This window comes from Oncorhynchus clarkii, chromosome 19, assembly GCF_045791955.1.
Source record: "Oncorhynchus clarkii lewisi isolate Uvic-CL-2024 chromosome 19, UVic_Ocla_1.0, whole genome shotgun sequence".
In the NCBI taxonomy this organism is placed as follows: Eukaryota; Metazoa; Chordata; class Actinopteri; order Salmoniformes; family Salmonidae; genus Oncorhynchus; species Oncorhynchus clarkii.
In genome coordinates, this window is record NC_092165.1 from 4,920,725 (window position 1) to 5,064,903 (window position 144,179).

General features: G+C 42.2%; 1 protein-coding gene and 1 long non-coding RNA gene across 3 annotated transcripts; one reads left to right on the top strand and one right to left on the bottom strand.

Moving 5' to 3' along the window:
- Positions 1 to 11,199: 11,199 nt before the first annotated feature.
- On the top strand, positions 11,200 to 19,407 carry LOC139374630 (uncharacterized). Its single transcript, XR_011627703.1, has 4 exons — positions 11,200 to 11,334; positions 14,981 to 15,278; positions 19,067 to 19,150; positions 19,234 to 19,407. It is a non-coding gene; the product is annotated as an uncharacterized lncRNA (long non-coding RNA).
- Positions 19,408 to 32,644: 13,237 nt separating this feature from the next.
- On the bottom strand, positions 32,645 to 107,720 carry LOC139374624 (interferon-induced very large GTPase 1-like). Of its 2 annotated transcripts, XM_071115655.1 has the most exons (17): positions 107,636 to 107,720; positions 88,394 to 88,528; positions 80,293 to 80,562; positions 76,459 to 76,728; positions 72,577 to 72,846; positions 68,718 to 68,987; positions 64,786 to 65,055; positions 62,732 to 63,001; positions 61,257 to 61,526; positions 59,777 to 60,046; positions 57,366 to 57,431; positions 51,172 to 51,441; positions 49,691 to 49,960; positions 47,270 to 47,335; positions 39,991 to 40,046; positions 39,328 to 39,412; positions 32,645 to 38,995 (listed from the first exon to the last, which is right to left on the bottom strand). In XM_071115655.1, the coding sequence occupies exons 1-17, from the start codon at positions 107,649 to 107,651 to the stop codon at positions 34,320 to 34,322; spliced, it is 7,800 nt and encodes a 2,599-aa protein (XP_070971756.1). In that variant the 5' UTR covers positions 107,652 to 107,720; the 3' UTR covers positions 32,645 to 34,319. The 2 variants fall into 2 exon arrangements, with proteins under 2 accessions (XP_070971756.1, XP_070971758.1); XM_071115657.1 differs by lacking the exon at positions 47,270 to 47,335.
- Between the last annotated feature and the right edge of the window lie 36,459 nt (positions 107,721 to 144,179).

A 144,179-nucleotide genomic window follows, 5' to 3' on the forward strand; every position in this document is an offset into this window, starting at 1 on the left:
GTCAAATAAATGATCAATACATCAATATTTTATTTGGCCGGGCTAGGAGGTATGGTATGGCGGGCTAGGCTTCCTAAGGACTGCCCATAACACCTGCCCTGTTGCCAGAAAACAAAAACAAATCATGTCATACCTTGTCCATAATTTTGTAATTTTGGTGAACTATCCCTTTAACACATTTAGATTTTAGATACTGCACTTTGCGTTTGCGTTACCCATATATTGTAGTTGTTTAAGGTCATACAATGGCAGAGTGCAGTATCAGCTTTATAGGGGTCATAGGTCATGTGTTCATGGTTGATATGCATACAAAATAACTTCATAATAAGATACTAGTCCCTCACTGGATTATCACTTATCTGCCTACAATATGTTTGTCTATACAGCCAAAACATTTTAAAGAACCAATCCCCTGTTCAAACAGTAACAAAGCATCCACCCCTGCCTGTTTTGTTAAAGGATGGTCCTTGAGAAATGTAACCACTCTCAAAATCATAGACAGAGCTATGGATACAAGGAATGACCATTCATGATATCAAAATCGTAGTTTTAACGAAGTTTTGAGGCTATACAGTGGTCTGAACTAAGCTCATGAGACATTTAAAAGTTATAGTCTTCTAGAATAAATAAGTATATATCATTAATTTAAAAGTAAAATGGATGTAGCAATTGCAGGTAGTCCCTTTCAGTACATTTTTCTCCGTGCCCTCTTTGCATAGTTACTGATCTTGGCCTTTATAGGTTAGTTATGGACCTCAGGTGGCAGCCCTGCCCTTGGCCCTAGTCTGCTTCATGTCCCTCCTGTCACCATGTGTACACCTTCCTGAAAATAATAGCACTACACATTGCTTTAAACCTGTTCTGACAGTTCATTTCCTTGAAGATTAGAATCGTCCAACGTGGTTAGCCAAGAAGATGTTAAGATAGTAATCCTGGATGATGACTGTGTGAACTGTCAAACAGATATGTCACATTTCTCACCAGTCCATAACTTGTTTCCTGCTTGTAGGAGGGTGCGTTTATATCAGTTAATGGAAAATGTTTCTTCAGTGAGGGTGTCTAATGCAGGTCAAGGTATCCTTGGATGATTGTTAACAAAAGGCTGTTCGGTTTTTATTTTTCAGAGTAGATAATCCACGATCACTAGAGTAGCTTTAATCAAGTTTAATTCTTCCCAAAGTTCTGTACAGCTGTAATTCATACAACCCAAAATGTTTCCCTTCCAGATATGTATATCGCACTTAAGACTCTCCTCCTTCTCTCCAATCCTTACATCTTATGGTTCTACAGGAAAAGAGTAACAAGATACCAAACCCTTATTACTCCCTTCAGGTGACCTGTCCTCACCTCCTGACCTCAACTCCTCCTTCACCTCATCCACAGATATCCATCTGTCTTTCCTGCATCAACACGGTGCTCTGCTCCTGGTCCCCAACACATTCCAACACAGAGACCCAGTCTCTACAGAGACCCAGTCTCTTTTACTATACTATGCTTCTGAGCTATCATGTCTTTAATATCTCAATGTTCAAAGTGTCGAATCCAACAGTCCCTCGTCTTGAACAATAGCATCCTAATGTTCAATTCATATAAACTTGGAAATTACTAATAAATATATAAACAATGATAAACATGAATAAAAACTAAAAACAAATGATTCTAAAACATTAATAAAACCAACAAACGGTCACCGCGAGGTGCACAAATTCAGAGACTTATGGCCTCCGAACTATGATCAAAATGCCATTCCAGCTGAATCTGCGGTCTCGTTCAATGGCAGATGGAGCAGCTTTTAGTTTCTCCACTTCCCCCTTCTGGTTCCTAAGAGAGTGATAGCACAAGACTTGGAAAGCAACAAAAAGACACGCAAAACAGAACAGTATTAACGATGTGATAAGCTATGCATAATTATATATGCATGCCAACCAAAGTCTGACAATGCCCACTCTCTCTTCACCTGACTCTATGCCTCCAGGATACTTTCCAGCTGGGTTCCACAAAAATGAAAGCTCTAAAAAGCGTCCTCATGCTTTCGCCCTGTCTTCCCCTTTAGGCCCCGGTTCCGAGAGGTGTTCCCAAGTCATGTCATTTTCACTTTGTTCCCCATCCCCTCCATTTAGGCAAGTCAACTGATATGCAACTGCATATCCCTAATCCATTTTACATCCTCAAGGTAACTCAGCAATGTATATGTTTTCACATCAATGTCTTCAACATTTTGTTGAAGTACAATTACCCCTCTATCCTCTTATCATATAATGCATTAACCAATAAAGCAGCTAAACCCCAAAACAACTATGATGTTCATAGTAGTTCCCAGACCCAACCCATCTGTATGTCTTACAGTGGACTCTAGTCTCTCTCTCACTCTGCTTCCTCTGTCATGGTGTCTTCACTCACCCATTATGCAGTTGGACCTCACTTCACGTGAGAACTATGCCCCCCCACCCAAGCAGAGACATGACGATCTTAGCCGCTGCAGGTACTGTACGGACTAGTGTCTCAAACCTCTGCTGTTCCAACACAACCGCCTGGTGTCTCTTGATGTACACTCAATCTCCAGAATTCAGCCAGTGCCCTTGGTTGTATCTCTGCTTTCACCTGAGGATATACACACTGCAACACATGGGTCATTTCCTCACAACATAATTTGTGATATTTGAATAACCGTATCCCTTGTCATCCAGTCGGCCCCCCAGTTTCCAATCCATGTGACATGAGTCGTCATAAACTAATATCCCAACAATGCTACTAAAGTAACCATTGCTACTTCCAACATGGCCCATGACTATAATCTCACAATACCCCTCATTTGCACAGTAGTCCAATTCCATGCTATCAATATAGCATCCTTCACTACTAATACTGCTCCTTCAGTTTCTGTCCCTATAGCTCCTTCAGGTCCTGTCCCTAGAGCTCCTTCAGTTTCTGTCCCTACAGCTCCTTCAGTTCCTGTCCCTACAGCTCCTTCAGTTCCTGTCCCTACAGCTCCTTCAGTTTCTGTCCCTATAGCTCCTTCAGTTCCTGTCCCTACAGCTCCTTCAGTTTCTGTCCCTACAGCTCCTTCAGTTCCTGTCCCTACAGCTCCTTCAGTTCCTGTCCCTACAGCTCCTTCAGGTCCTGCAATTCTCTCTCGCTGTATCGCAATCAGAACTAAAACATTTTATAAATTATCCAACCTGAATTTAGAATGACTTACCTCAGTCCTTACTTTGAGTCTAGGGATCAAATTACAGTTTTATCAACTTAGCACACATCATCCCTGTTAGAACATACATTTATAAACCACCTTTTATTGCCGGTCATAATTATTCTCATTACAGTCCACCTTTGTCCCTGTTTTCCTAGCATGAGTGGCCTGGTAAAGAAAGGTGAGTATCTCAATGCATTTTCAGTTTAAATAGTTAGCAGGGCGAATACCAACCCCCCCACTTCCTTCCCCCGGCACTTATAATTTTAGCGTGTCTTCTTCAGATATAGTTTACAGTTCATTTTCCCAACGGCACATGTAACTTTTGATTGTCACAATTCATGGCCCTTGAAAATGTCCCGATTTTAATATCCAAGTAGATACTTCCCTTTCTCCCACCTACACGAGTCTCTCACCCTGAGCTTGTTCTCTCTCTCCACGCTCACTCCGCACATGCTCTCAGCACCCCTGCCCTGATTTATGGCTTGGACTCAGATAGGAGTGGTAAAAGTCACTGTCTCTTATTTCACGCCTTTGTCGCTCTTTCTTCAAACGGTTAGGGAGGGTTTTGAGGTTTACACACACTGTCTATGGTAAAATTATTCCTACCATGCATTAAAACTGTCATGTTCTGACCTTTATTTCCTTTGTTTCGTATTTATTTAGTATGGTCAGGGCATGAGTTGGGTGGGCAGTCTGTTTGTTTTTCTATGATTTGGTGATTTCTATGTTTCGGCCTAGTATGGTTCTCAATCAGAGGCAGGTGTCATTAGTTGTCTCTGATTGATAATCATACTTAGGTAGCCTGTGTTTCACTGTGTGTTTGTGGGTGATTGTTCCTGTCTCTGTGTTTGTTGTCACAGGATAGGCTGTATAGGTTTTCACGTTCCGTTTGTTGTTTTGTAGATTTAAGTTATTTCATGTATCGTTCAGTTTTCCATTAAAGAACATGAGTAACCACCACGCTGCTTTTTGGTCCGCTTCTCCTTCTACAGACGAACGTCGTTACAGAATCACCCACCAACCAAGGACCAAGCGGCGTGGTAAACAGAGGCAGCAGCAACAGCAGGAGCAGGAGAAGCGACTGGTGCAGCAGGAGCAACAGCAGCATCAGCAAAAGCAGCAGCAGGAGGAGCAACAGCAGCAGCAGCAAAAGCAGCAGCAGCAGGAGCAACAGCAGCAGCAGCAAAAGCAGCAGCAGGAGGAGCAACAGCAGCAGCAGGAGCAACAGCAGCAGCAGGAGCAACAGCAGCAGCAGCAACAGGAGCAACAGCAGCAGCAGCAGGAGCAACAGCAGCAGCAGCAAAAGCAGCAGCAGGAGGAGCAACAGCAGCAGCAGCAACAGCAGCAGCAGCAGGAGCAACAGCAGCAGCAGCAAAAGCAGCAGCAGGAGGAGCAACAGCAGCAGCAGCAAAAGCAGCAGCAGGAGGAGCAACAGCAGCAGCAGCAACAGCAGCAGCAGCAGGAGCAACAGCAGCAGCAGCAAAAGCAGCAGCAGGAGGAGCAACAGCAGCAGCAGCAAAAGCAGCAGCAGGAGGAGCAACAGCAGCAGCAGCAAAAGCAGCAGCAGCAGGAGCAACAGCAGCAGCAGCAAAAGCAGCAGCAGGAGGAGCAACAGCAGCAGCAGCAAAAGCAGCAGTGGGAGAGGCTGCACTACTTGGAGAGATGGACTTGGGAGGAGATTCTAGACGGGAAAGGACCCTGGGCAGAGCCAGGAGAATATTGCCGCCCCAAGGCCGAGCTGGAGGCAGCAAAAGCAGAGAGGCGGCATTATGAGGAACTAGCACGGCAGAGTGGATGGAAGCCCGAGAGTCAGCCCCAAAAATGTCTTGGGGGGGGGGGGGGGGCTCACAGGGAGTATGGCTACGCCAGGTAGGAGACCTGAGCCAACTTCCTGTGGTTACCGGGGGGCTAGAGAGACCGGGCAGGCACCGTGTTATGCTGTGGAGCGCACGGTGTCCCCAGTGCGGGTGCATAGCCCGGTGCGGTACATTCCAGCTCCGCGTATCGGCCGGGCTAGAGTGGGCATTGAGCCAAGTGCCATTAAGCCGGCTCTACGCATCTGGTCTCCAGTGCGTCTCCTTGGGCCGGCTTACATGGCACCAGCCTTGCGCACGGTGTCCCCGGTTCGCCTGCATAGCCCAGTGCGGGCTATTCCACCTCGCCGCACTGGCAGGGCGACCGGGACCATTCAACCGGGTAAGGTTGGGCAGGCTCGGTGCTCAAGAGCTCCAGTGCGCCTGCAAGGCCCGGTCTATCCGTCACCACCTCCACGCACCAGCCCTCCGGTGGCAGCTCCCCGCACCAGGCTGTCTCTCCGGCCCATCCTTACAGGGGCTCCCTCCTCTCCAGCGCTGCCGGAGTCTCCCGCCTCTCCGGCGCTACCAGAGCCTTCCTCCTCTCCAGCGCTGCCGGAGTCTCCCGCCTGTTCGGCGCTACGAGAGCTACTCAGTCCAGCGTTGCCGGAGCTTCCCGTCTGCCCAGCGCCATCTGAGCTTCCCGTCTGCCCAGCGCCATCTGAGCTTCCCGTCTGCCCAGCGCCAGCTGAGCCTCCCGTCTGCCCAGAGCCGCAGCGCCGTCCGTCTGCCCAGCGCCGCCAGCGCCGCCCGTCTGCCCAGCGCCGCCTGAGCCGCCCGTCTGCCCAGCGCCGCCTGAGCCGCCCGTCTGCCAGGAGCCGCCAGTGCCGCCCGTCTGCCAGGAGCCGCCAGTGCCGCCCGTCAGCCAGGTGCCGCCAGTCAGCCAGGGGCCGCCAGTGCCGCCAGTCAGCCAGGGGCCGCCAGAGCCCCTCAGCCCAGAGGCGCCAGAGCCCCTCGGTCCCGAGCAGCTGTCCCTCTGTCCCGAGCAGCTGCCCCTCTGTCCCGAGCAGCTGCCCCTCTGTCCCGAGCAGCTGCCCCTCTGTCCCGAGCAGCTGCCCCTCTGTCCCGAGCAGCTGCCCCACCTCTGTCCCGAGCAGCTGCCCCACCTCTGTCCCGAGCAGCTGCCCCACCTCTGTCCCGAGAAGCCCCTCTGTCCAGTGGGGTCATTGAGAGGGGTGGTCATGGTGAGAAAGCCACGGAGGCGGACAATAAGGCGGACTAAGACAGTGGTGAAGTGGGGTCCGCGCCAGAGCCGCCACCGCGGACAGACGCCCACCCAGACCCTCCCCTATAGGTCAAGGTTTTGCGGCCGGAGTCCGCACCTTTGGGGGGGGGGGGTGTACTGTCACGTTCTGACCTCTATTTCCTTTGTTTTGTATGTAGTTTGTATGGTCAGGGTGTGAGTTGGGTGGGCAGTCTGTTTGTTTTTCTATGATTTGGGGATTTCTATGTTTCGGCCTAGTATGGTTCTCAATCAGAGGCAGGTGTCATTAGTTGTCTCTGATTGAGAATCATACTTAGGTAGCCTGGGTTTCACTGTGTGTTTGTGGGTGATTGTTCCTGTCTCTGTGTTTGTTGTCACAGGATAGGCTGTATAGGTTTTCACGTTCCGTTTGTTGTTTTGTAGATTTAAGTTATTTCATGTATCGTTCAGTTTTCCATTAAAGAACATGAGTAACCACCACGCTGCTTTTTGGTCCGCTTCTCCTTCTACAGACGAATGTCGTTACAGAATCACCCACCAACCAAGGACCAAGCGGCGTGGTAAACAGAGGCAGCAGCAACAGCAGGAGCAGGAGAAGCGACAGGTGCAGCAGGAGCAACAGCAGCATCAGCAAAAGCAGCAGCAGGAGGAGCAACAGCAGCAGCAGCAAAAGCAGCAGCAGGAGGAGCAACAGCAGCAGCAGCAAAAGCAGCAGCAGGAGGAGCAACAGCAGCAGCAGCAAAAGCAGCAGCAGGAGGAGCAACAGCAGCAGCAGCGAAAGCAGCAGCAGGAGGAGCAACAGCAGCAGCAGCAAAAGCAGCAGCAGGAGGAGCAACAGCAGCATCAGCAAAAGCAGCAGCAGGAGGAGCAACAGCAGCAGCAGCAAAAGCAGCAGCAGGAGGAGCAACAGCAGCATCAGCAAAAGCAGCAGCAGCAGGAGCAACAGCAGCAGCAGCAAAAGCAGCAGCAGGAGGAGCAACAGCAGCAGCAGCAAAAGCAGCAGCAGGAGGAGCAACAGCAGCAGCAGCAAAAGCAGCAGTGGGAGAGGCTGCACTACTTGGAGAGATGGACTTGGGAGGAGATTCTAGACAGGAAAGGACCCTGGGCAGAGCCAGGAGAATATTGCCGCCCCAAGGCCGAGCTGGAGGCAGCAAAAGCAGAGAGGCGGCATTATGAGGAACTAGCACGGCAGAGTGGATGGAAGCCCGAGAGTCAGCCCCAAAAATGTCTTGGGGGGGGGGGGGGGGGCTCACAGGGAGTATGGCTACGCCAGGTAGGAGACCTGAGCCAACTTCCTGTGGTTACCGGGGGGCTAGAGAGACCGGGCAGGTACCGTGTTATGCTGTGGAGCGCACGGTGTCCCCAGTGCGGGTGCACAGCCCGGTGCGGTACATTCCAGCTCCGTTCCGTTTGTTGTTTTGTAGATTTAAGTTATTTCATGTATCGTTCAGTTTTCCATTCAGTTTTCCATTAAAGAACATGAGCAACATCTCTAAGACAAATGTCAAAAAGCATAACATACTGTTAAAACCATTTTCTAAATTAGTCCGTACTCCCTTATTCTACTGGCGACCTCTAGGAAGAGTTACCAGATCATGGAGATAGCACCCTAACCCCTCGCAGAATTCCCACTCCAGGATCCCAATCTGGAGAAATTTCTATCAAAACAAAACAAACACAACATGAAATCAGCAATACATATATCACAATCCATGTGAATTAACTTTCATCCCTTATTAACATATATTATCCTTTCTGTAGGCAGCCTGAACACAGTATCACTGTATGAATACCCCAAAAACCAGGAACTCTGGGAACTGGTAATTTCCCCGTTACACATGATTCAAAAAAACTTAAACGAATTCGAATAACTAATCATCTCAGAATTACGACTCTTTTTAACTCCCTATGGAAGTAACAATCTCCTAAAGTAATGGTACAATTTGGATAGAGAATGGTATTTCTCATGAATTACATTGGGGAGAACAAGTATTTGATACACTGCCGATTTTGCAGGTTTTCCAACTTACAAAGCATGTAGAGGTCTGTAATTTTAATCATAGGTACACTTCAACTGTGAGAGATGGAATCGAAAACAAAAATCCAGAAAATCACGTATGATTTTTAAGTAATTAATTTGCATTCAAAAGCTCAATATACCAGCGTTTTGATGTCAGCATTCTATCAACAGAAAATGCATAACGATAAACCCAGTACACTTATACAGAAGGACTGGGAACGGGTCTTATCTTGGCCATTGAAACTATAGTTAGTGCTTTTCTCTATGGCCCTTGCACGTCTGCGAGGTGAGCGGAGTCATATTCCGCTCTCAAAACATCGTATTGAATTAAATATCATACCCCCGCAATTACCGTTTTGATCACAGGGTTCAAACCTGCCATCAAAGCAGAAGCACAAATTGTATCAATACACTCCCGTTCCCAGTCCTTCTGTATAAGTGTACTGGGTTTATCGTTATGCATTTTCTGTTGATAGAATGCTGACATCAAAACGCTGGTATATTGAGCTTTTGATTCTGGTTTTATGTCCTTGTGCCAAGTCATAATTGCCTCCCTGAATTCATTATTTGATTTGAATTCACCGTCAGCAGGAAAATGTTGTCCTATTGTATCTAATTTGCTCAATTTTTCCCATATTCCAGGCGAAATGGTAGAATGCTAGCACGCTTCTTTTAGCACCTCCATGGCTTTATTAAAATTCTGCTAACTCTATATCTGTCACACCCTGACCGTAGATTGCTTTGTATGTTTCTATTTTTAGTTTGGTCAGGGTGTGATGTGGGTGGGTATTCTATGTTTTGTGTTCTATGTTTTCTATTTCTATGTGTTTGGCCTGGTATGGTTCCCAATCAGAGGCAGCTGGCAATTGTTGTCCATACTTAGGTAGCCTGTTTCCCCACTTTTGTTTGTGGGTGGTTAATTTGTTCGTTTGTGTTCAGTTTATTAAAGTTTTCATGGACACGTACGCTGCATTTTGGTCTACTCCTTATTCCACCAACGACAGCCGTTACAATATCAAAGGGAGAAACGGGTCCGTTTGTCGCCATATCAATAGTTACTATTCCCTAAACACTCCCGACGGTGTTCAGGGTATTTTAGATTCCTTAACTCCCGTCGATTATACACACAATCTATTAACTATTTTCTAAGATAGCACTACACACTTACCCAGATAATAATTAATTGGTCACGGCACTTAATACTTTGTATTAGAACCAATACCATAAATGTCTGCGAATCTATTACTGGAGAACACGGATGACTTAATACATCTAGAACATAGTTAGAACTCTCAAACTGTTTTGATCAAACAGAAAGACAACAAGAAAGATGGATTAACACATGTATATTTTAGATTCTATACTTTCATTTACCCATACATGACCATTCATGATATCAATCAACATTCATGATATTCCTATCAAAATCACAGTTTTAACCATGTTTTCAGGCTACACAGTGTTCTGAACTAAGCTCATGAGGCATTTATAAGTTACATTATTCTAGAATAAATAGGTATAGATCATTAATTTCAAATTAAAATGGATGTAGCAATTGCAGATAGTCCCTTTCAGTACATTTTTCTCCGTTCCCCTGTTTGCATAGTTACTGATCTTGGCCTTTATAGGTTAGTTATTGACCTCAGGTGGCTGCCCTGCACTTGGCCCTAGTCTGCCTCTTGTCCCTCCTTTCACCATGGGTACACATTCCTGAAAACTATAGCACTATACATTATGCTTTAAACCTGTTCTGACAGTTAATTTCCTTGAAGATTAGAATCGTCCAACGTGGTTCGCCAAGAAGATGTTCAGATAGAAATCCTGGATGATGACTGTGTGAACTGTCAAACAGATATGTCACATTTCTGCCTCGTACATAACTTGTTTCCTGCTTCCTGGAGGGTGCGTTTAGATGAGTTAATGGAAAATGTTTCTTCAGTGAGGGTGTCTAATGCAAGTCAAGATATCCTTGTATTGATTGTTAACAAGAGGCATACCAAGCATTGTTTAAATAACTATGCTATGGTAAAATCTGAACATAGAAGTTCACACTGTTGAATTCAAGAATTTGAACATTCATATATTAAGTAAATGATAGGAAAGAAGCATAGAATCAAAGGAGAAAGAGACTGGGCCTCTGTAGAAAGACAGATAGCTGTGGAATGTGTTGGAATGGTTTGGGGGAAGGGAGTAGAGCAACGGTTGAGATAGTCGAGGCAGATGGACATTTTTATTTAACCAGGTAGGCTAGTTGAGAAAAAGTTCTCATTTACAACTGCGACCTTGCCAAGATAAAGCATAGCAGTGTGAACAGACAACACAGAGTTACACATGGAGTAAACAATAAACAAGTCAATAACACAGTAGACATTTTTTTTAAAGAGTCTATATACATTGTGTGCAAAAGGCATGAGGAGGTAGGCGAATAATCACAATTTTGCAGATTAACACTGGAGTGATACATGATCAGATGGTAATGTGCAGGTAGAGATACTGGTGTGCAAAAGAGCAGAAAAGTAAATAAATAAAAACAGTATGGGGATGAGGTAGGTACATTGGGTGGGCTATTTACAGATGGACTATGTACTGCTGCAGCGATCGATTAGCTGCTCAGATAGCAGATGTTTGAAGTTGGTGAGGGAGATAAAAGTCTCCAACTTCAGCGATTTTTGCAATTCGTTCCAGTCACAGACAGCAGAGAACTGGAAGGAAAGGCGGCCAAATGAGGTGTTGGCTTTAGGGATGATCAGTGAGATACACCTGCTGGAGCGCATGCTACAGGTGGGTGTTGCCATCGTGACCAGTGAACTGAGATAAGGCGGAGCCATTACCTAGCATGGGCTTGTAGATGACTTGGAGCCAGTGGGTCTGGCGACGAATATGTAGCAAGGGCCAGCCGACTAGAGCATACAGGTCGCAGTGGTGGGTGGTATAAGGTGCTTTAGTAACAAAACGGATGGCACTGTGATAAACTGCAACCAGTTTGCTGAGTAGAGTATTGGAAGCTATTTTGTAGATGACATCGCCGAAGTCGAGGATTGGTAGGAGAGTCAGTTTTACTAGGGTAAGTTTGGCAGCGTGAGTGAAATACTTATTTTCCACCATGATTAACAAATAAAATTAATTAAAAATCCTACAATGTGATTTTCTGGATTTTTTTTCTCATTTTGTCTGTCATAGTTGAAGTGTACCTATGATGAAAATTACAGGCCTCTCATCTTTTTAAGTGGGAGAACTTGCACAATTTGTGGCTGACTAAATACGTTTTTACCCCACTGTATACAGAGAAAAGTAGCCAGGAGGAAGGCATGGCCAGCCGTTGAGAAATGCTTGTTGAAGTTTTCGATTATCATGGATTTATCGGTGGTGACCGTGTTACCTAGCCTCAGTGCAGTGGGCAGCTGGGATGAGGTGCTCTTGTTCTCCATGGACTTTACAGTGTCCCAGAACTTTTTGGAGTTAGAGCTACGGGATGCAAATTTCTGCTTGAAAAAGCTGGCCTTTGCTTGCCTGACTGACTGCGTGTATTGGTTCCTGACTTCCCTGAACAGTTGCATATCGCGGGGACTATTCGATGCTATTGCAGTCCGCCACAGGATGTTTTTGTGCTGGTCGAGGGCAGTCTGGTCTGGAGTGAACCAAGGGCTATATCTGTTCTTAGTACTGCATTTTTTGAACAGAGCATGCTTAACTAAGATGGTGAGGAAGTTACTTTTAAAGAATGACCAGGCATCCTCAACTGACGGGATGAGGTCAATATCCTTCCAGGATACCCGGGCCAGGTCGATTAGAAAGGCCTGCTCGCAGAAGTGTTTTAGGGAGCGTTTGAGAGTGATGAGGGGTGGTTGTGGTATACGATTCTGTGCTTCCAACTTTGTGGCAACAGTTTCGGGAAGGCGCTTTCCTGTTTCAACATGACAATGCCCCCGTGCACAAAGTGAGGTCAATACAGAAAGAATTTGTCGAGATCGGCGTGGAAGAACTTGACTGGCCTGCACAGGGCCCTTACCTCAACCCCATTGAACACCATCGGGATGAATTTGGAACTCCAACTGCAAGCCAGGTCAAATCGCCCAACATCAGGGCCCGACCTCACTAATGCTCTTCAGGCTGAATGGAAGCAAGTCCCCGCAGCAATGTTCCAACATCTAGTGGAAAGCCTTCCCAGAAGAGTGGAGGCTGTTATAGTAGCAACTCCATATTAATGCCCATGATTTTGGAATGAGATGTTCAATGAGCAGTTGTCCACATAATTTTGGTCATGTAATGTATATTGCCAATCTTATATTGTGACATTTAACAAGTGACAGTAAGGGATCATACCTTTCACCTGGATTCACCGGGTCAGTCTGTCACGAAAATAGCAGGTGTTCATAATCTTTAGTACACAGTGTAAACGCCTCATGATCTTAGTTCTATTGTCATTCCCCATAGAGACCCCCAAAATAAGCTTGTTTCGCTCCAATGTTTGCTTAGTTCTACGGTCGTAACCATAGAGAACCCAAAATATGAGCTTGTTTTGCTCCAATGTTAGCTTAGTTCTACTGTCATAACCATAGAGACTCAAAATATAAGCTTGTTTTGCTCCAATGTTTGCTTATTTCTACTGTCGATACCATAGAGACCCCAAAATATAAGCTTGTTTTGCTCCAATGTTTGCTTAGTTTTACTATCGTGCCCCGTAGAGACCCAAAATATAAGCTTGTTTTGCTCCAATGTTTGCTTAGTTCTACTGTCGTGCCCCGTAGAGACCCAAAATATAAGCTTGTTTTGATCCAATGTTATATTGATGCTTTGCTTGGGCAGTGCGCTACCCTAAAGGAGCAGAGCTTATAGTCGCCAAGACTTGCATTATTCATTATTTAACCCTATGAGTCAATGTCCGTGCCCCCGTGGACATCTAATTAGCCTAATAATAATAAACATTCCCCATAAAAATCTGTCTATTCATCTTTTTTTGCATGGCCTGCCTCTCAATCGACCACATCCGCTGATGTCGGCCTTCCGCATCTGGCATCTGGCAGAACTACAGCGATGTTTGCCAGACCATTAGACATCTCACGAAAACGTGGCACACTCTATCTCACAGACTAGACTAAATACATGAAACTGCAATTGTTCCCCTTTCTTTATTTCATAGATAATAACATTGTATATTTTAATGATATATTGACCACCGAACTGGAACCACCGAACTGGAAATGTCCCCGGTTTTCATTTCAGAAATCTGGTCACCTTACTTTTGAGGCTGTAGGGACATGATAAGAATTCGTTTTTTTTCACAGAAAAGCAGGTTGATTTTGTTTAGTTAATTATTATTTATTTATATTTTTTGATAGTTTGTATGATATTTGATTTATTTTTACCCACATGATTTCCGTTTTTGGGGGATTGTTCTTCACCTGCACAGTAGGTGGCAGAATACACATCAAATTGTTGCAAACTCCATTATACCATAGAAGATGCTCATGTGAAGCGGGAAGACGTTTTGTGTACTTAGTTTTTTCCTCGAAATAGGTTTAACTGCACTCTGCTTTACTCACCTTAACAAAATAAGATTTATAGTTTAATATTTTAACGAGAGAGTCATCTCAAGTCGCTTGCTGCTTGGCTGGATTAACAAAGGTTCCAGACGTTTCGGCAGCTAGCTTGGGTTTGTCGGATCGGGAGCTGGAGAGGACGGTTTGGTCTGAGGGAATTTGAGGGCTTCGTTGAATTGAATTATAAACAGCCTTGGAACTGTTGGTTTCAACGGGTTTCTGCAAAACCATGAGTAACAGTGGGGTTAGCCTAGTGTTTTTCTGAGCTCCAACGGCACCAACTAACATTTTCAGTTTACCACCCAGGTTTAGGTTTAGTCTTGTTTTAAAATTGTATGGTGTCATGTGTATTGCGGATTGAATGAAAGTGTATCGTTCATTATTTTCTATATAACCATTCTATCTGTAGGTAAGAACCCTGGTCTCTGGTTTTTCCCTAGCAAGTTAAGTCATACCAGGTTTATTATATACCGAGTGTCCGTTTCACCATACTTACTGGATCGATGTATCTAAGCCTGTGGTGAGAGGGTTACAGTGGTTAATAATACAGTATCTGAATTCATGCTTTCTTCCATTCCTGTGAGTCATTATGTCAAGGAGTTGATCTTCCTCTGCTTGCTTTAACTTTATCAGCACTACAGTGTAAAACTCTTGTTATTGTGGAGAGGATTAAAAAAGATGTTTCCACCCCCATGCTTCACAGTAGGTATGGTGTTCTTTGGATGCAACTCAGCATTCTTTGTCCTCCAAACATGACGAGTTGAGTTTACCAAAAAGTTATATTTTGGTTTCATCTGACCATATGACATTCTCCCAATCTTCTTCTGGATCATTCAAATACTCTCTAGCAAACTTCAGACGGGCCTGGACATGTACTGGCTTAAGCAGGCGGACACGTCTGGCACTACAGGATTTGAGTCCCTGGCGGCGAAGTGTGTTACTGATGGTAGGCTTTGTTACTTTGGTCCCAGCTCTCTGCAGGTCATTCACTAGGTCCCCCGTGTGGTTCTGGGATTTTTGCTCACCGTTCTTGTGAACGGGGTAAGTTTTCTGTTTTTGTGTCTGCACAAGACAGAACTGTTTAGTTTTCGTTCGTGTTCTCGGTTGTTTTTGTTAATCAGTGTTAAGTTCAAATAATAAAGATGCGCTTTGGTCCACTCCTTCCAACAGCTGTTTACATTCCCTTAGTACCCTCTGCTCCAGACCAGCTGACTGTTGACTCAGTAGACACCACATCAGCTGCTGTTAGCTGGAACCAGCCACCAGGATTGGACCAAACCCAACATCATTACCAGATCTCCTACCACTGTCCAGGGACAGAACCACACATCACTACCACGTCTTCACACGTCATCACACGTCATCACTCTCTCTGACCTGGAACCTGCTACTCAGTACTCTGTCACTGTTTGCACTGTGCTGGAAAATGGAAAGCAAAGTCAACTGGTGTCCACAACCTTCACCACAAGTAAGGAAGTACCATACTTAAGTATTGTGCCTGGTGTTACGTAATGAATGTGTTGTGATGTTCATGCTTGTTTCTGTTCCTGTGAGTCATTATGTCAAGGAGTTGATCTGCCTCTGATTGCTTTAACTTTATCAGCACTACAGTGTAAAACTCTTGTTATTGTGGAGAGGATTTATAATGAATTCAGAAAATATTCAGACACCTTGACTTTTCCCACATTTTGTTCTGTTACAACCTTATTCTAAAATGGAACAAATGTTTTTTCCTCGTCAATCTACACACAATACCCAATAATGACGAAGTGAAAACAGGTTTAGAAATTGTTGCAAATATATAAAAAAGATACCTTATTTACATAAGTATTCAGATCCTTTGCTATGAGACTCGAAATTGAGCTCAGGTGCCATGAGGTCGAGGGAATTACATTTCTAATGCCAGTGGGACTTCGTGACAATGATCACAATGTCTCCAACGTACAGCGCTCCCGGAGCAATTAGGATGAAGTGCCTTGTTGAAGGGCACAACAACAGATTTTTCACCTTGTCTGCTCCGGTATTTAAACCAGCAACCGTTTGGTTACTGGCCCAACACTGTAATCTCAAGGCTACCTGCCTCTACCTTACCCCTACCTACAGTGCCCGTTAATATTGAGTTTACCTGCCTCTACCTTACCACTACATACAGTACCCTCTGTTAATATTGAGCCTACCAGCCTCTACCTTACCCCTACCTACAGTAGCCTCAATATTAACAGAGGATACTGTAGGTAGGGGTAAGGTAGAGGCTGGTAGCCTCAATATTAACAGAGGATATCAGCCTCTACCGTACCCCTACCTACAGTACCCTCTGTTAATATTGAGTCTACCTTACCACTACATACAAGTACCCTCTGTTAATATTGAGGCTACCTGCCTCTACCTTACACCTACCTACAGTACCCTCTGTTAATATTGAGGCTTCCTGCCTCTACCTTACACCTACCTACAGTACCCTCTGTTAATATTGAGACTACCTGCCTCTACCCTACCTACAGTATCCTCTGTTAATATTGAGGCTACCTGCCTCTACCCTACCTACAGTACTCTCTGTTAATATTGAGACTACCTGCCTCTACCCTACCTACAGTATCCTCTGTTAATATTGAGGCTACCTGCCTCTACCCTACCTACAGTACCCTCTGTTAATATTGAGACTACCTGTCTCTACCTTACCCCTACCTACAGTGCCCTCTGTTAATATTGAGACTACCTGCCTCTACCTTACCCCTACCTACAGTGTCCTCTGTTAATATTGAGACTAGCAGCCTCTACCTTACCCCTACCTACAGGCACTCTGTTAATATTGAGTCTACCTTACCACTACATACTGGCCCAACACTCTAACCTAGAGGCTACCTGTCTCTACCTTACCCCTACCTACAGTGCCCTCTGTTAATGTTGAGACTACCTGCCTCTACCTTACCCCTACCTACAGTACCCTCTGTTAATATTGAGGCTACCTGTCTCTACCTTACCCCTACCTACAGGCCCTCTGTTAATATTGAGACTACCTGTCTCTACCTTACCCCTACCTACAGTACCCTCTTAATATTGAGACTACCTGTCTCTACCTTACCCCTACCTACAGTATCCTCTGTTAATATTGAGCCTACCTGCCTCTACCTTACCCCTGCCTACAGTATCCTCTGTTAATATTGAGGCTACCTGTCTCTACCTTACCCCTACCTACAGTACCCTCTGTTAATATTGAGGCTACCTGTCTCTACCTTACCCCTACCTACAGTGTCCTCTGTTAATATTGAGACTAGCAGCCTCTACCTTACCACTACCTACAGTACCCTCTGTTAATATTGAGACTACCTGCCTCTACCCTACCTACAGTACCCTCTGTTAATATTGAGACTAGCAGCCTCTACCTTACCCCTACCTACAGTACCCTCTGTTAATATTGAGACTACCTGCCTCTACCCTACCTACAGTACCCTCTGTTAATATTGAGACTAGCAGCCTCTACCTTACCCCTACATACAGTACCCTCTGTTAATATTGAGTCTACCTGTCTCTACCTTACCCCTACCTACAGTACCCTCTGTTAATATTGAGGCTACCTGTCTCTACCTTACCCTTACCTACAGTACCCTCTGTTAATATTGAGGCTACCTGTCTCTACCTTACCCCTACCTACAGTACCCTCTGTTAATATTGAGGCTACCTGTCTCTACCTTACCCTTACCTACAGTACCCTCTGTTAATATTGAGGCTTCCTGCCTCTACCTTACCCCTACCTACAGTACCCTCTGTTAAAATTGAGGCTACCTGTCTCTACCTTACCCCTACCTACAGTACCCTCTGTTAATATTGAGGCTTCCTGCCTCTACCTTACCCTTACCTACAGTACCCTCTGTTAATATTGAGGCTACCTGTCTCTACCTTACCCCTACCTACAGTATCCTCTGTTAATATTGAGGCTACCTGCCTCTACCTTACCCCTACCTACAGTATCCTCTGTTAATATTGAGGCTTCCTGTCTCTACCTTACCCCTACCTACAGTACCCTCTGTTAATATTGAGGCTACCTGTCTCTACCTTACCCCTACCTACAGTACCCTCTGTTAATATTGAGGCTACCTGTCTCTACCTTACCCCTACCTACAGTACCCTCTGTTAATATTGAGACTACCTGCCTCTACCTTACCCCTACCTACAGTATCCTCTGTTAAAATTGAGGATACCTGCCTCTATCTTACCCCTACCTACAGTACCCTCTGTTAATATTGAGACTACCAGCCTCTACCTTACCCCTACCTACAGTACCCTCTGTTAAAATTGAGGATACCTGCCTCTATCTTACCCCTACCTACAGTACCCTCTGTTAATATTGAGGCTTCCTGCCTCTACCTTACCCCTACCTACAGTATCCTCTGTTAATATTGAGGATACCTGCCTCTATCTTACCCCTACCTACAGTACCCTCTGTTAATATTGAGACTACCAGCCTCTACCTTACCCCTACCTACAGTATCCTCTGTTAATATTGAGGCTTCCTGCCTCTACCTTACCACTACCTACAGTACCCTCTGTTAATATTGAGGCTTCCTGCCTCTACCTTACCCCTACCTACAGTATCCTCTGTTAATATTGAGGATACCTGCCTCTATCTTACCCCTACCTACAGTACCCTCTGTTAATATTGAGACTACCAGCCTCTACCTTACCCCTACCTACAGTATCCTCTGTTAATATTGAGGCTTCCTGCCTCTACCTTACCACTACCTACAGGCCCTCCGTAGTTATTGGGACAGTGAAGCATGTTTTCTTCTTATGGCTCAATACTCCAAAAGTTTGGATTTTAAATCATGACTATGGGGTTAAAGTGCAACTCGTCAGCTTTCATTTGAAGGTATTGTCATCCATATCGGGTTAGAAATAACAGCGTAATGAGTAATAAAATTGTGAAAAGTTTAGTATTCTCAGAAAATCAGTCCCGGGATAGAAATCTACGTTTTTACAGTGCATTTATTTTAGGGGGCAGGAGAATTAACGGGGAGGAAACTCAAATTAACTTTGAGCTCTTTAATTCAAATTCTTTCATTGCAAACAGTAACAATTATTTTCTATGCCACGAGAGGTAGCGGATCCGACCAAATAGGTTGTGGAATCCATCAGTCCAAAACTGAGGTGCTGGTCCTGTTCCTGCAGAATCCAGCTCAAATAAAACAATGATACAATAAAACACATTACCACATTACCACATTACCAAAGATCTGACTTTAATAACTTGTTATTCAGAACATTTTCAGTGGTGGAAGAGGCCCTCCACAGTTGCTGCAGTGTTTGTTCTACTGGCTGTGATCATAGGCCTGTGGGATTCCTGTAAGTGAACATTGTTTTTTACTAAAACATTTTTGTCAATGTTGTGACAGTTACACATTTTGATTGACTTTTCCATTTTACAGATGCAACTTCAGCGCGAGACCAGCTACAGAATAGTCTAAATACCAGGACCACAGAGAGAGACCAGCTACAGACCAGTTACAACACCCCGACTAAAGAGAGAGACCAGCTACAGATCAGTTACAACACCCTGACTAAAGAGAGAGACCAGCAACAGAGTAGTCTAAATACCAGAACCACTGAAATAGACAAGTTGAAGAAGAGTCTGAACACTACAACTATGGAGCGTGACCAGCTACAGAAGGACTGAACTGGGAGAACAAAGGTAAATGTGTACAAAGGGCCCACCTTTTTATTTGCTTCCTGATCCACAGTTTCTGTAGTTGACCTGTTATCTCATACACAAGCATATTCAAGAAGTATTGTCAATGCTATCCATGACCATTAGGACCAGAAACAAATTAAATTGACTGGAGCTGTGTTGTGCCTTTGCGCTCAACACACGCCACAGGAGATCAGAGGTCATCAGAACTACCTAGAACTCAGATTGTATTATTTTTTTAGGGGGTAGGTCATCTTTAATGTTGCAGATTGTGGCTTCCTTCAATGTGGAGCAGCAGGGTAGCCTAGTGGTTAGGGTGTTGGGCCAGTAACCGAAAGGTTGGAAGATCGAATCCCCAAGCTAGCAAGGTAGAAATCTGTCGTTCTGCCCCTGAACAAGGCAGTTAAACCACCGTTCCTAGGCCGACATTGAAAATAAGAATTTGTTCTTAACTGACTTGCCTAGTTAAATAATTATATATAAAAACATGTAATTGTCTGCACCATTTCCAATCCCCCATATATATATTTTCTGTAAAGGGTTTTTCTTTATTTGTACTATTTTCTACATCGTAGAATAATAGTGAAGACATCAAAACTATGAAATAACACATATGGAATCATGTAGTAACCAAAAAAGTGTTAAACAAATCTAAATATATTTTATATTTGAGATTCTTCAAATAGCAACCCTTTGTCTTGATGACAGCTTTGCACACTTGGCATTCTCTCAACCAGCTTCATGAGGTAGTCACCTGGAATGCATTTCAGTTAACAGGTGTGCCTTGTTAAAAGTGAATTTGTGGAATTTCTTTCCTTAATGTGTTTGAGCCAATCAGTTGTGTTGTGACAAGGTAGGGGTGGTATACAGGAGATAGCCCTATTTGGTAAAATACCAAGTCCACATTATGGCAAGAACAGCTCAAATAAGCAAAGAGAAACCACATTCCATCATTACTTGAAAGAATCTCAAATATAAAATATATTTTGATTTGTTCAATAGCATGTGTTATTTCATAGTTTTGATGTCTTCACTGTTATTCTACAATGTAGAAAATAGTCAAACTAAAGAAAAACCCTTGAATGAGTAGGTGTGTCCAAACTTTTGACTGGTAGTATATATATTTAAAAATATATATTTTACTTATTAATTCCACTAACCCTACCGTTCCCTAATTGTTGTAAACCAACTGAAAACAACACTGAGGCTTCTACTTCCAGCTTGTGCTGGAACCTTTCTAGTCTCACAGATTCCACATATTGTAACAAAGTAAAAACGTTTTGCTAGGAGTATTATTATAATATTGATCGATTGACTATGGCTTTTTAAATCACCCAGCAGTGCTATCTGCAGAGTTAGCTCGGGGAAAATGTTGCAATTCTTCAGTCATTCCTGAACCTGCGACCAAAAACAAGCTACATATGGACAGTACCAAAAGAATTGATCTAATGATTCTTTCTCTAAGCAGCAAAATCTGTGGAGCTGGGATGGTTGTATCCCCCCATATACAATGCATTCAGAAAGTATTCAGACCCCTTCACTTTTTCCACATTTTATTAATTTACAGCCTTATTCTAAATTGGATTTTAGGATGGCTATCCTCATCAATCTACACACAATACCCCACAATGACAAAGCGAAACAGTTCTTTGGAGGGTGTGCAAATTTAATAAAAAACAGATACCTTGTTTACTTAACCTCTGAAGTATCAAACCTTTAAAAAAAAAAAAAAAAGCCTAAAATGACATACCCAAATCTAACTGCCTGTAGCTCAGGACCTGAACAAGGATATGCATATTCTTGATACTATTTGCAAGGAAACACTTTGAAGTTTCTGGAAATGTGAAATAAATGTAGGATAATATAACACATTAGATCTGGTAAAAGATAATACGAAAAAAATCTGTTTCCATCTTTATAATGCAAAGAAAGGCAAATATGACTACGGAATTTAGATTTTGTCCACTAGATGGCAGCAGTATATGTGCAAAGTTTTAGACTAATCCAATGAACCATTGCATTTCTGTCAAAATGTTGTATCAAGACTGCCCAAATGTGCCTAATTGGTTTATGAATACATTTAAGTTCATAACTGTGCCCTCTCCTCAAACAATAGCATGGTATTATTCAGGACCTCAGAATGGAGGCGAAGGTTCACCTTCCAACAGGACAACGACCTTAAGCACACAGCCTAGAAAACACAGGAGTGGCTACGGGACTATGGGTTGCAAGAATTGTGTGTAATAATTTAAACATTTTTTCTAGAACTACAGTGCCTTGCGAAAGTATTCGGCCCCCTTGAACTTTGCGACCTTTTGCCACATTTCAGGCTTCAAACATAAAGATATAAAACTGTATTTTTTTGTGAAGAATCAACAACAAGTGGGACACAATCATGAAGTGGAACGACATTATTGGATATTTTAAACTTTTTTAACAAATCAAAAACTGAAAAATTGGGCGTGCAAAATTATTCAGCCCCCTTAAGTTAATACTTTGTAGCGCCACCTTTTGCTGCGATTACAGCTGTAAGTCGCTTGGGGTATGTCTCTATCAGTTTTGCACATTCAGAGAGTGAAATTTTTTCCCATTCCTCCTTGCAAAACAGCTCGAGCTCAGTGAGGTGGGATGGAGAGCATTTGTGAACAGCAGTTTTCAGTTCTTTCCACAGATTCTCGATTGGATTCAGGTCTGGACTTTGACTTGGCCATTCTAACACCTGGATATGTTTATTTTTGAACCATTCCATTGTAGATTTTGCTTTATGTTTTGGATCATTGTCTTGTTGGAAGACAAATCTCCGTCCCAGTCTCAGGTCTTTTGCAGACTCCATCAGGTTTTCTTCCGGAATGGTCCTGTATTTGGCTCCATTCATCTTCCCATCAATTTTAACCATCTTCCCTGTCCCTGCTGAAGAAAAGCAGGCCCAAACCATGATGCTGCCACCACCATGTTTGACAGTGGGGATGGTGTGTTCAGGGTGTTGCTTTTACACCAAACATAACGTTTTGCATTGTTGCCAAAAAGTTCAATTTTGGTTTCATCTGACCAGAGCACCTTCTTCCACATGTTTGGTGTGTCTCCCAGGTGGCTTGTGGCAAACTTTAAACAACACTTTTTATGGATATCTTTAAGAAATGGCTTTCTTCTTGCCACTCTTCTGTAAAGGCCAGATTTGTGCAATATACGACTGATTGTTGTCCTATGGACAGAATCTCCCACCTCAGCTGTAGATCTCTGCAGTTCATCCAGAGTGATCATGGGCCTCTTGGCTGCATCTCTGATCAGTCTTCTCCTTGTATGAGCTGAAAGTTTAGAGGGACGGCCAGGTATTGGTAGATTTGCAGTGGTCTGATACTCCTTCCACTTCAATATTATCGCTTGCACAGTGCTCCTTGGGATGTTTAAAGCTTGGGAAATCTTTTTGTATCCAAATCCGGCTTTAAACTTCTTCACAACAGTATCTCGGACCTGCCTGGTGTGTTCCTTGTTCTTCATGATGCTCTCTGCGCTTTTAACGGACCTCTGAGACTATCACAGTGCAGGTGCATTTATACGGAGACTTGATTACACACAGGTGGATTGTATTTATGATCATTAGTCATTTAGGTCAACATTGGATCCTTCAGAGATCCTCACTGAACTTCTGGAGAGAGTTTGCTGCACTGAAAGTAAAGGGGCTGAATAATTTTGCACGCCCAATTTTTCAGTTTTTGATTTGTTAAAAAAGTTTGAAATATCCAATAAATGTTGTTCCACTTCATGATTGTGTCCCACTTGTTGTTGATTCTTCACAAAAAATACAGTTTCATATCTTTATGTTTGAAGCCTGAAATGTGGCAAAAGGTCGCAATGTTCAAGGGGGCCGAATAATTTCGCAAGGCACTGTACTTATGTAAATGTAATATTTAAGTTTTTTATTTTTAATACATTTGCAAAAATGTTTTTTTTTTACCGTTTCTGCTTTGTCATTATGGGGTATTGTGTGTGGATTGATGACGGGGGATTTATTTTTTTACATTTAACACTTTCTGAATGCACTGTATATAACCTTCTATTGGTTGCAAGAATGGTAATAATTTAACCTTTTTTTAAAACCTTTTTTAAACCTTTTTTTAATCCAGGGTCGTTTTGTGTATCAGTTCATAAACCATGTACCATGGAAAATCTCTTCCCCAACGTTGGTTTTCATTTAGAGTAGAACAGACATTTCCATATATTTTTGTTAGCTGCATGTGTAACAACTCTACCAGTCCTATTTCTAGAACGTAGAAAGATTATAACGCTTTACATAAAAAATAACGTTTTTTTTAAAATCAATTAGTATATTTGAGTTTAACCATAATATTTGGAATAAACTGAAATTGCAACCGACTTTTTATGGCTTGTTTTAAAAATAGCGATATTTTGGAGATCATTTCATTTTAAAATATCCAAAAGAGAGAGGTTGTAATGTGAATAAATGGAAAAAGCCATTCTTGAACATTGGGTGAGACATTTTTACTAATTTGCTGGAGAACCACTTCAGATAAGTATAACTTTAGTATGACTGAAGCCTTTAGTGAGAGGTGTAATGCTTTTATTATATAAATAGGCCCCTGTCAAAGACAGTAAAAATGTGAAACTTCTAGGGTCCTGTCCTGAAGGATGGAGAAGGTTTGGCTGCAGCTGTTACTACCTCGCTACTGAGGATAAATCCTGGGAGGAGAGTAGACAGGACTGTCTGGAGAGAGGAGCAGATCTGGTGATCATTAACAGTGAAGAGGAACAGACATTCATCAATGGGTTTAAATCAGTCTGACTGACTCTGTTACTGAGGGGACCTGGAAATGGGTGGACGGCACCCCACTGACCACCCCAAGGTAAGATACTACTGATCTATAATAACACTGACCACCCCAAGGTAAGAGACTACTGATCTAATAACACTGACCACAGTGGAAGGAGTAGGACTGATTATCTGTTTTGTTCATACTCTTTCTGAGAGAGTGGTCAGTCTAACTCTGTGTTGTTCATACTCTAGGTTCTTAGAGAGTGGTCAGTCTAACTCTGTTGTTTCTACTGCAGGTATTGGTGGAGTGGAGAGCCTGGTGGTGGTACGTACCAGAACTGTGGGGGAATCTATTACATATCGTCAGGCCAAGGCGTATGGAGGGATTTGGGATGTTCATTTTCACAAGAATGGATCTGTGAGAAATAGGCTTCTCATAGGTACTTTTAATGAACTCTCTACTGTATGTTAATGATGGTCTGAAGACTGGTGTGATTTGATAGAATGGTACTCTGAACTACAGGTAGGAGAGAAACAAATGTTCACATTCAGACAGACACACACACACAAGAAGACACTGATCTGAACCTGAGTCTCCCACAGGAATAACCAACTTCTTAATTAGATAAGGAGGTAATTCCCTCTTGGGCCGAGAGCTGACATTGATTGTTGAAGTCGCAGGTTGGGCTGCCGCATCACGTGACCAGGAGCAACATGACTGACTACTGTCTGCAGCACAAGCTGACACACAATCATGTATTCATACTGTAAGTCAAAAAGTGTGAATAAATAGGGGCATAACATCTGTAATCTAGAAGGACAAGACATCTCTCTGCCTCTTTAGGACAGAGTGAATTTAACAGTCTACATTTTAAAGGTCTACTCCTAAACTTGAAGACAGAAAAACTGGTGTAAATAAGACATTGTGCCTTTTAAGACAGAGTGAATGTTACTGTTTACATTTTAACTCATATCTTGTTCACTTCCTGTTTGTGGAGGCAATACCAGAATGAAGGGTTGGATCATAAATAACCATCAGTTATCAAAACAGTGTCTAAGGTTTTGCAACAAACAGGTCACGACCCCTGGTGACCTTTAATACAGGTAGTGATTAGATTCAACTGTTTTGAAAAGCAGATATTATTTAGCAAGTGAATGTAGTTGTTTAATGGTTGTATTATATTTCAGAGGGAGGGAGAGAATCCCAAATGATACCCTATCCCCTTTGTATTGAATTCCTTTTGGTGAGTAGTGCACTATAAAGGGAATGGGGTGTCGTTTGGGATTCTCTCACAGCCAGAGAGTTAGGCAGAATACAGGGAGAGACAGCTTACGCACGACTCACCGTGGCCCAATGGAGGCCCGTTGAGGCTCTTCAGTTGGCCATCCCAAGAGCTCAACAAAATCACAACAAGGAAAACAAAAAGACTATCCAGACCAACCTGGTTGGGAGGCTACGTTCATATAGCTTCTCTGATCAGTAATTACCTGTCAATCATCCATGCCTGAGAGCAACAGGGTTGGGAGTCTGCTTTCATATAGCTTCTCTGATCAGTAATTACCTGTCAATCATCCATGCCTGAGAGCAACAGGGTTGGGAGGCTACTTTATATAGCTTCTCTGATCAGTAATTACCTGTCAATCATCCATGCCTGAGAGCAACAGGGTTGGGAGGCTACTTTCATATAGCTTCTCTGATCAGTAATTACCTGTCAATCATCCATGCCTGAGAGCAACAGGGTTGGGAGGCTACTTTCATATAGCTTCTCTGATCAGTAATTACCTGTCAATCATCCATGCCTGAGAGCAACAGGGTTGGGAGGCTACTTTCATATAGCTTCTCTGATCAGTAATTACCTACCTGTCAATCATCCATGCCTGAGAGCAACACGGTTGGGAGGCTACTTTCATATAGCTTCTCTGATCAGTAATTACCTGTCAATCATCCATGCCTGAGAGCAACAGGGTTGGGAGTCTACTTTCATATAGCTTCTCTGATCAGTAATTACCTGTCAATCATCCATGCCTGAGAGCAACAGGGTTGGGAGGCTACTTTCATATAGCTTCTCTGATCAGTAATTACCTGTCAATCATCCATGCCTGAGAGCAACATGGTTGGGAGGCTACTTTCATATAGCTTCTCTGATCAGTAATTACCTGTCAATCATCCATGCCTGAGAGCAACAGGGTTGGGAGGCTACTTTCATATAGCTTCTCTGATCAGTAATTACCTGTCAATCATCCATGCCTGAGAGCAACAGGGTTGGGAGGCTACTTTCATATAGCTTCTCTGATCAGTAATTACCTGTCAATCATCCATGCCTGAGAGCAACAGGGTTGGGAGGCTACTTTCATATAGCTTCTCTGATCAGTAATTACCTGTCAATCATCCATGCCTGAGAGCAACAGGGTTGGGAGGCTACTTTCATATAGCTTCTCTGATCAGTAATTACCTGTCAATCATCCATGCCTGAGAGCAACAGGGTTGGGAGGCTACTTTCATATAGCTTCTCTGATCAGTAATTACCTGTCAATCATCCATGCCTGAGAGCAACAGGGTTGGGAGGCTACTTTCATATAGCTTCTCTGATCAGTAATTACCTGTCAATCATCCATGCCTGAGAGCAACAGGGTTGGGATCAATTCCATTTAAAAAAGGAAACACCACATGTACGTTGAACCATTTCTTAGAAAAGATTACAATGCCTAGTCTTGGAGGTTGGCAGTGAGCTACCCTGAAGGAGCAGAGCCTGAGTGAAGTGTCATATTAAGTTAATAATATAGAACTGTTCTGTAGAATAGACCACATGTAAGTACAGTGTGAATCCAATTGGCACAATATCTGCTGATGCGATCAAATGATGTCACCACACTCAGGTTTCTTTCATGAACTGGCTTCGCTTCATATCCATTCAGTCATTTCAAGAAATAAACAGAAATTCCTATTTAACATTGTTTCTCATAGACAACTCCAACTTCCAATTTCAACATTCTCATTACATAGACAACTCCAACTTCCAATTTCAACATTCTCATTACATAGACAACTCCAACTTCCAATTTCAACATTCTCATTACATAGACAACTCCAACTTCCAATTTCAACATTCTCATTACATAGACAACTCCAACTTCCAATTTCAACATTCTCATTACATAGACAACTCCAACTTCCAATTTCAACATTCTCATTACATAGACAACTCCAACTTCCAATTTCAACATTCTCATTACATAGACAACTCCAACTTCCAATTTCAACATTCTCATTACATAAACAACTCCAACTTCCAATTTCAACATTCTCATTACATAGACAACTCCAACTTCCAATTTCAACATTCTCATTACATAAACAAGCTTTGAGGAAAATGTATTTCAGTTTATTCACTGTATTGAAATGGAATTGACCCTAAACCTGGTGCAAAATCACTTTCTTAAAGGCCCAGTCCAACAAGAACTTGGCCCTGGCTGCTGCTGCCCCCTAGTGGTAGGATGTGAGATGTGGAAATAGACTTGATTCGTCCCAATCTCTCTCTCCTCCCGACAAGTTTAAAAGCATTGGATTGGTTTAGGCATAGGCCATGGAAGAAGTTTCCATACCTGGCATTTTCTTTCCAATTTTACATTTTATTTCACCTTTATTTAACCAGGTAGGCCAGTTGAGAACAAGTTCAAATTTACAACTGCGACCTGGCCAAGATAAAGCAAAGCAGTGCGACACAAACAACAACACAGAGTTACACATGGAGTAAAACAAACATACAGTCAATAACACAATAGAAAAGTCTATATGCAGTGTGCGCAAATTAGGTTTCCAAGAAGGGAAGTGAACACGTGCACACTACAGGAGAAGGGAGATATTGGCCCGCAACCTGTCGCATAATCCACATATCTACCTCCATTCCTAACATCATTACACTGCGTCTCATACTAAATGTTGATTTTTTATGACAATTACAAAATGCAGAAAAATGGTTTGAAAGCATTTCTGTTGTGAAATGTTAACTAAAAAAGTAGACTCAGCAATATGACGTAGATGCAGAAAGTAAACCGCATAGTGGGTCAATTTCAACAACAACTAAGAGCGTTCTTCTCTGCTGTTTTGGTGCCCTGGACACCACACTTTAAACAGCGTGATGCGAACCTGTGCACATGCGCAGATACTGTGTTTGACTGCGAAGTGTTGCATCTCGTTAATCTCAATATCTCCGGTGCGGCCCGTGGCATCGTCATTTCGCGGAGTCTATCTGGATGTGTTTTATTTTCCTTGCGCCAAAATGACAGGTATATTTATCCATGGCTTGAGCAGGGAGGTCTGGATTGGACTTCAGCCATACAGAGGGAGTTTGGGAGTGGGTTGATGGCACCAGTGGTGTAAAAAGTACCCTATTTTCATACTTGAGTAAAAGTAAAGATACCTTAATAGAAAATGACTCAAATAAAAGTAATCCAGTAAAATACTACTTGAATAAAAGTCAAAAAGTATTTGGTTTTGAATATAGTTAAGTATCAAAAGTAAATGTATAAATAGTGGGTTGATGGGACATCTCATCTTATGGAGTTGTGTTGGATATACATTTCAAGTTTTAAGCAGTTTGTTTTTATTTGTAATTAAACTGGCATATCAGAAATGTATGTAATCTAGTGCACTAAATATATAATAGAGGTTAGCAGGTGTTATATTAGTGGTGAAGAATACATGTACACCATTGTGTAATGTGTTGTAGTGAATGTGGGGACAAGTCCCTCATCCAGCAACTGTCAAACCAACACCTTAGTAGTTACACCAGGAGATATGAAACCATTGATGAGGTTGCTAGGTGTTGGGTTAAGGTTACTACAGTATAAACTCAGTATAGACCAGGTTATGAGGTTGCTAGGTGTTGGGTTAAGGTCACTACAGTATAAACTCAGTATAGACCAGGTTATGAGGTTGCTAGGTGTTGGGTTAAGGTCACTACAGTATAAACTCAGTACAGACCAGGTTATGAGAGGTGTTGGGTTAAGGTCACTATAGTATAAACTCAGTATAGACCAGGTTATGAGGTTGCTAGGTGTTGGGTTAAGGTCACTACAGTATAAACTAGGTTATGGGGACTGTTCGGTAATTAGTCAAATCCTATGTCATTGGGACAGAAAAAGTAATGATCTGTAGTCAATGTGTAATGAACATTGTATTGTTAAAACATGTGTATTGTGTTAATAACGAACACAGTGTGCTGCAATCTGTTCGTTATGTTTATTTAAACCAGTCTTGCTGTCTGTGGAACATGTCTATGGCTGAACATGGAACAGAACACGAGTGTGATTCAGGAAGGATTCTGGAATGTTAAAGGCAAGATTCACACATTTTGAATCTTATATCGTATTCGTGTATCTGAGCAATTTTTGCCAGATAACTGACCTGTTATAGTAGTGTAGATGTCAGCACTATACTATCACCAGATAACTGACCTGTTATAGTAGTGTAGATGTCAACACTATACTATCACCAGATAACTGACCTGTTATAGTAGTGTAGATGTCAGAACACTATACTATCAGCAGATAACTGACCTGTTATAGTAGTGTTGATGTCAGAACACTATACTACCACCAGATAACTGACCTGTTATAGTAGTGTAGATGTCAGAACACTATATTATCACCAGATAACTGACCTGTTATAGTAGTGTAGATATCAACACTATACTATCACCAAATAACTGACCTGTTATAGTAGTGTAGATGTCAACACTATACTATCACCAGATAACTGACCTGTTATAGTAGTGTAGATATCAACACTATACTATCACCAGATAACTGACCTGTTATAGTAGTGTAGATGTCAACACTATACTATCACCAGATAACTGACCTGTTATAGTAGTGTAGATGTCAGAACACTATACTATCACCAGATAACTGACCTGTTATAGTAGTGTAGATATCAACACTATACTATCACCAGATAACTGACCTGTTATAGTAGTGTAGATGTCAGAACACTATACTATCACCAGATAACTGACCTGTTATAGTGTAGATGTCAGAACTATACTATCACCAGATAACTGACCTGTTATAGTTGTGTAGATATCAACACTATACTATCACCAGATAACTGACCTGTTATAGTAGTGTAGATGTCAGAACACTACACTATCACCAGATAACTGACCTGTTATAGTGTAGATGTCAACACTATACTATCAGCAGATAACTGACCTGTTATAGTGTAGATGTCAACACTATACTATCACCAGATAACTGACCTGTTATAGTAGTGTAGATGTCAGAACTATACTATCACCAGATAACTGACCTGTTATAGTAGTGTAGATGTCAACACTATACTATCACCAGATAACTGACCTGTTATAGTAGTGTAGATGTCAGAACTATACTATCACCAGATAACTGACCTGTTATAGTAGTGTAGATGTCAACACTATACTATCACCAGATAACTGACCTGTTATAGTAGTGTAGATGTCAACACTATACTATCACCAGATAACTGACCTGTTATAGTAGTGTAGATGTCTAAAACACTATACTATCACCAGATAACTGACCTGTTATAGTAGTGTAGATGTCAACACTATACTATCACCAGATAACTGACCTGTTATAGTAGTGTAGATATCAACACTATACTAGCACCAGTTAACTGACCTGTTATAGTAGTGTAGATATCAACACTATATTATCACCAGATAACTGACCTGTTATAGTAGTGTAGATGTCAACACTATATTATCACCAGATAACTGACCTGTTATAGTAGTGTAGATGTCAGAACACTATACTATCACCAGATAACTGACCTGTTATAGTAGTGTAGATGTCAACACTATACTATCACCAGATAACTGACCTGTTATAGTAGTGTAGATGTCAACACTATACTATCACCAGATAACTGACCTGTTATAGTAGTGTAGATGTCAACACTATACTATCAGCAGATAACTGACCTGTTATAGTAGTGTAGATGTCAGAAGAACAGAACAATGCAGGTGAACCTAGTTATCTGTGTGATCAGCAGACAGAGATTTCTCTCTGGTTTTGTGATGAAACAAAGGTATAGTTTTATTTATTCTGCTGCTGTCTTCTTATTGTCTTGACCTTTAGGACTATATATCACGGTGTCAAAGCATATGAACTAACAGGTTATTGAGCAAACAACGCAATTATCACAACAGGTTGTAAAATAGCTTTTCTTCTGACTCCCTCAGTGATTTTACCCACGCACCACTACTGGTGTGGTGATTAGTTGTGATTATTAAATATAATTAAACTGGTAAACAAGTTTGTGCAGAAGCTTTTTGGTTGTTTTTCAAATCCCAGATTTAAACTGAAGATGAAATATTGAATTCAGATTTAAAGAGGAGTGATGATACGACTCAAGGAATCTATGCAGGTTCTCCAGGTCCAATATTATTTTAATATTTATTATTATATTATATTTATTTAATATTTTAATTTTAATGGAAGGGTTGCACTTCAACAAACACCTTGACAATGTCAAGATCTACATGTATTTTATGTTGCCAACTCACACTATTGGTGGGCCCAAAACCACCCATACATTTGATTGGTCGACATGGGAAGGTTCCTCAGCCGTCACTACAACCAATAATTACAGAGTTGACAGGTGAAAACTACTTAGCCAAATATGGCATAAAAATGTTTAACAGACAGCTAACATGGTACTAAGAGCACTGACATGGTACTTAAATATACATGGTTCTATCTGGTCAACAACTCAGGTTTCAGAATGTCTTGGTCAGATTATTCACTGATCCTCAATGAGCAGATAGAGGAATTTCTCTGTCAGCTTGTCTGTGACTGTTGTAAGTGTGGTTTCTGAACAGGAGTGAGGATTCCAACACAGTATAAACATTCTACTGATTCACACAGTGCATACATATAATATATAGAACATGCTGGATACATACTGTATATTGGGTATATATTGGATTAGAATAATTTAGAATATATATAGGTTCATATTTCAGTCATCAAAACTATAGAACCAAGGACTAGTTACTTTATTCAACACACAATACTACCCTTAAACACTTTGGCTCCTTAAAAATCGGTCCTCTCCTTCACTGATCTGCCAATCAGTGAGGGTTCAGGGGAGGAGACAAGGAGAGAAGGGATTTTGAAGCAATTGGTAATTTGCATTTCCACAGATGACATACCAACACCCCCATCTAGTGATATATTCTGGTGTATTTTTATTACCAGTGGCTGAACGCATCAATAGAACACAGAACATCAATAGTATTCAGAGCAACAGGGGTAACTTAGGATCCGTTTAGCCTTTTAGATCACATTGAATAAGACTACATGGACAGGTTGGACCTGATCCTAGATCAGCACTTTACTTTAAAACACCTTTATTTGTCTACAGCTGATTAAAATGGTACAGAACAGATTCCAAGTGAACAATTAGTATACATTCTTATAATTGATGTACCGTATTTCTCATGAAGCCAAATAATATTTTAAGTGATTAATTTGTAAGTGATAATAATAACAATAAACAATCTTAACTTTGTCCAACTGAAAGTCATTCCCTCCAGCTCCACAGTGTTCAAACTCACATTATTATCATAATCACCATATTTGTGGTTATTAACTAGAAACATGTAATTATCATCATTAACAGCAAAAATAAAATCATCAGCGAAACAAATGCAATTATCATCAACAACAACAACAAGAAGAAAATCATCAACAACAAGAAGAAAATCATCAACAACAAGAAGAAAATCATCATCAACAACAGGAAGAAAATCATCATCATCATCAACAACAAGATTTTAATAAAATCATCAACAAGAAGAAAATCATCATCAACAACAGGAAGAAAATCATCATCATCATCAACAACAAGATTTTAATAAAATCATCAACAAGAAGAAAATCATCATCAACAACAGGAAGAAAATCATCATCATCATCAACAACAAGATTTTAATAAAATCATCAACAAGAAGAAAATCATCATCAACAACAGGAAGAAAATCATCATCATCATCAACAACAAGATTTTAATAAAATCATCAACAAGAAGAAAATCATCATCAACAAGAAGAAAATCATCATCAACAAGAAGAAGAAAATCTTCATCATCATCAACAACAAGAAGAAAATCATCATCAACAAGAAGTAGAAAATCTTCATCATCATCAACAACAAGAAGAAAATCATCATCAACAAGAAGAAGAAAATCTTCATCATCATCAACAAGATTTTAATAAAATCATCAACAAGAAGAAAATCATCATCATCAACAACAACAAGAAAAATAAAATCATCATCAACAACAGGAAGAAAATCATCATCAACAACAGGAAGAAAATCATCATCATCATCATCAACAACAAGATTTTAATAAAATCATCATCAACAAGAAAATTATCATCAACAACAGGAAGAAAATCATCATCAACAACAGGAAGAAAATCATCATCATCATCAACAACAAGATTTTAATAAAATCATCAACAAGAAGAAAATCATCATCAACAACAGGAAGAAAATCATCTTCAATAACAACAACAAGATCATCATCCAGGCATATCCCTCAAGATTGACTTTGAACATTGGGAAATACCTTCAGAACGGGCCACGTCATTGAACACATCACTATTAAGGTGTGGCCCAAATAAAACATGTTTTAAATCTACTTAGTGATCATTTTGATGAAGTAAATTATTGAAAGTATAATCAATGTGTAATACCTCTATATGAAACAATAAATGCATTTTTTCACAATAAAACTTACATTAGGATGAAAACGCAGATCTGTAAATTTGCTAAGAGGTCATATAGTTTATGAATGTATTTGTAAATATGACTTTCTGTGATCCAGTTATGTGTTTCCGGATCTGCACATTATTTCAACAACTCTGGGCGACAGGCGCCTCACATTTTGAATCTGTGACATATCCATGTCATGAGAGTTATTTCTGGTTGTCGAGTCTTTGAATGTTCAATTATATGTTAACATGTTGGTAAACAACATTCATTATATACAGTAAAACTCCACTTTATTTCATGTTGAAAGCCTTTTTCAAGCTCTTCATTGCATCATCAGGTGTTAATGCCTTCCAGTCCTCTGGTAGATCAGCAGGAAGTACATCTGTGTCTTTAGCAATTGTCTCATTGAATGTGGCCATCACATACTTCCAGTAGTCTGAAGCCTTGATGCTGGGATCTCCATCTATCTTCCAGTCAGGGTAATATTTCTGGTAGTCCTTGAAGGGGTGACCATCCTCTCCCGTCACCAGGGGGTGGATGAATAATAAATCACTGATTACATCAGAGGAACATATGTCAGTTACTAACTTATTTGTAGGTATGAACTTTACACTATTTAGACCTTGTGGACGATGAATATTTGTAAAGTGTTCAGCATGCTCCTTCCCTCCTGCATCACAGGCTGCACCGCAGAAAGGACATTGCTTGCCGCAGCCAAACAGACTGGTGAACATCTCATCCTGTGGCTTGAATGGCAGAGATTTGAGTCTCTCTTTGATGTCTCTTTCCTTGTCATACTTAGCTGCTAGTGACTGCTCGATTTCTCTCACAAACTCTGTGAGGTAGACAGCAAACTGTTTTGTGTCTGCAGTGTTCAGAATCAAGATGGACTCCAGAGCATCCTTGATGACCAGCTTCTCTTCAAGGGCTCTGCAGATGTTCTGAATGAATGTCTTGACATCATTTACATGTGTTGTGCTAGTTGTTTTCCTGATGTTAGAGATTGTGTCGGTGATCATCTTGACTATCTCTGAAGTATGTTTATTTTCCAACTTCTCCAGACTGTTCTCCTTTGAGAGTTGTTGGACAATCTGGTCAAACAGCCAGTTCTTCACAAACCTTTCATAATGGTTTATGTACCCTCTATATTTCTCATATTTTCCATCTGTCAGGAGTTGTTTCAAAATGGAGAACTGGAAAGCCCATTTTGTGCTGTAATCCTGTGACCCTTTACCTGTCTTCACTTCATCTACCACATCAGGACCAATCATTTTGGTCACATAGTCCTGTACAGCTGGCTGCAAACAGAGCTTTGTGAAGTCCTCAGCTTTCTTTTGGCACTGATCTCGTTTATGAAATATGTCTTTGAACTCAGTAAGGTACTTGTTCTTAGAATGTTCCAGACACTTCCTTGGGTCATTGACTGCAATGAAATAATTATGCATCTTCTGGAACTCTCTGGCTGCTCTGCCACAGATGTGTAGCTTCAGAGAAACCTCACATTCCTCACTGTTTTTTACAATCTTGTGTTGTTGTAATGTTTCATCAATCTTGTTCAGCAGCTCTTTGATGTAAGTATCATGGTAATCTGTTTTGCTTTCCACCTTCTGTGTTATAAACAACTGACACTGTGTTATGATGTCATCACACAACTCTTGTAGTTTCTTCCTGTAATGGTTGATATCGAAGTGCTTGAATAAGCCCCCAATTAACTCCCCTAAACCTCTAGTTTCCACAACAAATTCTTCTTTACCACAATCCTCCAGGTTGATTCGAACCAACATCTCATTGACCTGCCCACCCCTTGTTGTTAGATTTCCACTCAATATATGGAAGGCACCTTGAGCCACATCTCTTTTTGGGAGTCCTTTGAAGTGTATCTCAGCAAGAGTTTTCTTCCACATGACTTCAAACTCTTTACTAAGTTCCTTATCTGATAGACCAGATTTATTCTGTCTACATTTCTGTAGCAGATCTAGCACCTTTTTCTCCATTGTATTTGCCTGAGAGCTCTTGATGTTGTTCAGTTCTGTCATTCCCTCTTTGATCTCAACAGCTCCTTGCAGTTTGTTCTTCACTGTGTTTTCTGTCTCTCGTCTCAGGGTTTTAGCACTATTCACAAAGTCCTCCCTGTATTTTTCCACCAGATTGACATGGCCATCTTGCTTTTCAAAGTATTTTACTAGATTGTCTTGGATTTCCTTTTCTCCCAATGACAGTTTCTCAGATGCTTCTATCATTAAGTCTTGTAGCACATCTCTTATGGACCTCTGGGGATGTTGATCTGTCATGGCAATATTGGACATTTTAGTTTCAGCACCCACCATCCATTTATACATCTCTTTCTGGAAGGCCCATTCCCAACTATTGTACTCAGAACATAATCTGGAGTACGCATCTGCAACCAAGCTGTTTCTGAAACTGAAGATGAATTTCTCAAATTTAACAGACTCCCACAGGCTTTGTGTCCACTTCAGCAAATGTGTCATGTCATCATTACTCTGGCATTTTCTGAAATCTTTCATCAAGGTCTTCTTGAAGCCGTACACCGCCTCACTGTAGCCAGCATTGACTGGAGCCATAGGGGGAGTCCCATGCCAGAGTCCTGGGATGTAGCAGCTGCTTGTGTCTGGATCATAATCCATCACATCAGTGAACTTGGTGATATTCTCCTTCTTCTCCATTCTGGCTGCTGCCAGGGTCATTTCATTCAACTGTTCCAACAACTTCTTTCTGTCCCTCATGTTGTTGTCATGTGCAGACATGTCTGACACATTCTGGTGCACAAAATGACATATCGGCTTCTTCCCCACTTCCTTCATCCTGATAAAAGCATGAACAACAATCTGTAGAATGTCTTTCATCTCTGTGGAGTTCTCCATGGCGATGTTGATGATAGTGACATCACTGAGTCCTATCACCAGTGTGGCCAGTTCATTGTCATGTTCATGGCTGTCATCTAGTTGAGCCAACTCTGGTGATTTCAACCCCTCTGTGTCAATGATCATGATGAAGTCACATTTCAGCTCCTCCTTGAGTTCTTTGTTGACTTTAATCAGTAGCATGAAGGCACCTCTGGTGCATCTTCCACTGCTGACAGCAAACTGGACCCCAAACATGGTGTTGAGGAGAGTGGACTTCCCAGTGCTTTGGACCCCTAAAACTGTCACAACACGGATCTTGCTGTTAGAGTCCACAAGAGCATGAAGCTGAGTCAGAACAGCTGATATCCATTTCAGAGGGATATTTGATGCATCTCCATCCACAAGCTCAACGGGGAAACCATCCAACAGCATCTGAGCACACAATCCAGGGAGATGCTCCATCTGTTTCCTTTGAGGACTGTCTTCAGGGAGGGAGCAGGCAGCTTCATATAACTGGCCCAACTCACGCAGGAAGTGTTCAAGGCCTAAGGAACAGTCAGATAATTGCTTATCCAAATCTTTAATTTCGTCCTTTTTCTCCGGAGAATTTTGGCAAAGATTTTTGTACCGGCCCCTCAAAGCAGACAGGTTCTGACGTGACAGATTGTCCAGATTTATCCGCATCCATTTGAGGAAATAGGAACGCTCAGGTCCTGATCTTGACATTCCTAAAATGAAGCTTGTCATTACATCTGACATGTCACATTTATTTTGCTTCTTTCTCAGCTCTTCCTCCTTCCTCTTCAGAGAGCTCTTGTAGTGTTCAATGTCTTGACCTCCTGCTTTTCTCAGTCTACACTTCTCTTTTTCTAACTGGGAAAGCTCTTTCCAGATTGTTCCCTGTAAGGGTAGCTGTTTGTCTTTGAATTGAATTGTGTCTTTGATGTTCCTAGTGATTTCATCTGCCATCTTCCTGGCACTCTGACAGTCATCACTGTCTTCATCAACCAGAATCCCCATCTGATGAGCCACGTCAGCCATGTTTTCAATTGTCAATCTGTTTTTTCTATTTTCGATGATGTCACCCACAGATGACTGCAGGATTTTGACAAATTCTGCATCATTCTGCTTCTTCTTCACAATCACATTTGTTGGGTTGATACTGTAGTTTGTGATTATTTTCTTCAATGTGTCCACCCTGAATGTTTTATTCTGAGAGTTGACAACCAGAAATAACTCTGCTTTTGTGATTTTGCCTTCCAAAACCTTGAAATCTGCCTCGAAATCATCAGTGAAAATGTAAACTGCAGCTGATGTTTGACACAGAAAGGAGAACTGTGTTTCAAAGGACCTGATGTCTCCTCTGAGATTGGCCACCGCCACAGGCTCTGTGAACATGTCTGTGTTTTTGTTCCCAGATGGAAAGTACCAGCTGATTTCAACCAGTCCATTTGAGATTTGCAAAGGGACATCTCCACATTCCATATCATGATGAACAAAAGTGTCATGGTACTGTTGAGGGTTACTAAGCAACTTGTTCAAAATATGAGACTTGGACAAGCTACTCTCTCCTATCCTAACAAAGGACACCATAGGAATATCAGAGACAACAAGTCTGTCCTCCACAAAAGTCTTTGTGGATGTTTGGGAAGAGGGTCTGAACTTCCTCACTATGTCCCTCAAGGCCCACAGCATCAAAGTGCTTTGTTCTGTGTCACAGTTTGGCAGCAGCAGAGGAACAGCAAACTGACACATGGACATTTTCTGGACCATCTCCTGCTGCAGGAAACCATCTGAACACAGAAACAGGGCAGTTATCAGGTCCAGTGGATTAATTACATTGCTGCTATCAGAGTCAGTGTCCAGGTTGTCTACACCATAATATGAAACCTCCTGGTCAGTGGTCAGACATTTCACACTCCTAGCATTCACATTTGCCATCATTAATTTATTCAGGAAGGCCCCTGGAAGTGACTGCATAGTGGTAAGAGGTTCATCTGATGTAGTATCAGCATTTATCTCAAGGACAGTACTTAACGTCAGCTTGTTTTCATAATGATCTTCTAGTCCAGTCTTTGACAACAACTCCCTGAGCCAAGGTCCTGTAAATAGAAATGAAAAGAGAGCCATGATTACAAATACAAATCCTCCTCAAAGAATAGCAGAAAAGCGCACTAACAGGTGTTTTACACTGTACTTTGGATAAGGTTACAGAAGGCAGAGGCAGACCATTTCTGGACTCAATAACTCACAAAAAAGGAAGCTAACATTTAAATGTGAATTCAGAAATGAAAAGACAAATTTACAATGCTTACAAATACTTATAATGATTACAAATGTGTAGAAATGCTGGAACAGTGCACACATGTAAAACCTTTTAAATAGTTTATAAATGCTTATTAATAATGCTATTGAAAGTGAAGTATTGTGGTACCTTGGGGTGTTTCTCCTGAGGAACCCTCCTTCTTTGGATTTGACTCATCACTGGCTTTTGGCAGTGGCTCTTCCTCTTCAATTTTCTATAAAAAGTTGAATTCACAGGTTAACATGTTTAATTTATTATGACATTGAATCTACAATTCTGGTCTGTTGAGGATAGAGCACAATAGCTTCCATTTAGAATAATGGCACATTAATGTCTAGTCTGGCATGCATAGCTTTTGTTAAATTCACATTAAGGATGTTGTTTCCCTGTTGTGATGCCTATCATACAAACATTGGCAATGTTGCATCAGGATAGGCAGTATGATTGGAAAAAGGAAAGTTACTTTACACTTTTTAAATAAATATGTCCTGTATCTTCACATTTTCACAGGTATTAAATCATATTTGAAGATCCAGTATATCCCTGTTAAGCAGCAGCCATAACATCAAACTATCCATGACATCCACAAATTAGTGATTTCACTAGATTCAGAGTTAATTTACTGTTTTATTGTTATTCACTTTACATAGCTTATTTTCAAAATGTATATTACAACAAAAACAAGCTGGTACTCAACGTCTTATCACATTTAGCTTTGACCTTGAAATGGAACATGTCACATTACAGGAACATGATCAGCATGACCACTGAGGATGTAAAAGTGTGTCTTACCCTCTCTGCCTCCTCCTTCTTGCCAACGGGTTTCCCCGATACCTCCTCTGCTGCACCTGGAATGGAGGTTGATATATAGTACTGTAGTGACGGCACTATCTCAGATGCAGAAGGGAGATGCAGTGAGATCAGTGAAACTGTGTTTATGACTCTGGCTTACCACTAAGTTATTTTACAGTATTGGGTTATTTTCTGCATATGCGTTCTCATTTCAATGCCAAACCCAACAAATGGTGTGCGTAGCAAAAGAGCTCTATTTTCATGTCATCTGACCAAAAGCATCGGTTCCAATCCAACTAGAGCTCTTTGGCCATGCACACCAGTGGTGGGTTTGCCATTGAACTTAGATTCTATGAGCAGAAAATAACCAATCCTACTGTAAAATATGGTGGTGGATCTTTTGTGTCATGGGGCAATATTTCTTCCACTGGCTCTTGTTAAGGTCAACAGCTTCATGAACTTTACCCAGTACCAGGACATCTTCGTGTGGATGTCCCAGCAAGATAATAATCACAAGTACACATTCAAATCCACAAATAAATTATTAATTGGCCACAAAAATCAACATTTCTCAGACTCCGGACTTGAAAACATGTGGTTTGAATTGAAAAGGGCATTCCATAAGTGGAGACAAAGGATATCAATGGTCTGAGATCCAGGGGTGGGTAAGTTACTTTATAAATTAAATCAGTTACAGTTGCTAGTTACCTGTCCAACGTTTAATCAGTAACTTTTGGATTACCCCAAACTCAGTAACGTTATCGGATTACTTTCCATTCCCTTGAGATTACTTTCCCCTTAAGCGGCGCAGGTTATAAGCTGGCACAGCCCCAAAGTCATATAATCAAAATGTTTACGTTACCCCTAACCTTAATCACACCCTTATGCATAATCCTAACCATAAATTAAGAACAAACAAAAAAACATTTTTACAATGTAGCCAATTTTGACTTTGCAGTTGGCCCATCTAGAGGAAATCACTTAGTTCTTCCTCAAGGGCAAGATTCATCCCAATAAATGTCAACCTGAAGAACAAGATTCATCCCAATAATTGTCAACCTGAAGGACAAGATTCATCCCAATAAATGTCAACCTGAAGGACAAGACTCATCCCAATAAATGTAAACCTGCTTAAGAAGCATTAGAAGAACACAAAAATGAATATTACAAATTTAACCACATGTAAGATAAATCAATAAGTTTACATAGCTGGCAATAAATGGATGTTGCATTTTACTTTATGGGTTGGTTATGTAGGCTTCTTCTAAGCCGTTTCTTTCTACTACAGATAATAATATGATTAGGCTATATAAAAACAAATGTCAAACAGTCCAGTTCCAGTCATTACAATTATGTAAAAACCTGTTGATCTGCAAGAATGGGACGTCGAAAAATGGAAACATAGATTAGCCAAATTGTTTAACCTGAGAATAACCCAAAAAACGAAGGCCTAATTAGCACATTCTGTTGTTTAGGATTTTGTTGTCATGGAGGACTCATTGGGGTCCTTGCCTCCAGTTGAAAAATAAATGCTGCTCTCTGTATGGCATGCTTTGAGCACTACCAAAAAGTGCTATTTCCATGTGAAAAATGTATCCCATATGCTGCATTTGCTATAGATTCCGTTGTTGTTGACACTTTGATGTCTCCATAACTTTTTTTCAAGACGACGCCGGAGAAGAAGGCTGAGGTTTTACATATCCCTAACCAATAGTGTTTTTGTTTGTTTCTATGCGTTGTTTGTAACTTATTTTTTAACTTATTTTGTACATAATGTTGCTGCTACCGTCTCGTATGACCAAAAATAACTTATGGACATCAGAACTGCGATTACTCACCAAGAACTGGCAGAATCATTTTTTTCCTTTAATGAGTCTGACAAGCCCGACGTGAATGAAAAACTGATTTCCCAGCAACAGGCCCAAATCCCAGTAATTTGCGTGAAGAGAAGGTGGTAAAAAAGGGGCCGGAGGGCGGGCTGCCTTCTGAGAATTCGTAGGCAATCAAATAAACCCCCACTTCCTTCCATTCTGCTGACAAACATACAACCTTTGGAAAATAAAATCGCTGACCTACGCGGAAGATTAAACTACCAACAGGACATTCAAAACTGTAATATCTAATGCTTCACGGAGTCGTGGCTGAACGACGACACTATCAACATACAGCTGGCTGGTCATATGCTGTATCAGCAGGATAGAACAGCAGCGTCTGGTAAGACAAGGGGCGGCGCGGCGCACTGTGTTTTTGTATATAACAGCTGGTGCACAATATCTAAGGAAGTCTCAAGGTTTTGTTAGCTTGAGGTAGAGTATCTCATGATAAGCTGTAGACCACACTATCTACCAAGAGAGTTTTCATCTGTATTTTTCATAGCTGTCTACATACCACCACAGTGATTCTGCACTAAGACTGCACTCAATGAGCTGTATTCCGCCATAAGCAAACAGGAAAATGCTCAACCAGAGGTGAGATAAAAACTCTCTTGGTAGATAGTGTGGGACATTAATGCAGGGAAACTTAAATTAAACATTAAACATAACATTAAACATTTCTATCAGCATGTTAAATGTGCAACCAGATGGAAAATAACTCTAGACCACATTCACTCCACACACAGAGACGCGTACAAAGCTCTCCCTCACCCTCCATTTAGTAAATCTGACCATAGTTCTATCCTCCCGATTCCTACCTACAAGAAAAAATGTAAGCAGGTAGCACCAGTGACTCGATAAATAAATAAAAAAGTGGTCAGATGAAGCAGATGCTAATTCATTTTTTTGTTATTATTTAACTAGGCAAGGCAGAACAAGTTCTTATTTACAATGACAACCTACCAAAATGCAAAAGGCCTCCTGCGGGTAAGGTGGCTTGGATTTTAATATATATATATATATATATATATATATATATATATATATATATATATATAATACACACACACACACACACACACACACACACACACACAGTTGAAGTTGGAAGTTCACATACACTAAGTTGACTGTGCCTTTAAACAGCTTTGAAAATTCCATAAAATGATGTCATGGCTTTCTTTAGAAGCTTCTGACAAATAATGTAAATTAGCCTTGGAGGTGGAGGTGTACCTGTGGATGTATTTCAAGGCCTACCTTCAAACTCGGTGCCTCTTTGATTGATATCATGGGAAAATCCAAATAAATCAGCCAAGACCTCAGAAAAAAATAGTAGACCTCCACAAGTCTAGTTCATCCTTGGGAGCAATTTCCAAACACCTGAAGGTACCACGTTAATCTGTACAAACAATAGCACGCAAGTATAAAAACCATGGGACCACGCAGCTGTCAAACTGCTCAGGAAGGAGACACATTCTGTCTCCTACAGATGAACGTACTTTGGTGCGAAAAGTGCAAATAAATCCCAGAACAACAACAAAGGACCTTGTGAAGATGTTGGAGGAAACAGGTACAAAAGTATCTACATCCACAGTAAAACGAGTCCTATATCGACATAACCTGAAAGACCGCTCAGCAAGGAAGAAGCCACTGCTGCAAAACTGCCATAAAAAAGCCAGACTATGGTTTGCAACTGCACATGGGGTGAAAGATCGTACTTTTTGGAGAAATGTCCTCTGGTCTGATGAAACAAAAATAGAACTGTTTGGCCATAATGACCATCGTTATGTTTGGAGGAAAAAGGGGGAGGCTTGCAACCCAAAGAACATCATCCCAACCGTGAAGCACGGGGGTGGCAGCATCATGTTGTGGGGGTGCTTTGCTGCAGGAGGGACTGGTGCACTTCACAAAATAGATGGCATCATGAGGCTGGAAAATTACGTGGATATATTGAAGCATCATCTCGCAAATGGGTCTTCCAAATGGACAATGACCCCAAGCATACTTCCAAAGTTGTGGCAAAATGGCTTAAGGACAACAAAGTCAAGGTATTGGAGTGGCCATCATAAAGCCCTGACCTCAATCCTATAGAAAATGTGTGGGCAGAACTGAAAAAGCTTGTGCGAGCAAGGAGGCCTACAAAACTGACTCAGTTACACCAGCTCTGTCAGGAGGAATGGGCCAAAATTCACCCAACTTATTGTGGGAAGTTTGTGGAAGGCTACCCGAAACGTTTGACGAAAGTTAAACAATTTAAAGTCAACCCTTCCAAATACTAATTGAGTGTATGTAAACTTCTGACATACTGGGAATGTGATGAAAGAAATAAAAGCTGGAATAGATCATTCTCTCTACTATTATGCTGACATTTCACATTCTTTAAATAAAGTGGTGATCCTAACTGACCTAAAACAGGGAATTGTTACTAGGATTAAATCTCGGGAATTGTGAATAAATAAACATACCCCTTGATCTTCAAGAATAGGACATTGAATAATGGAAATATAGATTAGCCACATTGTTTTACCTGAGCATAACCCAAAAAACGAAGCCCTAATTAGCATACTCTGTTATTTATGATGTTGTTGTCATGGAGGACTGTTTGGGCTCATTGCTTCCAGTTTAAAAGTAAATGATGCTCTCTGAAAGACATGCTCTGAGCACTACCGAAAAGTGCTATTTGGATGTGAAAAATGAATGACATATGCTGCACTTCTTAAAAGGATTCACCCCCTTTTTAAATATTTTCATCTAAAATGACATAACCAAATCTAATTGCCTGTAGCTCAGGCCCTGAGGCAAGGGTATGCATATTCTTGGTACCATTTGAAAGGAAACACGCTGACGTTTGTGGATATGTGAAAGGAATGTAGGAGTATAGAACACATTAGATCTGGTGAAAGATAATAAAGAAAAAATAACTGTTCTTTTGTATCTTTGAAATGCAAGAGAAAGGCCATAATGTATTATTCCAGCCCAGCTGCAATTTAGATTTAGCAGTGTATATGCAAAGTGTTAGACTGATCCAGTGAACCATTGCATTTCTGTTCAAAACTTTGTATCAAGACTGCCCAAATGTGCCTAATTTGTTTATTCATAACTTTTCATGTTTAAAACTGTGCACTCTGCTCAAACAATAGCATGATATTCATTCACTTTAATAGCTACTGTAAATTGGACAGTGCAGTTAGATTAACAAGCATTTTATAAATCTTCTTCAGTCTAGGGTCTATGTTTCTGAATTTCCGCCTGACTGATGTGCCCAAAGTAAACTACCTGTTACACAGGCCCACAAACCAGGATTTGCATATAATTGGTAGCATTGAATAGAAAACTCTTTGAAGTTTGTAGAAATGTTAAAATAATGCATGAGACTATAACACAATTGATATGGCAGGTGAAAATCTAAAGAAAGGTCCCAGGCTCTTAGCTATGGGTCCTATGCAATTCTAGCTCCCAGATTGCAATTCCTATGGCTTCCACTAGATGTCAACAGTCTTTGTTCATTGTTTCAGGCTTGTTTCTTCCAAAACTAGGAAGAATTTGGAGTTTTGGAAGAAAGAGTCCCGGTGGAAAATCTGTCTGTCGGCTCAGAGGATTAATGATTAAATAGAAACGTAGTTTGACTTGTTTGAACAGTTTAGTGGTAGCTTTTTGGATTCCTTTGTCTGCAAGTTGAATGAGTGGATTACTGAAATGGATGCGCCAACTAAACTGACTTTTTGGGATATAAAGAAGGATTTTATCTAACAAAACGTCCATTCATGTTGTAGCTGGGACCCTTGGGATTGCAACCAGAGGAAGATTTTGAAAACTAAGTGATTCATTTGATCGCTATTTGTGATTTTATGAAGCCTGTGCTTGTTGAAAAATATGTTGATGTGGGGCGCCATCCTCAAACATTCACATGGTATGCTTTCGCTGTAAAGCCTATTGTAAATCGGACAAAGCGTTTAGATTAATTGAGGATAGGGGGACGCTAGCGTCTCAACTGGCCAATTGCCAGTGGAAATGCAGATCGCCAGATTCAAATAAAATGCTATAAAATTCAAACTTTCATTAAATCACACATGAAAGATACTCAATTAATGCTACACTCATTGCGAATCCAGACATGTCAGATTTTAAAAATGCTTTTCGGCGAAAGCATAAGAAGCTATTGTCTTGTAGCATGCACCAATCTGCACCAGTAGTAGACAAAAGAGCTAGCGTAGCAGGCGCTACACAAAACGCTGAAATAAAATATAAAATATGCATTACCTTTGACGATCTTCTTTTGTTGGCACTCCAATATGTCCCATAAACATCACAATTGGTCCTTTTGTACGATTAATTCCGTCCATATATATCGAAAATGTCCATTTATAAAGCCCGTTTGATCCATAAAAAAACAGCTTAGAAAATGTTTTCAAAATTTGCCAATAAACTTTGCCAAAATATTTCAAACTACTTTTGTATTACAACGTTAGGTATTTTTAAACGTTAATAATCAATCAAATTGTAGACGGGACAATCAGTATTAAATACATGAACGAAAAGAAAAAACTCTGCTCATCACGTCTTGTGCAACTCACAAAAGGTTCCCCCGTTCCGAGTTGGCCTACTTCCTGCTAAGACAAAGAAATAACCTCAGCCATATTCCAAACACTGGGGAGATCGTCTGGAAGATGTTGGAACTGAAACTATATTTCTATTAAATTTCCAATGGCAAAGACAATAGAAGGGAAGAGAGATGGGCAATAGGGAAGAGAGATGGGAAGAAAAAAAATAATCATTCTGAACAGTCAGTCCTCGGGGTTCTGCCTGGTACATAAATTATGTTATACTCACAGACATGATTCAAACAGTTTTAGAAACTTCAGAGTGTTTTCTATCCAAATCTATGAATAATATGCACATCTTACATTCTTGGCATGAGTAGCAGGAAGTTGGAATTGGGCACGCTATTTATCCAAAAGTGAAAATTCTGCCCCTAGCTTTAAGAGGTTTTAACAAGAATTTAAGCTTTTAACCGATATAAGATATTTGTATGTTCATAAATGTTTAATATTACGATTATTTATTTGAATTGTGCGCCCTCCAATTTCACCGGATGCTTTCGACAGGTGTCCCTCTTGCGGGACGCCTAGCCTTAAGAAGTTTGCTTTCTGCCAATATCAGATATGTCTACGTCCTGGGAAATGTTCTTGTTACCTACAACCTCATACTAATCGCATTAGCCTACGTTAGCTCAACCGTCCCATTGAGCAGAGTTTAGAAGGTAGCCTTTCCCTCCTGTGTTTCGTGGGTGATTGTTTCCGTTTCAGTGTTTGCACCATTCGGGACTGTTTTCCTTTTTCATTTTGATTATCTTGTTTTTTGTATTTTCGTATTTATTCCTATTAAAATACATGATGGATACATACCACTCTGCGTTTTGGTCCTCCGATCCTTCCTACTACTCCTCTTCGTCAGAAGAGGAAGACGAAGACCTTTACAAAACCAAAGACATGCATATGTGGATACCAAAATCATTTTTAATTTCAACAGTTTTATGGAAGAAATTGTGCATTTTTTGAAAAAAGGCCAACATTTTTGGCCACAACTGTACATTATGATTATGTCATAGTCATTTTGATAAATCTAGTTCAAGTTGAATGAACAGTGACACCAGACATAATACTTAGGTAGAGTACTTCCTTACTTACTAAGGGAAAATACATTATTGTCTGTGATACAGTTTACCACAGATAGAACAATGGGACAGATATTTTCACCGGATGAATGAATGTGAAGCATCTGCTTGGCGTTTCCACTCACCAAATATGGTAGTGAGAGGAAGTGGTGGACAAGTTGAAATAAGATGGATTTTGCGTGACATTCTGCAAATTTTGTCATCGATAAAACATTTGATCTCAATACAGTTTTCTGTTCCCAAACTACAATCTGTTATGAACAGAGTGGAATACATTTTGTAGACTTTACCCTTTGCCAAAGAAAAATAAGTGTTGTTTCGGAGGGCAAAGGCGAAATTAGTTATTGCACAAGCGCACTTCACAGAGTAGGCGTTCCCTAAAGGAAATATGCAAATGCAGCTAGAACGCGCCAATAGGATCTCGCTAGCTCATGCTTGGTCCTGCCCACCTCCTTGCTTGTTCTGCTCACTATGGCTAATTTGTTCCCATTTGAAACAGCAAGCTGTGGGCTATCTTGGTTTCGAGCTAAAAATATTTGGGGACAGGGGGCAGTACTTTCACTTTGGATGAATTGCGTGCCCATAGTGAACTGCATCAAACTCTGTTCTAGACTGCTAATATATGCATATTATTATTACTATTGGATAGAAAACACTCTGAAGTTTCTAAAACTAATTGAATTATGTCTGTAAGTTTTACAGAACTCATAGGGCAGGCAATCTTCCAAACAAGTTTTGAAATTCTGAAATTTGGGGCAACTTTGACGTCATCGCCCCCTCCTTTCCCAACAAGATATGGATCTGGACGCACTTCCTACGCCTTCCACCAGATGTCCTCATTCAGTAGAAAGTGTAATGGAGCATTTGCTGTGAACTTTGACCTAATGGGAGGGAAAATAGTCGGTGTTGCAACAGAATGCCATTTTGCTGTGGCGCATTTCTCTGTGGGTGCTACGGCTGTTCCAATCGGCCCCAGATGAAAACGAATGATCCGGTTGGAATGTTATTGGATATATATGATTATAACATCCTGAAGATTGATTCTCTACTTAGTTTGACCAGTTTATTTGACCTGGAATATATCTTTTGGAAGTTTTCGTGCGAGTTATCTTGGACCAGCAGTCAGTTTTTGGGCACGTGAGCTGAAAGTGATAGCAAATGCAGCTAATTGGACACTAGTATTGGACATTATGGAACAAAACAACGATTTATTGTGGAATTAGAACTCCTTGCACTACATTCTGATGAAAGATCATCAAAGGTAAGGGAATATTTATGTTGTAATTTCGTTTTTCTGTTGACTCCAACATGGCGGAGAAATATTGTTATGTCTGAGCGCCGTCTCAGATTATTGCAATGTTAGGCTTTTTCCGGAACGTTTAAAAAAAATCTGACACAGCGGTTGCATTAAGAACCAGTGTATCTTTAATTATATGTAGAACATATATCTTTAGTCAAAGTTTATGATGAGTATTTCTGTTATCTGGCGTAGCTTTCTATAATTCCTCTGGATATTTTGTAGGAATTTCTGAACATGGCGTCAATGTAAACCGAGATTTATGGATATAAATGGCATATTATCGAACAAAATATAAATGTACTGTGTAACATGTCATATGACTGTCATCTGATGAAGATTTTCAAGAGGTTAGTGATTCATTTTATTTCTAATCCTGCTTTTGTGATTGGGGGGGGGGGGGGGGGGGGGGTGGAGTTCCCTGAGGGGAACGCCTTGCCCCAACAGGTTTTAAACTCTAGAAATATACATCATGAGGAAATGTAGAATAGTAGTTCAAAAGTATTAAAGGCTGGTTTAAATTACGGTTTTTTTTCATTAGGGAAGAAAAAAGCTAAAACAATAAACTACACAACAGAACTTAGATTTGTAAAGTAGTAAAAATGAAGTGATTGTGCTTGTTTGACGTTGCGCAAAAAAGAAGAAGCATGAATTTAGATATTTATTATAAAAAGTTTTTTTTACAGCATTATGAGATTTGAAAAATTCACCATCATACTTCTCTCATCAGCGAAGATATTGTACCTTTACATCTCATGCCAACACATTCATTATGATTATAGTCATTTTAATAACTAGTTACGATTTAATAAAAATTGAAACCAGAGATAATACTGAAGTAATGTAATCCCTTACTTGTTTTGAGGGTTGTTGACGCCAGTTGACTTTGCTTTCCATTTTCCAGCACAGTGCAGACAGTGACAGAGTATTCAGTAGCAGGTTTCAGGTCAGAGAGAGTGATGCTGGGTGAAGATGTGGTAGTGATGTGTGGTTCTGTCCCTGGACAGTGGTAGGAGATCTGGTAATGATGTTGGGTTTGGTCCAATCCTGGTGGCTGGCTCCAGCTAACAGCAGCTGATTTGGTGTCCACTGAGTCAACAGTCAGCTGGTCTGGAGCAGGAAGTACTAAGGGAAAATGCATTCATTAATAAATTAAAGGTTTCTGTTAAATGTATTTAACAACTTCACAGTGCCACTGCTTAATTGTTGCCACCAAGGCAAAAAAATACAAATAAAACAATTCTGTAATTATAAATACTCTCCACAATAACAAGTGTTTTTCACTGTACTATGGATAAACTTAACACATTATCAGTCCTGAGAACCAAGGAAAATGTGGCTTTTCATTTAATTGACTTTCATGTGTTTGCATGTCCAGCCCTTATATTTAGCCTCAAAAAGAAGTGTTTAACCATTGTCTTTTCAGGACAACCAGGGCTTCAAGTAGAACACAAAACAACGACATAAACCGTTGCATCCATTACTGTTGTTGACAAATGTCAGTAAAAGGAATGTGGCTGCGGTAGCAATAACACCTGAAATAAATGGATTTATATTTATGCTGTTTGTACAGAAAGTGTTTGCACAATGTGAAATTAATATCCAATTCGTCGGTGACAACTGTGTGGAATTTGGAGTTTGTGTCAGCAACTATCTGAGCTTATTACAGTATTATAGACACTATATATTGGGATGTCCTACGATCCTCTATGAAGACCTCCTCACCTTCTAACAACTCATGTTTAGCTTGTGAGTGTCATAGAGCAAAACATGTAACTTGTGAGTGTTCGTGAGAGTCTCAGCTTTTCATAGATAGTGTGTCATTATTTGTAGCTCAAACCATTCAAACTCAACAGACGTTTCTGAAAAAAGACCCAGCCCCAGGATCCTTCGTGATAAACCCTTGTCTCTCAAACACTGATTGATGCCCACGGACACAGAAAAAATAGACAAATCCTATGGTTCAACCCAGAAGTCTGTACACAATGGTTAAAAGGGTTTAAAAGTACTAAATCTGGCAGGTATGACGTTGGGACTCATTGGGTTAAAGCAAGCAGAGGCACAGCAAGTCCTTGGCGTAATGACTCACAGGAGTGGAAGAAACAATGAACTCATATATTATAATTATTATTATTTTATTTCATTTCAGCACCAAACTGCTTTGCGAGAACTGAAGAATTTACCCATCATATATTTCTCATCAGGGAAGATACTGCACCTTTACATCCCATATTGATACATCTACTATGATTCATTTATAGAGTCATTTTGAAAACTAGTTAAGGTTTAATAAACTTTGACATCAAAGATAATACTGAAGTAAAGTAATCCCTTACTTGTGGTGAGGGTTGTTGTTGACAGTTGACTTTGCTTTCCATTTTCCAGCACAGTGCAGACAGTGACAGAGTACTGAGTAGCAGGTTTCAGGTCAGAGAGAGTGATGCTGGGTGAAGATGTGGTAGTGATGTGTGGTTCTGTCCCTGGACAGTGGTAGGAGATCTGGTAATGATGTTGGGTTTTATCCAATCCTGGTGGCTGGCTCCAGCTAACAGCAGCTGATGTGGTGTCCACTGAGTCAACAGTCAGCTGGTCTGGAGCAGGAAATACTAAGGGAAAATGCATTCATTAATAAATTAAAGGTTTCTGTTAAATGTACTTCATATAATTTTGCACGCCCAATTTTTCAGTTTTTGATTTGTTAAAAAAGTTTGAAATATCCAATAAATGTCGTTCCACTTCATGATTGTGTCCCACTTGTTGTTGATTCTTCACAAAAAAATACAGTTTTATATCTTTATGTTTGAAGCCTGAAATGTGGCAAAAGGTCGCAAAGTTCAAGGGGGCCGAATACTTTCGCAAGGCACTGTATTTAACAACTTCACAGTGCCACTGCTCAATTGTGGCCACCAAGGCAAAAAAATACAAATAAAACAATTCTGTAATTATAAATACTCTCCACAATAACAAGTGTTTTTCACTGTACTATGGATAAACTTAACACATTATCAGTCCTGAGAACCAAGGAAAATGTGGCTTTTCATTTAATTGACTTTCATGTGTTTGCATGTCCAGCCCTTATATTTAGCCTCAAAAAGAAGTGTTTAACCATTGTCTTTTCAGGACAACCAGGGCTTCAAGTAGAACACAAAACAACGACATAAACCGTTGCATCCATGAGTGTTGTTGAATAATGTCAATACAATAAATGTGGTCTGCGGTAACAAAAACCCTGAAATAAATGGATTTATATTTATGCTGTGTGTACAGAAAGTGTTTGCACAATGTGAAATGAATTTCCAATCTCCAACATTTCTATCAGCGTGTTAAATGTGCAACCAGATGGAAAAGAACTCTAGACCACATTTACTCCACACACGTACAAAGATCTCCCTCACCCTCCATTTAGTAAATCTGACCATAGTTCTATCCTCCCGATTCCTACCTACAAGAAAAAATGTAAGCAGGTAGCACCAGTGACTCGATAAATAAATAAAAAAGTGGTCAGATGAAGCAGATGCTAATTCATTTTTTGTTATTATTTAACTAGGCAAGGCAGAACAAGTTCTTATTTACAATGACAACCTACCAAAATGCAAAAGGCCTCCTGCGGGTAAGGTGGCTTGGATTTTAATATATATATATGTATATATATATAATACACACACACACACACACACACAGTTGAAGTTGGAAGTTCACATACACTGAGTTGACTGTGCCTTTAGCTTGGAAAATTCCAGAAAATGATTTCATGACATCATGACATCATGGGAAAATCCAAATAAATCAGCCAAGACCTCAGAAAAAAATAGTAGACCTCCACAAGTCTAGTTCATCCTTGGGAGCAATTTCCACACACCTGAAGGTACCACGTTCATCTGTACAAACAATATCACGCAAGTATAAAAACCATGGGACCACGCAGCTGTCATACCGCTCAGGAAGGAGACACATTCTGTCTCCTACAGATGAACGTACTTTGGTGCGAAAAGTGCAAATAAATCCCAGAACAACAGCAAAGGACCTTGTGAAGATGTTGGAGGAAACAGGTACAAAACTATCTACATCCACAGTAAAACGAGTCCTATATCGACATAACCTGAAAGACCGCTCAGCAAGGAAGAAGCCACTGTCCAAAACTGTCATAAAAAAGCCAGACTATGGTTTGCAACTGCACATGGGGACAAAGATTGTACTTTTTGGAGAAATGTCCTCTGGTCTGATGAAACAAAAATAGAACTGTTTGGCCATAATGACCATCGTTATGTTTGGAGGAAAAAGGGGGAGGCTTGCAACCCGAAGAACATCATCCCAACCGTGAAGCACGGGGGTGGCAGCATCATGTTGTGGGGGTGCTTTGCTGCAGGAGGGACTGGTGCACTTCACAAAATAGATAGCATCATGAGGCTGGAAAATTACGTGGATATATTGAAGCAACATCTCAAAACACAAGTCAGGAAGTTAAAGTTTGGTCGCAAATGGGTCTTCCAAATGGACAATGACCCCAAGCATACTTCCAAAGTTGTGGCAAAATGGCTTAAGGACAACAAAGTCAAGGTATTGGAGTGGCCATCACAAAGCCCTGACCTCAATCCTATAGAAAATGTGTGGGCAGAACTGAAAAAGCTTGTGCGAGCAAGGAGGCCTACTAACCTGACTCAGTTACACCAGCTCTGTCAGGAGGAATGGGCCAAAATTCACCCAACTTATTGTGGGAAGCTTGTGGAAGGCTACCCGAAATGTTTGACGAAAGGTAAACATTTTAAAGTCAACCCTTCCAAATACTAATTGAGTGTATGTAAACTTCTGACACACTGGGAATGTGATGAAAGAAATAAAAGCTGGAATAGATCATTCTCTCTACTATTATTCTGACATTTTACATTCTTAAAATAAAGTGGTGATCCTAACTGACCTAAAACAGGGAATTGTTACTAGGATTAAATCTCGGGAATTGTGAATAACTAAGTTTAAATGTACTAGGCTAAGGTGTATGTAAACTTCTGACTTCAACTGTACTTGTCCAAAATTGTAATCATTAACTTCTTGATTCTACTTGAGACGCATATGTCTCAAGTAGGCACCTGGAAATGCAAATGCGCTACGCTAAATGCTAAATGTACTCGTTAAAACTCAAACCTTGATCAAAATTCACAAGCAGGGTATTGAATTAAAGCTACACTCGTTGTGAACCTAGCCAACAAGTCAGATTTTTAAAATGCTTTTCGGCGAAAGCATGAGAAGGTATTATCTGATAGCATGCACCACCTGAAAATGCCTGAATGCGACGTAAACAAAGACTCTGCTTATCCGACGCAGCACAAAACGCAGAAATAAAATATAAAACATTCATTACCTTTGACGAGCTTCTTTCTTGGCACTCCTATATGCCCCATAAACATCACTATTGGGTCTTTTTTTTCGTTTAAATCGGTCCATATATACCCAAAATAGCTTTCTATGGAAGCTGTGTCATTCAGAAAAAAACATTGTTTTTTAACGCTGCATCATTTTTTAAAATTAAAAAAGTCGACGATAAACTTTCACAAAACACTTCGAAATCCTTTTGTAATCCAACTTTAGGTATTAGTAAAAGTTTATAATCTATCAAAATGATTACAGGGCGATGTATATTCAATAGCTCCTCGTCTGCAAATCAATGGCTGCCATTGTCCACATTTACAGCGTCCTGGTGGAGACTGGAAGAAACGGATGCCAGATACTTGGATTTTCCAACAAAAAATTCAATTGAAAATGACGACAATGGCGACATCGTGTGGAATTTGAATGAATTGCATGCAGGTCGATATTAAATTTTGTCCTCTTTTAACAACCCATGAAAGTGACTTATGGAAATTATTTTTAGCTTTCAGAGAGCAGTTTTTCTTGCGTTTTTCAATGAAACACACGATCTGTTATAGTCACAGCCGTGATTTAACCAGTTTTAGAAACTTCAGAGTGTTTTCTATCCACACATACTAATCATATGCATATACTATATTCCTGGCATGAGTAGCAGGACGCTGAAAAGTTGCGCGATTTTTAACAGAATGTTCGAAAAAGGAGGGGGTAGAAGTAAGAGGTTTTAACGTAACTTTTGGATTAGCCAAACTCCGTAACGTAATCTAATTACTTTCCTTTACGTTGAGATTACTTTCCCCTTAAGCTGCGCAGGTTAGAAGCTGGCACAGCCCCAAAATCCTAAAATTCGATTTTAAACCTTAACCATAAACTTAACCACACTGCTAACCCTAGTGCCTAATCCTAACCTTAAATTAAGAACAAAGAACACAATGTAGCCAATTTTGACTTTGAAGCTGGCCCATCTAGTGAAAATCCCTCAGTTCTACCTCAAGGACAAGACTCATCCCAATAAGTGTCAACCTGCTTAATTAAGAAGCATTAGAAGAAGACAAAAAATGAATGTTACAAATTGATCCACATCTATTGTAGGGTAAATAAATAAGTCAACGCGTGGATGTTGCAATTTACTTAATGTGTTGGTTATGTGGGCTTTTTCGAAGCCATTGCTTTCTACTACAGATAATAAAATGATTAGGCTATATTTACATGATATTTCTTGTTACAGTCTGACAGATTTCCAGTCATTCCAATTAATGTCATACACCTTGATCTTCAAGAATAGGACATTGAATAATGGAAATATAGATTAGCCACATTGTTTTACCTGAGCATAACCCAAAAAACGAAGCCCTAATTAGCATACTCTGTTGTTTATGATGTTGTAATGGAGGACTGTTTGGGCTCATTGCTTCCAGTTTAAAAGTAAATGATGCTCTCTGAAAGACATGCTCTGAGCACTACCGAAAAGTGCTATTTGGATGTGAAAAATGAATGACATATGCTGCACTTCTTAAAAGGATTCACCCCCTTTTTAAATATTTTCATCTAAAATGACATAACCAAATCTAACTGCCTGTAGCTCAGGCCCTGAGGCAAGGATATGCATATTCTTGGTACCATTTGAAAGGAAACACACTGCCGTTTGTGGATATGTGAAAGGAATGTAGGAGTATAGAACACATTAGATCTGGTGAAAGATAATAAAGAAAAAATAACTGTTATTTTGTATCTTTGAAATGCAAGAGAAAGGCCATAATGTATTATTCCAGCCCAGCTGCAATTTAGATTTTGCAGTGTATATGCAAAGTGTTAGACTGATCCAGTGAACCATTGCAATTCTGTTCAAAAATTGTCACGACTGCCAAAATGTGCCTAATTTGTTTATTAATAACTTTTCATGTTCAAACTGTGCACTCTGCTCAAACAATAGCATGGTATTCGTTCACTTTAATAGCTACTGTAAATTGGACAGTGCAGTTAGATTAACAAGCATTTTATAAATCTTCTTCAGTCTAGGGTCTATTTTTCTGAATTTCCGCCTGACTGACGTGCCCAAAGTAAACTGCCTGTTACTCAGGCCCAGAAACAAGGATTTGCATATAATTGGTAGTACTGAATAGAAAACTCTTTGAAGTTTGTATAAATGTTAAAATAATGCATGAGACTATAACACAATTGATATGACAGGCGAAAATCTAAAGAAAGGTCCCAGGCTCTTAAAGCTATGGGTCCTATTCAATTCTCGCTCCCAGATTGCAATTCCTATGGCTTCCACTAGATGTCAACAGTCTTTGTTCATTGTTTCAGGCTTGTTTCTTCCAAAACTAGGAAGAATTTGGAGTTTTGGAAGAAAGAGTCCCGGTAAAAAATCTGTCTGTCGGCTCAGAGGATTAATGATTAAATAGAAACGTAGTTTGACTTGTTTGAACAGTTTAGCGGTAGCTTTTTGGATTCCTTTGTCTGCAAGTTGAATGAGTGGATTACTGAAATCGATGCGCCAACTAAACTGACTTTTTGGGATATAAAGAAGGATTTTATCTAACAAAACGTCCATTCATGTTGTAGCTGGGACCCTTGGGATTGCAACCAGAGGAAGATTTTGAAAATTAAGTGATTTATTTAATCGCTATTTGTGATTTTATGAAGCCTGTGCTTGTTGAAAAATATGTTGATGTTTGGCGCCATCCTCAAACATTCACATGGTATGCTTTCGCTATAAAGCCTATTGTAAATCGGACAATGCAGTTAGATTAAAAATAATTTAAACTTTTAACCGATATAAGATATTTGTATGTTCATAAATGTTTAAATTACGATTATTTATTTGAATTGTGTGCCCTCCAATTTCACCGGATGCTTTCGACAGGTGTCCCGCTAGCGGGACGCCTAGCCTTAAGAAGTTTGCTTTCTGCCAATATCAGATATGTCTATGTCCTGGGAAATGTTCTTGTTACCTACAACCTCATACTAATTGCATTAGCCTACGTTAGCTCAACCGTCCCATTGAGCAGAGTTTAGAAGGTAGCCTTTCCCTCCTGTGTTTCGTGGGTGATTGTTTCCGTTTCAGTGTTTGCACCATTCGGGACTGTTTTCCTTTTTCATTTTGATTATCTTGTTTTTTGTATTTTCGTATTTATTCCTATTAAAATACATGATGGATACATACCACTCTGCGTTTTGGTCCTCCGATCCTTCCTACTACTCCGCTTCGTCAGAAGAGGAAGACGAAGACCTTTACAAAACCAAAGACATGCATATGTGGATACCAAAATCATTTTTAATTTCAACAGTTTTATGAAAGAAATTGTGCGTTATTTGAAAAAAGTGCAAATGTGCCAACATTTTGGGCCACAACTGTACATTATGATTATGTCATAGTCATTTTGATAAATCTAGTTAAAGTTGAATGAACAGTGACACCAGACATAATACTTAGGTAGAGTACTTCCTTACTTACTAAGGGAAAATACATTATTGTCTGTGATACAGTTTACCACAGATAGAACAATGGGACAGATATTTTCACTGGATGAATGAATGTGAAGTGTCTGCTTGGCGTTTCCACTCACCAAATATGGTAGTGAGAGGAAGTGGTGGGTGAAGTTGAAATAAGATGGATTTTGCGTGACATTCTGCAAATTTTGTCATCGATAAAACATTTGATCTCAATACAGTTTTCTGTTCCCAAACTACAATCTGTTATGAACAGAGTGGGATACATTTTGTAGACTTTACCCTTTGCCAAAGAAAAATAAGTGTTGTTTCGGAGGGCAAAGGCGAAATTAGTTATTGCACAAGCGCACTTCACAGAGTAGGCGTTCCCTAAAGGAAATATGCAAATGCAGCTAGAACGCGCCAATAGGATCTCGCTAGCTCATGCTTGGTCCTGCCCACCTCCTTGCTTGTTCTGCTCACTATGGCTAATTTGTTCCCATTTGAAACAGCAAGCTGTGGGCTATCTTGGTTTCGAGCTAAAAATATTTGGGGACAAGGGGCAGTACTTTCACTTTGGATGAATTGCGTGCCCATAGTGAACTGCATCAAACTCTGTTCTAGACTGCTAATATATGCATATTATTATTACTATTTGATAGAAAACACTCTGAAGTTTCTAAAACAAATTGAATTATGTCTGTAAGTTTTACAGAACTCATAGGGCAGGCAATCTTCCAAACAAGTTTTGAAATTCTGAAATTTGGGGCAACTTTGACGTCATCGCCCCCTCCTTTCCCAACAAGATATGGATCTGGACGCACTTCCTACGCCTTCCACTAGATGTCCTCATTCAGTAGAAAGTGTATTGGAGCATTTGCTGTGAACTTTGACCTAATGGGAGGGAAAATAGTCGGTGTTGCAACAGAATGCCATTTTGCTGTGGCGCATTTCTCTGTGGGTGCTACGGCTGTTCCAATCGGCCCAAGATGAAAACGAATGATCCGGTTGGAATGTTATTGGATATATATGATTATAACATCCTGAAGATTGATTCTCTACTTAGTTTGACCAGTTTATTTGACCTGGAATATATCTTTTGGAAGTTTTCGTGCAAGTTATCTTGGACCAGCAGTCAGTTTTTGGGCACGTGAGCTGAAAGTGATAGCAAATGCAGCTACTTGGACACTAGTATTGGACATTATGGAACAAAACAACGATTTATTGTGGAACTAGGACTCCTTGCACTACATTCTGATGAAAGATCATCAAAGGTAAGGGAATATTTATGTTGTAATTTCGTTTTTCTGTTGACTCCAACATGGCGGAGAAATATTGTTATGTCTGAGCGCCGTCTCAGATTATTGCAATGTTAGGCTTTTTCCGGAACGTTTAAAAAAAATCTGACACAGCGGTTGCATTAAGAACCAGTGTATCTTTAATTATATGTAGAACATATATCTTTAGTCAAAGTTTATGATGAGTATTTCTGTTATCTGGCGTAGCTTTCTATAATTCCTCTGGATATTTTGTAGGAATTTCTGAACATGGCGTCAATGTAAACCGAGATTTATGGATATAAATGGCATATTATCGAACAAAACATAAATGTACTGTGTAACATGTCATATGACTGTCATCTGATGAAGATTTTCAAGAGGTTAGTGATTAATTTTATTTCTAATCCTGCTTTTGTGATTGGGGGGGGGGGGGGGGGTGGGTGCCCCAACAGGTTTTAAACTCTAGAAATATACAACATGAGGAAATGTAGAATAGTAGTTCAAAAGTATTAAAGGCTGGTTTAAATTACGGTTTTTTTTCATTAGGGAAGAAAAAAGCTAAAACAATAAACTACAAAACAGAACTTAGATTTGTAAAGTAGTACAAATGAAGTGATTGTGCTTGTTTGACGCATGAATTTAGATATATATATATATATATATATTTATATATAATATAAAACGTTTTTTTTACAGCATTATGAGATTTGAAAAATTCACCATCATACTTCTCTCATCAGTGAAGATATTTTACCTTTACATCTCATGCCAACAGGTTCATTATGATTATAGTCATTTTAATAACTAGTTACGATTTAATAAAAATTGAAACCAGAGATAATACTTAAGTAATGTAATCCCTTACTTGTTTTGAGGGTTGTTGTTGACAGTTGACTTTGCTTTCCATTTTCCAGCACAGTGCAGACAGTTACTGAGTATTCAGTAGCAGGTTTCAGGTCAGGGAGAGTGATGCTGTGTGAAGATGTGGTAGTGATGTGTGGTTCTGTCCCTGGACAGTGGTAGGAGATCTGGTAATGATGTTGGGTTTGGTCCAATCCTGGTGGCTGGCTCCAGCTAACAGCAGCTGATGTGGTGTCCACTGAGTCAACAGTCAGCTGGTCTGGAGCAGGAAGTACTAAGGGAAAATGCATTCATTAATAAATTAAAGGTTTCTGTTAAATGTATTTAACAACTTCACAGTGCCACTGCTCAATTGTTGCCACCAAGGCAAAAAAATACAAATAAAACAATTCTGTAATTATAAATACTCTCCACAATAACAAGTGTTTTTCACTGTACTATGGATAAACTTAACACATTATCAGTCCTGAGAACCAAGGAAAATGTGGCTTTTCATTTAATTGACTTTCATGTGTTTGTATGTCCAGCCCTTATATTTAGCCTCAAAAAGAAGTGTTTAACCATTGTCTTTTCAGGACAACCAGGGCTTCAAGTAGAACACAAAACAATGACATAAACCGTTGCATCCATGAGTGTTGTTGAATAATGTCAATACAATAAATGTGGTCTGCTGTAACAAAAATCCTGATATAAATGGATTTATATTTATGCTGTGTGTACAGAAAGTGTTTGCTCAATGGGAAATGAATATCCAACTCTTCAGTGACAACTGTGTCGAATTTGGAGTTTGTGACAGCAACTATCTGAGCTTATTACAGTATTATAGACACTATGTCCTGGGATGTCCTATGATCTTCTATGAAGACCTCCTCACCTTCTAACAACTCATGTTTAGCTTGTGAGTGTCATAGAGCAAAACATGTTACTTGTGAATGTTCGTGAGAGTCTCAGCTTTTCATAGATAGTGTGTCATTATTTGTAGCTCAAACCATTCAAACTCAACAGACGTTTCTGAAAAAAGACCCAGCCCCAGGATCCTTCGTGATAAACCCTTGTCTCTCAAACACTGATTGATGCCCACGGACGCAGAACAAATAGACAAATCCTATGGTTCAACCCAGAAGTCTGTACACAATGGTTAAAAGGGTTTAAAAGTACTAAATCTGGCAGGTATGACGTTGGGACTCATTGGGTTAAAGCAAGCAGAGGCACAGCAAGTCCTTGGCGTAATGACTCACAGGAGTGGAAGAAACAATGAACTCAGATATTATAATTATTATTATTTTATTTCATTTCAGCACCAAACTGCTTTGCGAGAACTGGAGAATTTACCATCATATATTTCTCATCAGGGAAGATACTGCACCTTTACATCCCATACTGATACATCTACTATGATTAGTTTATAGAGTCATTTTGAAAACTAGTTAAGGTTTAATAAACTTTGACATCAAAGATAATACTGAAGTAAAGTAATCCCTTACTTGTGGTGAGGGTTGTTGATGACAGTTGACTTTGGTTTCCATTTTCCAGCACAGTGCAGACAGTGACAGAGTACTGAGTACCACATTGCAGGTCAGAGAGAGTGATGCTGTGTGAAGACGTGGTAGTGATGTGTGGTTCTGTCCCTGGACAGTGGTAGGAGATCTGGTAATGATGTTGGGTTTGGTCCAATCCTGGTGGCTGGCTCCAGCTAACAGCAGCTGATGTGGTGTCCACTGAGTCAACAGTCAGCTGGTCTGGAGCATGAAGTACTAAGGGAAAATGCATTCATTAATAAATTAAAGGTTTCTGTTAAATGTATTTAACAACTTTACAGTGCCACTGCTCAATTGTTGCCACCAAGGCAAAAAAATACAAATAAAACAATTCTGTAATTATAAATACTCTCCACAATAACAAGTGTTTTTCACTGTACTATGGATAAACTTAACACATTATCAGTCCTGAGAACTAAGGAAAATGTGGCTTTTCATTTAATTGACTTTCACCTGTTTGCATGTCCAGACCTTATATTTAGCCTCAAAAAGAAGTGTTTAACCATTGTCTTTTCAGGACAACCAGGGCTTCAAGTAGAACACAAAACAACGACATAAACCGTTGCATCCATTACTGTTGTTGACAAATGTCAGTAAAAGGAATGTGGCTGCGGTAGCAATAACACCTGAAATAAATGGATTTATATTTATGCTGTTTGTACAGAAAGTGTTTGCACAATGTGAAATTCATATCCAATTCGTCGGTGACAACTGTGTGGAATTTGGAGTTTGTGTCAGCAACTATGTGAGCTTATTACAGTATTATAGACACTATATATTGGGATGTCCTATGATCCTCTATGAAGACCTCCTCACCTTCTAACAACTCATGTTTAGCTTGTGAGTGTCATAGAGCAAAACATGTTACTTGTGAATGTTCGTGAGAGTCTCAGCTTTTCATAGATAGTGTGTCATTGTTAGTAGCTCAAACCATTCAAACTCAACAGACGTTTCTGAAAAAAGACCCAGCGCCAGGATCCTTTGTGATCAACCCTTGTCTCTCAAACACTGATTGATGCCCACGGACGCAGAACAAATAGACAAATCCTATGGTTCAACCCAGAAGTCTGTACACAATGGTTAAAAGGGTTTAAAAGTACTAAATCTGGCAGCTATGACGTTGGGACTCATTGGGTTAAAGCAAGCAGAGGCACAGCAAGTCCTTGGCGTAATGACTCACAGGAGTGGAAGAAACAATGAACTCAGATATTATAATTATTTTTAAATTCATTTCAGCACCAAACTGCTTTGCGAGAACTGGATAATTTACCATCATATATATCTCATCAGGGAAGATACTGCACCTTTACATCCCATATTGATACATCTACTATGATTCATTTATAGAGTCATTTTGAAAACTAGTTAAGGTTTAATAAACCTTGACAACAGAGATAATTCATCTGTAGGTTATTCCTTACTTGTGGTGAGGGTTGTTGATGACAGTTGACTTTGCTTTCTATTTCCCAGCAGAGTGCAGACAGTGACAAAATACTGAGTACCACCTTGCAGGTCAGAAAGAGTGATGCTGAGTGAAGATGTGGTAATGATGTGTGGTTCTGTGCCTGGAGAGTGGTAGGAGATCTGGTAATGATGTTGGGTTTGGTCCAATCCTGATGGCTGCTTCCTGCTAACAGCAGCTGATGTGGTGTCAACTGAGTCAACAGTCTGCTGGTCTGGAGCAGGAAGTACTAAGGGAAAATATATTATTGGCAAGGCTTTAGTTTAACTCCAGAAATATACTACAGGAGGAGAAGTAGGATAGTAGTTGAAAAATAGAAAAGGCCTGCGTGTAATTCCTTTAGATATGGGAAGAAATAAGCTAGAGCAGAAGTCAAACAACGGAGGTTCAATTTGTCATGAGAAAACAAAAAGAAAGGTTTCCGACACAGCTTCACTGCAAAATTTTTGACACCAAGGCAAAAGAACAACAAAAAAACAATGCTGTAATTATAAATACTCTCCACAATAACAAGTGTTTAACACTGTACTATGGATAAATTTAACCCTATCAGTCCAGAGAACCCAGCAAATTGTGGCTTTTCATTTAATTGACTTTCACTTGTTTGCATGTCCAGCCCTTATATTTAGCCTCAAAAATAATGTTTTAACCATTTTCTTTTCAGGACAAATTGGGCTACAAGTAGAGCACTTAAAAATGACATAAAATGTTGCATCCATGAGTCTTGTTGACAAATGTCAATACAAGAAATGTGGACTGTGTCAGCAAAATACCCTGATATAAATTGATTTATATTCATGTTGTTCGTGCTTTAAGTGTTTTCTCAATGGAAAATGAATATCCAATTCTTCAGGTGACAACTGTGTGGAATTTGGATTTTATGACAGCAACTATGTGAGCTTATTACATTATTATAGAAACTTTGAATACCTCCTCACCTTCTAACAACTCATGTTAAGCTTTGTATTTGTATTTATAATGGATTCCCATTAGTTCCTTCCAAGGCAGCAGCTACTCTTCCTGGGGTCCAGCAAAATTAAGGCGGTTTATACAAATATGAAAACATGATAATACATTCACAGTTTTCACAACACACTGTGTGTGTGCCTTTAGGCCCCAACTCCACTACTGCCATAAATCTACAGTACTAAATCCATGTGTATGTATAGTGCATATGTTATTGTGTGTGTGTGTGTGTGTGTGTGTGTGTGTGTGTGTGTGTGTGTGTGTGTGTGTGTGTGTGTGTGTGTGTGTGTGTGTGTGTGTGTGTGTGTGTGTCTGTGCCAATGTTTGTGTTGCTTCACAGTCCCCGCTGTTCCATGAGGAGTTTTTTAAATCTGATTTGTAAATCTAATTTCACTGCTATCATCAGTTACTTGATGTGGAATAGAGTTCCATGTAGTCATGACTCTATGTACTACTGTGTGCTGTTCTGGACTTGGGGACTGTGAAGAGACCTCTTGTGGCATGTCTTGTGGGGTATGCATGTGTATCCGAGCTGTGTGCCAGTCGTTTAGACAGACAATATGGTGCATTCAACATGTCAATACATTTCATAAATAAAAGTAGTGATGAAGTCAATCTCTCCTCCACTTTCAGCCAGGAGAGATTGACGAATGCAGAAGAAATAAACAAATCCAATGGTACAACCAAGAATCTGTACACAGTGGTTACAAGGGTTTAATAGTACTAAATCAGGGCCGGTGTGACGTTGGGACTCATTGGGTTAAAGCAAGCAGAGGCAGAGCAAGTCCTTGGCATAATGACTCACAGGAGTGGAAGAAACAATGAACTCAGATATTATAATTATTTTAAAATTCATTTCAGCACCAAACTGCATTGTGAGAACTGGAGAATTTACCATCATATATTTCGCATCAGGGAAGATACTGTACCTTTACATCCCATACTGAAACATCTACTATGATTAGTTTATAGAGTCCTTTTGATAACTAGTTAAGGTTTAATAAACTTTGACATCAAAGATAATACTGAAGTAAAGTAATCCCTTACTTGTGGTGAGGGTTGTTGATGACAGTTGACTTTGCTTTCCATTTTCCAGCACAGTGCAGACAGTGACAGAGTACTGAGTACCACATTGCAGCTCAGAGAGAGTGATGCCGTGTGAAGACGTGGTAGTGATGTGTGGTTCTGTCCCTGAACAGTGGTAGGAGATCTGGTAATGATGTTGGGTGTGGTCCAATCCTGGTGGCTGGCTCCAGCTAACATCAGCTGATGTGGTGTCCACTGAGTCAACAGTCAGCTGGTCTGGAGCAGGAAGTACTAAGGGAAAATACATTAGCAAATAAATTAATATACGAAAGGTTTCCGCTATATGCATTTAGCAATTCCACGATGCCACTGCTCGAGTGTTGCCACCAAGGCAAAAAAAACAATGCTGTAATTATAAATACTCTCCACAATAACAAGTGTTTAACACTGTACTTTGGATAACCTTAACGCAATCAGTCCAGAGAACCCAGCAAAATATGTATTTTAATTTAATTGACTTTCACTTGTTTGTATGTCCAACCGTTATATTTAGCCTGTGTTTAACCATTGTCTTTTCAGGACAACCAGGGCTAGAACACAAAACACCGACATAAACCGTTGCATCCATTAGTGTTGTTGACACATGTCAATACAATAAATGTGGTCTGCTGTAACAAAAACCCTGATATAAATGGATTTATATTTATGCTGTGTGTACAGAAAGTGTTTGCTCAATGGGAAATTTATATCCAACTCTTCAGTGACAACTGTGTCGAATTTGGAGTTTGTGACAGCAACTATCTGAGCTTATTACAGTATTATAGACACTATGTCCTGGGATTTCCTATGATCTTCTATGAAGACCTCCTCTCCAACTAACAACTCTTGTTTAGCTTGTGAGCATCATAAATCAAAACATGTTACTTGTGAATGTTCGTGTGAGTCTCAGCTTTTCATAGATAGTGTGTCATTGTTTGTAGCTCAAACCATTCGGACTCAAAAGATGTTTCTGAAAAAAGACCCGGCCCCAGGATCCTTCGTGATCCACCCTTGTCTCACAAACACTGGTTGATACCAACGGATGCAGAAGAAATAGATAAATCCAATGGTACAACCCAGAAGTCTGTACACAATGGTTAAAAGGGTTTAAAAGCACTACATCAGGCCAGTGTGACGTTGGGACTTTTTGGGTTAAAGTAAGCAGAGGGACACCAAGTCCTTGACATAATGACTCACAACAGTAGAAGAAACATTGAACTCAGATATATATATATACAGTGGGGAGAACAAGTATTTGATACACTGCTGGTTTTACTACTTGCAAAGCATCTAGAGGTCTGTCATTTTTATCATAGGTACACTTCAACTGTGAGAGACGGAATCTAAAACAAAAATGCAGAAAATCACATTGTATGACTTTTAAGTAATTAATTTGCATTCTATTGCATGACATAAGTATTTGATACATCAGAAAAGCAGAACTTAATATTTGGTACCGAAACCTTTGTTTGCAATTACAGAGATCATATGTTTCCTGTAGTTCTTGACCAGGTTTGCACACACTGCAGCAGGGATTTTGGCCCACTCCTCCATACAGACCTTCTCCAGATCCTTCAGATTTCAGGGCTGTCGCTGGGTAATACGGACTTTCAGCTCTCACCAAAGATGTTCTATTGGGTTCAGGTCTGGAGACTGGCTAGGCCACTCCAGGACCTTGAGATGCTTCTTACGGAGCCACTCCTTAGTTGCCCTGGCTGTGTGTTTCGGGTCGTTGCCATGCTGGAAAACCCAGCCACGACCCATCTTTAATGCTCTTACTGAGGGAAGGAGGTTGTTGGCCAAGATCTCGCGATACATGGCCCCATCCATCCTACCCTCAATACGGTGCAGTCATCCTGTCCCCTTTGCAGAAAAACATCCCCAAAGAATGATGTTTCCACCTCCATGCTTCACTGTTGGGATGGTGTTCTTGGGGTTGTACTCATCCTTCTTCTTCCTCCAAACACGGCGAGTGGAGTTTAGACCAAAAAGCTCTATTTTTGTCTCATCAGACCACATGACCTTCTCCCATTCCTCCTCTGGATCATTCAGATGGTCATTGGCACACTTCAGACGGGCCTGGACATGCGCTGGCTTGAGCAGGGGGACCTTGCTTGCGCTGCAGGATTTTAATCCATGATGGCGTAGTGTGTTACTAATGGTTTTCTTTGAGACTGTGGTCCCAGCTCTCTTCATGTCATTGACCAGGTCCTGCCATGTAGTTCTGGGCTGATCCCTCATCTTCCTCGTGATCATTGATGCCCCACAAGGTGAGATCTTGCATGGAGCCCCAGGCCGAGTGTGATTGACCATCATCTTGAACTTCTTCCATTTTCTAATAATTGCGCCAACAGTTGTTGCCTTCTCGCCAAGCTGCTTGCCTATTGTCCTGTAGCGCATCCCAGCCTTGTGCAGGTCTACAATTTTATCCCTGATGTCCTTACACAGCTCCTGGTCTTGGCCATTGTGGAGAGGTTGGAGTCTGTTTGATTGAGTGTGTGGACAGGTGTCATTTATACAGGTATTGAGTTCAAACAGGTGTAGTTAATACAGGTAATGAGTGGAGAACAGGGGGGCTTCTTAAAGGAAAACTAACAGGTCTGTGAGAGCCGGAATTCTTACTGGTTGGTAGGTGATCAAATACTTATGTCATGCAATAAAATGCAAATTAATTACTAAAAAATAATACAATGTGATTTTCTGGATTTTTGTTTTAGATTCCGTCTCTCACAGTTGAAGTGTACCTATGATAAACATAACAGACCTCTACATGCTTTGTAAGTAGGAAAACCTGCAAAATCGGCAGTGTTTCAAATACTTGTTCTCCCCACTATATATATATATTTGTTTAAAAGAAAATACATTTCAGCATCAAACTGCATTGTGAGAACTGGAGATTTTACCATCATATTTCTCTCATCAGGGAAGATACTGTACCTTTACATCCCATACTGAAACATCTACTATGAATAGTCCTCAACACTGGGGCCCCACATGGGTGCATTCTCAGCCCTCTCCTGTACTCCCTGTTCAACCATGACTGCGTGGCCATGCACGCTTCCAACTCAATTATCAAGTTTGCAGACGACACAACAGTGGTAGGCTTGATTACTAACAACGATGAGATGGCCTACAGGGAGGACATGAGGGCCCTCGGAGTGTGGTGTCAGGAAAATAACCTCTCACTCAATGTCAACAAAACAATGGAAATGATCGTGGACTTCAGGAAACAGCAGAGGGAGCACCCCATCGATGGGACAGTAGTGGAGAAGGTGGAGCGTTTTAGGTTCCTCGGCATACACATTACAGACAAAGTGAAATAGTCTACCCACACAGACCGCATGGTGAAGAAGGCACAACAGCGCATCTTCAACCTCAGGAGGCGGGAGAAATTTGGCTTGTCACCTAAAACACTCACAAACTTTTACAGATGCACAATCGAGAGCATCCTGTCGAGCTGTATCACCGCCTGGTAAGGCAACTGGACCGCCCTCAACCATAAGGCTCTCCAGAGGGTCTGCACAACGCATCACCGGGGGCAAACTACCTGCCCTCCAGGACACCTACCGCACCCGATGTCACAGGAAGGCCAAAAAGATCATCAAGGACAACAACCGCCCAAGCCACTGCCTGTTCACCCATCCCTATATTTATATGCACATGTTCTTATTCATCCCTTTACATTTGTGTGAATAAGGTAGTTCTTGTGAATGTGTTAGATTACTTGTTAGATATTACTGCATTGTCGGAACAACAAGCACAAGCATTTTGCTACAGTCTCATCAACATCTGCTAACCATGTGTATGTGACCAATAACATTTGATTTGAAATGATTTAGAGTCATTTTGATAACTAGTTAATGTTTAATAAACTTTGACATCAAAGATAATACTGAAGTAAAGTAATCCCTTACTTGTGGTGAGGGTTGTTGATGACAGTTGACTTTGCTTTCCATTTTCCAGCATAGTGCAGACAGTGACAGAGTACTGAGTACCACATTGCAGCTCAGAGAGATTGACGCTGTGTGAAGAAGTGCTAGTGATGTGTGGTTCTGTCCCTGGACAGTGGTAGGAGATCTGGTAATGATGTTGGGTTTTATCCAATCCTGGTGGCTGGCTCCAGCTAACAGCAGCTGATGTGGTGTCCACTGAGTCAACAGTCAGCTGGTCTGGAGCAGGAAGTACTAAGGGAAAATATATTAATGAATAAATGAAAGGTTCCCGCTACATACATTTAGCAACTTCACTATGCCACTGCTCGAGTGTTGCCACCACGGGGAAAAAATATATATTGTAATAATAAATACTCCACAATAACAAGTATTTAACACTGTACTTTGGATAAATTTAACCCTATCAGTCCAGAGAACCCAGCAAATTGTGGCTTTTCATTTAATTGACTTTCACTTGTTTGCATGTCCAGCCCTTATATTTAGCCTCAAAAATTATGTTTTAACCATTTTCTTTTTAGGACAAATTGGGCTACAAGTAGAACACTTAAAAATGACATAAATCGTTGCAACCATGAGTGTTGTTGACAAATGTCAATACAAAAAATGTGGACTGCGTCAGCAAAAAACCTTTTGATAACTAGTTAAGGTTTAATAAACTTTGACATCAAAGATAATACTGAAGTAAAGTAAAGTGAAATAGTCCACCCACACAGACAGTATGGTGAAGAAGGCACAACAGCGCCTCTTCAACCTCAGGAGGCGGAAGACATTTGGCTTGTCACTAAAAACACTCACAAACTTTTACAGATGCACAATCGAGAGCATTCTGTCGGGCTGTATCACCGCCTGGTAAGGTTAGAGCGTTGGACTAGTAACCTTAAGGTTGCAAGTTCAAATCCCCGAGCTGACAAGGTACAAATATTTTGTTCTGCCCCTGAACAGGCAGTTAACCCACTGTTCCTAGACCAGTTAACCCACTGTTCCTAGACCAGTTAACCCACTGTTCCTAGACCAGTTAACCCACTGTTCCTAGACCAGTTAACCCTCTGTTCCTAGACCAGTTAACCCACTGTTCCTAGACCAGTTAACCCACTGTTCCTAGACCAGTTAACCCACTGTTTCTAGACCAGTTAACCCACTGTTCCTAGACCAGTTAACCCACTGTTCCTAGACCAGTTAACCCACTGTTCCTAGACCAGTTAACCCACTGTTCCTAGACCAGTTAACCCACTGTTCCTAGACCAGTTAACCCACTGTTCCTAGACCAGTTAACCCACTGTTCCTAGACCAGTTAACCCACTGTTCCTAGACCAGTTAACCCACTGTTCCTAGACCAGTTAACCCACTGTTCCTAGACCAGTTAACCCACTGTTCCTAGGCCGTCATTGAAAATAAGAATTTGTTCTTAACTGACTTGCCTAGTTAAATAAAGGTAAAAAAAAATATTTCAAAAAAGGCAACTGGACCACCCTCAACCACAAGGCTCTCCAGAGGGTAGTGAGGTCTGCACAACGCATCACCGGGGGCAAACTACCTGCCCTCCAGGACACCTACCGCACCTAATGTCACAGGAAGGCCAAAAAGATCATCAAGGACAACAACCACCAGAGCCACTGCCTGTTCACCCCCCTATCATCCAGAAGGTGAGGTCAGTACAGGTGCATCAAAGCTGGGACCAAGAGACTGAAAAACAGCTTCTATCACAAGGCCAACAGACTGTTAAACAGCAATCAATTACATAGAGAGGCTGCGTCAACATACAGACTCAAATCTCCGGCCACATTAATAAATTCACTTAATAAAGGTATCACTAGTCACTTTAAATAACGGCACTTTAATAATGTTTTCATATCCTACATTACTCATCTCATATGTACAGTGCCTTGCGAAAGTATTCGGCCCCCTTGAACTTTGCGACCTTTTGCCACATTTCAGGCTTCAAACATAAAGATATAAAACTGTATTTTTTTGTGAAGAATCAACAACAAGTGGGACACAATCATGAAGTGGAACGACATTTATTGGATATTTCAAACTTTTTTAACAAATCAAAAACTGAAAAATTGGGCGTGCAAAATTATTCAGCCCCTTTACTTTCAGTGCAGCAAACTCTCTCCAGAAGTTCAGTGAGGATCTCTGAATGATCCAATGTTGACCTAAATGACTAATGATGATAAATACAATCCACCTGTGTGTAATCAAGTCTCCGTATAAATGCACCTGCACTGTGATAGTCTCAGAGTTCCGTTAAAAGCGCAGAGAGCATCATGAAGAACAAGGAACACACCAGGCAGGTCCGAGATACTGTTGTGAAGAAGTTTAAAGCCGTATTTGGATACAAAAAGATTTCCCAAGCTTTAAACATCCCAAGGAGCACTGTGCAAGCGACAATATTGAAATGGAAGGAGTATCAGACCACTGCAAATCTACCAAGACCTGGCCGTCCCTCTAAACTTTCAGCTCATACAAGGAGAAGACTGATCAGAGATGCAGCCAAGAGGCCCATGATCACTCTGGATGAACTGCAGAGATCTACAGCTGAGGTGGGAGACTCTGTCCATAGGACAACAGTATATTGCACAAATCTGGCCTTTATGGAAGAGTGGCAAGAAGAAAGCCATTTCTTAAAGATATCCAAAAAAAGTGTCGTTTAAAGTTTGCCACAAGCCACCTGGGAGACACACCAAACATGTGGAAGAAGGTGCTCTGGTCAGATGAAACCAAAATTGAACTTTTTGGCAACAATGCAAGACGTTATGTTTTGCATAAAAGCAACACAGCTGAACACACCATCCCCACTGTCAAACATGGTGGTGGAAGCATCATGGGTTGGGCCTGCTTTTCTTCAGCAGGGACAGGGAAGATGGTTAAAATTGATGGGAAGATGGATGGAGCCAAATACAGGACCATTCTGGAAGAAAACCTGATGGAGTCTGCAAAAGACCTGAGACTACGACGGAGATTTGTCTTCCAACAAGACAATGATCCAAAACATAAAGCAAAATCTACAATGGAATGGTTCAAAAATAAACATATCCAGGTGTTAGAATGGCCAAGTCAAAGTCCAGACCTGAATCCAATCAAGAATCTGTGGAAAGACCTGAAAACTGCTGTTCACAAATGCTCTCCATCCAACCTCACTGAGCTCGAGCTGTTTTGCAAGGAGGAATGGGAAAAAATGTCAGTCTCTCGATGTGCAAAACTGATAGAGACATACCCCAAGCGACTTACAGCTGTAATCGCAGCAAAAGGTGGTGCTACAAAGTATTAACTTAAGGGGGCTGAATAATTTTGCACGCCCAATTTTTCAGTTTTTGATTTGTTAAAAAAGTTTGAAATATCCAATAAATGTCGTTCCACTTCATGATTGTGTCCCACTTGTTGTTGATTCTTCACAAAAAAATACAGTTTTATATCTTTATGTTTGAAGCCTGAAATGTGGCAAAAGGTCGCAAAGTTCAAGAGGGCCGAATACTTTCGCAAGGCACTGTATATACTGCTCTATACCATCCACTGCATCTTGGCTATGCCGCACGGCCATCGCCCATCCCTATATTTATATGCACATGTTCTTATTCATCCCTTTACATTTGTGTGAATAAGGTAGTTCTTGTGAATGTGTTAGATTACTTGTTAGATATTACTGCATTGTCGGAACAACAAGCACAAGCATTTTGCTACAGTCTCATCAACATCTGCTAACCATGTGTATGTGACCAATAACATTTGATTTGAAATGATTTAGAGTCATTTTGATAACTAGTTAATGTTTAATAAACTTTGACATCAAAGATAATACTGAAGTAAAGTAATCCCTTACTTGTGGTGAGGGTTGTTGATGACAGTTGACTTTGCTTTCCATTTTCCAGCATAGTGCAGACAGTGACAGAGTACTGAGTACCACATTGCAGCTCAGAGAGATTGACGCTGTGTGAAGAAGTGCTAGTGATGTGTGGTTCTGTCCCTGGACAGTGGTAGGAGATCTGGTAATGATGTTGGGTTTTATCCAATCCTGGTGGCTGGCTCCAGCTAACAGCAGCTGATGTGGTGTCCACTGAGTCAACAGTCAGCTGGTCTGGAGCAGGAAGTACTAAGGGAAAATATATTAATGAATAAATGAAAGGTTCCCGCTACATACATTTAGCAACTTCACTATGCCACTGCTCGAGTGTTGCCACCACGGGGAAAAAATATATATTGTAATAATAAATACTCCACAATAACAAGTATTTAACACTGTACTTTGGATAAATTTAACCCTATCAGTCCAGAGAACCCAGCAAATTGTGGCTTTTCATTTAATTGACTTTCACTTGTTTGCATGTCCAGCCCTTATATTTAGCCTCAAAAATAATGTTTTAACCATTTTCTTTTTAGGACAAATTGGGCTACAAGTAGAACACTTAAAAATGACATAAATCGTTGCAACCATGAGTGTTGTTGACAAATGTCAATACAAAAAATGTGGACTGCGTCAGCAAAAAACCTTTTGATAACTAGTTAAGGTTTAATAAACTTTGACATCAAAGATAATACTGAAGTAAAGTAAAGTGAAATAGTCCACCCACACAGACAGTATGGTGAAGAAGGCACAACAGCGCCTCTTCAACCTCAGGAGGCGGAAGACATTTGGCTTGTCACTAAAAACACTCACAAACTTTTACAGATGCACAATCGAGAGCATTCTGTCGGGCTGTATCACCGCCTGGTAAGGTTAGAGCGTTGGACTAGTAACCTTAAGGTTGCAAGTTCAAATCCCCGAGCTGACAAGGTACAAATATTTTGTTCTGCCCCTGAACAGGCAGTTAACCCACTGTTCCTAGACCAGTTAACCCACTGTTCCTAGACCAGTTAACCCACTGTTCCTAGACCAGTTAACCCACTGTTCCTAGACCAGTTAACCCTCTGTTCCTAGACCAGTTAACCCACTGTTCCTAGACCAGTTAACCCACTGTTCCTAGACCAGTTAACCCACTGTTCCTAGACCAGTTAACCCACTGTTCCTAGACCAGTTAACCCACTGTTCCTAGACCAGTTAACCCACTGTTCCTAGACCAGTTAACCCACTGTTCCTAGACCAGTTAACCCACTGTTCCTAGACCAGTTAACCCACTGTTCCTAGACCAGTTAACCCACTGTTCCTAGACCAGTTAACCCACTGTTCCTAGACCAGTTAACCCACTGTTCCTAGACCAGTTAACCCACTGTTCCTAGACCAGTTAACCCACTGTTCCTAGACCAGTTAACCCACTGTTCCTAGGCCGTCATTGAAAATAAGAATTTGTTCTTAACTGACTTGCCTAGTTAAATAAAGGTAAAAAAAAATATTTCAAAAAAGGCAACTGGACCACCCTCAACCACAAGGCTCTCCAGAGGGTAGTGAGGTCTGCACAACGCATCACCGGGGGCAAACTACCTGCCCTCCAGGACACCTACCGCACCTAATGTCACAGGAAGGCCAAAAAGATCATCAAGGACAACAACCACCAGAGCCACTGCCTGTTCACCCCCCTATCATCCAGAAGGTGAGGTCAGTACAGGTGCATCAAAGCTGGGACCAAGAGACTGAAAAACAGCTTCTATCACAAGGCCAACAGACTGTTAAACAGCAATCAATTACATAGAGAGGCTGCGTCAACATACAGACTCAAATCTCCGGCCACATTAATAAATTCACTTAATAAAGGTATCACTAGTCACTTTAAATAACGGCACTTTAATAATGTTTTCATATCCTACATTACTCATCTCATATGTACAGTGCCTTGCGAAAGTATTCGGCCCCCTTGAACTTTGCGACCTTTTGCCACATTTCAGGCTTCAAACATAAAGATATAAAACTGTATTTTTTTGTGAAGAATCAACAACAAGTGGGACACAATCATGAAGTGGAACGACATTTATTGGATATTTCAAACTTTTTTAACAAATCAAAAACTGAAAAATTGGGCGTGCAAAATTATTCAGCCCCTTTACTTTCAGTGCAGCAAACTCTCTCCAGAAGTTCAGTGAGGATCTCTGAATGATCCAATGTTGACCTAAATGACTAATGATGATAAATACAATCCACCTGTGTGTAATCAAGTCTCCGTATAAATGCACCTGCACTGTGATAGTCTCAGAGTTCCGTTAAAAGCGCAGAGAGCATCATGAAGAACAAGGAACACACCAGGCAGGTCCGAGATACTGTTGTGAAGAAGTTTAAAGCCGTATTTGGATACAAAAAGATTTCCCAAGCTTTAAACATCCCAAGGAGCACTGTGCAAGCGACAATATTGAAATGGAAGGAGTATCAGACCACTGCAAATCTACCAAGACCTGGCCGTCCCTCTAAACTTTCAGCTCATACAAGGAGAAGACTGATCAGAGATGCAGCCAAGAGGCCCATGATCACTCTGGATGAACTGCAGAGATCTACAGCTGAGGTGGGAGACTCTGTCCATAGGACAACAGTATATTGCACAAATCTGGCCTTTATGGAAGAGTGGCAAGAAGAAAGCCATTTCTTAAAGATATCCAAAAAAAGTGTCGTTTAAAGTTTGCCACAAGCCACCTGGGAGACACACCAAACATGTGGAAGAAGGTGCTCTGGTCAGATGAAACCAAAATTGAACTTTTTGGCAACAATGCAAGACGTTATGTTTTGCATAAAAGCAACACAGCTGAACACACCATCCCCACTGTCAAACATGGTGGTGGAAGCATCATGGGTTGGGCCTGCTTTTCTTCAGCAGGGACAGGGAAGATGGTTAAAATTGATGGGAAGATGGATGGAGCCAAATACAGGACCATTCTGGAAGAAAACCTGATGGAGTCTGCAAAAGACCTGAGACTACGACGGAGATTTGTCTTCCAACAAGACAATGATCCAAAACATAAAGCAAAATCTACAATGGAATGGTTCAAAAATAAACATATCCAGGTGTTAGAATGGCCAAGTCAAAGTCCAGACCTGAATCCAATCAAGAATCTGTGGAAAGACCTGAAAACTGCTGTTCACAAATGCTCTCCATCCAACCTCACTGAGCTCGAGCTGTTTTGCAAGGAGGAATGGGAAAAAATGTCAGTCTCTCGATGTGCAAAACTGATAGAGACATACCCCAAGCGACTTACAGCTGTAATCGCAGCAAAAGGTGGTGCTACAAAGTATTAACTTAAGGGGGCTGAATAATTTTGCACGCCCAATTTTTCAGTTTTTGATTTGTTAAAAAAGTTTGAAATATCCAATAAATGTCGTTCCACTTCATGATTGTGTCCCACTTGTTGTTGATTCTTCACAAAAAAATACAGTTTTATATCTTTATGTTTGAAGCCTGAAATGTGGCAAAAGGTCGCAAAGTTCAAGAGGGCCGAATACTTTCGCAAGGCACTGTATATACTGCTCTATACCATCCACTGCATCTTGGCTATGCCGCACGGCCATCGCCCATCCCTATATTTATATGCACATGTTCTTATTCATCCCTTTACATTTGTGTGAATAAGGTAGTTCTTGTGAATGTGTTAGATTACTTGTTAGATATTACTGCATTGTCGGAACAACAAGCACAAGCATTTTGCTACAGTCTCATCAACATCTGCTAACCATGTGTATGTGACCAATAACATTTGATTTGAAATGATTTAGAGTCATTTTGATAACTAGTTAATGTTTAATAAACTTTGACATCAAAGATAATACTGAAGTAAAGTAATCCCTTACTTGTGGTGAGGGTTGTTGATGACAGTTGACTTTGCTTTCCATTTTCCAGCATAGTGCAGACAGTGACAGAGTACTGAGTACCACATTGCAGCTCAGAGAGATTGACGCTGTGTGAAGAAGTGCTAGTGATGTGTGGTTCTGTCCCTGGACAGTGGTAGGAGATCTGGTAATGATGTTGGGTTTTATCCAATCCTGGTGGCTGGCTCCAGCTAACAGCAGCTGATGTGGTGTCCACTGAGTCAACAGTCAGCTGGTCTGGAGCAGGAAGTACTAAGGGAAAATATATTAATGAATAAATGAAAGGTTCCCGCTACATACATTTAGCAACTTCACTATGCCACTGCTCGAGTGTTGCCACCACGGGGAAAAAATATATATTGTAATAATAAATACTCCACAATAACAAGTATTTAACACTGTACTTTGGATAAATTTAACCCTATCAGTCCAGAGAACCCAGCAAATTGTGGCTTTTCATTTAATTGACTTTCACTTGTTTGCATGTCCAGCCCTTATATTTAGCCTCAAAAATAATGTTTTAACCATTTTCTTTTTAGGACAAATTGGGCTACAAGTAGAACACTTAAAAATGACATAAATCGTTGCAACCATGAGTGTTGTTGACAAATGTCAATACAAAAAATGTGGACTGCGTCAGCAAAAAACCTTTTGATAACTAGTTAAGGTTTAATAAACTTTGACATCAAAGATAATACTGAAGTAAAGTAAAGTGAAATAGTCCACCCACACAGACAGTATGGTGAAGAAGGCACAACAGCGCCTCTTCAACCTCAGGAGGCGGAAGACATTTGGCTTGTCACTAAAAACACTCACAAACTTTTACAGATGCACAATCGAGAGCATTCTGTCGGGCTGTATCACCGCCTGGTAAGGTTAGAGCGTTGGACTAGTAACCTTAAGGTTGCAAGTTCAAATCCCCGAGCTGACAAGGTACAAATATTTTGTTCTGCCCCTGAACAGGCAGTTAACCCACTGTTCCTAGACCAGTTAACCCACTGTTCCTAGACCAGTTAACCCACTGTTCCTAGACCAGTTAACCCACTGTTCCTAGACCAGTTAACCCTCTGTTCCTAGACCAGTTAACCCACTGTTCCTAGACCAGTTAACCCACTGTTCCTAGACCAGTTAACCCACTGTTCCTAGACCAGTTAACCCACTGTTCCTAGACCAGTTAACCCACTGTTCCTAGACCAGTTAACCCACTGTTCCTAGACCAGTTAACCCACTGTTCCTAGACCAGTTAACCCACTGTTCCTAGACCAGTTAACCCACTGTTCCTAGACCAGTTAACCCACTGTTCCTAGACCAGTTAACCCACTGTTCCTAGACCAGTTAACCCACTGTTCCTAGACCAGTTAACCCACTGTTCCTAGGCCGTCATTGAAAATAAGAATTTGTTCTTAACTGACTTGCCTAGTTAAATAAAGGTAAAAAAAAATATTTCAAAAAAGGCAACTGGACCACCCTCAACCACAAGGCTCTCCAGAGGGTAGTGAGGTCTGCACAACGCATCACCGGGGGCAAACTACCTGCCCTCCAGGACACCTACCGCACCTAATGTCACAGGAAGGCCAAAAAGATCATCAAGGACAACAACCACCAGAGCCACTGCCTGTTCACCCCCCTATCATCCAGAAGGTGAGGTCAGTACAGGTGCATCAAAGCTGGGACCAAGAGACTGAAAAACAGCTTCTATCACAAGGCCAACAGACTGTTAAACAGCAATCAATTACATAGAGAGGCTGCGTCAACATACAGACTCAAATCTCCGGCCACATTAATAAATTCACTTAATAAAGGTATCACTAGTCACTTTAAATAACGGCACTTTAATAATGTTTTCATATCCTACATTACTCATCTCATATGTACAGTGCCTTGCGAAAGTATTCGGCCCCCTTGAACTTTGCGACCTTTTGCCACATTTCAGGCTTCAAACATAAAGATATAAAACTGTATTTTTTTGTGAAGAATCAACAACAAGTGGGACACAATCATGAAGTGGAACGACATTTATTGGATATTTCAAACTTTTTTAACAAATCAAAAACTGAAAAATTGGGCGTGCAAAATTATTCAGCCCCTTTACTTTCAGTGCAGCAAACTCTCTCCAGAAGTTCAGTGAGGATCTCTGAATGATCCAATGTTGACCTAAATGACTAATGATGATAAATACAATCCACCTGTGTGTAATCAAGTCTCCGTATAAATGCACCTGCACTGTGATAGTCTCAGAGTTCCGTTAAAAGCGCAGAGAGCATCATGAAGAACAAGGAACACACCAGGCAGGTCCGAGATACTGTTGTGAAGAAGTTTAAAGCCGTATTTGGATACAAAAAGATTTCCCAAGCTTTAAACATCCCAAGGAGCACTGTGCAAGCGACAATATTGAAATGGAAGGAGTATCAGACCACTGCAAATCTACCAAGACCTGGCCGTCCCTCTAAACTTTCAGCTCATACAAGGAGAAGACTGATCAGAGATGCAGCCAAGAGGCCCATGATCACTCTGGATGAACTGCAGAGATCTACAGCTGAGGTGGGAGACTCTGTCCATAGGACAACAGTATATTGCACAAATCTGGCCTTTATGGAAGAGTGGCAAGAAGAAAGCCATTTCTTAAAGATATCCAAAAAAAGTGTCGTTTAAAGTTTGCCACAAGCCACCTGGGAGACACACCAAACATGTGGAAGAAGGTGCTCTGGTCAGATGAAACCAAAATTGAACTTTTTGGCAACAATGCAAGACGTTATGTTTTGCATAAAAGCAACACAGCTGAACACACCATCCCCACTGTCAAACATGGTGGTGGAAGCATCATGGGTTGGGCCTGCTTTTCTTCAGCAGGGACAGGGAAGATGTTTAAAATTGATGGGAAGATGGATGGAGCCAAATACAGGACCATTCTGGAAGAAAACCTGATGGAGTCTGCAAAAGACCTGAGACTACGACGGAGATTTGTCTTCCAACAAGACAATGATCCAAAACATAAAGCAAAATCTACAATGGAATGGTTCAAAAATAAACATATCCAGGTGTTAGAATGGCCAAGTCAAAGTCCAGACCTGAATCCAATCGAGAATCTGTGGAAAGAACTGAAAACTGCTGTTCACAAATGCTCTCCATCCAACCTCACTGAGCTCGAGCTGTTTTGCAAGGAGGAATGGGAAAAATGTCAGTCTCTCGATGTGCAAAACTGATAGAGACATACCCCAAGCGACTTACAGCTGTAATCGCAGCAAAAGGTGGCGCTACAAAGTATTAACTTAAGGGGGCTGAATAATTTTGCACGCCCAATTTTTCCGTTTTTGATTTGTTAAAAAAGTTTGAAATATCCAATAAATGTCGTTCCACTTCATGATTGTGTCCCACTTGTTGTTGATTCTTCAAAAAAAATACAGTTTTATATATTTATGTTTGAAGCCTGAAATGTGGCAAAAGGTCGCAAAGTTCAAGAGGGCCGAATACTTTCGCAAGGCACTGTATATACTGCTCTATACCATCTACTGCATCTTGGCTATGCCGCACGGCCATCGCCCATCCCTATATTTATATGCACATGTTCTTATTCATCCCTTTACATTTGTGTGTATAAAGCAGTTGTTGTGAATGTGTTAGATTACTTGTTAGATATTACTGCATTGTCGGAACAACAAGCACAAGCATTTCGCTACAGTCTCATCAACATCTGCTAACCATGTGTATGTGACCAATAACATTTGATTTGAAATGATTTAGAGTCATTTTGATAACTAGTTAATGTTTAATAAACTTTGACATCAAAGATAATACTGAAGTAAAGTAATCCCTTACTTGTGGTGAGGGTTGTTGATGACAGTTGACTTTGCTTTCCATTTTCCAGCATAGTGCAGACAGTGACAGAGTACTGAGTACCACATTGCAGCTCAGAGAGATTGACGCTGTGTGATGAAGCGCTAGTGATGTGTGGTTCTGTCCCTGGACAGTGGTAGGAGATCTGGTAATGATGTTGGGTTTTATCCAATCCTGGTGGCTGGCTCCAGCTAACAGCAGCTGATGTGGTGTCCACTGAGTCAACAGTCAGCTGGTCTGGAGCAGGAAGTACTAAGGGAAAATATATTAATGAATAAATGAAAGGTTCCCGCTACATGCATTTAGCAACTTCACTATGCCACTGCTCGAGTGTTGCCACCACGGGGAAAAAAAATATATTGTAATAATAAATACTCCACAATAACAAGTGTTTAACACTGTACTTTGGATAAACTTAACCCTATCAGTCCATAGAACCCAGCAAAACATGTATTTTCAATAAATTGACTTTCACCTGTTTGCATGTCCAGACCTTATATTTAGGCTAAACATGAAGTGTTTAACCATTGTCTTTTCAGGACAACCAGGGCTTCAAGTAGAACACAAAACAACGACATAAACCGTTGCATCCATGAGTGTTGTTGAATAATGTCAATACAATAAATGTGGTCTGCGGTAGCAAAAAACCCTGAAATAAATGGATTTATATTTATGCTGTTCACATAGAAAGTGTTTGCTCAATGGGAAATGAATATCCAACTCTTGAAAACTGTGTGCAATTTGGAGTTTGTGACAGGAATTATGTGAGCTTATTACAGTATTATAGACACTATGTACTGGGATTTCATATGATCTTCTATGAAGACCTCCTCTCCTTCTTGTTGTGTCTGAGCTCTTATTAGTTATTTATATAATGAGAAAGACTCCAAATACAAGTGAACTAGAGCTTCACATTTACTAAAATTAGTTAGTACCAGAATAACATAGAACAACACTGCACATGACCAAGGGTGCTCCATTCTTAAAGGGGGCATCAGTAATTAACAGAACCTAACATTCCTTCTCTTATACAATGTTACTTTACCAAAACACAACCAACACAATTATCAGAAATGGTAGTTATAGGCCTCCCGAGTGGCACAGTGGTCTAAGGTACTACATTGCAGTGCTAGATGTGCCACTAGGGATCCTGGTTCGTGTCCAGGCTCTGTCGCAGCTGTCCAGAACCGGGAGACCCATGGGATGGCGCACAATTGGCCCAGCGTCGTCCAGTTTAGGGGACGGTTAAGCAGTGCTGTTTGGCTGAGTTGTGTTTCGGAGGACGCACGGCTCTCAACCTTCTCCTCTCGCGAGGCCATATGGGAGTTGCAGCGATGAGACAAACTAACAATTGGCTACACTAAATTGGGGGAAAAAAAAGGTAAAAGTAATTTTTTTAAAGTTCAGTCTATCTGGTGGACGGTGCCTTCGTTCTGGGTAGCGCCTTGGATTGTCTGGAGGCTCCTGAACATCCTCAGTGTATCCTTGCTCCATTATAGCTTCTGCTATAGCAGCACCTTCATCACACATTCCCTTCTTTCAGCCTGGGGTCTCTTTAATGCCCCAATGTCCTCCACAGTTCCCTGTGTGTCACTCTCATGAGACCTCTGTGCCTGAAAAAAACAGGTAAAAGTTATTTTTTTTAAAGTTCAGTCGGTCTGGTGAACGGTGCCTTTGTTCTGGGTAGCGCCTGGATTGTCTGGAGGCTCCTGAACATCCTCAGTGTATCCTTGCTCCATTATAGCTTCTGCTATAGCAGCACCTTCATCACATTTTCCCTTCTTTCAGTCTGGGGTCTCTACTGCCCCACTGTCCTCTACAGTTCCCTATGTGTCACTCTCAGGAGCTCTCTGTGCCTGTTTTCTCTCAATTGTTGTGCAGTTTTCCATGGAATACATTTGGTTGATGTGACACCGCCACATTATGTCTGGGCTCACTTGAACCTGGTAAGGTCTGGTTCCCGTTTGTGTGTGTACGGTCCCTCTTGCCCGGCAGGTAGCCTAGTGGTTAGAGCGTTGGACTTGAAACCGAAAGGTTGCAAGATCGAATCCCTGAGCTGACAAGGTAAATATCTTGCCCCTGGACAAGGCAGTTAACCCACTGTTCCTAGGTCGTCATTGATAATAAGAATTTGTTCTTAACTGACTTGCCTAGTTAAATGAAGGTAATATGTAAAATTTTAAAAAGATAGTCTCGCACCTATAGTCTCGCACCATCACTTCCTGTCCAGTTTGGAGATGGCGCTCCCGGCCACCGGAGAGCATCTTGGCTTGTTTGTTCAGCACTTAATTTTGCCTGTTTGGCTTCATGATGTCCAGCTGTGTGCGGAGAGGCCACGTGAACATCAGTGCGGCTGGGCTTTCATTTGTCGTGGTATGTGGGGTGTTTCGGTAGGAGGCCAGGAACTTGGCCAGTTTTTTTGCAAAGTCCCTTCGTCTTGTTTTGCTGCAAAGAGTCCTTGCTTTAGGGTTTGCACAAAGCGTTCTGCCAGCCCATTGGTGGCAGGGTGGTACGGAGCTGAGGTTGAGTGTTTGAATCCATTTACTGACATGAATCTTTTAAACTCGTGGCTTTCCAAAGCTTGCGCGTTGTCACTTACCAGCTGCAGCGGCAATCCGAAGCGTGCAAACGTTGTTCTGAGACACTCTCATCTGAGCTGAGTTGGAGGAGTCAGTGCAAAACACCTCTGGCCATTTGGAAAGGGCATCAACTATAACCAGAAACATGTGCCTTTCAAAGGGACCAGCGTAGTCCACATTAATTCTCTGCCATGGCTCTGTGGGCCATTCCCATGGGGGTACTGGGACAGGATGCAGGCATGTGAAGGGTTACCAAACATCCGCTATGGTTCTTGGCCATGTTTTCTATCTGTTGATCCAGACCGGGCCACCAGAAGTGGCTCTTTGAAAGAAGCTTCATTTTGACAATTCAACATGACCTTCCTGAAGTTGATGCAAAACTTGATGTTGGCATTTTTGGGGCATCATGACTCTCATTCCCACATCAAACATCCTTGGTACATTGTAATTTTGTTTCTCCACTGAAAATACGTAGTCAGCTCCTTTCTGCCTGTAGCTGGCCATCCTGACATGGTGTAGGTGTACACTTTTGACAAGGTCACATCTTTCCTTGTCTCTCGTTTGATAACTGTGCTTGTGACCGGTAGTGCCTCGAGCTGAGAGGTATGGAAAAGGTCCACTGTATCCACACTCCTTTGTCTTTCTCTTGTACAGGGCAGTCTGAATAATCCATCTTCATTTGTGTGGAGGGATGACGGCTTTAAACTTCTTGCGACTCTAGGGGCACTATTTTCATTTTTGGGAAAAAAACGTTCCAGTTTTGAACGGGATATTTTGTCAGGACAAGATGCTAGAATATGCATGTAATTGACAGCTTAGGATAGAAAACACTCTAACGTTTCCAAAACTGTAAAGATATTGTCTGTGAGTATAACAGAACTGATGTTGCAGGCGAAAGCCTGAGAGAAATCCAATTCGGAAGTGCCCCATATTTTGAAAGCGCTGCGTGCCAATGAGTCCCTATTGAGCTGTGAATGTGCTACGAACAAGCTTATGCTTTCTACGTATTCCCCAAGGTGCCTACAGCATTGTGACGTAGTTTTACGCATTTATGTTGAAGAATACCTGTAAGGGGCTACATTGCGCAAGTAGTCACATGATGCTCCCGGAGAAAATCTCGCGTAAAGTACAGAGGTAGCCATTATTCCAATCGCTTCTACTGAGAAACCAATTGTCCCGGTTGATATTTTTTCGAATAGATAGGTATGTAGATAGCTATGTATGTATGTATAGCAAAATAGAAAAACACCTTGAGGATTGATTCTAAACAACATTTGCCATGTTTCTGTCGATATTATGGTGCTAATTTGGAGAAGAAAAATTGGCGTTGTCGTGACCGCAATTTCCTGTCGATTTCTTAGCCAAACATGAAGAACAAATGGAGCTACTTCGCCTACAAAAATAATATTTTGGGATGAAATTAACTTTAGCTATCTACCTGGGAGTCTCGTGAATGAAAACATCTGAAGTTCATCAAAGGTAAACAATTTAATTTGATCGCTTTTCTGATTTTTGTGACAAGGTTGCCTGCTGCTAGCAGGGCATAATGCTATGCTAGGCTATTATAAACATACACAAATGCTTGTCTAGCTTTTTGCTGTAAAGCATATTTTGAAAATCTGAGATGACAGGGTGATTAACAAAAGGCTAAGCTGTGTCTCAATATATTTCATTTGTGATTTTCATGAATAGGAATATTTTCTAGGGATATTTATGTACGTTGCGTTATGCTAATTAGTGTCAGGCGATGATTACGCTCCCGCATGCGGGATTGGGAGTCAGTGTCATACAAATGACTGGCAAGGAACAAGGCGTATCGCTGTAACCTGGCCGCTGTCACTGCCTGAATGCCTTTCTTTGGACTGAATATGGAAAGCAATGGCTGCTGATCTGTAACAAGTGTGAAACACTTGCCATACAGGTATTGCTTGGATATATTTATTTATTTTTCTTTTTTTTCTTCTATTTTTTTCAGGGGTGGATCAGCTTAATATTGTGGAAAGATTGTTTTTTCCATCAATGTAACAGCCATTTCCAATCCCCCATAATTTATTTTGGAAAAAAAATATATCCATATACTGTACATACATACACACACACACACACACACACACACACACACACACACACACACACACACACACACACACACACACACACACATACATATATATATATATATATATATATATATACATTATTTTAGAATATACCTTTATTATTCCTCGCATACCCTAACACCCTTCCCCCAATTGTAGTAAACTGATAAACAATGACACTTAGGCTTCTACCTTCAGCTTATACATATTATACACATTTTACAGACACAATCTATTTTAGAATAGTTACATTTAGTTTGTTTAATGTCCTTCCTCTATTTCTGATGTCCATCCAGTTAGATTTATATTTGTAACTGTTCTATTTCTCAACATTTTTGAACCTATTTACATTTCACAGACCCTGTATGTTTTACATTGGTTATCTTGTTGTTATTAGTCCCACCCTTCAACTCAATTCAAACCCCTCCCATCTATATCTCAACATCATCCATTTGGGATTTCTATTTGCCATATATTTTTCAACTGTGCTGTGATGCTTCACACAAGTACTGAACCTTTCTATTCTCATAGTTTCTACAGATTGTAAATTAAAGATAAAACATTTTGCTAAAATAATAATTATACTATTGATTGATTGATTCTGGCTTTTCAAATCGCCCAGTATTGCTATCTACAGTGTTAGTTCGAGGAAAATGTTGCAATTCTTCAGCCATTCCTGGACCTGTGACCAAAAACTGGACAGTACAACAATAAATTATCTAATCATTCTGCCTCCTCACAGCAGAATCTGCAGAGCTGGGAAGATTGTGTCCCCGATATATATAACATTCTACTGGTTGCAAAATTTTTGCATAGTCATTTAAATAGAAAAATGTGAATTTTTGAATACGCCGTTGTTTTGCGTGTCAATTCATAAACCATGTTCCATGGAATGGGTACATCGAAAATCTCTTCCCAAATATTTTGCAATATATATGGCACAGCTGTCAATTTTTTGGGTCCTTAAATAAAATTGGTATATGTTTATATTTATCACAAATTTTCTTAACCATTTATGTTCCTTACTGCAGGACCGACAGACAAGTTCCTTACTTTTTTCCCTTCTACTTGCCTCTTCCATTTTTGTGGTAATGCTGCAATTAGTTGGTTGTAATTTTGAGTAGAGCAGACATATCCATATGTCTGTGTTAGCTGCATGTGTGACATAACTCCACCAGTCCTATTTATGATATCATTCACTAAAATTATACCTTTTTAAAACATTTCATCAAAAAATATGTTTTTTTTTATCAATTAGTATATTTGAGTTTACCCCAATATTTGTTGTATTATTTGTTCTGTCTTTTCAGGTGGATTAAATTGAAATTGCAACCAACTTTCAAAGGCTTGTTTAAAACTTCTCTAGGGTAGGGGGCAGCAATGGGAATTTTGCATTATAAGCGTGCCCAAATTAAACTGCCTGCTACTCAGCCATAAAACCTAGAATATGCATATAATATATGCATAACATATATTATAACATGATACTTCTAACAGTTATGCCCCCTTTAAGATTGGAGCACATTTGGTCATGAGCAGTGTTGTTCTGTTATTCTGGTACTAACTCGTTTTAGTAAATGTGAAGATCCAGTTCACTTCCTTGTTTTCGGAGTCTTTCTTATTTTAGAAATAAGGAATAAATAAGCTAAGACACTACAATGGCTACCACAATGAATACCTGCAGTGTGCATCACAAATGCTGATGGAGCTCGTAGGAAGAGAGGAATATTTTGACCCTGTAGCCTAACAGCGAGCAAGCAGTGACGACGAGGGGAGAGCTGACGAGAACGAGGCGGCAGATCAAAGACCCGTGGAGCCGGAGGTAAAGAGAATGGCTAGCATCGCGAAAATAGATGTGTTTGATGACACGCAAGAAAACTGGGCAACTTACATTGAACGACTGGAACAGTACTTCATTGAAAACGACATTGATTATAACAAGAGAGTACCAACGTTGTTGAGTTTAATTGGGCCAAAAAAATACAGTTTGCTAAGAGATCTGACTGCCCCTCTGAAGCGCTCCAATAAAGAGATTCACAGAGATTTTGGAGATATTGCAAAATCACCTATCACCTAAACCACTCCTCATCAAGGAACATTTTAGATTCCACAAAAGAGATCAGAATGAGGTGTTAGTACGTATGTAGCAGAGTTGAAGAAACTGTCTGAGCATTGCCAGTTTGGAAAGAACCTAAATGACACCCTTAAAACTTGTTAGGGCTAGGGGGCGTATCCTGAATTTCCGCCTGTCTGACATGCCCAAAGTAAACTGCCTGTTACTCAGGCCCAGAAGCTAGGATATGCACATATTTGGTAGATTTGTATAGAAAACACTCTGAAGTTTCTAAAACTGTTAGAATAATGTCTGTGAGTATAACAAAACTGATATGGCAGGCAAAAACCAGAGGAAAATCCATCTGGAAATAATTTTTTGGTAGGTCACAGCCTTTTTCAATGGAATACAATGGCATGTTCAAATAAATAGGACCCAGAATGCAGTATCTATGGCTTCCACTAAATGTCAACAGTCTTTATATAAGGTTTCCGGCTTGTTTTTGAAAAATGAACAAGTAGTTGAAGTTTTTCCAAGGGGAGCACCATAGCAAAGTTAGTGTTTTGGTTCGCGTGAATGAGGGCCCGCTCTTCGTTCTTTTCCTTTCCTATTGAACATACTATTCTCCATATTAAATATTGTTTATTTAGATATTAGACAACGTGAGGATTCATTAGAAACATTGTTTGACTTGTTAGGACATCGTTTGACTTTACCGGTAACTTTTTGGATTAGTTTGTATGCATGTTGAACGAATGGATTACTGAGTCAAGCACTCCAACTACATCGACATTTTTGGGATATAAAGAAGGACTTTATCGAACAAAACAACCATTCATTGTGTAGCTGGGACCCTTGGGATTGCAAACAGAGGAATATCTTCAAAGGTGAGTGATTTATTTTATCGCAATTTGTGATTTTGTGACGCCTGTGCTGGTTGAAAAAAAGTATTTTCTATGTGGGGCGATGTCCTCAGATAATCATGGTAAGCATGGTATGCTTTCGCCGTAAAGCCTATTTGAAATCTGACAACTCGGTTGGATTAACAAGAAGTTAAGATTTTAAATTATGTATAATACTTGTATTTTCATGAATGTTTATTATTATAATTTTTGTATTTTGAATGCTAGCAAGCCACCAATCCACAAGATTAAAGATAATTCATTTCAGCAAAAAACTGCACTGTTAGAACTGGGGAATTGACCATCATGTATTTCTCATCAGGGAAGATACGGTACCTTTACATCCCATTCTGACACATCCAAATATGATTCGTTAATTTACAGTAGAGTCATTTAAATAACTAGTCAGTTTGACATAAGGGATAATACTTAAGTAGGGTAATTCCTTACTTGTGGTGAAGGTTGTTGACGCCAGTTGACTTTGCTTTCCATGTTCCAGCATAAATCCTTGTGGCTGGCTCCAGCTAAGAGCAGCTGATGTGGTGCTTACCCATTTAACAGTCAACTGTTCTGGAGCAGGCAGTGCTAAGGGGAAACACGTTATTGTTAATGCTACTGTTTAACTCTGGAAATATACTACAACAAAAGTTGGATTTGTAATGTATCAAAATATAATTATTTTGCAATGAGGAAAATTTGAATAATAGTAATATAAATATTTTTTTAAGTCTGGGTTTTAATACCTTTAGATATGGGAAGAAATATATTTAAGCTAAAAACAGAAATCAGAACAGAAGTTGGATTTGTAATCTAGCAAATGCTGTTAAATTGTTTCTAAACCTCAAAATATATACACTCAGATCCAAAAGTATTGGCACCCTTGATAAAAATGTGCATACAAATGATACATTTAAAAAAATACAAATATTAAGCTTTATTATATGCAAAGGAAATGGGGAATTATATTATTTTATACTAATATTAATAGAAATATACAGTGCCTTGCGAAAGTATTCGGCCCCCTTGAACTTTGTGACCTTTTGCCACATTTCAGGCTTCAAACATAAAGATATAAAACTGTATTTTTTTGTGAAGAATCAACAACAAGTGGGACACAATCATGAAGTGGAACGACATTTATTGGATATTTCTAACTTTTTTAACAAATCAAAAACTGAAAAATTGGGCGTGCAAAAATATTCAGCCCCTTTACTTTCAGTGCAGCAAACTCTCTCCAGAAGTTCAGTGAGGATCTCTGAATGATCCAATGTTGACCTAAATGACTAATGATGATAAATACAATCCACCTGTGTGTAATCAAGTCGCCATATAAATGCACCTGCACTGTGATAGTCTCAGAGGTCCGTCAAAAGCGCAGAGAGCATCATGAAGAACAAGGAACACACCAGGCAGGTCCGAGATACTGTTGTGAAGAAGTTTAAAGCCGGATTTGGATACAAAAAGATTTCCCAAGCTTTAAACATCCCAAGGAGCACTGTGCAAGCGATAATATTGAAATGGAAGGAGTATCAGACCACTGCAAATCTACCAAGACCTGGCTGTACCTCTAAACTTTCAGCTCATACAAGGAGAAGACTGATCAGAGATGCAGCCAAGAGGCCCATGATCACTCTGGATGAACTGCAGAGATCTACAGCTGAGGTGGGAGACTCTGTCCATAGGACAACAATCAGTCGTATATTGCACAAATCTGGCCTTTATGGAAGAGTGGCAAGAAGAAAGCCATTTCTTAAAGATATCCATAAAAAGTGTTGTTTAAAGTTTGCCACAAGCCACCTGGGAGACACACCAAACATGTGGAAGAAGGTGCTCTGGTCAGATGAAACCAAAATTGAACTTTTTGGCAACAATGCAAAACGTTATGTTTGGCGTAAAAGCAACACAGCTCATCACCCTGAACACACCATCCCCACTGTCAAACATGGTGGTGGCAGCATCATGGGTTGGGCCTGCTTTTCTTCAGCAGGGACAGGGAAGATGGTTAAAATTGATGGGAAGATGGATGGAGCCAAATACAGGACCATTCTGGAAGAAAACCTAATGGAGTCTGCAAAAGACCTGAGACTGGGACGGAGATTTGTCTTCCAACAAGACAATGATCCAAAACATAAAGCAAAATCTACAATGGAATGGTTCAAAAATAAACATATCCAGGTGTTAGAATGGCCAAGTCAAAGTCCAGACCTGAATCCAATCGAGAATTTGTGGAAAGAACTGAAAACTGCTGTTCACAAATGCTCTCCATCCAACCTCACTGAGCTCGAGCTGTTTTGCAAGGAGGAATGGGAAAAAATGTCAGTCTCTCGATGTGCAAAACTGATAGAGACATACCCCAAGCGACTTACAGCTGTAATCGCAGCAAAAGGTGGTGCTACAAAGTATTAACTTAATTAAGGGGGCTGAATAATTTTGCACGCCCAATTTTTCAGTTTTTGATTTGTTAAAAAAGTTAGAAATATCCAATAAATGTCGTTCCACTTCATGATTGTGTCCCACTTGTTGTTGATTCTTCACAAAAAAATACAGTTTTATATCTTTATGTTTGAAGCCTGAAATGTGGCAAAAGGTCGCAAAGTTCAAGGGGGGCGAATACTTTCGCAAGGCACTGTACACTACCTGTCAAAAGTTTTAGAACACCTACTCATTCAAGTGTTTTTCTTCACTTTTTACTATTTTCGACATTGTATAATATTAGTGAAGACATCAGAACTAGAAACAACACATATGGAATCAAGTAGTAACCAAAAAAGTGTTAAACAAATCAAAATATATTTGTATTTGAGATTCTTCAAATAGCCACCCTTTGACTTGATGACAGCTATGCACACTCTGGGCATTCTCTCAGTCAACTTGGAATGCATTTCAATTAACAGGTGTGCCTTCTTAAAACTTCATTTGTGGAATCTCTTTCCTTCACAATGCGTTTTAGCCAATCTGTTTTGTTGTGACAAATTGGGGGGGGGGGGGGGGAAGGTATACAGAGGTATACAGAAGATAACCCTATTTGGTAAAAGACCAAGTCCATATTTGGTTAAGAACAGTTCAAATAAGCAAAGAGCAGTCCATCATTACTTTAAGACATGAAGTTCAGTCATTCCGTAAAATTTCAAGAACTTTGAAAGCACAGTCGCAGAAACCCTCAAGCGCTACAATGGAACTGGCTCTCATGAGGACCACCACAGGAATGGAAGCCTCAGAGTTACCTCTGCTGCAGAGGATAAGTTCATTAGAGTTACCAGCCCAAGTAACAGACACATCTCAACATCAACTGTTCCAAGGAGACTGTGTGAATCAGGCCTTGCTTGAATTGCTGCAAAGAAACCACTACTAAAGGATACCAATCAGAAGAAGAGACTTGCTTGGGCCAAGAAACATGAGCAATGGACATTAGACCGGTGGATAATTTGTCCTTTGGTCTGGAATCCATATTGGAGATTTTTGGTTCCAACCGCCATGTCTTTGTTAGACACGGTGTGGGTGAACATTCCCGCATGTGTATTTCCCACCATAAAGCACGGAGGAGTAAGGGTGGGGGTGCTTTGCTGGTGACACTGTCTGTGATTTATTTGGAATTCAAGGCACACTTAATCATTATGGCTACCACAGCATTCTGCAGCAATACACCATTCCATCTGGTTTGGGCTTAGTTGGACTATCATTTGTTTTTCAACAGGACAATGACCCAACACCCCTCCAGGCTGTGTAAGGGTTATTTTACCAAGAAGGAGAGTGATGGAGGGCTGCATCAGATGACCTGGCCTCCACAATCACCTGACCTCAACAATATTGAGATGGTTTGGGATGAGTCGGACCGCAGAGTGAAGGACAACAAGTGCTCAGCATCTGTGGGAACTCCTTCAAGACTGTTGGAAGAGCATTCCAGGTGAAGCTGGTTGAGAGAATGCCAAGAGTGTGCAAAGCTGTCACCAAGGCAAAGTGTGAATATTTGAAGAATCTCAAATATAAAATATATTTTGATTTGTTCAACAATTTTTTGGTTACTACATGATTCCATATGTGTAATTTCATGGGTTTGATGTCTTCACTATTATTCTACAATGTAGAAATGAGTAAAAAACAAAGTGAAGAAAACCCCTTGAATGAGTAGATGTTTAAAACCTTTGACCGGTAGTGTAGGTCCTGGATGACAGCACTTGGCCATATGCTCTACCCTCTGTTGCGCCTTATGGTCAGATGCCGAGCAGTTGCCATGCAAGGCAGTGATGCAACCAATCAGGATGCTCTCAATGATGTAGCTGTCAAACTTTTTGAGGATCTGGGGACCCATGCCAAATCTTTTCATTCTCCTGAGGCGGAAAAGTTCTTGTCGTACCCTCTTCACAACTGTATTGGTGTGCTTGGACCATGATAATTTGTTGGTGATGTGGACACCAAGGACCTTAACTCTTTTGACCCGCTGCAGCCCGTCGATGTGAATGAGTGCGTGTTCGGTCCTCCTTTCCCTGTAGTCCACGATCACCTCCTTTGTCTTACTGCATTGAGGGAGAGGTTGTTGTCCTGGCACCACACTGCCAGGTGTCTGACCTCCTCCCTATCAGCAGTCTCATCGTTGTCGGTGATCAGGCCTACCACTGTTGTGTCATCAGCAAACTTTATGATGGTGTTGGAGTCGTGCTTGGCCACGCAGTTGTGGGTGAACAGAGAGTACAGGAGTGGACTAAGCACGTACCCCTGAGGGGCCCTCGTGTTGAGGATTATCATGGCAGATGTGCTTTTGCCTACCCTTACCACTTGGGGTATGGCCCGTCAGGAAGTCCAGGATCCAGTTGTACAGGGATGTGTTAAGTCCCAGGGTCCATAGCTTAATGATGAGCTTTGAGGGCACTATAGTGTTGAACACTGAACTCTAGTCAATGAACAGCATTCTCACATAGGTATTCCTTTTATCCAGGTGGGAAAGGGCAGTGTGGAATGCGATGGAGATTGTGTCATCTGTGGATCTTTTGGGAAGGTATGCAAATTGGAGTGGGTCTAGGGTTTCCGGGATTCCGGGATGATGATGTTGATGTAAGCCCTGACCAGCCTTTCAAAGCACTTCATGGCTACCGACGTAGTGGAGTGCTATGCAGTGGTAGTCATTTAGGCAGGTTACCTTCGCTTTCTTGGGCACAGGGACTATGGTGGTCTGCTTAAAACATGTAGGTATTACAGACTTGGTCAGGGAGAGGTTGAAAATGTCAGTGAAGACAATTGCCAGTTGGTCCGCTTATGCTCTGAGTACACATCCTGGTAATCCGTCTGGCCCAGCGGCCTTGTGGATGTTGACCTGTTTAAAGGTGTTGCTCACATCGGCTATGGAGACCATGATCACTCAGTCGTCCGGAACAGCCTGTGTACTCATGCATGCGTCAGTGTTGCTTGCCTCAAAGCAAGCATAAAAGGCATTTCGCTTGACTGGCTGGTTTTCTCTTTGTAGTCCGTAATAGTTTGTAAGCCCCGCCACATCTGATGAGCATCAGAGCTGGTGTAGTAAGATTCAATCTTGTATTGTCCTGTATTGACGCTTATTTTGTTTGAAGGTTCGTCTGAGGCCATGGCGGGATTTCTTATAAGCATCCGGATTAGTTTCCCGCTCCTTGAAAGCGGCAGCTCTAAACTTTAGCCCGGATGTTGCCTGCAATCCAAGGCTTCTGTTTTGGGATATGTACGTACGATCACTGTGGGGACGAGGTCGTCGTTTCACTTATTGATGAAGCTGGTGACTGAGGTGGTATACTCCTCAATGCCGTTGTAGGAATCGCAAAACATATTACAGTCTGTGCTAGCAAAACAGTCCTTAGCGTAGCATCCACGTCATCTGACAACTCCCATACTGATCGAGTCACTGGTACTTCCTGCCTGCTTGCAAGAATCAGGAGGATATAATTATGGTCAGATTTGCCAAATGGAGGGCGAAGGACAGCTTCGTATTCATCTCTGTGTGTGGATTAAAGGTGGTCTAGAGTTTTTTTCCTCTGGTTGCACATGTGGCAACGTGGCAGAAATGAGGTAAAACGGATCTATGTTTGCCTGCATTAAAGTCCCCGGCCACTAGGAGCACAGCTTCTGGATAAGCATTTTCTTGTTTGCTTATGGCTTTATACAATAGTCTTAGTTCCAGCATCGGTTTGTGGTGGTAAATAGATGGCTACAAAAAATATAAATTAAAACTCACTTGGTAGGTAGTACGGTTTACAGTTTATCATGAGGTTTTCTACCTCAAGCGAGCAATACCTCAAGACCTCTATAATATTAGGCATCGCGCACCAGCTGTTATTGACAAGTAGACATACACCACCACCCCTCGTCTTACCAGACATAGTTGTTGTGTCCTGTCGATGCACAGAAAACCCAGCCAACTGTATATCCATGTCGTCGTCCAGCCACGACTCGATGAAACAGAATATATTACATTTTTTATTATCCCGTTTGTGGTATAGTCTTGAGCGGAGATCGTCCAGTTTATTTTCCAGTGATTGCACGTTGGCCAATAGAATGGATGGTAGAAGCGGGTTACCCACTCGCTGACGAATTCTCACAAGGCACCCCGATCTCCTCCCCCTGATTTGCTGTCTTTTCTTCATGCGAATGACGAGATTTGGGCTTGGTCTCGGAGAAGCATTATAATATATCATTTGCGTCAGACTCATTAAATAAATAATTTTGTCCAGTTTGAGGTGAGCAATTGCTGTTCTGATATCCAGAAGCTCTTTTTGGTCATAAAAGATGGTAGCAGCAACATTATGTACAACATTATGTACAAAAATACAAACAATGCGAAAAAGCACACAAAGTAGCACAGTTGGTTAGGAGCCCGTAAAACGGCAGCCATCAGGCAATAAGTCACTACCATGAGCAGCAACGAACCACCCTTTGGTTGGCCAGATGGAGACCAGGACAACAACACATAAAACATCCTTGTTACAAAGTCTACTGTGTATAGTGTTAAATGTAACCCTGCCTTGTTACAAAGTCTACTGTGTATAGTGTTAAATGTAACCCTGCCTTGTTACTCTCTACTGCGTATAGTGTTAAATGTACCTTGTTTTACATAAAGATTACAGAATGAATAATTGCAGATGAGCGCTAATCTGATTAACAAAAAATTGGTTTTATGACATAAAGTTGTAATACTTTTCTACATTGAAAACTGCCAGTCTTTTTTATTTTTTAAATTCCACTGCTTAACATTGTGTGCATAGAGTGAAATTACTACTGAACAAAAATATAAAGGCAACATGTAAAGTGTTTATGAAAAGTGTAAAGTGTTCATGTTCATGAGCTGAAATGATCCCAGAAATGTTCCAAATGCACAAAAAGCTTATTTCGCTCAAATTTTTGTGCACACATTTGTTTACATCCTTGTTAGTGACAATTCTTCTTTGCCAAGGTAATCCATCCACCTGACTGGTGTGGCATATCAAGAAGCTGATTAAACAGCATCTTTACACAGGTGCACCTTGTGCTGGAGACAATAAAATACCTCTCTCTAACACAATACCACAGATGTCTTAAGTTTGAGGGATTGTGCAATGGGCATGCTGACTGCAGAAATGTCAACCAAAGCTGTTGCCAGAGAATGTAATATTAATTTCTCTACCATAAGCCACCTCCAACGTCGTTTTAGAGAATTTGGCAGTATGTCCAACCGGCCTCACAACCAGAGACCACGTGTAACTACGCCAGCCCAGGACCTCCACATCTGCGGGATCGTCTGAGACCAGCCTCCCGGACAGCTGATGAGTATTTCAATTTGTAATGAAGCCCTTTTGTGGAGAAAAACTCAATCTGATTGGCTGGGCATGGATCCCCATTGGGTGGCCTGGTTAATAACAAGTTTGTGGTAGTTTGATCCACCTTAGGCAGGAGTGTTTAAAATTCACCTGATCCGACAAGTAAAACCCCAGTCCTATAGTCATAGCACAGATGAAAAGAGATCTAGTCATAGCTTACGAATAGGACCCAGAGATTTACCTGACCAGGTCATGATATCAGGAAAAACTCTAGGCTCCAGAAAATACATTTGGCCACATCACATTTTAACCTGTGTTGGCACCTCTGTGGCACTTACACTTTTCCTCAAATGTTTTATGAGATTGGAGAACACATTATTAGGGATCTTACATCATTGCTCCATACAGAATATTTTCAGATCCTCGATATTCTTATATCCTGGACTACCCTCTTCAATTCAAACCACAGGTTTTAAATAGGGTTGAAGTCTGGAGAGGGAAATGTCCATTGCAAAATGTAATTGTTTTTGCAAATTACAACTTCTTTGTGGATTTTGACATGTGCTTAGGGTTATTGTCTTGCTGGAAGATCCACTTGTGGCCAAGTTTCAGCAGGTTTTTGGCTAAAATGTCCTGATAGTTGGTAGAAAACATGATGCCTTTTACCTTAACAAGGGCCCCAGGACCAGTGAAAGCAAAACTAAAATGTAAAAAAAAATAATTGTTGAAACTTTATTTAACTAGGCAAGTCAATTAAAAAATCTAATTCTTCTTTAAAATGACGGGCTACCCCGGCCAAACCCTCCCCTAACTCGGACGACGCTGGGCCAATTGTGCACCGTCCTATGGGGCTCCCGATTACGGCCAGTTTTGATAAATCCTGGGATCTCACCCGGGTCTGTAGTGACACTTCTAACACTGCAATGCAGTGCCTTCGTGCCTCTAGGTCACAAAATGTTGACCCTGAGGACCTGCATATTTACACTATAAAACGAGCCCAAATTGAGCTTGTTTCTCAATACAACTACCTGGGTGTCTGGATTGCTGACAAGTTGTCCTTCGTAACGCATTTTAAAAATCTGACTAAGATGATCGAAGATCATTTAGTATTTAAAAAAGGAGAAAGATTGTTCAAACAACACTTCTCCGTGTATTGGATTTTTGTGATATTGTTTATGTATGCGGCAACCTCTGTTTTAAAACCCTTGGACACAGTCCACCATTCAGCAAGACGTTTTATCACAGGGGACAATTTTAGGACTCATCATTGTAGTCTGTACAAAAATGTGGGATGGACCTCTCTTTCTGTAAGAAGAGAGCAGCATTCTCTTTTATGTATTTACAAAGCAATCTGACAGAAACACCCTCTATGTGTAACATCATTAATTAAGATAAGATTCTGAAGTTACCAAACCCGTTCACAGGAATGGATAACACTAGAGATCCACCCAGTTTCCACAGATTGTTTGCCCCTAATTTGTGGAACAATCTGCAGAGTTCACTGCAGTTAGATGTGCTGATGCCACTCAGGCAGTTTAATGTATTGATTGAGGACCTCTATGTAGTTGAATGTGATTGCTTTTATTAAATATTCATTTTTTATTGTGCTGAATTATATTTTTTATACACACGTGTATGTTATTTTAATATTCTGTTTATATTGTAATGTGTACAGGGCTATCTTGTAAAATAGATTTTTCATCTCAATGTGACTCCCTGTTTAAATAAAGGTTCAATACAATAAATACACATAGCACTGCATTGGTGTCTATTATCCTGGAAAATAGTTAGTTATTCTACGGGAAATGTTATATAAATACCAGAACTCCTATAGCATCCTACAAAATTATACATGTGCAACTTGTTATGGTATTTGGGTTGCTATAACATGCATAACATTTGAAGTGACAACTTATTTTTAAACTTACTGTTATGGTATTTGTTATGGTATTTGGGTTGCTATAACTGTCACACCCTGACCATAGTTTGCTTTGTATGTTTCTATGTTTTGTTTTGTCAATTTTTTGGGACATTTCTGACCCGGACAAAGTTCCCCAAGCACTTCCCAATTGTTTGTGCAGTTCAATTCTGCATGCATCTGCATATCTCCTATCCTGTACACGTGTTCACATTTTCCGTCTGTTGCGTGCATCGCAGTCATAGTTGTTTTCGTTAACAATAATAACTTTGGAAATGTGTGCCTTTCTATCAAAGTAAGTGCCTTATTACGTTATACTAGTTTCTGTATGTGGTTTTATGCTGTTTCTACTTTAGCATAATATTTTTGTGTATATTCCTTATAACTGCGGACATGTGAGGTAACGTTACTAATTTCATAAACTTTATGGTGTTATACTCAATGCTTAGGTAGCTAGCTACATTCTTCTATTAGCTCTGTAACAGCATCGCAGCAGAACTAGGAAGCGCTCTTGGGAAAAGAGGGTGGCAAAGAAGGGAGTTGCAAAGATAGGATCTGTGCTCCAGTATTCTCTTAGGGAGTTCTTCTTTACTATCCCCATGAGAAGGACTGTCACCAGGAAGGTATATATTTCACGAATTGTGGTTGCCCCCCACTCCTGGCTCTCTCTCTTCCTGTAGCTCCAAGGCATAGGGATTGGTCTCTACTATGTCTCCCACCAGCTCCTCTGTCAGAAACACCTTGAAGCAGTCTGCCTCAGATGGAAATGTCAAGGGGAGTTGCACTCCAGACTGGGACTCATCAAAGCAAACAGCAGGGCCAGGAGGGGTGAAATGGCTGGCAGCCTTCCATGCTGGTGGAGCCTCCATCACCACCATCATCTTCAAAGGGACCTGGGACTTTGTCAGTGGACAAGGGGTCCTCAGATTCAGGGTTCTCAATGGCTGGGGGGCAGCTCCTCACTGTGACTGTCAGAATCGAATTCCTGACTTTCAGATTCATTGTCAGAATTTTTTTCAATCTCACATTTTCCACATTTGTGATTTGTCTCCCTTTGAAAGACATTGCTACATACATAAACAACAACACTGAATGGCTCAGAGTGGAAGTGAGAGGTTACGTGATTGACTGCTGGCAATGTTTTGTGTGGTAATTATTGATATATTTACTGTTTTATTCACCTGTTTTCACGTTCCGGTGATAAATCATGCATTCCGATTCTTGCGTAGATTGTAATGGGAACCTAATATCTGGGTAAAATTGTTGAAGGTTCACGTAATCTGTCGGACCAATGATATTATAACAAAATGCGGTGAGTAAGGGTTCACTCATTTTTTTGAGAACTTCAGGAAGTGAATGGTGGGATGTGAATGATGGTAGACGACACACCCCTTCAACATGCATACTATAAACAGACAACTCATCTTGTCTTCTCTTACTATCTTTGGTTTCTGGGAAAAAAATGGCAGTGCGCTGAAACTACCCATCATTGGATTACTTTCGATTTCTAGAGTGTTTTCCTCTATTATTTCGACCAATGGTGAGCTCACCCATGATGTGATTAATTTTAAATAGTGATTGATATTAGCTAATTTATATTGTAGTGTATGTCAGCCGAGAGTTATAAAAATATGACCGCTTGTGTTGTGATGGAGTCAAATTGGGGTCATGATAGGGGTTGAACCAAATGTTTGACGTATTATAATAATTGATTATAATATGTTGTATTAACCTGTTAGATCTCTAGGGGCGCTATTTCATTTTTGGATAAAAAACGTTCCCGTTTTAAGCGCGATATTTTGTCACGAAAAGATGCTCGACTATGCATATTCTTGACAGTTTTGGAAAGAAAACACTCTGAAGTTTCAGAATCTGCAAAGATTTTGTCTGTAAGTGCCCCAGAACTCATTCTACAGGCGAAACCAAGATGATGCATCAACCAGTAATTAGCAGAATTTCTGAAGCTCTGTTTTCCATTGTCTCCTTATATGGCTGTGATTGCGCAAGGAATGAGCCTACACTTTCTGTCGTTCGCCCAAGGTCTTAGCAGCATTGTGACGTATTTGTAGGCATATCATTGGAAGATTGACCATAAGAGACTACATTTTCCAAGTGTCCGCCTGGTGTCCTGCGTGGAATTCGGTGCATAATTGCCAGCTGCTTGTACTTTACCATTTGATTCAGGGGAGAAACCATGTGTCCAAGAACGATGTATCAATGAAGAGATATGTGAAAAACACCTTGATGATTGATTCTAAACAACGTTTGCCATGTTTTCAGTCGATATTATGGAGTTAATTTGGAAAAAAGTTTGCGTTTTGAGGACTGAATTTTCGGGGTTTTTTTGGTAGCCAAATGTGATGTATAAAACGGAGCTATTTCTAATACACAAAGAATATTTTTGGAAAAACTGAGCATCTGCTATCTAACTGAGAGTATCCTCATTGAAAACATCAGAAGTTCTTCAAAGGTAAATGATTTTATTTGAAGGCTTTTATGTTTTTGTTGAAATGTTGCGTGCTGGATGCTAACGCTAATGCTAACGCTAAATGCTTTGCTAGCTAGCTACTTTTACACAAATTATTGTTTTCCTATGGTTGAGAAGCATATTTTGAAAATCTGAGATGACAGTGTTGTTTACAAAAGGCTAAGCTTGCGAGATGGCATATTTATTTCATTTCATCTGCGATTTTCATGAATAGTTAACGTTGCGTTATGGTAATGAGCTTGAGGCTGTAGTCACGATACCGGATCCGGGTTTGGGAGATCAGAGAGGTTAATAGAAGTTATAAGACCCCTCCACATTTATAGGGTCCTAGACTACAGATTAACAGTGTATATATATATATATATATTAATTGTAAGGTTTTAGAATTGTTCCACAATTTTTTCTAAGTCTCTGCCTCTTATAAAGAAACGGTCTGAGAAATGTGTAAATTATTGCATGGGGTCTGTTAGAAAGCACTTCAAAAATAAACACAGAACCCTGCAGGGGAGTAAAAGAGATAAGAGACTCGTCAGACATACCTCTATAAATCAACTTGGGGGAGCGGACATTTACTGCTGAGCCCTTAGAAAACACGAACTATTGTATCACTCTTGCAAATTTGTATATTTGTGTATGCATGGGCTTGGTCTGATGAGTAGAAGGTAATTATGTATGCAGGGACATCACATAGGGTTGACGACAAGCATGATAAAAACAACTTGGACTTTTCGTATTTTGCAGAACTCAGGAGAAACATCACTTGTATGTGTGATCTTTGACTTCTGTCTACAGATGTATTTTGATAAAAAAATGTATGATTTATAAGTGCATATTTTGAGTGTTCCTTATTTGTTAACCTCTCTGCGCACCGAACCAGTTAGCGGGACTAAATTCGACAACATAGGTGATCGCTACATAAATAGTCATATTAAACATTCACGAAAATACAAGTGTCTCACATGTATTGAATGTTACGGTGCGTGAATGAGGACCCAAAAGCGAATTAACGTAAACAGAGCTTCTTTAATAACAAAACATACGTAGGCTCAGATGGACCGGCAGATTCCGACAGGACAGGACAAGGTTGCAGCAAACATGACGATAGTCTGGTTCAGGCATGAATAACACAAACAAGAATCCGACAAAGACAGAAACAAAAACAGAGAGAGATATAGAGGACTAATCAGAGGGAAAAAGGGAACAGGTGGGAAAAGGGGTGACGAGGTAGTTAGGAGGAGACAAGGAACAGCTGGGGGAAAGAGGGGGAGAAAAGGTAACCTAATAACGACCAGCAGAGGGAGACAGGGTGAAGGGAAAGGACAGAAACAAGACACAACATGACAATACATGACATTGAAAGCCTAGAATCTTGCTAATCCAACTGCGTTGTCAGATTTTAAAAATGATTTATTGCGAAAGAATTCGCTGCGATTATCTGAGCACAGACCCCCATATCAAACTACTTATTCAGCCAACACTTGCGTAACAAAATCACAGATTGCATTGAAATGAATCGTTTACCTTTGAAGATCTTGCTCTGGTTGCAATCCCAAGGCTCATTGTTACACAATGAATGGTCTTCTGTTCGGTTAAATCCATTTTTTATTGTTTCACATTTTGTGAACACTTATCTCGTTGAATTTCCTGTCATTCAATTTTCGACCTAACATCCAAAGTAAAATAGACTAAAATAGACTTTCCCTGACTTTATCCAGTCATATTTGGTTTCCTTGCAATCAACTGTTTGTTTGTAACACAACCAAACCTGATGGGTCATTTTGCGGGACATATTGACCCGGAAAAACCGATTGGAAGACAACAAGTGATGAGCCCATTGTGCACCAATTATATGACCACTGTCTCGTTGATTGACTGTCTTTTAACCCAATGACCACTGATCGTCTTGAAATCTAGCTGGGTAGAGAGCCAATGAGCAGAGTTAAATGGCAATATCCCATGATTCTTTGTTGTAAGACAAACCTTTCCATTGAACGCTGGCGTAAGGACCGTTCTTCTGCCATTGCCAATTCTACCGCGAAGGAGCAAATCTTATTACGCACGCAGTATTTCGGTGACTTGCATCTTCAGCTGTTTATTTATCCAACATCATGGCGAATAAGTCAAGGAAAGCTAATTCTGAGACTAGATATACCAATGTAGAAACAATTTTAGAGGAAATTCATCATGAAAGTGAGACAGATCTGCTTTTTTGAAGACTCCATTTTGAAGACTGAAACTGAGGCATATTTTTTGAACGGAGAGGACATTGTTTTGGACTGGTAAGTTGCTCTCATGCTAATGCCGTTGTTTGAAATTAATATAAAATATTATTTGTGATTGTTTTTACATTTTATTTGAAATATATAAAGATGTAATGAAATGGGTAAAGTACACGTTAGCTAGTCATTGTGAGGGTCTGTTTGTTTGTATGAGAACGACCATAGCCTATGTTTGTGTGTGTGTGTGTGTATATATATATATATATATACACACTTTTGGCCCTTAGGCACATCCATGCCTGCACAAATATATTTGGGCAGATGAACACTTGTGGCAGGAGCAGAAGGGACAGGGCTTGGTGCAGTGGTGCTGTAGCCAGCAAGCTCCTTGATGCTCCCTCTAATGTAGACTGATTGGAGGAAGCATGCTGGCTTTGTTGAGATGTATGGGTTTGCATTCTACACAATACCATTTTATATAACATTAAATGGCTAAAGTACACGTTAGCTAGTCATTGTGAGTGAGGGTCTGTTTGTTTCACAACCACTGTGATCTCCACCCGGCACAGCCAGAAGAGGACTGGCCACCCCTCATAGCCTGGTTCCTCTCTAGGTTTCTTCCTAGGTTTTTCTTTTCTAGGCAGTTTTTCCTAGCCACTGTGCTTCTACACCTGCATTGCTTGCTGTTTGGGGTTTTAGGCTGGGGCTACATGAATAGATTTGATTTGATAGAGGACTGAGGGTCTTCCAAATATTCAAAGTGTGTAAATAGTTACCCATGTTGTTTTGTAAATGTGTATATATATATATTTTTAATCAAGAATAATTTTTTCCCCCTATTTTTTTTTTCATTTATTTTTCTCACATTTTTTTTTGGGGGGGGGGGGGGTGTTAGAATACCATTTTGCTAATTTGTAGATAGTTTTTTGTTTCAAAATGTATACCTTCACCAATTTGGCCACTTGGGTACATTTGGGCCACTTGTGTGGGACACCTGGCTGACTTCATGATAAATGTCATGTAGCACACATTTTGTCAAGTCATTCTGAAACTTTGCACAAGTACTGTTGCCCTCTTATATGTTTCACTGAAATTGTCCCCATCATCCTATCTGAATGTTTGTTTTATCTTGTTCATTTTAAAGATGATACAAAAATAAAAATAAAAAACATATATATTTTTTTCATTGTTTTATCTAAACCAGATCTATTGTGTTATATTCTCCTACATTCAATTCACATTTACACAAACTTCAGAGTGGTACCAAGAATGGTACCAAGAATGGTACCAAGTGGTACCAAGAATATGGTACCAAGAAATGGTACCAAGACTATGCATATCCTTGGTTCTGTGCCTGAGCTACAGCCTGTGAGATTTGGGTATGTCTTCAGGCGGAAATTGCACAAAGTAGGGGGGAGCTCTAAGAGGTTTTAAGTTAACCTTTTAAGGTATAGGGGGCAGCATTTTCACTTTTGGATAAATAGCGTGCCCAATTTCAACTTCCTGGTTCTCATGCCAGGAATATAAGATATGCATATTATTAGTAGATTTGGATAGGAAACACTCTGAAGTTTCGAAAAAACTGTTTGAATCATGTCTGTGAGTATAACAGAACTTATGTAGCAAAACCCGAGGACTAACAGTTCAGAATTCTTTCTTTTTTTGGTCTCTGTCTATTCACTAAGGTTCTCATTGGCAAATGATATTTCTTAAGAACCTGTTTTCAGTTCCTACCACTTCCACTGGATGTCACCAGTCTTTTGAATTTGGTTGAGGTTATTCATTCGTGCAATGAAGAAGTAGGCTATCTAGGAACTGGGTAACACTGTTGTTAGTGCGCAATACGTGAAAAGTAGCATGGTTTGTTTTCTTCCTGTATTGAACACAGATAGACCAGTCTACAATTTGATCGATTATTAACGTTTAAAAATACCTAAAGTTATATTACAAAATTAGTTTGAAATATTTTGGCAAAGATTATAGGCAACCTTTGAAATATTTTGTAGTGACGTTGCGTTTTTTGGAAGCTGTATTTTTCTGGATCAAACGCGTCAATTAAATGGACATTTGGATACATATGGACAGAATTAATTGGACAAAAGGACCAATGGTGATGTTTATGGGACATATTGGAGTGGCAACAAAAGAAGCTCATCAAAGGTAATGCATGTTTTATATTTTATTTCTGCGTTATGTGTAGTGCCTGCAGGGTTGAAATATGCTACCCTCTTTGTTTACTATTATGCTGTCATCAGATAATAGCTTCTTATGCTTTCGCCCCCAAAAATATTTTTTTAAATCTGACATGTTGGCTGGATTCACAATGAGTGTAGATTTAATTGAGTATCTTACATGTGTGATTTAATGAAAGTTTGATTTTTATATCATTTTTAAAAATTTGCCGCGCTGCATTTTCCCATTTTTTGGCCCCAGTGGGACGCAACCGTCCCCTAGCCTAAAGAGGTTTTAAAGTATGGACCGTCGTCCTCACATCCTCGGAACAGGAGGTTACATTTTCGTCAAGTCTTTATATAGTGGAGGGATAAGGGTGTGTTTTCATAGTTTTATAACCCATGTCTCTTCACAGGGGCGGGCCACTGATTGAGCAGAGCCCTAACCTGTTGAATACCCAAATCTCTCATTTGGAAGCTAAAATTACATTTAATCTTTTCACCCCAAATTTTATGTACAAACATTTAAATTTAACAACAATTCCATGTGAATCCGATAACTATAATGTGTACACTTTCCACTGTAGAGTTTATGTCATCCTATCATTGAGAATGTCACAGATGATTATCGAACTGACATCATATTCATTAAGTACCCACGCATATGTTCAACTGGTCGGATTACCAAAATATGTTTCATTTCCCCCCACCTTCTGATGTTCCCAGAATCTCTGTTAACCAAGGGACTTTCAAATGTCACATCAGTAGGGTAGAGAGAGGAAAAAGGGGGAGAGGTATTTCATCATGACAACGTCATGACATGTTCCCTCTGTTTCCTCCATGTTCTTGTCGCGAATTGTTTATTGTATGTATGTATGTGTGCTTTGTGTGACTAGTGCGATTACGGGTTTTGTGCCCATGTGTTTTGTTATTTTTGTATGCCGGTAGTCATGTACATTAAACGGCTCAGGCTATTTACAAAGTTCTGCTCTCCTGCGTTTGACTTCCATGCCCACAGTTACGAACACCTTACAGAATGTTGTGGTGGACTATCATTACTTTGAGGGAACATGGTAAAAAAACAATTGTAGTATAGCTACCACCGAATGGCTCTAAATTCACTGTCAAAATGCAGACAAAGCTATAAAAACTTTTGGAGCTAACTTGTGCTCTCAAATCGTAAAGCAGATGGGAGTTGTATTCAAAACATTACTAACAATTATTTTGAGAAAAAAACATATATAAAGTGGCTAGCTAGCTAGTGTAAGCAATGTTTGGTGGTCAATAAGACAGGGCTAGCTAACCAACTGATGCTTATAATTTGCAATGCTTATGAATGCTTATGAATGTGTATACATGCTGGAATAGTGCACACATAAAACATACGTATACATAAAACATACATACATACATACATACATACATACATACATACATACATACATACATGCATACAGTGGGGAGAACAAGTATTTGATACACTGCCGATTTTGCAGGTTTTCCTTCTTACAAAGCATGTAGAGGACTGTAATTTTTTATCATAGGTACACTTCAACTGTGAGAGACAGAATCTAAAACAAAAATCCAGAAAATCACATTGTATTATTTTTTTGTAATTCATTTGCATGTTACTGCATGACATAAGTATTTGATCACCTACCAACCAGTAAGAATTCCATCTCTCACTGACATGTTAGTTTTTCTTTAAGAATCCCTCCTGTTCTCCACTCATTGCCTGTATTAACTGCACATGTTTGAACTCGATACCTGTATGAAAGACACCTGTCCACACACTCAATCAAACAGACTCGAACTTCTCCACAATGGCCAAGACCAGAGAGCTGTTTAAGGACATCAGGGATACAATTGTAGACCTGCACAAGGTTAGGATGGGCTACAAGACGATAGGCAAGCAGCTTGGTGAGAAGGCAACAACTGTTGGCGCAATTATTTGAAAATGGAAGAAGTTCAAGATGATGGTCAATCGCCCTCGGTTTGGGGCTCCATGCAAGATCTCACCTCGTGGGGCATCAATGATCATGAGGAAGGCGAGGGATCAGCCCAGAACTACACGGCAGGACCTGGTCAATGACCTGAAGAGAGCTGGGACCACTGTCGCCGTCACACTACTGTCACACTACGCCGTCATGGACTAAAATCCTGCAGCGCACGCAAGGTCCCCCTGCTCAAGCCAGCGCATGTCCAGGCCCGTCTGAAGTTTGCCAATGACCATCTGGATGATCCAGAGGAGGAATGGGAGAAGGTCATGTGATCTGAGACAAAAATAGCGCTTTTTGGTCTAAACTCCACTTGCCGTGTTTGGAGGAAGAAGAAGGATGAGTTCAACCCCAAGAACACCATCCCTACCGTGAAACATAATTATTTTGTGATGCTTTTCTGCAAAGGGGATAGAACACCTCCACCGTATTGAGGGGAGGAGGGATGGGGCCATGTATTGCGAGATCCTGGCCAACAACCTCTTTCCCTCAATAAGAGGAAGATGGGTCGTGGCTGGGTCTTCCAGCATGACAACGACCCAAAACACACAGCCAGGGCAACTAAGGAGTGGCTCCGTAAGAAGCACCTCAAGGTCCTGGAGTGGCCTAGCCAGTCTCCAGACCTGAACCAAATAGAAAATCTTTGGTGGGAGCTGAAAGTCCGGATTGCCAAGCGACAGCCCCGAAACCTGAAGGATCTGGAGAAGGTCTGTATGGATGAGTGGGCCACAATCCCTGCTGCAGTGTGTGCAAACCTGGTCAAGAACTACAGGAAATGTATGATCTTTGAAATTGCAAACAAAGGTTTCTGTACCAAATATTAAGTTATGCTTTTCTGATGTATCAAATACTTATGTCATGCAATAAAATGCTAATTAATTACTTAAATCATACAATGTGATTTTCTGGATTTTTAGATTCCGTCTCTCACAGTTGAAGTGTACCTATGATAAAAATGACAGACCTCTAGATGCTTTGCAAGTAGTAAAACCTGCAAAATCGGCAGAGTAACTTGTTCTCCCCACTGTACGTACATACATACATACATACATACATACATAAAACATACTTTAAAATAATTTATAAATGCAAATTGTTACCAAATGTATGCTGTATATCATTGAATGTGGAGTGTGTTGTGGTACCTTGGGTTGTATTCATATTTTCTCTTGAGGAACCTTCTTCTGGTTTTGACTCATCAATGGCTTGTGACAGTGGTTCTTCCTCTTCACATTTCTATAAAAAGTTGAATTCAAAGGTTAACATGTTGAAGACATTATGACATTGCATCTTCAATTCTGGTCTGTTGAGGACAAAGCACAATAGCTTCCATTTAGAATTAGGGCACCTTGATGCCTAGTCTGACATGCCTAGTTTGGGCTTAATTCATACTACGGCTGTCATTGACCTGTTGTGACCATCACATAGGAGAGGTGATACGTTTGGAAAAAGTAAAGTGACTTTACCTGTTAAACATAACATGTTCCCTTATTTTCCCATCTTAACACAGATTTTTTTTTAATTATGAATGTATGTCAGTGTTAAAACGGCAGCCAAAACATTACAATAAAATATTAAGTGTACCTCCATAAAATTCAAGATCTCGCCCAGTAAGTGTTTGAAATTGGTGCCGGTACTCATTTAGAGGGCCAGTACTGTTTATATTTAGCTGCAGGAACTCCACAATACACTGATTTTAAATGGACTAAATGTTAAATCCTGTTGCTCCAGGATTATGTTGCTGTGACAATGTAGGACTAATTAACATCCTACATCTGTACAAAACGTGCTGGAAATCAACCTTATACAACCTTTAGCTTTGACCTTGAAATGAAACATATTGTCACGCCCAAGGGGCCTGAATTTTGTAGCTCTCCCCGTAGATTAAGGTGACGTAGTGTTCCCATGAGTCACATTTGCACACACTGTATATAGACGTTCTTTTTTTATTGTGTTATTGACTGTACGCTTGTTTAATCCATGTGTAACTGTGTTTGTGTCGCACTGCTTTGCTTTATCTTGGCCATGTTGCCGTTGTAAATGAGAACTTGTTCTCAACTAGCCTGGTTAAATAAAGGTGAAATATAAAATATAAATAAATGAATAAAACAGAGCGCTGAGCCAATCATGGCACAACTAGAGAACATTAACAACCCCTACACTGCCTCACCACCACGGAAAGCACTGAGCTAGACTGAAACACCTGCATTGTGGAGCTGCCTTACTCAAGAAAGCAAAAAAGAGACCATGTTTGTATGCGGCTTTATAAACTCAATTATATTTTTTTACACTGTTTGCAAACTGATATGTGACACATGCTAAATAGGTGGGCTAAAAACAGGTGGGGCTCTCAAAACAGGTCGCCAAGGCATACAATTCTCTATCGGACAAAGTGAGATTTATCAATATGTTTGCCTCAATTTATCGCAATGCTACTTATTGATAAAAGTGACCTCGTCTGAGAGATATTTGCACTTATCAAAACGTCACGTGAGGGTAAGCCTACATGAAACACAGACCTTATATGAAGTAGTTCTAAAGTCCCAGTTGGAAACATGCATGGTGAAAAAACTATTGGAACTATTTCCTGGTTTTATGACTCATAATGTGGTACTCAATACACTTTTTACAGAAGGCTTTGTGTAAAATCATTTGCATATAGTCTTTACGAAAGTCATGCTTCATTTTTGAATGTCAATTTAGAAAGAACAAAACATTGGTTTGTTGTATTAATACAGGAAACATAATGTGGTTTTGGTTTGTGCCTTGAAATAGTAACTTTAAAAAAAGTCCTTACCTGTTGAGTTGGTACCCAGAGTCATATGTCTACAAATGGAGACGCAGCTGACACTTTATAGCGATGTGGGGCGTAGGCTTAGTTGTACTTCATGAAGTGATAGGTCACACTTATCTTGAAGGTTTTCCTTTTCTAGTCAATCAGGTTATTTCTTGTAAATCATGGAGGTCCAGTCTGTCTAGTTCAGGTGCAGAAGCAGTTGCCCCTCCCTTGCATACTGCCTGCCTCACCTGGGACAACTTTAGAGATTCCAGTTTTCTAACAGTCACAAGGCTGTTGAAAACCAAGGCACCTATGCCTGCAGTTGTTTAAGATATCAGTCAACCTATTTCCTGTATTCTTGAAATTATTCAACATTTTGTTTAATGTAGTAAAGTTTATTTTCAATATATACTTCAAATGGAGCACACTTGATTAATAACATGTATTAAATGTCACTCAAATAAGTTGACTCGCCCACATACAGATACTAATACAGTTGATCAGAGAAAGATATTTTGTTTAACAATTTATAAAATCTCAAAAAGATAGTCATCAAAATGATTGGATCCTCTGTTTTCAGTACTTTTTCCCCTTGTGAGGATAATGACGCAGCCTTTTTCTAAAATGTTTTATGAGATTGGGAAACACATATTGGGAGAAATCGAAAACCATTCCCCCATACAGAATAATTCCTTTTCCTTGGTATCCTTCATCTGCGCTTGTGAACTGCCCTCTTCAATTAAAACCACAGGTTTCCTTTGGGGTTGAAATCTGGAGACTGAGATGGCCATTACAAAATGTTTTGGCCCTACAAATTAATACAAACCCATCGAAAGCGGAGACTGACATCATGAACACATACATACATGATTTGCTCTACAACGCCCACAAGCCTCGAGACTTGTCTGAATGTAACCTCATTGAAAATGAATGGAAGTACTTTAGAGCCCAAGTAATTTTTGGGTAAATAAAAAATGGGTAATAAATACTGTATATATAATAATTTCCTGAGCCTTCTTATATCTCTAAGGTATAGAACAGACACTTCAAGGCATATTTACTTTTGATGAATTTTGGATGAATATGTTATCCAACGTGTTTTAGTCAGCTAATAGCAGTAAGGCCACATTTGATGTTTCATCAAATACTTTCAATTTTTTTTGACACCCTCAGGAGTCCTAAAATTCCAAATCAAAAAGCAAAATGATCGTATTATCATTTTACCACCGATAAATCCACGACAATCGAAAATTTCAAAAAGTATTTCTATGGCTGGCCATGCTTGCCACCTGGCTAGCCCAACCCGGGTCAACAGCTCTGCACCCCAGCTGGGCTAGACAATCTGGACCCTCTCTTCCTAAAATGATCTGCCGCCATTGTCGCAACCCCTATTACTAGTCTGTTCAACATCTCTTTCATATCGTCGGATATTCCTAAAGATTGGAAAGTAGCTGCAGTCATCCCCTTCATCAAAGGGGGAGACCCTCTAGATCAAAACTGTTACAGACCTATATCCATCCTGCCCTGCCTTTCTAAAGTCTTCAAAAGCCAAGTGAACAAACGGATTACTGACCATCTCGAACCCCACCGTACTTTCTACGCTATGCAATCCGGTTTCCGAGCTGTTCACAGGTGCACCTCAGCCACACTCACGGCCCTAAACGATATTATAACTTCCATCGACAATAAACAGTACTGTGCAGCGGTCTTCATTGACCTGGCCAAGGCTTTCGACTCTGTCAATCCCCGTATTCTTATTGGCAGACTCAACCGCGTTGGTTTCTCTAATGACTGCCTCGCCCGGTTCACTAACTACTTCTCAGATAAGAGTTCAGTATGTCAAATCGGAGGGCCTGTTGTCCGGACCTCTGCCAGTCTCTATGGGGGTGCCACAGGGTTTAAATATCGGGCTGACTCTTTTCTCTGTATATATCAATGATGTCGCTCTTGCTGCAGGTGATTCTTTGATCCATCTCTACGAAGACGACAGCATTCTGTATACATCTGGCCCTTCTTTGGACACTGTGTTAACAAACCTCCAAACGAGCTTCAATGCCATACAACACTCCTTCCATGATATCCAACTTCTCTTAAACGCTAGTAAAACTAAATGCATGGTCTTCAATCTGACATATGGTAGCCAACTTTTGGGGCTTTACATTAGATACGTGCACATTTTCCATGGTTCTAGATTGTTTTTTCAACATTTTGAAGGAAGATCCATTTGTGAGCCAATTGAGACGTCTCTTTTACTTGAATGGGGTCAAATGAGCAGGCTCACAGAAACTCGGAATGCCCATCCCCATCAGCCACACATACACACCGCAATTGCCTGATCCCAGCTCCTTCGCTCTTCTCTCTCGCTCAGTGCCTCAAATTAACAGCTTCAGGTAATAACGACCTAAATAATATATATTTTCTGCTGCTTCCCTCTCTCGGATCGGATCAGACCGGGTTTGTACAGGGCTGAGCCTGGTTGTCCTCTGTCCATTCGGACAGGGTCTCCAAATTTGTAATTCATGTATTCGGGACGATCAGGTAGGAAGTTAAGACTTAGATGCAGACCAGGTCAAATAAACAATAGTTTAATGATCCAATAGGTGCAGGGAATAGACAAGTCAAGGCAGGCAGGGGTCTACAGAGGTGAGGCAACGGTACCGGACGGCAGGCAGGCTCAGGGTCAGGGTAAGGTATGAGGCCCACAAGGGTGCGTGCTCAATCCCCTCTTGTTCACCCATGATTGCGGGGCCACGCACGCCTCCAACTGAATCATCAAATCTGCAGATGACACAACGGTAGTAGGCCTGATTACCAACAATTACGAGACAGCCTACAGGGAGGAGGTGAGGGCCCTGGGAGAGTGGTTCCAGGAAAATAACCTCTCAGTCAACATCAACAAGGCAAAGGAGCTGATCGTGGACATCAGGAAACAGCAGGGAGCACCCCCTATGGGGCGGCAGCGTAGCCTAGTGGTTAGAGAATTGGACTATTAACCGAAAGGTTGCAAAATCAAATCCCTGCGCTTGCAAGGTACAAATTTGACATTCTGCCCCTGAATAAGGCAGTTAACCCACTGTTCCTAGGCCGTCATTGAAAATAAGAATTGTTCTAAACTGACTTGCCAAGTTATCTTAAAAGTTTTTTTTTAATTGACGGGACTGCAGTGAAGGGGGAAAGCTTCAAGTTCCTAGGTGAACTCATCACTGACAATTTGAAATGGTCCACCCACACAGACTGTGTGGTGAAGAAGGTGCAACAGCACCTCCTCAACCTCAGAAGGCTGAAGAAATTTGGCTTGGTACATAACACCCTCACAAACTTTTACAGATGCACAATTGAGGGCATCCTGTCGGCTGCATCACCGCCTGGTATGGCAACTGCACCGCCCGCAACTACAGGGCTCTCCAGAGGGCAAACTACCTGCCCTCCAGGACACCTACAGCACCCAAAATCACAGGAAGGCCAAAAAGTTAATCAAGGACAACAACCACCCAAGCCTGTTCACCCCGCTATCATCCAGAAGGTGAGGTGAGTACAGGTGCATCAAAGCTGGGACTGAGAGACTGAAAAACAACTTCTATCTCAAGGCCATCAGACTGTTCAATAGCCATCACTAGGTTGGCTGATTCCACCCGGGTACGCAAGCATTCACCTTAGAGGCTGCTGTCGTATATACAGTACATAGACATGGAATCACGGGTCACTTTTATAATGTGTACTTTTGCTTTACCCATCTCATATGTATATACTGTATTCGATTTTACTGTATTTTAGTCTATGCCACTCCGACAATGCTCATCTTAACATTTTATACATTTCTTTATTCCATTCTTCAACTTTTACATTGTGTATAGTTGTGAATTGTTAGACACTACTGCACTGTTGGAACTAGAAACACAAGCATTTCGCTACACCCGCAGTAACATTTTCTTAATATGGGTATGTGACAATTAAAATTTGATTTGATTTGAAACTCAGATGTGCAACTGTGCATAAAGACCAAAGCTGTGTTCGAATACTCATACTAACCCACTAACCATACTATTTGTGATGTAAATTGAGTATATAGTATGCTTTTTGGTCATAGTCTGGATATAGTTGGTATGCCAAAAGTTACCGGATCTCGTACTCCATTCGCCAAAATACATTGGACACTATTTCACTCTGGCTAGCTACTCCGATTTCAGAGAACTCTCGTCTGAGTGTGCCAGAGTGCAGAATAACTGATGAATTTATGAATGCTCATTACTCACTGAATATGGCAGGTAAATGTCAGCAAAAAAAGCATAATTAAATTGTTGCTAGCAGCGTAGTTAGTCACCAATGCTCTGGATAACAGTGACGTGTTCTCTCATTTGTGTCTGGAAGTAGCTAGCAAGCTAGCCAATGTTAGCCAGTTAGCTTGAGTGTTTGACTGCCGTTGTGAGGCCAGAATACTCACATCAACCCAACTTCTCGGCCAGTGTGCGATCTGAACGCTCCGAGAGCAAATGCTCTGAATTTACAAATGGACAATCTGACAACACTCTGAATTTACGAACGCCCAGAGCATACTCTGAGCGCACCTTGGCACTCCAGATTGAATTTACGAACACACCCTTGAAATCGTAAGATGTCTAGCTAGTAATTTGTTATGCTAAAAAGCTAGCAAGAGGTTGCATAGTAACAGCATCAACTTCCGGTAGACATGCTTAGCACAACTATGCTCAACTGAAAGGATACCATTTGTTTACAGTATACTAAAATTAACTTGTAGTATATAGTCATTAAGTATGTAGTGTATAATCTGTGGCATACAGCAGGTCAGCCACCAGGGGGAGACTCGTCGAGGCCTGGTGACAGATGGAGTAATACATCACGAGGCGATGGCTCCATCTGCTGGACGTGCCAGGTCTCGACGGGCTCGCCGCCCAGGACTAATTGGGGCTGATTGGGGAGTTGGTGAGTAATCATGGGCTGATTGCTCACCAGCTATACAAGCCCCATAAAGCTGCAAGAAGGACAGCAAACAGAGAGGACTTGGGGAAGTAAGGTGATTTTCGTGTAGTTGGAGACAGTGCCTGATCTAAGACGAGGTACTTGAGTTGGTGTGCCCAACCGAATACAGCAAGACCCGGTGCCCAGAAGACGGTATCCCAGACAGGGTGTCATGGCGGAGAACTATCCTTTTCTTTTGATTTATTATTTCATAAACACCCTTGAAACCAAGCTAATCATACTCTGAACATGTCTGACCTGTGTAAACGTCTTGACCAAACCCCCTTGCCCTTTTGAGATCATTGAACAATGTTTGAGAGCCCGAATCAATTAGCTCATAACAAGTTAAGCAGTCCTCCAGGGCTGTTTCAAGGTATGGCAGTTTAGAGTCGTGTTTAGTGGACATATTCCCCAAAAAGTGGAGTGGCTGTTCGCAACCACGTGATGTGCCATTTCAAGGTGAGAGCAGATCAACTTTTCAGATTTTGAGTGGGCTTGGCTTGAACAAAGCTTTTGACCTTTTTCTTCGCAACCTTTGTATCAGTATCTATAGACAAAGCTTGTTTCTTGATCAAGCGGGCCCCGGACAGGGTCTTGAGTTAGAGCAGGAGAAATGTAATTTTTAACGTCCTTGCTAAGGGTATTAATTCCTGCGGACCTGGTGTCTGGCAAATCCCCGTCTAGTCCTTTAGTTCTTCATGTAGTGGAACTTCTAGAGAACATTGGTCTATGTTTTGATTATCCTTTAACCCTTTGTTACCCTTGTGCTCTGACACTTTGTGTGGGTTGGTTGCAGGAACGTAGCGAACAGGTCGATTGTTGCGGTAGTCGTTTCAATGGTGACGTACTTTACAGTTATTTTGACCACGGAGGTTATTGGATTCATGCTAGAAACCGTTGTTGTTCGTCATCTTTCAACACTCCCATACCTGATTATGCACCTTCTAACTGGAGTGAGTGCTACTGGTCAAACTTTAAAACCGAGTGGTCAGGGCTCTTAGCGTTGCAAGCTTTTGATCTCTCAAAGCTGTGCTTGCAAGCTCTCTGAGTTGTAAGATAGGCAAGCCAACGTGGGCTAATGGTAATAAATGTTCAACAGAAACATTTGTTTGAATGGGTGGCAGGGAAACTTAGTGGTTAGAGTGTTGGACTAGTAACCGAGAAGGTTGGAAGATCAAATCCACGAGCTGACAAGGTTCAAATCTGTCGTTCTACCCTTGAACAAGGCAGTTAACTCACTGTTCCTAGGCTGTCATTGAAAATAAGAATAACTGACTTGCCTAGTCCTGTTTCAGTGAGTAGGCTGAATGAAGCCTATGATAGTAAGCTTGTGGGTGCTTGTTAGCCAGTGAGCTATTGTGTTTGCCAGTCGCAGAAGCACTGAATTCTAATTTTAAAGCTGTGGCAAGTTTTGCATAGTCGTTAAGCACGTGTTGCTGTTCTAGATTAATGAACCTTGTCACGTGTCTTCAACGTTTGCTTCAACAGGTAAACCCTGTCAGAACCGGTAGTGTTCGGGTAGCCATCCAATGCGTCCTCTATGTCAGCTAGGAACGTCTCAGTATAGTTTGGTTGACCTGGAATGGAGTCAAAGGTAGGGAAATTCTTCACGAGTTTGTCAAGGTGTTCCGCACCAAGTGGGCGGAGAGGGATGGCTTCATCCTGTGGGGAAATTGGGGCCAAAAGGCCAAGAGGAAGAGCAGAGCTTTGGCTTTGTTGGTGAAGAGGTGCCATATTACTCCGAATGGCCAAGAGGAGACTGAGGGACACAAGGGAGACAAAGTCTGAAACCTATCGTCTTCACTCCTTTGAATGCAGGGCTCCTGTTGCTTGGTTGGGTCGTCACGCTGTTGCGCGTGACCGTTCTGGAATTCCACCAGATTGTACTTAAGGCTGGTATTCTGCTGCTTTGCAGAGTACACTTGAGAGCTTAGAGTAGTGAGTGACACGTGCGTGGCGCATTTGCTCCTTTCGGTCTCAAACTTATCTGTCATGGTTTGCAGATAGAGGTCTTGCGTATGGAGCGAGAGATTCAGTAGTGAGATTTCCTCTGCTTGCTAAGAAATCAATATTTCCATCCTCATCACCTGTTAAGCTACTTTTTCGAACATTCTGTTAAAAATTGCGCAACATTTCAGCGTCCTGCTACTCATGCCAGGAATATAGTATATGCATATGATTAGTATGTGTGGATAGAAAACACTCTGACGTTTCTAAAACTGGTTAAATCACGGCTGTGACTCTACTACAAAACAGAAGGTCACAATAATTAATCCCGCACAAAGAACCAGGCGGGCCGGCTGACTAATAAAGCCTCACTAATTATACCCAACTCAAAACAGGTGTACTCAATAAACACATAAGGAGGAGTTGGAAAGAATCAGTGGCAGCTAGTAGGCCGACGACCGCCGTGCGCCACCCGAACGGGAAGGGGAGCCACCTTCGGTCGGAGTCGTGACAGTACCTCCCCCCCCTGACGCGCGGCTCCTGCAGCGCGCCGACACCGCCCTCGAGGTCGACCCGGAGGACGAGGCGCAGGGCGATCCGGATGGAGGCGATGGAAATCCCTCAACATTGATGGATCCAAAATGTCCCCCACTGGTACCCAGCACCTCTCCTCCGGACCGTACCCCTCCCAGTCCACGAGGTACTGCAGGCCCCTCACCCGGCGTCTCAAGTCCAGAATGGCCCGTATCGTATACGCCGGGGACCCCTCGATGTCCAGAGGGGGAGGAGGGACCTCCGGCACCTCACCGTCCTTTACGGGACCAGCTGCCACCGGCCTGAGGAGAGACGCATGAAACGAGGGGTTAATACGATAATAGGAAGGGAGTTGTAATCGATAACACACCTCGTTTATTCTCCTCAGGACTTTGAAGGGCCCTACACACTGCGGCCCAAGCTTCCGGCAGGGCAAGCGGAGGGGCAGGTTTCGGGTCGAGAGCCAGACCCTGTCCCCAGGTACAAACACGGGGGCCTCACTGCGGTGGCGGTCAGCACTCCTTTTCTGCCGTCCACTAGCTTGTTGAAGGGATGCCTGGACGGCCCTCCAGGTCTCTTTGGAGCGCTGCACCCATTCCTCCACCGCAGGAGCCTCGGTCTGGCTCGGATGCCACGGTGCCAGAACCGGCTGGTACCCCAACACACACTGATTAGTAGAGGAGTGGCGTAGTGAGTTCTGGGCCATTACGGCCCAGGGGATGTATCTTGCCCACTCCCCTGGCCGGTCCTGGCAATACGACCGCAGAAACCTACCCATCTCCTGGTTTACTCTCTCCATCTGCCCATTACTCTCGGGGTGATAACCGGAGGTCAGGCTGACCGAGACCCCCAGACGCTCCATGAACGCCCTCCATACTCGGGACGTGAACTGGGGGCCCCGATCAGAAACGATGTCCTCCGGCACCCCGTAGTGCCGGAAGACGTGGGTGAATAATGCCTCCGCAGTCTGTAGGGCTGTTGGGATACCGGGCAACGGGAGGAGACGGCAGGACTTAGAGAACCGATCCACAATCATCAGAACCGTGGTGTTCCCCTGAGACGGGGGAAGATCGGTCAGGAAATCTACGGATAGATGTGACCATGGCCGTTGTGGAACGGGGAGGGGTTGTAACTTCCCTCTAGGAAGGTGCCTAGGAGCCTTACTCTGGGCGCATACCGAACAGGAGGAGACATAAACCTTATCGTTCCTAGCCAAGGTAGGCCACCAATACCTCCCCCGAAGGCTCCCCACTGTCCTCCTACCGAGGAGGGTAGGACGTGAGCCCACCGAATCAATTGGTCCCGAACACCAAGCGGCACGTACTTCCGCCCCGCCGGACACTGAGGAGGCGCGGGTTCAGCCCGTAACACCCGCTCGATGTCCGAGTCCACCTCCCATACCACTGGTGCTATCAGCCTTGAGGCGGGAAGGATGGCAGTAGGTTCGGTGGACCTATCCTCCGTGTCGTAAAGGAGGGACAGTGCGTCCACCTTCACGTTCTGGGAGCCCGGTCTATAAGATAACGTGAACCGGAATCGGGTAAAAAATATGGCCCACCTTGCCTGACGTGGGTTCAGTCTCCTAGCTGCCCGAATATACTCCACATTTTGGTGGTCGGTCCAAATGAGAAAGGGGTGCTTAGCCCCCTCAAGCCAGTGTCTCCACATCTTCAGAGCCCTGACCACCGCTAACAACTCCCGGTCCCCCACATCATAGTTACGCTCCGCTGGCCTGAGCTTCCTCGAGAAGAAAGCGCAGGGGCAGAGTTTTGGTGGCGTACCCGAGCGCTGTGATAGCACGGCACCCACCCCAGCCTCGGACGCGTCCACCTCTACTATGAATGCTAGAGAGGGGTCCGGATGCGCCAACACAGGTGCATCCGTGAACAGCGCCTTCAACCTGTTGAACCTGTTGAACCTGTTGAACCTGGTCCGCCTCTGCTGACCACCGCAACCGCACCGGGCCCCCCTTCAGCAGTGAGGTAATTGGAGCCGCTATCTGGCCAAAACCCCGGATAAATCTCCGGTAGTAGTTGGCAAAACCCAAAAACCGCTGCACCTCTTTTACCGTGGTCGGAGTCGGCCAATTACGCACGGCCTTACTGCGGTCACCCGCCATCTCCACCCCCGAGGTGGAAATGCGATAACCCAGAAAGGAGACGGCTCGTTTGGAGAACACACACTTCTCAGCCTTGACGTATAGGTCATGCTCCAACAGTCTACCAAGCACCTTGCGTACCAGAGACACATGCGCGGCGTGAGTGGCTGAGTAGATCAGAATGTCATCGATATAAACAACCACTCCCTGCCCGTGCAGGTCCCTGAGAATCTCGTCTACAAAGGATTGGAAAACGGCTGGAGCATTCTTTAACCCATACGGCATGACGCAGTACTCATAGTGGCCCGATGTGGTACTAAATGCGGTTTTCCACTTGTCTCCCTTCCGAATACGCACCAAACTATACGCGCTCCTGAGATCCAATTTTGTGAAGAACTGCGCTCCCTGAAATGATTCCACTGCCGTAGCAATGAGAGGTAGTGGGTAGCTGAACCCCACTGTGATGGCATTTAGACCTCTATAATCAAGTAACGGACACAAACCTCCCTCCTTTCTCTTCACAAAAAAGAAACTCGAGGAGACGGGTGAGATGGAGGACCGAATGTACCCCTGTCCCAGAGACTCCGTGACATATGTCTCCATAGCCAACGTCTCCTCTTGGGACAATGGGTACACGTGACTCTTGGGAAGCGCAGCGTTTACCTGGAGATCTATCGCACAATCCGTTTCCGGTCGATGTGGTGGTAATTTAGTCGCCATCTTTTTACTGAAAGCGATTGCCAAATCGGCATACTCGGGGGGAATGCACACCGTGGGACCCCTAGCACCACTGGAAACGCAGGCGAATCAATAATATAGAAACTGATATGCTCCCTATGATTCCCCTGCATTACCATGTCCAGTGGAACCGTGGTCTCCCTGACCACCCCTGACCCTAATGGCCGGCTATCTAGGGAGTGCACGGGAAAGGGAGAATCTATCGGCACAAGCAGAACACCTAATTTAATAGCGAGTCTGCGATCCATAAAGTTCCCAGCTGCACCTGAATCGACTAGCGCCCTATGCTGGGAAGAGGGGAAAAGTTTAAGGAAAAAAATCAAGACAAACATGTGACCAACAGGGGGTTCTGGGTGAGTTTGGTGCTGACTCACCTGGGGTGATCGAGAAGTGTTCCGCCTGCCATCTCGACTCCCAGACGGATCCCCCCAGCACCGATCGGCCGTGTGTCCTCTCCGACCACAGCTGGTGCAGGGGGAGCCTCCTCCGGTACCCCTCGGCACAGCCCCTCCCGACTCCATCGAAACGGGAGTGGAGGTGCTGGGTGGTGGAACACACAGGACCCTCTCCGAACGCCAGCGGGCAGCCAGCAGATTGTCGAGTCAGATGGCATGTCACTCAGCTCATGCAGGGAAAGAGCGGTGTCCCGACACGCTAGCTCCCTGCGGACGTTCTCCCGGAGACTACACCGCTATTGGTCGATAAGAGCCCTGTCGTTCCACCCAGATCCTGCTGCCAAGGTCCGGAACTCCAACGCGTAATCCTCGGCGCTCCTGTTCTCCTGCCTGAGATGGAATAGTCGTTCTCCCGCCGCTCGGCCATCTGGAGGGTGGTCAAACACGGCGCGGAAACGGCGGGAAAACTCTGGGTAGTGCTCCTTCGCTGACTGCGTTCGCCCACTCCAGAGCACGACCCGAGGGAGTGGGTCTAACGGTGGCCAGGTACAGTTCCAGCTGGAGTAAGAACCCCTGGCACCCTGCCGCCGCTCCATCATAAACCCTCGGGAGCGTAAGACGGAGGGTGCTGGAGTTGGGAGATGGGGAGTCCTGAGCTGGGGGAGCCGAAGGTGGAGAGAGGAGACCACTTCTCTCCCATCGGTCCATTCTCTCCATCACCTGATCCATAGCCGTTCCGATCCGATGGAGAACGGTGGTATGATGTAGGACCCTTTCCTCCATCGATGGGAGAGGGTTGGCTGCTGCTCCTGCTGACTCCATTCTTTCGTGGTGCGGGATTCTGTAACGCTCCGGGTGTCGTGGGTGTGGAGTCAGACGCAGGAAACAGAGTGCGATGCTGTGCTCTTTAATGCACAAAACGCAACACAGGGTGCTCACAACCAAAATGCACGACCAGGAACAGACACGTTCCTCTACTACAAAACAGAAGGTCACAATAATTAATCCCGCACAAAGAACCAGGCGGGCCAGCTGACTAATAAAGCCTCACTAATTATACCCAACTCAGAACAGGTGTACTCAATAAACACATAAGGAGGGGGAGGAAAGAATCAGTGGCAGCTAGTAGGCCGGCGACGACGACCGCCGAGCGCCACCCGAACGGAAAGGGGAGCCACCTTCGGTCGGAGTCGTGACAAAAGCATTTGGAGTAGAACAGTGTTACTTTGAGTAACATTCAACAAAACTGCATGCATGTTATCAAGTTTTGCGCTCCTGTCTGTAGATAACCCATCCGATTTATTTCTAGTTTGGCGTGGATATTATTGTATTTAGTTTTGGCTAAATCGAGTTGTTCCTGTAGAATACAATTTAGTTCCCGTAGAAGCCGATTTTGTTGAAGAATTTGTGCTCGTTCATCGTCATAAGTTCTTGCAATTACATTAAACTAGGTGTACTTAATGTTTTGTTGTGCTATCAATAAACTTACACAAACGCTTGTATTGCTTTCGCTGTAAAGCATCATTTCACAATCTGAGACGACAGGGTGATTAACAAAAGGCTAAGCTGTGTTTCGCTATATTTCACTTGTGATTTGATGAATATGAATATTTTCTAGTAATATTTTTTGACTGTTGTGCTATGCTATTCAGCGTTGCTGATGACAAATATAACGGATCTGGGAGGGGTAGTTCCAAGAGGTTAAAGGAGAATGGAAACACTAGGCTTTAGAACGCCAATCTTGGTGTTCTCTGGCAAATGAAAAACGTCCTGCACGGTATTGGGCTGTAAGTACAACCCCCACCTGTGGACGTCGGGCCCTCCTACCACCCTCATGATGTCTGTTTCTGACCATTTGAGCAGACACATGCACATTTGTGGCCTGCTGGAGGTCATTTTGCAGGGTCCTGGCAGTTCTCCTCCTGCTCCTCCTTGCACAAAGGCGGAGGTAGCGGTCCTGCTGCTGGGTTGTTGCCCTCCTACGGCCTCCTCCACGTCTCCTGATGTACTGGCCTGTCTCCTGGTAGCGCCTCCATGTTCTGGACACTACGCTGACAGACACAGCAAACCTTCTTGCCACAGCTCGCATTGATGTGCCATCCTGGATGAGCTGCACTACCTGAGCCACTTGTGTGGGTTGTAGACTCCGTCTCATGCTACCACTAGAGTGAAAGCACCGCCAGCATTGAAAAGTGATCAAAACATCAGCCAGGAAGCATAGGAAATGAGAAATGGTCTGTGGTCCCCACCTGCAGAACCACTCCTTTATTGGGGGTGTCTTGCTAATTGCCTATAATTTCCATCCGTTGTCTATTCCATTTGCACAACAGCATGTGACATTTATTGTCAATCAGTGTTGCTTCCTAAGTGGACAGTTTGCTTTCACAGAAGTGTGATTGACTTGGAGTTACATTGTGTTGTTTAAGTGTTCCCTTTATTTTTTTAGCAGTGTAGTTGTTTAAGGTCATACAAAGGGTGAGTGCAAATAGTTTGTGAACTCTGCAAATAATGTTTAAACTCTGAGAATGAGAACGGAAGGCTAATTGACTGTAATTAATACATGCATTAAGAGAATTTAATATATCCAAATTACAGGGTATAAGCAGTATATTTACAAGGCTTACTGGTGACATATGTAATGGGGAAACAATTCACACAATCAAACAATGAATGATCAAGAATTGGAGGATGACAGCTGAGAGCATTCTGGAATTGCTGATGAAGTGCATCCATTCTGGAGAGAGATGCCTCCACCACACCCCTCTCTCCTTCTTCTTGTTGCAAAATGTTAGATTATACTCAAGAAACATTATCTTCACACATATTTTAGATGCTTTTCACTGACAGCCACAACTCAATCAGCTAGGCCTACTGTCACGTGCACTGCCCAAATTGCAGGCTTCCCACGTAGGCCTTGGCCTGCACACTTGTGATGGGTAACAATCCACAACAAAAATATATTTGAAAATAAGCTAATGATCCTCTGTGGCGAAGTCATGCTCTCTTGTGAAGTATTTTGAATGATTTTATGTAGGCAGGAGTAATAGATAATTTTGGCAAAACATCAATTTACTTTAGAGGAAGCCAGCATCCAAACAGTGCACAGTGTGCACCCGGCAACTTTCCCTTCCAATTCGCAAGAGGCTGAAACCAGAGATCTGTAGATAATGACGTGATGCTCTGCCCTAACAATGGGATTAATGTGCCAAAGGCAGGAAGGCAAGCTACGAGCATACGCCTGCATATTATGTCAATAGAAACACATTGGGTTGGTTCTGGACAGATTTAGGCGAGAGTGAGCCCTCCCGCTTCGCCACATCCTCTTTGCTTAAACTGTCTCAACGGAGAAAGCATTCGAGCGAGCAAAACAAAGCCCCTCTGTTTTACTACACAGTGTTTAGCCCATGTATCAGATGCTGTCTGGCCAGAAATCGTATGACATGACATACTATTTTGGTGCAGACAGCATCAGATACATGGTCTACACATACTGATACAGAGGAGTGCTGTTTCACTGATCCGACAGCATCAGATACAAGGTCTATACATACTGAGACAGAGGGGTGCTGTTTCACTGTCCAGACAGCATCAGATACATGGTCTATACATACTGAGACAGAGGGGCGCTGTTTCACTGTCCAGACAGCATCAGATACATGGTCTATACATACTGAGACAGAGGGGCGCTGTTTCACTGTCCAGACAGCATCAGATACATGGTCTATACATACTGAGACAGAGGGGCGCTGTTTCACTGTCCAGACAGCATCAGATACATGGGCTACACATACTGAGACAGAGGGGCGCTGTTTCACTGTCCAGACAGCATCAGATACATGGTTTACACATACTGAGACAGAGGGGCTCTGTTTCACTGTCCAGAAAGCATCAGATACATGGTCTATACATACTGAGACAGAGGGGCGCTGTTTCACTGTCCAGACAGCATCAGATACATGGTCTATACATACTGAGACAGAGGAGTGCTGTTTCACTGTCCAGACAGCATCAGATACATGGTCTATACATACTGAGACAGAGGGGCGCTGTTTCACTGATCCGACAGCATCAGATACATAGTCTACACATTCTGAGACAGAAGGGTGCTGTTTCACTGTCCAGACAGTATCAAGTATATGGTCTACACAACCTGAGACAGAGACGCGCTGTTTCACTGTCTAGACAGCATCAGCTACATGGTCTACACAACCTGAGACAGAGGGGCGCTGTTTCACTGTCCAGACAGCATCAGATACATGGTCTACACAACCTGAGACAGAGGGGCGCTGTTTCACTGTCCAGACAGCATCAGATACATGGTCTATACATACTGAGACAGAGGAGTGCTGTTTCACTGTCCAGACAGCATCAGCTACATGGTCTACACAACCTGAGACAGAGACACGCTGTTTCACTGTCCAGACAGCATCAGATACATGGTCTATACATATTGAGACAGATGGACGCTGTTTCACTGTCCAGACAGCATCAGATACATGGTCTATACATACTGAGACAGAGGGGCGCTGTTTCACTGTCCAGACAGCATCAGATACATAGTCTACACATTCTGAGACAGAGGGGCGCTGTTTCACTGTCCAGACAGCATCAGATACATGGTCTATACATACTGAGACAGAGGGGCGCTGTTTCACTGTCCAGACAGCATCAGATACATGGTCTATACATACTGATACAGAGGAGTGCTGTTTCACTGATCCGACAGCATCAGATACATAGTCTACACATTCTGAGACAGAAGGGTGCTGTTTCACTGTCCAGACAGTATCAAGTATATGGTCTACACAACCTGAGACAGAGACGCGCTGTTTCACTGTCTAGACAGCATCAGCTACATGGTCTACACAACCTGAGACAGAGGGGCGCTGTTTCACTGTCCAGACAGCATCAGATACATGGTCTACACAACCTGAGACAGAGGGGCGCTGTTTCACTGTCCAGACAGCATCAGATACATGGTCTATACATATTGAGACAGAGGGGCGCTGTTTCACTGTCCAGACAGCATCAGATACATGGGCTACACATACTGAGACAGAGGGGCGCTGTTTCACTGTCCAGACAGCATCAGATACATGGTCTACACATACTGAGACAGAGACGCGCTGTTTCACTGTCCAGACAGCATCAGATACATGGTCTATACATATTGAGACAGATGGGCGCTGTTTCACTGTCCAGACAGCATCAGATACATGGTCTATACATACTGAGACAGAGGAGTGCTGTTTCACTGTCCAGACAGCATCAGCTACATGGTCTACACAACCTGAGACAGAGACACGCTGTTTCACTGTCCAGACAGCATCAGATACATGGTCTACACAACCTGAGACAGAGACACGCTGTTTCACTGTCCAGACAGCATCAGCTACATGGTCTACACAACCTGAGACAGAGACACGCTGTTTCAATGTCCAGACAGCATCAGATACAAGGTCTATACATACTGAGACAGAGGCGCGCTGTTTCACTGTCCAGGCAGCATCAGATAAATGTTCTATACATACTGAGACTGAGGCGCGCTGTTTCACTGTCCAGACAGCATCAGATACAAGGTCTATACATACTGAGACAGAGGGGCGCTGTTTCACTGTCCAGACAGCATCAGATACATGGTCTATACATACTGAGACAGAGGGGCGCTGTTTCACTGTCCAGACAGCATCAGATACATGGTCTATACATACTGAGACAGAGGCGCGCTGTTTCACTGTCCAGACAGCATCAGATACAAGGTCTATACATACTGAGACAGAGGGGCGCTGTTTCACTGTCCAGACAGCATCAGATACATGGTCTATACATACTGAGACAGAGGGGCGCTGTTTCACTGTCCAGACAGCATCAGATACATGGTCTATACATACTGAGACAGAGGGGTGCTGTTTCACTGTCCAGACAGCATCAGATACATGGTCTATACATACTGAGACAGAGGGGCGCTGTTTCACTCGCTCAGACGCTTGATCGGAGATTTATGCTTATTTCTGTCGGCACGCGTCTGGGTCAAATAAATTATCAATACATCAATATTTTATTTGGCCGGGCTAGGAGGTATGGTACGGCGGGCTAGGCTTCCTGAGGACTGCCCATAACACCTGCCCTGTTGCCAGAAAACAAAAACAAATCATAGATGGCTGTCATACCTTGTCCATAATTTTGTAATTTGGGTGAACTATCCCTTTAACACATTTAGATTTCAGATACTGTACTTTGCGTTTGCATTACCCATATATTGTAGTTGTTTAAGGTCATACAATGGTAGAGTGCAGTATCAGCTTTATAGGGGTCATAGGTCATGTGTTCATGGTTGATATGCATACAAAATAACTTCATAATAAGATACTAGTCCCTCAGTGGATTATCACTTATCTGCCTACAATATGTTTGTCTATACAGCCAAAACATTTTAAAGAACCAATCCCCTGTTCAAACAGTAACAAAGCATCCACCCCTGCCTGTTTTGTTAAAAAGTTGAAGGATGGTCCTTGAGAAATGTAACCACTCTCAAATTCATAGACAGAGCTATGGATGCAAGGAATTACCATTCATGATATCACAATCATAGTTTTAACGAAGTTTTGAGGCTATACAGTGGTCTGAACTAAGCACATGAGACATTTATAAGTTATAGTCTTCTAGAATAAATAAGTATATATCATTCATTTAAAAGTAAAATGGATGTAGCAACTGCAGATAGTCCCTTTCAGTACATTTTTCTCCGTTCCCCTCTTTGCATAGTTACTGATCTTGGCCTTTATAGGTTAGTTATGGACCTCAGGTGGCACTCCTGGCCTTGGTCCAAGTCTGCTTCATCTCCCTCCTATCACCATGTGTACACCTTCCTGAAAACAATAGCACTACACATTGCTTTAAACCTGTTCTGACAGTTCATTTCCTTGAAGATTAGAATCGTCCAACGTGGTTCGCCAAGAAGATGTTCACATAGTAAATCTGGATGATGACTGTGTGAACTGTCAAACAGATATGTCACATTTCTGCCTCGTCGATAACTTGTTTCCTGCTTGTAGGAGGGGGCGTTTAGTTAATGGAAAATGTTTCTTCATTTAATAGCTATTCTGCATTACAATGACAAACAGCATTAATTACATTATTAAATGGATACTACAAAGCTGTATTTCTGGCATAACTAAATTTTGACAAAATGTTGGTCAAAATTGAGTTAGGACTGAAATCCAGCTGTGCAGTATCTATTTTATCTTGTGACAAAGTGTCCTGGTTCAATTGTATTCCGTTTCAGAGAAAATTGATTGTAAAATGTGCAGTAACTAAACAATCCAAGTAAAAACCAAAGCAAACAGAAGTAAGCGAAGTTACTTTACTCTGGCTTTGTTCCAACGTGTTTTCAGTACAGTCACTGCGGTTTGTCTTGGTATACATTGGGGATCCAAGTTCAGGCCATCCCAAACATGACACACACCATGAGACAGCCAGGGATCAAGTTTTTACCAGAATAAACATGACACTATCGCACTCGAAAATTATGGTTGAACTCACGTTGAAACGCAAATAACCACATAACGGTAAGATAGCAAACAGAATATATAAAAGTTAGCGAACATAAAGCAACTGACAGAATTATAACTATATTCATGTAAAGACAAATATTTCTTAAGTATAAATATTCTCCACGATTAAGTAGATATTTCATTCATACAATGCTTGAGGGTTACTTCAATACAACATTCAAAACATGAGAACATGGCTACATAAAACCATTATCTACATCTAGAATGTAGATAGAACTCTCAAAATGTTTCCATCAAACAGAAAAACAACAAGAAAGTTGGATTAACACATTTACATTTCAGATCCTATACTTTGCATTTACCAATATACCACTGCTCAAAAAAATGAAGGGGACACTAAAATAACACATCCTAGATCTGAATGAATGAAATATTCTTATTAAATACTTTTTTCTTTACGTAGTTGAATGTGCTGACAACAAAATCACACAAAAATGATCAAGGGAAATCAACTTTATCAACCCATGGAGGTCTGGATTTGGAGTAACACTCAAAATGAAAGTGGAAAACCACACTACAGGCTGATCCAACTTTGATGTAATGTCCTTAAAACAAGTCAAAATGAGGCTCAGTAGTGTGTGTGGCCTCCACGTGCCTGTATGACCTCCCTACAATGCCTGGGCATGCTCCTGATGAGGTGGCGGATGGTCTCCTGAGGGATCTCCTCCCAGACCTGGACTAAAGCATCTGCCAACTCCTGGACAGTCTGTGGTGCAACGTGGCATTGGTGGATGGAGGGAGACATTATGTCCCAGATGTGCTCAATTGGATTCAGGTCTGGGGAACAGGCGGGCCAGTCCATAGCATCAATGCCTTCCTCTTGCAGGAACTGCTGACACACTCCAGCCACATGAGGTCTTGCATTAGGAGGAACCCAGGGCCAACCGCACCAGCATATGGTCTCACAAGGGGTCTGAGGATCTCATCTCGGTACCTAATGGCAGTCAGGCTACCTCTGGTGAGCACATGGAGGGCTGTGCGGCCCCACAAAGAAATGCCACCCCACAACATGACTGATCCACCGCCAAACCGGTCATGCTGGAGGATGTTGCAGGCAGCAGAACGTTCTCCACGGCGTCTCCAGACTCTGTCACGTCTGTCACGTGCTCAGTGTGAACCTGCTTTCATCTGTGAAGAGCACAGGGCGCCAGTGGGGAATTTGCCAATCTTGGTGTTCTCTGGCAAATGCCAAACGTCCTGCACGGTGTTGGGCTGTAAGCACAACCCCCACCTGTGGAAGTCGGGCCCTCATACCACCCCCATGGAGTCTGTTTCTGACCGTTTGAGCAGACACATGCACATTTGTGGCCTGCTGGAGGTAATTTTGCAGGGCTCTGGCAGTGCTCCTCCTGCTCCTCCTTGCACAAAGGCGGAGGTAGCGGTCCTGCTGCTGGGTTGTTGCTCTCCTACGGCCTCCTCCACATCTCCTGATGTACTGGCCTGGTCTCCTGGTAGCGCCTCCATGCTCTGGGCACTACGCTGACAGACACAGCAAACCTTCTTGCCACAGCTCGCATTGATGTGCCATCCTGGATGAGCTGCACTACCTGAGCCACTTGTGTGGGTTGTAGACTCCGTCTCCTGCTACCACTAGAGTGAAAGCACCGCCTGCATTCAAAAGTGATCAAAACATCAACCAGGAAGCATAGGAACTGAGAAGTGGTCTGTGGTCACCACCTGCAGAACCACTCCTTTATTGGGGGTGTCTTGCTAATTGCCTATAATTTCCACCTGTTGTCTATTCCATTTGCACAACAGCATGTGAAATTTATTGTCAATCAGTGTTGCTTCCTAAGTGGACAGTTTGATTTCACAGAAGTGTGATTGACTTGGAGTTACATAGTGTTAACTGTAATTAACACATGCATTAAGAGAATTTAATGTATCCAAATTACAGGATATAAGCAGTATATTTGCAAGGCCTACTGGTGACATATGTCATGGGGAATCGATAAACAATTTTAAAAAAGAGCAAACAATTCACACAATCAAACAATGAATGATCAAAAATTGGAGGATGACAGCTGAGAGCATTCTGGAATTGCTGATGAAGTGCATCCATTCTGGAGAGAGATGCCTCCACCACACCCCTCTCTCCTTCTTCTTGCAACATTTTACATTATACTCAAGAAACATTATCTTCACACATATTTTAGATGCTTTTCACTGACAGCCACAACTCAATCAGCTAGGCCTACTGTCACGTGCACTGCCCAAATTGCAGGCTTCCCACGTAGGCCTTGGCCTGCACACTTGTGATGGGTAACAATCCACAACAAAAATATATTTGTAAATAAGCTAATGATCCTCTGTGGCAAAGTCCATCTCTCTTGTGAAGTATTTTGAATGATTTTATGTAGGCAGGAGTAATAGATAATTTTGGCAAAACATCAATTTACTTTAGAGGAAGCCAGCATCCAAACAGTGCACAGTGTGCACCCGGCAACTTTCCCTTCCAATTCGCAAGAGGCTGAAACCAGAGATCTGTAGATAATGACGTGATGCTCTGCCCTAACAATGGGATTAATGTGCCAAAGGCAGGAAGGCAAGCTACGAGCATATGCCTGCATATTATGCCAATATAAACACATTGGGTTGGTTCTGGACAGATTTAGGCGAGAGTGAGCCCTCCCGCTTCGCCTCATCCTCTTTGCTTAAACTGTCTCAACGGAGAAAGCATTCGAGCGAGCAAAACAAAGCCCCTCTGTTTTACTACACAGTGTTTAGCCCATGTATCAGATGCTGTCTGGCCAGAAATCGTATGACATGACATACTATTTTGGTGCAGACAGCATCAGATACATGGTCTACACATACTGATACAGAGGAGTGCTGTTTCACTGATCCGACAGCATCAGATACATGGTCTATACATACTGAGACAGAGGAGTGCTGTTTCACTGTCCAGACAGCATCAGATACATGGTCTATACATACTGAGACAGAGGGGCGCTGTTTCACTGTCCAGACAGCATCAGATACATGGTCTATACATACTGAGACAGAGGGGCGCTGTTTCACTGTCCAGACAGCATCAGATACATGGGCTACACATACTGAGACAGAGGGGCGCTGTTTCACTGATCCGACAGCATCAGATACATGGTCTATACATACCGAGACAGAGGGGTGCTGTTTCACTGTCCAGACAGCATCAGATACATGGTCTATACATACTGAGACAGAGGGGCGCTGTTTCACTGTCCAGACAGCATCAGATACATGGTCTATACATACTGAGACAGAGGGGCGCTGTTTCACTCGCTCAGACGCTTGATCTGAGATTTATGCTTATTTCTGTCGGCACGCGTCTGGGTCAAATAAATGATCAATACATCAATATTTTATTTGGCCGGGCTAGGAGGTATGGTACGGCGGGCTAGGCTTCCTAAGGACTGCCCATAACACCTGCCCTGTTGCCAGAAAACAAAAACAAATCATAGATGGCTGTCATACCTTGTCCATAATTTTGTAATTTGGGTGAACTATCCCTTTAACACATTTAGATTTCAGATACTGTACTTTGCGTTTGCATTACCCATATATTGTAGTTGTTTAAGGTCATACAATGGTAGAGTGCAGTATCAGCTTTATAGGGGTCATAGGTCATGTGTTCATGGTTGATATGCATACAAAATAACTTCATAATAAGATACTAGTCCCTCAGTGGATTATCACTTATCTGCCTACAATATGTTTGTCTATACAGCCAAAACATTTTAAAGAACCAATCCCCTGTTCAAACAGTAACAAAGCATCCACCCCTGCCTGTTTTGTTAAAAAGTTGAAGGATGGTCCTTGAGAAATGTAACCACTCTCAAATTCATAGACAGAGCTATGGATACAAGGAATGACCATTCATGATATCAAAATCGTAGTTTTAACGAAGTTTTGAGGCTATACAGTGGTCTGAACTAAGCTCATGAGACATTTAAAAGTTATAGTCTTCTAGAATAAATAAGTATATATCATTAATTTAAAAGTAAAATGGATGTAGCAATTGCAGATAGTCCCTTTCAGTACATTTTTCTCCGTGCCCTCTTTGCATAGTTACTGATCTTGGCCTTTATAGGTTAGTTATGGACCTCAGGTGGCAGCCCTGCCCTTGGCCCTAGTCTGCTTCATGTCCCTCCTGTCACCATGTGTACACCTTCCTGAAAATAATAGCACTACACATTGCTTTAAACCTGTTCTGACAGTTCATTTCCTTGAAGATTAAAATCATCCAACGTGGTTAGCCAAGAAGATGTTAAGATAGTAATCCTGGATGATGACTGTGTGAACTGTCAAACAGATATGTCACATTTCTCACCAGTCCATAACTTGTTTCCTGCTTGTAGGAGGGTGCGTTTATATCAGTTAATGGAAAATGTTTCTTCAGTGAGGGTGTCTAATGCAGGTCAAGGTATCCTTGGATGATTGTTAACAAAAGGCTGTTCGGTTCTTATTTTTCAGAGTAGATAATCCACGATCACTAGAGTAGCTTTAACCAAGTTTAATTCTTCCCAAAGTTCTGTACAGCTGTAATTCATACAACCCAAAATGTTTCCCTTCCAGATATGTATATCGCACTTAAGACTCTCCTCCTTCTCTCCAATCCTTACATCTTATGGTTCTACAGGAAAAGAGTAACAAGATACCAAACCCTTATTACTCCCTTCAGGTGACCTGTCCTCACCTCCTGACCTCAACTCCTCCTTCACCTCATCCACAGATATCCATCTGTCTTTCCTGCATCAACACGGTGCTCTGCTCCTGGTCCCCAACACATTCCAACACAGAGACCCAGTCTCTACAGAGACCCAGTCTCTTTTACTATACTATGCTTCTGAGCTATCATGTCTTTAATATCTCAATGTTCAAAGTGTCGAATCCAACAGTCCCTCGTCTTGAACAATAGCATCCTAATGTTCAATTCATATAAACTTGGAAATTACTAATAAATATATAAACAATGATAAACATGAATAAAAACTAAAAACAAATGATTCTAAAACATTAATAAAACCAACAAACGGTCACCGCGAGGTGCACAAATTCAGAGACTTATGGCCTCCGAACTATGATCAAAATGCCATTCCAGCTGAATCTGCGGTCTCGTTCAATGGCAGATGGAGCAGCTTTTAGTTTCTCCACTTCCCCCTTCTGGTTCCTAAGAGAGTGATAGCACAAGACTTGGAAAGCAACAAAAAGACACGCAAAACAGAACAGTATTAACGATGTGATAAGCTATGCATAATTATATATGCATGCCAACCAAAGTCTGACAATGCCCACTCTCTCTTCACCTGACTCTATGCCTCCAGGATACTTTCCAGCTGGGTTCCACAAAAATGAAAGCTCTAAAAAGCGTCCTCATGCTTTCGCCCTGTCTTCCCCTTTAGGCCCCGGTTCCGAGAGGTGTTCCCAAGTCATGTCATTTTCACTTTGTTCCCCATCCCCTCCATTTAGGCAAGTCAACTGATATGCAACTGCATATCCCTAATCCATTTTACATCCTCAAGGTAACTCAGCAATGTATATGTTTTCACATCAATGTCTTCAACATTTTGTTGAAGTACAATTACCCCTCTATCCTCTTATCATATAATACATTAACCAATAAAGCAGCTAAACCCCAAAACAACTATGATGTTCATAGTAGTTCCCAGACCCAACCCATCTGTATGTCTTACAGTGGACTCTAGTCTCTCTCTCACTCTGCTTCCTCTGTCATGGTGTCTTCACTCACCCATTATGCAGTTGGACCTCACTTCACGTGAGAACTATGCCCCCCCACCCAAGCAGAGACATGACGATCTTAGCCGCTGCAGGTACTGTACGGACTAGTGTCTCAAACCTCTGCTGTTCCAACACAACCGCCTGGTGTCTCTTGATGTACACTCAATCTCCAGAATTCAGCCAGTGCCCTTGGTTGTATCTCTGCTTTCACCTGAGGATATACACACTGCAACACATGGGTCATTTCCTCACAACATAATTTGTGATATTTGAATAACCGTATCCCTTGTCATCCAGTCGGCCCCCCAGTTTCCAATCCATGTGACATGAGTCGTCATAAACTAATATCCCAACAATGCTACTAAAGTAACCATTGCTACTTCCAACATGGCCCATGACTATAATCTCACAATACCCCTCATTTGCACAGTAGTCCAATTCCATGCTATCAATATAGCATCCTTCACTACTAATACTGCTCCTTCAGTTTCTGTCCCTATAGCTCCTTCAGGTCCTGTCCCTAGAGCTCCTTCAGTTTCTGTCCCTACAGCTCCTTCAGTTCCTGTCCCTACAGCTCCTTCAGTTCCTGTCCCTACAGCTCCTTCAGTTTCTGTCCCTATAGCTCCTTCAGTTCCTGTCCCTACAGCTCCTTCAGTTTCTGTCCCTACAGCTCCTTCAGTTCCTGTCCCTACAGCTCCTTCAGTTCCTGTCCCTACAGCTCCTTCAGGTCCTGCAATTCTCTCTCGCTGTATCGCAATCAGAACTAAAACATTTTATAAATTATCCAACCTGAATTTAGAATGACTTACCTCAGTCCTTACTTTGAGTCTAGGGATCAAATTACAGTTTTATCAACTTAGCACACATCATCCCTGTTAGAACATACATTTATAAACCACCTTTTATTGCCGGTCATAATTATTCTCATTACAGTCCACCTTTGTCCCTGTTTTCCTAGCATGAGTGGCCTGGTAAAGAAAGGTCAGTATCTCAATGCATTTTCAGTTTAAATAGTTAGCAGGGCGAATACCAACCACCCCACTTCCTTCCCCCGGCACTTATAATTTTAGCGTGTCTTCTTCAGATATCGTTTACAGTTCATTTTCCCAACGGCACATGTAACTTTTGATTGTCACAATTCATGGCCCTTGAAAATGTCCCGATTTTAATATCCAAGTAGATACTTCCCTTTCTCCCACCTACACGAGTCTCTCACCCTGAGCTTGTTCTCTCTCTCCACGCTCACTCCGCACATGCTCTCAGCACCCCTGCCCTGATTTATGGCTTGGACTCAGATAGGAGTGGTAAAAGTCACTGTCTCTTATTTCACGCCTTTGTCGCTCTTTCTTCAAACGGTTAGGGAGGGTTTTGAGGTTTACACACACTGTCTATGGTAAAATTATTCCTACCATGCATTAAAACTGTCATGTTCTGACCTTTATTTCCTTTGTTTTGTATTTATTTAGTATGGTCAGGGCGTGAGTTGGGTGGGCAGTCTGTTTGTTTTTCTATGATTTGGGGATTTCTATGTTTCGGCCTAGTATGGTTCTCAATCAGAGGCAGGTGTCATTAGTTGTCTCTGATTGAGAATCATACTTAGGTAGCCTGTGTTTCACTGTGTGTTTGTGGGTGATTGTTCCTGTCTCTGTGTTTGTTGTCACAGGATAGGCTGTATAGGTTTTCACGTTCCGTTTGTTGTTTTGTAGATTTAAGTTATTTCATGTATCGTTCAGTTTTCCATTAAAGAACATGAGTAACCACCACGCTGCTTTTTGGTCCGCTTCTCCTTCTACAGACGAACGTCGTTACAGAATCACCCACCAACCAAGGACCAAGCGGCGTGGTAAACAGAGGCAGCAGCAACAGCAGCAGCAGGAGAAGCGACAGGTGCAGCAGGAGCAACAGCAGCATCAGCAAAAGCAGCAGCAGGAGGAGCAACAGCAGCAGCAAAAGCAGCATTGGGAGAGGCTGCACTACTTGGAGAGATGAACTTGGGAGGAGATTCTAGACGGGAAAGGACCCTGGGCAGAGCCAGGAGAATATTGCCGCCCCAAGGCCGAGCTGGAGGCAGCAAAAGCAGAGAGGCGGCATTATGAGGAACTAGCACGGCAGAGTGGATGGAAGCCCGAGAGTCAGCCCCAAAAATGTCTTGGGGGGGGGGGGCTCACAGGGAGTATGGCTACGCCAGGTAGGAGACCTGAGCCAACTTCCTGTGGTTACCGGGGGGCTAGAGAGACCGGGCAGGCACCGTGTTATGCTGTGGAGCGCACGGTGTCCCCAGTGCGGGTGCATAGCCCGGTGCGGTACATTCCAGCTCCGCGTATCGGCCGGGCTAGAGTGGGCATTGAGCCAAGTGCCATTAAGCCGGCTCTACGCATCTGGTCTCCAGTGCGTCTCCTTGGGCCGGCTTACATGGCACCAGCCTTGCGCACGGTGTCCCCGGTTCGCCTGCATAGCCCAGTGCGGGCTATTCCACCTCGCCGCACTGGCAGGGCGACCGGGACCATTCAACCGGGTAAGGTTGGGCAGGCTCGGTGCTCAAGAGCTCCAGTGCGCCTGCAAGGCCCGGTCTATCCGTCACCACCTCCACGCACCAGCCCTCCGGTGGCAGCTCCCCGCACCAGGCTGTCTCTCCGGCCCATCCTTACAGGGGCTCCCTCCTCTCCAGCGCTGCCGGAGTCTCCCGCCTCTCCGGCGCTACCAGAGCCTTCCTCCTCTCCAGCGCTGCCGGAGTCTCCCGCCTGTTCGGCGCTACAAGAGCTACTCAGTCCAGCGTTGCCGGAGCTTCCCGTCTGCCCAGCGCCATCTGAGCTTCCCGTCTGCCCAGCGCCATCTGAGCTTCCCGTCTGCCCAGCGCCAGCTGAGCCTCCCGTCTGCCCAGAGCCGCAGCGCAGTCCGTCTGCCCAGCGCCGCCCGTCTGCCCAGCGCCGCCTGAGCCGCCCGTCTGCCCAGCGCCGCCTGAGCCGCCCGTCTGCCAGGAGCCGCCAGTGCCGCCCGTCTGCCAGGAGCCGCCAGTGCCGCCCGTCAGCCAGGTGCCGCCAGTCAGCCAGGGGCCGCCAGTGCCGCCAGTCAGCCAGGGGCCGCCAGAGCCCCTCAGCCCAGAGGCGCCAGAGCCCCTCGGTCCCGAGCAGCTGTCCCTCTGTCCCGAGCAGCTGCCCCTCTGTCCCGAGCAGCTGCCCCTCTGTCCCGAGCAGCTGCCCCTCTGTCCCGAGCAGCTGCCCCTCTGTCCCGAGCAGCTGCCCCTCTGTCCCGAGCAGCTGCCCCACCTCTGTCCCGAGCAGCTGCCCCACCTCTGTCCCGAGCAGCTGCCCCACCTCTGTCCCGAGAAGCCCCTCTGTCCAGTGGGGTCATTGAGAGGGGTGGTCATGGTGAGAAAGCCACGGAGGCGGACAATAAGGCGGACTAAGACAGTGGTGAAGTGGGGTCCGCGCCAGAGCCGCCACCGCGGACAGACGCCCACCCAGACCCTCCCCTATAGGTCAAGGTTTTGCGGCCGGAGTCCGCACCTTTGGGGGGGGGGGGGTGTACTGTCACGTTCTGACCTCTATTTCCTTTGTTTTGTATGTAGTTTGTATGGTCAGGGTGTGAGTTGGGTGGGCAGTCTGTTTGTTTTTCTATGATTTGGGGATTTCTATGTTTCGGCCTAGTATGGTTCTCAATCAGAGGCAGGTGTCATTAGTTGTCTCTGATTGAGAATCATACTTAGGTAGCCTGGGTTTCACTGTGTGTTTGTGGGTGATTGTTCCTGTCTCTGTGTTTGTTGTCACAGGATAGGCTGTATAGGTTTTCACGTTCCGTTTGTTGTTTTGTAGATTTAAGTTATTTCATGTATCGTTCAGTTTTCCATTAAAGAACATGAGTAACCACCACGCTGCTTTTTGGTCCGCTTCTCCTTCTACAGACGAATGTCGTTACAGAATCACCCACCAACCAAGGACCAAGCGGCGTGGTAAACAGAGGCAGCAGCAACAGCAGCAGCAGGAGAAGCGACTGGTGCAGCAGGAGCAACAGCAGCATCAGCAAAAGCAGCAGCAGGAGGAGCAACAGCAGCAGCAGCAAAAGCAGCAGTGGGAGAGGCTGCACTACTTGGAGAGATGGACTTGGGAGGAGATTCTAGACAGGAAAGGACCCTGGGCAGAGCCAGGAGAATATTGCCGCCCCAAGGCCGAGCTGGAGGCAGCAAAAGCAGAGAGGCGGCATTATGAGGAACTAGCACGGCAGAGTGGATGGAAGCCCGAGAGTCAGCCCCAAAAATGTCTTGGGGGGGGGGGGGGGGCTCACAGGGAGTATGGCTACGCCAGGTAGGAGACCTGAGCCAACTTCCTGTGGTTACCGGGGGGCTAGAGAGACCGGGCAGGTACCGTGTTATGCTGTGGAGCGCACGGTGTCCCCAGTGCGGGTGCACAGCCCGGTGCGGTACATTCCAGCTCCGTTCCGTTTGTTGTTTTGTAGATTTAAGTTATTTCATGTATCGTTCAGTTTTCCATTCAGTTTTCCATTAAAGAACATGAGCAACATCTCTAAGACAAATGTCAAAAAGCATAACATACTGTTAAAACCATTTTCTAAATTAGTCCGTACTCCCTTATTCTACTGGCGACCTCTAGGAAGAGTTACCAGATCATGGAGATAGCACCCTAACCCCTCGCAGAATTCCCACTCCAGGATCCCAATCTGGAGAAATTTCTATCAAAACAAAACAAACACAACATGAAATCAGCAATACATATATCACAATCCATGTGAATTAACTTTCATCCCTTATTAACATATATTATCCTTTCTGTAGGCAGCCTGAACACAGTATCACTGTATGAATACCCCAAAAACCAGGAACTCTGGGAACTGGTAATTTCCCCGTTACACATGATTCAAAAAAACTTAAACGAATTCGAATAACTAATCATCTCAGAATTACGACTCTTTTTAACTCCCTATGGAAGTAACAATCTCCTAAAGTAATGGTACAATTTGGATAGAGAATGGTATTTCTCATGAATTACATTGGGGAGAACAAGTATTTGATACACTGCCGATTTTGCAGGTTTTCCAACTTACAAAGCATGTAGAGGTCTGTAATTTTAATCATAGGTACACTTCAACTGTGAGAGATGGAATCGAAAACAAAAATCCAGAAAATCACGTATGATTTTTAAGTAATTAATTTGCATTCAAAAGCTCAATATACCAGCGTTTTGATGTCAGCATTCTATCAACAGAAAATGCATAACGATAAACCCAGTACACTTATACAGAAGGACTGGGAACGGGTCTTATCTTGGCCATTGAAACTATAGTTAGTGCTTTTCTCTATGGCCCTTGCACGTCTGCGAGGTGAGCGGAGTCATATTCCGCTCTCAAAACATCGTATTGAATTAAATATCATACCCCCGCAATTACCGTTTTGATCACAGGGTTCAAACCTGCCATCAAAGCAGAAGCACAAATTGTATCAATACACTCCCGTTCCCAGTCCTTCTGTATAAGTGTACTGGGTTTATCGTTATGCATTTTCTGTTGATAGAATGCTGACATCAAAACGCTGGTATATTGAGCTTTTGATTCTGGTTTTATGTCCTTGTGCCAAGTCATAATTGCCTCCCTGAATTCATTATTTGATTTGAATTCACCGTCAGCAGGAAAATGTTGTCCTATTGTATCTAATTTGCTCAATTTTTCCCATATTCCAGGCGAAATGGTAGAATGCTAGCACGCTTCTTTTAGCACCTCCATGGCTTTATTAAAATTCTGCTAACTCTATATCTGTCACACCCTGACCGTAGATTGCTTTGTATGTTTCTATTTTTAGTTTGGTCAGGGTGTGATGTGGGTGGGTATTCTATGTTTTGTGTTCTATGTTTTCTATTTCTATGTGTTTGGCCTGGTATGGTTCCCAATCAGAGGCAGCTGGCAATTGTTGTCCATACTTAGGTAGCCTGTTTCCCCACTTTTGTTTGTGGGTGGTTAATTTCCGTTTCAGTGTTTGCACCATACGGTACGCTTGTTCGTTTGTGTTCAGTTTATTAAAGTTTTCATGGACACGTACGCTGCATTTTGGTCTACTCCTTATTCCACCAACGACAGCCGTTACAATATCAAAGGGAGAAACGGGTCCGTTTGTCGCCATATCAATAGTTACTATTCCCTAAACACTCCCGACGGTGTTCATGTTACGGTGCGTGAATGAGGACCCAAAAGCGAATTAACGTAAACAGAGCTTCTTTAATGACAAAACATAGGTAGGCTCAGATGGACCGGCAGATTCCGACAGGACAGGACAAGGTTGCAGCAAACATGACGATAGTCTGGTTCAGGCATGAATAACACAAACAAGAATCCGACAAAGACAGGAGCAAAAACAGAGAGAGATATAGAGGACTAATCAGAGGGAAAAAGGGAACAGGTGGGAAAAGGGGTGACGAGGTAGTTAGGAGGAGACAAGGAACAGCTGGGGGAAAGAGGGGGAGAAAAGGTAACCTAATAACGACCAGCAGAGGGAGACAGGGTGAAGGGAAAGGACAGAATCAAGACACAACATGACAATACATGACAGTACCCCCCCACTCACCGAGCGCCTCCTGGCGCACTCGAGGAGGAAACCTGGCGGCGACGGAGGAAATCCTCGATCAGCGCACGGTCCAGCACGTCCCGAGAGGGAACCCAACTCCTCTCCTCAGGACCGTACCCCTCCCAATCTACTAGGTACTGATGACCACGGCCCCGAGGACGCATGTCCAAAATCCTACGGACCCTGTAGATGGGTGCGCCCTCGACAAGGATGGGGGGGGGGGGGGGGGGGAGACGAGCGGGGGCGCGAAGAACGGGCTTGATACAGGAGACATGGAAGACCGGGTGGAAGCGACGAAGATATCGCGGAAGAAGAAGTCGAACTGCGACAGGATTAATGATCTGAGAAATACGGAACGGACCAATGAACCGCGGGGTCAACTTGCGAGAAGCTGTCTTAAGGGGAAGGTTCTGAGTGGAGAGCCAAACTCTCTGACCGCGACAATATCTAGGACTCTTAGTTCTACGCTTATTAGCAGCTCTCACAGTCTGCGCCCTATAACGGCAAAGTGCAGACCTGACCCTCTTCCAGGTGCGCTCGCAACGTTGGACAAAAGCCTGAGCGGAGGGGACGCTGGACTCGGCGAACTGAGATGAGAACAGCGGAGGCTGGTACCCGAGGCTACTCTGAAAAGGAGATAGCCCGGTCGCAGACGAAGGAAGCGAGTTGTGGGCGTATTCTGCCCAGGGGAGCTGTTCTGACCAAGACGCAGGGTTGCGAAAAGAAAGACTGCGTAAGATGCGACCAATAGTCTGATTGGCCCGTTCTGCTTGACCGTTAGACTGGGGGTGAAAGCCGGAAGAGAGACTGACGGAAGCCCCAATCAAACGGCAAAACTCCCTCCAAAATTGAGACGTGAATTGCGGACCTCTGTCCGAAACGACGTCTGACGGAAGGCCATGAATTCTGAAAACATTCTCGATGATGATTTGTGCCGTCTCTTTAGCAGAAGGAAGCTTAGCAAGGGGAATAAAATGAGCCGCCTTAGAGAACCTGTCGACAACCGTAAGAATAACAGTCTTCCCCGCTGACGAAGGCAGTCCGGTGACAAAATCTAAGGCGATGTGAGACCACGGTCGAGAGGGAATGGGAAGCGGCCTGAGACGGCCGGCAGGAGGGGAGTTACCGGATTTAGTCTGCGCGCAGACCGAACAAGCAGCCACGAAGCGACGCGTGTCATGCTCCCGGGTGGGCCACCAAAAACGCTGGCGAATGGAAGCAAGCGTACTCCGAACGCCAGGGTGGCCGGCTAACTTGGCAGAGTGAGCCCACTGAAGAACGGCCAGACGAGTAGGAACGGGAACGAAAAGAAGGTTCCTAGGACAAGCGCGCGGCGACGGAGTTTGAGTGAGTGCTTGCTTTACCTGCCTCTCAATTCCCCAGACAGTCAACCCGACAACACGCCCCTCAGGGAGAATCCCCTCGGGGTCAGTGGAGGCTACTGAAGAACTGAAGAGACGAGATAAAGCATCAGGCTTGGTGTTCTTAGAGCCCGGACGATAAGAAATCACGAACTCGAAACGAGCGAAAAACAGCGCCCAGCGCGCCTGACGCGCATTAAGTCGTTTGGCAGAACGGATGTACTCAAGGTTCCTATGGTCAGTCCAAACGACAAAAGGAACGGTCGCCCCCTCCAACCACTGTCGCCATTCGCCTAGGGCTAAGCGGATGGCGAGCAGTTCGCGGTTTCCCACATCATAGTTACGTTCCGACGGCGACAGGCGATGAGAAAAATACGCGCAAGGGTGGACCTTGTCGTCAGAGAGGGAGCGCTGAGAAAGAATGGCTCCCACGCCCACCTCTGACGCGTCAACCTCGACAACGAACTGTCTAGTGACGTCAGGTGTAACAAGGATAGGTGCGGATGTAAAACGATTCTTGAGGAGATCAAAAGCTCCCTGGGCGGAAACGGACCACTTAAAGCACGTCTTGACAGAAGTAAGGGCTGTGAGAGGAGCTGCCACCTGACCGAAATTACGGATGAAACGACGATAGAAGTTCGCGAAGCCGAGAAAGCGCTGCAGCTCGACGCGTGACTTAGGGACGGGCCAATCAATGACAGCTTGGACCTTAGCGGGATCCATCTTAATGCCTTCAACGGAAATAACAGAACCGAGAAATGTGACGGAGGAGGCATGAAAAGAGCACTTCTCAGCCTTCACAAAAAGACAATTCTCTAAAAGGCGCTGGAGGACACGTCGAACGTGCTGAACATGAATCTGGAGTGACGGTGAAAAAATCAGGATATCGTCAAGGTAAACGAAAACAAAGATGTTCAGCATGTCTCTCAGGACATCATTGACTAATGCCTGAAAGACAGCTGGAGCGTTAGCGAGGCCGAAAGGAAGAACCCGGTATTCAAAGTGCCCTAACGGAGTGTTAAACGCCGTCTTCCACTCGTCCCCCTCCCTGATGCGCACGAGATGGTAAGCGTTACGAAGGTCCAACTTAGTGAAAAACCTGGCTCCCTGCAGGATCTCGAAGGCTGAAGACATAAGAGGAAGCGGATAACGATTCTTCACTGTTATGTCATTCAGCCCTCGATAATCTATGCAGGGGCGCAGGGACCCGTCCTTCTTCTTAACAAAAAAAAACCCCGCTCGGCGGGAGAGGAGGAGGGGACTATGGTACCGGCGGCAAGAGCTACAGACAAATAATCTTCGAGAGCCTTACGTTCGGGAGCCGACAGAGAGTATAGTCTACCCCGGGGGGGAGTGGTTCCCGGAAGGAGATCAATACTACAATCATACGACCGGTGTGGAGGAAGAGAGGTGGCCCTGGACCGACTGAACACCGTGCGCAGATCGTGATATTCCTCCGGCACCCCTGTCAAATCACCAGGCTCCTCCTGTGAAGAAGAGACAGAGGAAACAGGAGGGATAGCAGACATTAAACATTTCACATGACAAGAGACGTTCCAGGAGAGGATAGAATTACTAGACCAATTAATGGAAGGGTTATGACAAACTAGCCAGGGATGGCCCAAAACAACAGGTGTAAAAGGTGAACGAAAAATTAAAAAAGAAATGGTTTCGCTATGATTACCAGAGACAGTGAGGGTTAAAGGTAGCGTCTCACGCTGAATCCTGGGGAGAGGACTACCATCCAGGGCGAACAAGGCCGTGGACTCCCTTAACTGTCTGAGAGGAATGTCATGTTCCCGAGCCCAGGTCTCGTCCATAAAACAGCCCTCCGCCCCAGAGTCTATTAAGGCACTGCAGGAAGCTGACGAACCGGTCCAGCGTAGATGGACCGACAAGGTAGTGCAGGATCTTGAAGGAGAGACAGGAGTAGTAGCGCTCACCAGTAGCCCTCCGCTTACTGATGAGCTCTGGCTTTTACTGGACATGAAGTGACAAAATGACCAGCAGAACCGCAATAGAGACAGAGGCGGTTGGTGATTCTCCGTTCCCTCTCCTTAGTCGAGATGCGGATACCTCCCAGCTGCATAGGCTCAGCACCCGAGCCGGCAGAGGAAGATGGTAGTGATGCGGAGAGGGGGGCAACGGAGAACGCGAGCTCCTTTCCACGAGCTCGGTGACGAAGATCAACCCGTCGCTCAATGCGAATAGCGAGTTCAATCAAGGAATCCACGCTGGAAGGAACCTCCCGGGAAAGAATCTCATCCTTTACCTCTGCGCGGAGACCCTCCAGAAAACGAGCGAGCAAAGCCGGCTCGTTCCAGCCACTTGAGGCAGCAAGAGTGCGAAACTCAATAGAGTAGTCTGTTATGGATCGATTACCTTGACATAGGGAAGACAGGGCCCTGGAAGCCTCCTCCCCAAAAACAGATCGATCAAAAACCCGTATCATCTCCTCCTTAAAGTCCTGATACTGGTTAGTACACTCAGCCCTTGCCTCCCAGATTGCCGTGCCCCACTCACGAGCCCGTCCAGTAAGGAGAGATATGACGTAGGCGACACGAGCAGTGCTCCTGGAGTAAGTGTTGGGCTGGAGAGAAAACACAATATCACACTGGGTGAGGAACGAGCGGCATTCAGTGGGCTCCCCCGAGTAACACGGCGGGTTATTGATTCTGGGCTCCGGAGATTCGAAAGCCCTGGAAGTGGCCGGTGGATCGAGGCGGAGATGGTGAACGTGTTCTGTGAGGTTGGAGACTTGGGTGGCCAGGGTCTCAACGGCATGTCGAGCAGCAGACAATTCCTGCTCGTGTCTGCCTAGAATCGCTCCCTGGATCTCGACGGCTGAGTGGAGAGGATCCGAAGTCGCTGGGTCCATTCTTGGTCGGATTCTTCTGTTACGGTGCGTGAATGAGGACCCAAAAGCGAATTAACGTAAACAGAGCTTCTTTAATGACAAAACATAGGTAGGCTCAGATGGACCGGCAGATTCCGACA

Bases quoted from the DNA above. Each gene is read 5' to 3' on its own strand.
- LOC139374624 (XM_071115655.1), bottom strand. The intron at 76,729-80,292 runs GTAAGGGATTAC...ATTTTCCCTTAG, and splicing joins ATCAACAACCCTCACCACAA to TACTTCCTGCTCCAGACCAG. The intron at 60,047-61,256 runs GTAAGGGATTAC...ATTTTCCCTTAG, and splicing joins ATCAACAACCCTCACCACAA to TACTTCCTGCTCCAGACCAG.